General features: G+C 37.9%; 2 protein-coding genes across 3 annotated transcripts in view; one reads left to right on the forward strand and one right to left on the reverse strand.

Moving 5' to 3' along the window:
* Window positions 1–34,071: 34,071 nt before the first annotated feature.
* LOC121315570 (potassium channel subfamily K member 3-like) lies at window positions 34,072–87,800 on the reverse strand. The gene is made up of 2 exons (XM_041249774.1): window positions 87,351–87,800; window positions 34,072–36,738 (listed from the first exon to the last, which is right to left on the reverse strand). The coding sequence occupies exons 1-2, from the start codon at window positions 87,631–87,633 to the stop codon at window positions 35,864–35,866; spliced, it is 1,158 nt and encodes a 385-aa protein (XP_041105708.1). The 5' UTR covers window positions 87,634–87,800; the 3' UTR covers window positions 34,072–35,863.
* A 52,220-nt stretch (window positions 87,801–140,020) lies between these two features.
* The window catches only part of LOC121315571 (otoferlin-like), a 97,615-nt gene continuing 93,456 nt past the window's right edge, over window positions 140,021–144,179 (forward strand). Inside the window, exons 1-2 of one of the 2 annotated variants that reach the window (XM_041249778.1) lie at window positions 140,021–140,390; window positions 143,814–143,872. In XM_041249778.1, coding sequence (XP_041105712.1) covers window positions 140,312–140,390; window positions 143,814–143,872 — 138 coding nt within the window. In that variant the 5' untranslated portion in view covers window positions 140,021–140,311. The remainder of the gene's footprint in view (window positions 140,391–143,813; window positions 143,873–144,179) is intronic. The other variant, XM_041249775.1, reaches the window with a different exon arrangement.

A 144,179-nucleotide genomic window follows, 5' to 3' on the forward strand; every position in this document is an offset into this window, starting at 1 on the left:
TCATCCAGGCTATCACATGGACCCACATAACTTACTGTTGCAAACTTGTTTGGCTGTATTTACAACAGCACTCAAAAAGGTTTAATTGGTTTACAGTTCCAGTACTCAACATTTTGCAATGAAACCAGTGTCCCAAATGTCCAACTATGAAAACTATTTCAATGGAGTTGCTATTGACATACAATAGTAGTATAGAATTTGATTATTAATGTATTAATTTTAGCATGCCTCTCCCAAGCCTCAGGGACAGTTTGGTTGTCCCCTCTAGGAGTTTGTTCTTGATATCTGGTGCAGCAATACTCAGATAAGAAGTTGATGAGTAGAAGAGATCCTTGTTTAAAGGAGGACTTGACTTTTTGTTGAGTTATTGATGCCTTAGTTATTGATGTGCACTGTGATGGATATTAGTCTTGGCAAGCCATAACGTGACTGCAGCTGGGATTGAAGTGTGCACTGTGGATGAGAAGAGACAGAGTAGTAGAGCTGTGCACATCCAGCTTGGCCACCAGGTGTCACTGTTGTTGTGTGTAAAGCAAATGGGGATGATTTTAACAGCATAGTAGTCCCAAGTGTAATTTACAACTTTTTTTTTTTTTTCCAAAATGTGAATATTTCACTTTTTCTGATACTGAACACTCAATCAAAAAGCAAATGTTTCTTCATGAATTGTCAGTTTACCAGGTCTAATTTTCCTTTCTGACTTCTTTTCTGTCTTATATACAGCAAACTAATTTATCTGCAGGCAGGGGCGCCGGAACCAGTGGGGCCAGAGGGCCATGGCCCTCCCACGCTGTAGGAAAACATGATCTCATATTCTCAGAATATCTTTGGATCAACCCCCTTTACTTCCGCCACGCTGTGCGTAAAGGATTTGCAGAGTATACAGGCTCTCGTATACCAGGATTCTTTGCGCACAGCGTAACGGACATTCTCATTGAAAAGTGGTTCACTAGTGACGAACGCAGTCAATTTTTTGGAAACATCTGAAAAGGTAAGAAAATTATTGAATCAATTAAAAAATAAAATCTCATTCAGTTTACATTTTTTGCTTAATATATAACGTTTTGCTTCTATCTGCTATAGCCTATTGATGGTGTTTGATATATAAACATTATATTGTGGCTCTTACAGAGACACCGTTGTCTGCTAGTTCATGTTGCTACAGTAACCAGACTGTGGGTGGCATTATTGCCTGTTACTAATCTTGTTATACATATTGCTCTTAACCCCCTGATGTAGTGGAGTTGAGAGGAGAGTGTTTGGTCAGGCTCAGAGTACAGCCAGTGATGGAGAGTAATGAACCAGCAGTGTGTCTTCTTTATTTTACTTTATCCTTCGTTATTTCCGATTATACCACAGACACGTTTACCTCCCTTCCAAATTGATTGTATTATTTATTTATTTATTTATTTTAATTATTTTGCTGGCGCCTTTTTCCAAGAAGATTTACAATTTAGGGTTACAATTATTAAAATATGAAATTATATATGAAAAAAGCTGATTATAATGTTTCCGCATTGCAAGTTACAGTTCTATAATAAAACAGTAGTGGAGTATATGCAGTAAAATGATACAAAGCAAGTGAAGTACAGTACATGATGTGCTGAAAAATGCAGCCCGATGTTTAGAACTAAATATTACACATGGCTACTGTATTCTTTCTCATGTGTCAGTGAGTTACATTCATGTCAAATCTATGCAGTTGTCTAGCTTCCCCGCTCAATATCTAAATACTGTTATCCACCAATACTAAAATATTCCACACTATCTGAATAATTCAAAAACTGTTAATTCCCTTTTATCAACTCCTGCAGAGAATACATAATATCTGCTGACATTAGAACAACATGAATGTTTTGATGGTAATAGGTACTGAAGTCAGAATTACTATTTAAGTCTGCAGAGACTGGAAAAGGGCACTGTTGCCATGGTACAGTTAAGTAGATTTTGCCCATATACTTAAGCACGGCCCGTGTTTTGTTGTTTGTTCTAACAAGTATATTCAAAAGGATGCTCTGTTAAAAAGTAAGCTATCATATTTATTTGGGAATAAATGACAGAGCTGTTTATACAAACTCGGAAAATATGACTGTGGCAGGATAACGTCACTGCCCAACCTGTTACCGCCAGGAGTGAGAGTCAAAGACGGAGAGCTGCAATTAAAGCACACGTTTATTTACAGAAAAGTGGGTACAGGGACCAAAATAAAAGGTTTAAATAAAAACACAAGTCATACACAAAACCCTTTGCTTTTGCAAGCGGTTTTCACTAAAGGTTTTCTAAACACTCTCCCAAATTCAACCTACTAAACAAAGGCTTTGGCCTCTCTTTATACCATGTGGCTAGGACTTGATTGATTCCATTATTCAGTCAAGACCCAGCCACATTCCACATGTGGACAAACTTAAATCCAAAATAATAAATCTTTATTCTTATAAATCTTTCTGCCCTGCCACAATACATTGGAATCTTTGCTAGGCCCTTAAGCTGAGGGAACACTGAGCCACTTTGTGGCTTGGAACTTGGTTTCAGGAGAGTAGGTTTCAGTCCCCTGCATGACACACAAGAGGAGAATTGGGATTCGATACAGCAGTTGCCTCAAACTAGGCCTCCTGGTCTCCTAGAACCAGGTTTCAAGCCACTGTTTCTGAAACCGTGGCTTTGTGTTTCCTCAGCTTTAGACTTACAGTATTTTAGTAGTGGTGCTCGTGAAGGCGTTGCCCAACCAAGGCTGTTTAAAGAGGCCAGAGTTGTCGTGAGGATGTCAGTTCTTGGAGCAGGATGTTCCTTTTAGTGGGATTGTGCTCTCCATTTGTGTGGCAAGACCGATTATGAGGGAATGATATCTGAAATGTATAAGACTAATCTCTCTCTGAATGTCCCTTCATTATCCACCTTGGAGGCATTCCTGTGACACATGTAAACAGACCCCTGCCTCTCTTATTCATATGCTTTGGTCTTGTCCCAGGCTCATCCCTTTCTGGAGGTCTGTTTTTGAGTCTCTCTCTCACACTTTGGGTATCCCCTTGATCCCATGCCTCTCTCTGCTCTTTTTAGGGTGGTGTTGGATGTTTGTCATTAAAATATGACATCGTAGCCTTTGCCACTTTAACTAGGTGATTCATTCTGCAGAACTGGAAACAGACTGTCCCACACTTTCACATCTCCATTGGATCAGAGATGTTATGTACTTTAATATATTATATATATATATATATATATATATATATATATATATATATATATATATATATATATATATATATATATATATATTTTTTTTTTTTTTAATACGAGCTCGTTTCTCTTTTATTTCTGATAGTTTTAGTTTCTTTGTTTTTCCTTTGCTGTATACTGATCTGCTAAAACAATAACAACACAACTTCAATAAAGAGAATTATAAATAAATAAATAATGAAAAAGCTAGAAAAGGTACAGCAGACAGAATAAATAGACACTACATATAAAACAAACACACATATACAATACATGTATTGTACTGGTAAACACTTCTGCTCTATCATCTATTAATAATTGTGGAATATAGTAGATCTTGAGGGATGATGTTCTACTCTTTAATGACTGTAGTCTCAAGTTCAGCAGCATCTTGAAGCTTGGGAGATTGCCTTTTAAAGTTAATGTAAAGTACCAGCTGTGTTCTATGGGATTCTTTTTAGGGAATTGAATGAGTGAGTGACCAGAGTGGATCGAGGTGACTTCTTGGCAGTTTAAAATTTCCTGTACTGTAGTTGGGATGTATGGGGTGCTTTTATGGACCATTCACAAATTAAAGCTTTTTTGTTTCTGAGAAATAGCTTCTGACTTCCAGATCTACTAACTGAAAAACAGAGTTGTCTTCTGACTGGCCCCACTGATATGCAATGATTTCTTCCAGAGATGTATCTTTCCGTTTATCTTTGGTTTCCCTTCACTGATTGTCTTTTCAGTGATTAACTTGTGGGACCTGGCCTGCCTTAACAGGTGGCTGTGGTTGTTTTTCTGCTTCTATGGAACTGACAGATTATATGTTGATATGGTAACTACCGTTTGTGTACTGTAGATACTTCCATTTGCAATGACATTAGCCATTGCAAGTGTATTTACAGACAGATGGGCAACATTTTATTTTCTGTGGAATTTGCATAACTACATGTGCATCCTGACTGACTGCAAATTTGTTTATCGATTATTTATTTAGGAACAGTCGGTGTACAATATATAGATGTGGACGTGTCCATGTAAGAATGTGATAGAATGGAGAAAATAGGTGATAGAATAAAGAAAACTGTGGGCCAGGATGAGTGGTCCAATTAATTATTCAATTTAGTTTAGCTCTGCCTAAAGTGAAGTACTGTGACCAGGGTCAGGCCTGTGCACGAAGCACAGATAGGCCGGCCCCAGTAGTGCGACCAACACTAAGTGCTTGACCTGTGATATAGTGGGGTGGGGTAGGGGAATAATTGGCTATTGTTTGGGTGGGGTCAAGAACCAACATGTACTCTGGTGCACTGTTCTCTTTTGTGTCTTTCCCTCAGCTGGAGCAGAGGAGAAGGAGTGGCAGTGGTGCAGGAGGTTTGCATGTGGGCCCCATCTTTGACCAGGGAGAAACTCGAGTACACAGGACCAGGACCATGGGTGATACTAGTTTAAAGCCTTTTGAAGTGGAGCCCAGCATATTGTTTGGAGCAGGACTTCCATCTGGAGGGCCGTTGATCTGCCTGGTGCCTCACATGACTATACTACTGCTGCTCTTACTGTGTTCCTCACACTATTACCTCTATCTTGGTGTTCCTCACACTATTACCTCTATCTTGGTGTTCCTCACACTATTACCTCTATCTTGGTGTTCCTCACACTATTACCTCTATCATGGTGTTCCTCACACTATTACCTCTATCATGGTGTTCCTTACATTATTACCTTTATCATGGTGTTCCTCACACTATTACCTCTATCATGGTGTTCCTCACACTATTACCTCTATCATGGTGTTCCTCACACTATTACCTCTATCATGGTGTTCCTCACACTATTACCTCTATCATGGTGTTCCTCACACTATTACCTCTATCATGGTGTTCCTCACACTATTAACTCTATCATGGTGTTCCTCACACTATTACCTCTATCATGGTGTTCCTCACACTATTACCTCTATCATGGTGTTCCTCACACTATTACCTCTATCATGGTGTTCCTCACACTATTACCTCTATCATGGTGTTCCTCACACTATTACCTCTATCATGGTGTTCCTCACACTATTACCTCTATCATGGTGTTCCTCACACTATTACCTCTATCATGGTGTTCCTCACACTATTACCTCTATCATGGTGTTCCTCACACTATTACCTCTATCATGGTGTTCCTCACACTATTACCTCTATCATGGTGTTCCTCACACTATTACCTCTATCATGGTGTTCCTCACACTATTAACTCTATCATGGTGTTCCTCACACTATTACCTCTATCATGGTGTTCCTCACACTATTACCTCTATCATGGTGTTCCTCACACTATTACCTCTATCATGGTGTTCCTCACACTATTACCTCTATCATGGTGTTCCTCACACTATTACCTCTATCATGGTGTTCCTCACACTATTACCTCTATCATGGTGTTCCTCACACTATTAACTCTATCATGGTGTTCCTCACACTATTACCTCTATCATGGTGTTCCTCACACTATTACCTCTATCATGGTGTTCCTCACACTATTACCTCTATCATGGTGTTCCTCACACTATTACCTCTATCATGGTGTTCCTCACACTATTAACTCTATCATGGTGTTCCTCACACTATTACCTCTATCATGGTGTTCCTTACACTATTACCTCTATCATGGTGTTCCTTACACTATTACCTCTATCATGGTGTTCCTCACACTATTACCTCTATCATGGTGTTCCTCATACTATTACCTCTATCATGGTGTTCCTCACACTATTACCTCTATCACGGTGTTCCTCAAAAAACAGTTTTATAGTGCCTCACAGACACACAGACTGTTTCTGTTTTGCAAAAGCTGTCAATGCAATCACCATTTTCCCTATCCTCCCAGTTAGCCTGGTTAAAGATAGTATATATTATGTTAGAGTTGGCAAGGAGTGGGGTATGTAAATAATAATATAAGCACAACATGTTTCATCTCTTTCTGGTCATCTGGTGTTAGACACAGATGTTGTCAAGGTTGACTTTTATTTGAGTTATACTGTTTGGATTTCTCTTCTTTTTACACTGTGAATCAAGAGTAGTGTTTGTTTAACTACATCTAGTGTATTTTGTTTATGCCAGGTGTTTTGAAATAAATATTTTTTCTGGTCTTAAATTTATTTGGCCACTCTACTGTAACAGAAAGCAGGGTGTTCTGGAAATAACAGACAATACTGCAGCAAAATAATAAAGTTACAGTAAACACATTAGCTGTAAATAAATATCAAGTAAAACTTCCCTTATAAAAGTTTACCGCAGTAAAAGCATAGCAAGGTGTAACGAAGCATAGGGAAAGCATGGTAACGTATACGTAAACATTGTAAAAAATAGTGAGGTATGGTAAAGCATATTAATAACCATGGCAAACCAGGGTAAACTACGTTAAATGGTAAAACTGCAAAAATACTGTGGTAAACTTCTTTAAGGTCTACTCTGTAACATGTAAAAACAAAATGGTTAAATAATGGCAAAACTTCTGTGCAGTAAACGCCTTGACGTGTTCTTCATGCCCAGTCCGCTTTTCATCCAATTGTTTTCAGTTCAATACTTTCTTCTAACCTAAATCCCTCTGGAGTTGAACCAGAGAAGCAGATGTCCTTTTAATGGAAAGCTTTGTTACAGTGATTTGATTGAGGAAGAGGTCTGGTATGAGGCAAATGAAAGGGAAATAAAATCTCTGTCAACTTTTCAAACCATAACAGTCATGTTGCCAGCTGAGCTTAGGGACATTACAGGCCTCCTGCACATTCGGAAGAACAAGGTAATTCTGACACACAGTTCAAAGGTCACAGTTTTTCTTTACTTTGGCACTTATTTATATACAGTCGATCTGGCAGCTAAATTCCAGCTTCCATTTACACTTTGCTTACATGATGCTGTTTAGCTGTGATTTCCACTATAGACGTGGTTTCTAGGGAAACTGCATAGAGACCTTTTAATGGATAATGTCGTGTTAGAGACCTGCACTTCATATGTGATCAACAGTTGTCTTAAAGAATACTTAAAAGTACAAACATAGTCTAAACAGCAATTTAATTAATTAATCCCTCTCTCGTGTATAATCAGTCGTGTAAAAACCAGAATCTCAAGATAAAACCTAAATTACCTTATTGGAGTTCTGAAGGCTGATTCAAACCGCAATCGGATTAAAAATTATGTAGCAAAAAACCACAGCGGCATTCCCCAAGGAATAATCTCCTAGGTATTTAGTATGCAGGGCTACTCTATCTTGTTTCCCAGAGGGCAGACAGAAGTGAATGAAATAAAAAAATACTTGAAATGCACATACAGAATATGATTCTTCATTTGAATTGTTCAAAAATAAACTAAAACTGATGTATGAATGAAGAAATGCTTGCACTGATGATAATATCATGTGGCAGAGCAAGAGCTCTGTAAATAGTGTGGGTGTTTCTGTGTGTTTTGGTGGTGGTTAGCAGGGATGGGGTTAACTCCTGACCCTGCCAAAAACACGTGAGAATGTGGCTGCTCCAAATAGAATAATTGGTGACAATTGGGATCAGCAACATTGTATAAAGGGAGAGCCCATGGCTCTATTAAGGGAGAGACTACCAGGGATCTGGACCAAAGAGCAGGTACAAAAAGCTGGTACAGTGTTTTGTTTCATTTGTAAAAGTGTATGGGTTCTTGTGACCAGTAAACAGCTTAGCTGTCTAGTATAGTTTAGAACCTGCAATGCTTAGTTAGCACTTCTGGAAGGAGTTAGGTTGTTTTTTTATGTTTAAAATAAATATACAGGCCTGCCCTGTTTTAAAAACCTACCTGTGCTTGTGGAGTGCTGTTATTTTACGCAAAGACAAGTGAAGACGGTCCTGCATGTGGCAAGATCAACCCAGTTTAAATTGTGTTTAATTAATTATCTAGCTATATACTAGCTTTCAAGATCTTATCTTCTGATAAAAAAAAGCAAATGAAAAAAAACTGTGCAACAAGCAAGTGGCACAGGCAAATAACTGGCTTGTCTAAGACAAAAAAAAAAAAAAAAAAAACTAATTTATTCTACATCACCAGCTTTTTTCTTTAAAGGTCACTTTTCAGTATCTGGGCAATAGCTTTGGAGTGATTTCAAAGCCGCCTGGATGCTAAACTTTAAAATGTTATCCTGGAATCCACTTTAACAGTCTCTGTAATCCTCAGCTGGCAGTGTGCGCACACTCTGTTTAATTCAGTTATTAATATTTTCAGGTACAGCATCAGGTGGTACTGTAATTAAAACTATTACTGTACAGATGGTGCAGAGCCAGTATACTATGGCTGATAGTGATTTCCCTGAATAAATAAGTGTTATCTGTAAAGGAAATGTTCCACAATAAAATCGATAACAATGAGCGAATGCTGAACAAACCTGAAAAAACAAGTTTTTAAAGATTAATTTGTTTGTGAAATGCTAATTATAATACAGGTTTTTTTTTTTGTTTTGTTTTGTTTTGTATTTGTGCCTCAAAGTCTAAATGGAATAATATCTATAGTATAATCATTCATGTTATTTCCTGTACTGGTTGACCTTGGTGAAGTGGCACCCTTTCAGATCGCTTTCTATTTAAACCCCAGGGTATGCCTTTTCTTTTTTTGATTTTAAAATATATACTCAGGGCAAGTAACATTTGAGGTCATCTTGTTTCCGAGACTCTTTACAGAACAGAAGGCAACAGATAGACATACTGGGGGCTATGTAAGGATAGACACAAAGTGATTTGCTGGGTGCAAAACCACCATAATGCTGCCATAAAGTCTGATAATTGAATTATTACAGTACTAGCAAACAGTAAAAACAAGTACCAGCAACTAAAACAGATATTGCGCCGAGCATTTAAGAACTTTTAAAAAAATCATTTTGAATTGGCCGTCATTCTTTCCCCCAATAAAAACAAAATTAATAATAGAATGTCAGACTGGAGGAATGTAATAATTTTTTTAAAAAAGTCAAGAAAATAAATGAAAACGTGAGTACTATAAAACTCCTCTTTCTCACTAAGTTACCACTGAAATTAATACAATTGAACCAATAAAGAAGAGCAGAATACTAAAAAAAGTAATCACTGGGCTGTCAGTTTTTAATGATTGTTCAGCACAAACAAAAATAATATGGACTGGAAAACTGCATCTAAGACTGAAATAATTAGGGTTATTGATATTCCCACTGTGGGAGAATTAAAAAAAAAAAAAGAGATTCAGGCCAGCTCGCAAGCTTGTGTAGCTGCCAACTGAATACTGTGTGCCAGGTGATGTTCTCACTTCAGCAAAGAAACTTCTTAAAACTGTGTTTTCAGATACCTGCTTTAAAACAGCAAACATCGTCTTCATTTCAGTTCTGAAAACTTACAGCCGACAACAAAGACTCACAACACCACCCTGCTGTATCACAAACAAACTTAAACAAACTTAAGTCATCGCCTGCTGTCTCTCCTCGTACAGAGTTTGTTTTATAATGACAGTTAAATATTATAATTAATTTAATTTGAAATGAATACTGAACATATTCTGGTAATTTATTTGAATTTATTTAATTATTAAAAAATAGTTTGTTTATCTAGCGTAGTAATATATGTAGGAAAAAATAAACCTATATTCATTTTTAAATAAAAATGTGTCTATATCTTTATTTCTAAAAACTAGCAATCCATTTTATAAGCGCAATAAGACATGACAGGGTGTTGGTTGTGCTAGAATAACCATACTTCCCTGGGAGTGCGGTTATCCTAGCACAACCAACATCCAACATCCTGTTGTGTCTTATTGCTTACTCAAAGCTGCCCAATGTTTTGATATGTTGTACACATCTTTCTCAAGAGGGCATGGGTTTGAATCAAAACACATTGGAGAATATATATATATATATATATATATATATATATATATATATATATATATATATATATATATATATATAACACACACACACACACACACACACACACACACACATACATACACACAGTATTTCATACTGTCAGCTCCTTTCACTATTTGTATTTTCTTGGGTTGTCTAGCTGTCGTTCAACATTTTATAGATTTTGAAACATATCTCTGTAAAATGTGAATGCCTGTTTCCTGACTTGCTTAAAATCTATGTTTTAAAGCATAAATATTTTCAATTTAACATGATCTGAGTGTTGCTGCTAGCTATGTACACCATTGTGAATGATAGGCTGTCTGAGTAGACACTTGAAAAAATTTTTTTATAATGATAAATGTTTAACGGATCTTCTCCTAGTGGCTGGTGAGTTTCTATACTAATATCAGCATAAGACCACGTACTTATCTCTTGACTGCCTAGCTTACTCTTCAGTTCAATAGTCAGACCTTAACCTTCTTCCAGCCCTTGCCTTTCCATTCAATTCAGTGGGCTGAGATGCCTTTCATTACAAATGATATGATTACAGTATATATTTAGGACGTTGGATTTCAACTTGCTGAATGTATGTGCTTTACTCAGATATCCATTTCCTTAGACAGATGCTACTTTACACAGGATGTATGCTAATGGGTAGTTCTGTCTTATATCAACATTTTAGATACATAAATAGATTTATGACTCTATTTTAGATACATTAACATTAGATGCAAGGCCACTGCTAAGATGCAATAAAATGAGTAGTATTTACTGTACTGCAAATAAAGATGGACAAACTGATATGGTATGTTGGGGCTAGATGGCAAAGATGGAAAATTCACTAATCTATTCACCAACTTCAACAAATATACACTTTAGTGTTATTTATATGGAAAATAATGACTAATCTCACCGCTCAGCGGAGTGGAAAACCCCCTGCCATCAGGAGGTGGCCCCCACTCTGAGCACACTAGCAATGCTCTGTTGGGCAACGACATAACATGGAGAAGAACAAACCCAAAATTCCACTGCAGTTTGGCTGCTGCATCTATGCGGAAGAAATAAATATTATGTTTAATCGTGAAAATCTTGAAACCCCTGTTACTTTTAATAAAATGCTGGTTAATATAACTTTTGGCTGGTGAGGTTGCTGCCCAATACAGAATTAATAGAGGGTATAAGATATTAAGTCATCATAGAACAGAAAAGGCTAGTTTCAGTGCTGCAGAGGGAAGACCAAATCCTCTAAGCTGTGGTAGAGAGAGCAAGGAGACACCTTGAAGAATGATGCAAATGGTGAAATTGAGATGTCCCAGAAGTGAAAGTAGGCCCTGTTTTGAAGTGGTGTGGCTGGAAGGATTTGAATGAGGGAGCGAATGCTTTCCAGTTCATCAACGGGAGGCGTGCTTCGAAGCGGAGAGCGTCCTGGGTTATTCCGAGAAATTCGACGGAGTAGACGGGACCTATGGTTTTCTCCTCAGATGGGAATGCCGACTACAGAGAAGAGGGAACTGGATTTCGGGAGTACTCTGGGGCAACCATTCAAACACAGTGAAAATAATGAAAAAGCATTAGACCTTAACAAGAAATGAGAGGAATGAAGGGAGGAGAAAGTCATCCAGTAAGCGCAGCGGGAAGAGGACGCAATGAGTGTTCAGCAGAATCCGACAGAGGGCTTTGGAGAGTGGCTCGAAGAGCTTGGGGCTGGCTGTGACAGCAGGAAGGTAAAATAAAATGGCTTCTTCCAATGGGTACCAAAGAGACGGCATAAGGGAGGGTGTATAGGCATTTCAAAAGCTGCCCTTCCCATACCTTTACAATTGTGTACCCATCAATGGCAATTCATTTTTGCATTGAGGTTTTTTTTTTTAGTTTTTAACTATTGGAAGCAAATTGTCTTCTTATCCAGGGCACAGACATTTTTTACTCCTTTACTACCATACCAAGGCTATAAACTGGCAATGAAAATATGTGGCAAAACTAGCTTAAAAGGTGACGGTGAGCTTTGATTTTGCTTGCGTAAGGTAGTGAAGGCAAACCAGCCTGTTGCTTAGGAGGAGTTGGTGGATGGAGCGATGGCAGCGGCCATAATCTTGAGCTGAAGCGAGGATATTTAAAAGGGATGGATGTGATTGAATATCAGCTCGTTGAATGGAGGTAAAGGCAGGTGGAGAAGGTCAGCTGAGGGAACCGGATGTCTACTTGCAGAAGGTAGAATGGCTGGTTGCATAGGAGGATCTGGCAATAGAAGAGAGTGCAGTGGCTGTGTAAACTTGAGCGGACGCGATGATGTTGTGAAATCGATGAAATGAAGTTTAGATCACTAAATGGTATAGGTTATCTTATGCGTGAATAAGGAAAGACAGACTGACTGAAATCCTTGTGCAGGGCAGATCCTATTTTGCTCGCAGAAAGCAGACAGGCTGGTTGTGTAGGGGGAGCGAGTAGATGGAGTGAGAGCAATGGACATGTCATCTTGAGAGGATGTGAGGAGATTGCAAGGCGATGAATTGTTGCATCTCAGATCACTGAATTACGTAAACTATCTTTTGCATGAACAATGAAAATTGAATTTAATCCTGCTTGAAAGTTACAGAGCAGATACAATCTTGCACAAGGTTGTGAAAGCACAGCAGCCAAATTCGCACACCAACCGAATGCATAAGAGGATCGAGAATGTAGGAAGAGAGCTGAGGTTGAGAATTGAATAAACTTGGGAATTGAATAAACATGGATCCTGAAGCTTCAGTTATATTATGTTCTAGGAAAGTAACAGAGTAAGGACCAGTTCTTGAACCTGTAGCAAAATGAAGGAGACTGTTCTACAGAAGTGCTGGGACAGGACTATATGAAGAAAAGCAGGTTCCAGCAGTAAATGCACAGAGAATCCAAGGCCATTTGCTGTGGAGAAACAGGTGTAGAGATGATGAATATCTGCTGCTTTATTTTCTTTCCCCGTGGAGAAGAGGGGCTGAAATGATTAACTGATTTAACCAATAATGAATGTGTTGTTAGAAAAGACACAGAATTTTGCTTTAGATTTACCCTGCAGTTTTTTATGTTCTGAGCAGCTACAAGAGGGATAGACAACTTTCACAGATGAAGCGTGCTTGTACTGAGAGGACGGTATTTCCGGTGGCTGCTTTCTGTGTTGTGTTGGTGGAGGGGGAGAGACAATGACGCCGATGAAGTGGATTGACGAGTTGGCGCAATGCTTTAATAGTATCTATTACTGCATGTATCCGTGTCCTGAAACAATGGAAACAGTTTATCAAGAATATTATTTCTGTTTATGCTCAGCAAGCAGATGATTTATTATTCTTGCTTCCCATTTTGGGCTGCTGGGTCACATCAACAGCGAAGGAGCTGAGGAAAGAAAGCCGAAGTGAGTGTGAAGATTGGCAGTTGGACTGCAGGGGTGGGCACTGAGCAGCTGTCGTGACTAAGGCCCTGGGTAAATCGCGATTCCACGGGCTGCAGGGAAATCGTGAAATTAGCCCAATACCGTGATTTTTACAATATTCTTAAGAAATAAAAATACATTTCTTAATTATTATTTGTATTTCATACAAAAAATAAATCACATTAATAAAAACTGTACAGCTCTGCTGTGTGCCTGCGTGTACTATATATTTGCTATGCACATAGTGCTGTGCAGTGATTATGTCATGTGACATTACTGCAGATCACTACCAAGAATCAGCTGTTGACAGGCATTTCAAGTGTTCACTGAAAGAGAAAGGTGGAAATCCAGAACAGTACTGCGACTGCTTTACTTGCAAAGAAACAAAAAACAGTGACCTCCATGTTCCAAAAGTCCACAGAAAACCATGAAGCACGAAACACATTACATTTTGACCTGACAGAGGTGTTTGTTTGCACAAATATCCCACTTGAAAAATTGGACAACCATAAGGAAATTCTTCAGACTGAATGTAGCAAATGGAGGAGCGATTCCTTCATCAGCCCAGCTGAGATGTGAGTGCTTACCTAAAGTTGCTGAGTACCACAAGCAGGAGATTATGGAATTGATAAAACAGTCTGGTTACTTGCAAGACCTGTATGCTTCTGATGTACTAGGACTGAAAGCTGTCCTTGCAGATATACTTTACCTACAAGCTGTTAATTACAACACTGTTTCACAAGCTATTATAAAGTGATTGAATAACTTTGACATTGATTTTGATGATGTCCGTGCATTTATCTCTATATTTCATGTTTTAAAAAATAATAATAATAATAATAATCTGTACACATAATTTATAAAATAGTTCTGTGCACATTCCACGAAAAACTTGTCCATGACACTGCTATTAATTTTAAAGAAAATGTCTGCGATTTTCGTAAGGCCATGACAGATGCATGGAAGGGGACATCTGCTGGATCTCAACGGGAAATCCTGGTTTCGAAACACGTGGCTGAAGAAATGGCGGCTGCAACAGTACATAGCAAATAGAGAACATCAACAGCATGGGAGGGTGCTGCAACAGTACATAGTGTATAGAGAAAAACAACCACTGTGCAGGATAGGCGGATTGTCCAAGAAGAGAAATGCAGGCACCTTTTGAGAATTGATTTTGCAGAGAAAGAAAAAAAGCATTGAGTAGCCACTTCAAATCTAAACTGACATTCAGATTTAAATGAATATGTCAGAGTCTGTAGGGCTGTGTAGTGATACACGAACGAAAACTGTTACAGACTGACAAATTGAGGATATGTCTGCTTATCAGGTATTCGCTAACCATTTTATATCAAAGCTGCCGATAGGCCTCTCTGTGGAGTGTCGTCCTCGGTCCTGCCTCACCAAATAGACACATCACGGAGATCTCAGTCTCTTTTTGCATTGAGCCCGCGAATGCGAGTGATGCAACCTCACAAAGCTGACGGCCATCTTCTCTTTCAGGGAACCAGAGTTACATCCAAATCTTTCCCTTTCAATTTCATAGATGACCGCCAAGTTGAATACTTTTGGGAAAGTATACCAGAGCCGTCGTGAGGGAGAATGAACGGACAGCATCTGAGGGATATCTCACTACCGCCATCTAGTGTTGGTGGTGTGAGCATGCAACCTCAAGGACCCAAGTGCAAGACAGAGAATGAGGGCATGACTTGGGGCTTAAATTGGCAGATTATTGGCAGAACAGAACAGGGGAATCATGCACATGGCTACAATAAAACTTACTGTAGTTCTTTGCATTTTCTATACCTTGCATGCTGCAAATGTTGCACCCTTAAAAGAAATACGCACCAGTCAGCTTTCTTCTTCTACTTTATTATATTAATTAGTTTTTAATAAAGCAAGGCTCACTACTTTCGTACATACAACTTAGGTTTTTCTACTCACAGAGATTTAGCATTTTTAGTATAATTTTCTTTATTTTTTTCACATGTGGACACTTCATTTTTTGTCCATCTTAACTGTTTTCTTTGTTTTTGTACTCTGCCTTTCACACTGTGACCTTCCACCTCCCGACATTCAAAACAACTATGTCTTAAAGGTATAGTGCTCCATTACAAACTGATTTGAGACTGGCTACTGTAAATAACAGGTATGTCAATAAAGACTGTATGAAGGTTTTAAATACATCAACTAATGCACAACATTCATATTTTTATTCCTACCATTTTCTAGGGCTCAACACAAACTCATCCATATGTAAACAAATAATCAGTAAACAACTACAGTACTGTGCAAAAGTTTTAGGCAGATGTGAAAAAATGCTGTAAAGTAAGAATTTCAAAAATAGACAAGTTAATAGATTATATTTATCAATTAACTAAATGCAAAGTGAGCGAACAGAAGAAAAATCTAAATCAAATCCATATTTGGTGTGACCACCCTTTGCCTTCAAAACAGCATCAATTCTTCTAGGTACACTTGCACAAAGTCAGGGATTTTGTAGGCATATATTCAGGTGTATGATTAAACAATTACACCAAACAGGTGCTTGATTATCAATTCAATATGTAGGTTGAAACACAATCATTAACTGAAACAGAAACAGCTGTGTAGGAGGAATAAAACTGGGCGAGGAACAGCCAAACTCAGCTAACAAGGTGAGGTTGCTGAAGATAGTTTACTGTCAAAAGTCATACACCATGGCAAGACTGAGCACAGCAACAAGATACAAGGTAGTTATACTACATCAGCAAGGTAGTTATACTGCATCAGCAAGGTCTCTCCCAGGCAGAAATCTCAAGGCAGACATGGGTTTCCAGATGTGCTGTCCAAGCTCTTTTGAAGAAGCACAAAGAAACGGGCAACGTTGAGGACTGTAGACACAGTGGTCGGCCAAGGAAACTTACTGCAGCAAATGAAAGACACATTATGCTTACTTCCCTTCGCAATCAGAAGATGTCCAGCAGTGGCATCAGCTCAGAATTGGCAGAAAACAGTGGGACCCTGGTACACCCATCTGTCCGGAAAAGTCTGGTCAGAAGTGGCCTTCATGGAAGATTTGCGGCCAAAAGCCATACCTCTGACATGGAAACAAAGCCAAGCGACTCAACTATGCAGGCAACAGTGAAGCATGTTGGAGGTTCCTTGCAAGTTTGGGCTGCATTTCTGCAAATGGAGTTGGAGATTTGGTCAGAATTAATGGTCTCCTCAATGCTGAGAAGTACAGGCAGATACTAATCCATCATGCAATACCATCAGGGAGGCATCTGATTTGCCCCAAATTTATTCTGCAGCATGACAACGACCCCAAACATACAGCGAAAGTCATTATGAACTATCTTCAGCGTAAAGAAGAACAAGGAGTCCTGGAAGTGATGGTATAGCCCCCACAGAGCCCTGACCTCAACATCATCGAGTCTGTCTTGGATTACATGAAGAGAGAAAAGCAACTGAGGCTGCCTAAATCCACAGAAGAACTGTGGTTAGTTCTCCAAGATGTTTGGGACAACTTACCTGCCAAGTTCCTTCAAAAACTGTATGCAAGTATACATAGAGGAATTGATGCTGTTTTGACGGCAAAGGGTGGTCACACCAAATATTGTTTTGATGTAGATTTTTCTTCTGTTCACTCACTTTGCATTTTGTTAATTGATAAATATAAACTATTAACATGTCTACTTTTGAAAGCATTCTTACTTCATTTTTTCACACCTGCCTAAAACTTTTGCACAGTACTGTATATTTGAACTATTTTAAATTCAACAAATCCTCAATTTATTCTAACTACGGGTAACATTCCTAGGTCATTTTGATTTCAGCTTTTAACTTTAGTACCTACATAAATAATCCCAAGTAATGCAGTGTTGATCTAGGAATATGCTTATCTAAAACCTGCCCCCCCCCCCGCCCCCCCAAACAATATTATTGCAATTAAGGTCAGTTAACTGGAGAGAACGACTTAATTGATTCATCTGTTGACTCTGAAACAGGATCGCTGAGACAAGACTAGCATGTGATCCTGTCTCATTCTACAGCTGTGTTTAGTGCAAAATATATTGTCTAAACTCATTTTAGCTTTAACATTATTTAAGATAAACATGATTAATTCAGGATCTGCAAATATTTACAATGTTCAGAAATAAATAGATAGGAAACTGGAGGTCAGATTGCATATGAAAACGAGTGCTGAACATATAAGAAAAGCTAATTTCCATTTGCAAAAACTTTGCAGTCAAGATGCCACGGAGAGAGCAGGTTTCAGAGAAGTAAACTAGTTTCAGGGCGGGTGATTCAGAAGCTTGCTAAACAGGAGTTTGTCATTGGAAATACATCAAGGGTTTCTTATCGATGGTCTGATGAGCCATTTGGAGCACCTGCCAGGTTCTTTGTGTCAGCGTTCAATATTAACAACATAAAAAGTTATAGTCAGAACCCAATCTATTAACTTGAAACAGGATTACCTCAGTTTACCTAACTCTTTCTGCAAAGATGCACAACCACTAATAAAAGGAATCATCTCCGACAGGCATTGATACACTGTGACAGCTATATTGTAAGCCTAGACTCATAAGTCACCTTCAAGTACCCATTAACTGCAATGCACTGTGTAAGACAGCAGTCGTATGTTTGTTTGGGACATATTCAATAACTGTAATTCTGACATTTATTGTATTGGACAATTGAGGCTTATTGCATTAGTTTTGTGCCCCGCCCTATTTAAAAAAAAAAATTGAGTGCTTCTCTAAAAATTTGTAGTGAATTTAATTGGCCAAGGGAACCCTGCTTAGAGGGCATTACAGGCTAGTATTTGACAGCGTCGCTACCAGACAGACAAGGTCACCTACCAAGGTAATGTTTGACATTCAGGGTTTTATTGCAATTTTCTGTTGAGTAAAAAAAATAATACAATAAAAAAGGAGGGACAGGGGGCAGTGGCAGGGATCTGAGCTGCTGCTGTACACTAGCAATGAGTAGAGGAGTCGCATGTCAAAGGAACCTGCAGTACACTAGCAATGAGTAGAGGAGTCTAGCATGACACTAACATGATTAAAAGTGTCTGTAGAAGGAGTTTCTCTTGACAGGAGAGATACCAATTACGAAACAATAATAGGCACTAAGTAGAACAAGCATGAATCTAAAAAACTAATTCAAACCCTATCCTTTTTTTTTATAGTATTATATTATCAATATTGTTTTTGGAAATCACTTCAGACACACTTTGTTGACTAGTGAATGCAACAATTAAATCTTCTATCGTAATATTACCTAGATCATAATATACTTTCACTTTAAGAAATCTGTTCTAGTGCCAAAAGAGTGAACTATTGTGTGACTTTTCACCTATAGATTTTAAAGGATGCATGTGCTATTGGGTGATTCACAAATCTTTTCTCAAAGACTTGTCCCTTTATTTACCAAGTACAATAACAGGATGACAGTTATCACAATGGATTTTTTTTTTTTTTGCCTCTTCTTATATTTCTTTAAGCTTAGCTTTCCGAACGATTTCCTGAGAACAAAATGCATCATACTTTATCAGCTGCTCAGCAGTGTGTAATTATTTTAGATCCTTTCTTCAGGAACATGTTCGTCTTTGTAAATAATAACAGGGCAGTCATATTCTTTAGGCATGCTAAAAATGCTGACAATATAAGTGAATGTAAGTGATATCTACGTGTTATGCAGCACTGCCAGATTGCCAGTAATTCCAGCCAAATTTGGCTTGGTTTAAAATCACCCAACAGGCAAATATTGTCTTTGGTGTTTTTGCTATTTTTTGGCTGTTTTTATAGTGCATGTTCTTTTCTGTTCCTTTTGATTATCATCTCATCATCAGCGCAGGACCAATCACCAGAATGCCCTGTACTATATTTTGTTTTGATGTATTATTTTGTATTATTATTATTATGTATGTATTTTATATATGACTGCGAAAAAAAACGTATTTTTTGGCAGGACGAGCGAGGTACCGTCCGACATTATTTGCTATTGTTTTGTGTTTTAAAATACCTCATGAGAATGTGCGACTGTCAGCTACTGATTAATTAATTAGCTAACAGTCACACAGTTTTATTAACAAGATAATTGATTGCTAGTTAATCCCTCTTTTGACTGCAACAGGTTGAGAGTTCAGGAGGGGCGAACAAGTGAAAGAGAGAGGAGGTAAAGCAATAATATAGAAATAACAATTGTTACTTGTGCTGGAACAACCAGCACGATACTTGTTGTCATTATTGTTTGTTTGTTCTCGTGCCTTTTGCTTTGAGTATTTTATTTTGTTTAAATATTGTATTTGTTCATTTAATAAAAGAAAACTGAGCACATTTGCATCTTGCCCTGTGATACTGCCTGTGTAGTGGATTCATTTCCTGGTCTGATGTCACCACTCAAGCCGTCCTTGTCACACATGCCCTCGTCCAGACTTTGTTCTGGAACTCAGCATCCAATAAAAAGCCAGATCACTCAAATGTTCACACTTGTAACCAGAAAATCCACCTCAAGAAAATGGTGAACCTGCCCACTTCTTTCCTCAGGACTGGTTAATATGTGATTCTTAAACATGATTGACACTCATATGTATTTGATAAGGTTATTGTTTAATTGTGAAATAAGAAAAACTTTAAAAAGTTATTTTTAACAAATATATTTGTACAAGTGGCATTAGAATTGATTTTTATTTATTTATTTTAAAGACTATCCGTCAAAAGCTCTGGACAATTAAATTTTACACTACATTCTTAATAATTATTCTGTTGCTGGACCTGCTATATTTAATGTCACCTGATGACAATAATAGTGTTTGTAAGTGTTATTACCCACATCAGGAAAAACTTTTTTTTCCTATATTTTTCTTAAGAGGGAAGGCTCTTAAGAATCCCACAGAGGGTCAGGTGAACTGCTGGTATGGAGAGAATGGAGGGAGAAGGCATAGACATGATACGGTAGTGATATTGGATCCCTGAAATGTAAGATTTAATGGATACTGAGGTGAGATGGAGAGAACCCTAGCATGGATGATGAAAACCAGGATCTCATTTTGATTGAAGGAATAGGACAAATCCAGTTCTGGGTGCAGAAAGTTGAAGACGCTGATCAGGCTGTGGAATAGGAAGTTCCTGAAGAAGGGTGAGGGCTGCAGAGATGTAATGCTGAGCACATTGAAGGAGGTTACTGAGAGTAGGATTCAGTCGAATAGCATTGTAATGTTGTACTTTATACACATGTGCTGCTTTTTCTGTTTTGTTCTTAGCTAACAGTTGCAACTTGATTTAGAATGTGGAATTTCTTCCAAAAGGCACCACAGCACTGTTCATAGTCTGTTACATGACCAAGGCAATCACTGATAAAGGAATCTCGATGTATTTCCAGCAGAGCTTTGAAGGTTTACCGGAGGGCCAGTCTTTGTAATGAAGATGTGGAGAAATTTGAGTAATGGAGCTGTGCTTTGAACGGCCCTGTTGCTGGGCTGGAGACTGGATGGAGCAGGAAAGACTAACGTAGGAGCTGAAGGATGAGAAGAATCACGGGAGCAGTTAGGAAAATAATTGACAATCTCTCTTCAGCGCTGCCCAGAGAAGTGACCTGCAGTGAATGGAACGAGGCAGCGAAGTTTAGATATTAGCGAAGACGTTTAAGCTGGAGCATGAATGTCGGCATCTGAGCGTTTGCTACAATGAAAACATTAGAGAGTGGGAGTGCAGGTGATCAGAGCTTAAATTAAATAGGGAATTAGAGACTAATAGAGACCCCCAGCTACACGCCCACCCGAACTGCGCTGCACTGTATAAAAAAGTAGTCATTTCAATACACAAACTAAAAGACAAGTCATGTGTTTTTGCCAATTTTATTTGCTTGCATAGTAGCATTTGAGAAACAACCACCAATGATCACATGATTGTATTTTTATAGGCTTGCAAGTCTGTTCATTTCTATGGAGTGAATAAGTCTTTTCTTTCTTTTTTAAACAAACAAAAAAACTACTGGTATTGATTAATTTTTTTAACAGAGGGAGAGATGAAAATAAGGAAGAGCAAAAAAGAAAATAAATGCAAGAAAAAAACAGTCACATCTGGTCAATCAAAAGCAAAATGGCTCTGAGGCAAGGGAGTGTAAGCTGGCTAAAGTGTGTCGTAAAAGGCTACAAGGCTGGATAGAATTTTTCAGTGGATCCACAGATTGTATATTGTACTTTCGAGTAGCCATGTTAAAAGCATGAGTATCAAGTACAATCAGTTGCATTGCTGTGAAAAAAATGCTGTTGTCCTTCTCTAGCCTTTCCAATCACTGCAGATTTGATTTTATTTTAAGGTTCATCACAACCCTGTACTGTGGATTAGACTTACACTTAACCCATAATTGTTTCTAATCCAGTGCTTCCAGGAATATATGTTAGGCTGCATCCTTAATGTACACATATTAGTTCTTAAAGAGTAAGTAGTAGAGTTTTGAAAACTATAGTGTTACACGTCCCCACATGTTGCTACAACTGTTTAAATAATATATGTACACTTCTTCTTTTCATTGTTAATATCCTGACAACTTTTTTTATTTCAACAGATATTAGTTATTTTGTTTTTGCCTGTAGTCTCTGTAAGTGAAGTCATTTATTTATGATACCTAACCAAAAAAAAAAGAAAAAAAACATTTTTTTTTAAAGTAGAGAATGGAACACATTTGAAATGAGTAAAACAGATTAATCCAGATCCCGGCTGTATTTTAACAAAATTTAAAAGTATTATGCGAAAGACTACTTTTGCATAATACTTATCTACAACGTCTAACCTAACTAGACACATACTTGTTAAATATATGCAAAAGAAAAATGTTTAAACTGTATCTATTTCTATACAATTGCTGAATTATATATGAAAATGTAATATCAATCAATCAGTCTTTCAAGATGCAGTAACAAGAAAATCCATAATACTTTAAATACAGAGAAATGCATAATACATGATAGTAGCATAATACATGAAATAGCAGCAGCAACACAGCAGTTAATAGCAGATATCAGGCTTAAAGAGCATGGAACGCAAGAGAGAACTGGTGGGTCATGAGAGCTGATTTAAAGCAAGCGACAGTGTGAGCATCATACACCAAAGCTGGGAGAGAGTTCCAAAAAGTCAGAGCCATGAAGCTAAACAAGCATTCTCCAAGTGTGGTGCACTTTTGTTTGGGGATAATAAGCAGTCCAGAGCCAGAGGACATAGTGAGTCAGAAGGTTGAGGAGGTACTCAGGACCTGTGTGATGAAGGGCATTGTAGGTGAGCAGGAGAGTGTTGAAAATAATCGTGAACTCTACAGGTAGCCAGTGCAGCTGGGCAAGATGGACAGACGGATGGGGGGTGATGTGATCATGTTTTTCACATCTGGTTAGGATCTCGGCAGCGCCAATCTGTACCAGCTGTAGTCGGTTTATGGTGTGTGCCAGGAGACCATATATCTCATAAGTCATTATTTTTCTTCACAATAAAGGCCCATCATTCAGTGTAACACTGTAAGATTGACTGGGAACGTATTGATGAGTTGCTAAATAATGTCAAAATGATAAGGTTGTGCTTAATTTGTCGTGCACCCTTTAATGATCTGTGTTTGATGGTTAGACCACGTAAACACTGTGAATTTTGAAACAGGAAACTACCATTCTGTGTTTATACAGGCTCACAACCTGAACAGAATTAAGAAATAAACACCTGATGCCTGCATACATCTTATAATTTGTATATGGTTGGATCTTGTAACTATTATGTTATTTTGGTTTTTTGGTAAACACGTGATTTTAGCTTCATTTGTCACAGCAGTGGTGGATGTATTTTGAAACACTTTTTATTCACCATGGGTGCCTGTGCTTCATCATGATGCATTTATCTAATAACCACTGGAGTTCTTAGCTTTTAGTGATTAAAAACAATGTTCTAAGTTTCTGTTAGGTTTAGTGTTTCTAATCTATGGTAAGATCTTTATCCATCTTTTACCAAAACTGAATTTCTGTGAATAGTTAACAGCTGCCTTATTTTAGATAAGCAAGGTATAGATTCCTCGGGTCACTTTGGAGTGGCATCAAGCATAAAGCAGTTTTGCAGGGAATATTCATTTTTCCATGAAATAGTATATTACCTAAATTAGTTTGAGAATACGAAAGAAGTTCAATGTACTTTTCAGATTTAAAGTAGTGACGTTTGACATGAGCCATTCTAAGCCCACAAAACAAAACAATTCCCTTCCTTTTCCAGTAGGGTGACCTACAGGGAAGAGAAGAAAATCGAGTAACTGTCAGTGGCGATATATCAGAATTTGATCTGTGTGCTCAAGCATGTGCACTTACACAGGTGCATTCAGGTTGTAGAAGGACAAAAGAAGTTCTAATTGTTTTTTTTTTTTACTAATAAATGGCTCAGTTTTGGGTCAGTTCAATATTATTTGCAAGTATGTATAACCTAAGCAGAGTTTGAATGCATTGGTGCAGGTTTTGGCAGTATATTATGCTTCAATTTCCTGATGAGATGACCAAGCACAGGTTCTAACTGACTCTAATTGTTTTTAGCACAGGTAACAGTAACCTATATTTGCTCACAATGTTAACATAATTACCATAATAGTAAGTACATTTTTATCACACTTTGTTAGAGTGAAATCTAGCGTTTCAGCCTTTCCACAACCCTAACATTTACCCTAACTCTAATTCTCCACAGACCAATCTATGCACCTGCAAAAGAATGGTCTATGCAACAGCCTTGTTTATTCGTGTACTGTATCAGTTCTAAGCAATAAAAAAAAAGTAATAACTTAAAATCTTCCTAATTGTTTTCCCTGAAGGTTCAATGCTTTAATAAAGGGAGAATGACAAGACTATCAACCAAAGCTTACATTTCTGTTTCAAAACAGATGGGGATTATGCTTCAGTCATGACAGCACTATATAAAAAGGGGATTCTATTAATGAAAAGCAGTGTGGAACACAGGGGCTTGGTCAAGATTCCAATAGGAATCCAGGATGTTTTTTTGCAACCTTGTTTTCAGTCACATTCAGAAGCAGTAAACATTTAACTAAGTAGATTAATACCAGTATTAGGGTAGGAAACAGGATTGAACACTTGTTACACAAGACTATTGAATTCATATAAAAAGTGTGGGTCCATTCATTAACATTGAACAGTGTATACTGATAGCAATGAACAACACTCAGTATGGACCTCTAAAAAATGTCCTAAAATATACCAAAAGTTTTTCATTTGTAACAATACATGAATATGCTTTAGAAGTTTGAGAAGTTCAAGGTGGCAGATAGAACAGTGTTACATTTTATGCGTACCGGTCCCAAGGTCAAGGCTGCTCAGTGGCAAGAACAGCAGCCCTGAGTCTGAAACTGCAGTTCAGCGCTTCTTCAACCCCGAGTCGGAAACTGCAGATCAGCGCTTCTTCAACCCTGAGTCGGAAACTGCAGTTCAGCGAATCACACTTTTATTAATTTACAAGAACAAAGAACAAACAAAGGAAACAAATCCAAACATAACAAAAGATTTACACCAAATACTTCAGAACAGCATCCAAGCTATGGCATCTTCATACCTAACAAGTACTGCTGCTCTCAACACTGTTCAGTCTGCGCAACGTCTTCACTGAACTGTCTCCCTCTAAACACATATCTCTTTGTCCTTATATAGCATGTGGCCAGGGGCTAATTGACGATCAATAAATCAATTACCACCTGGCCACATTCCACACGTTTCTAAAAAACATGTGACTGTGCAAATAGTGTCCACCATGGCTCCGTATCATTTTCCTACTCCTGAGCCAAGATGGATACCAGCCACAAAAACACATTTACATAAGTGCTTCTGCCCTGCCAAACATTGTTAATAATAAAAGCTACTTTTTTGGAACCAAGCCAGGCCTCAGGTTGTTGCATACAATGCATGATTTTCATGGTAAGATTTCATAAAATGTGCAAACACAATAAACAAAATCATAAAATGAAGATGTGTTATCTGAAGTACACAATTCACATAACCCTTGAAATTAAAAAAAACAAAAACAAACAAAACAAACTCAGATCTCACCTACTAGTTTGTGCAGAAGAGATAAGCTCTAATTTGTATTACTCATAAAAATGCAAGCCATCCTCTGCAATAAAATACCAGCAATCAAAAACTGTAACATGCAGTTTCGTTACTGAGGCCTATTAATAAGGTTTATTTTGTTGTATGAAGAAAATGATCCTCTTGAAATGGACATTATTAGCTGAAAAATGTTTTAAAAGCTCCCCGGTCACGGTCAACTGGAATGAAGCAGCATTCTATATCAGATATATTTATTATGGACATTTTTTAAACCAACACAATTCCAGTAATTTCCGTAATGGAGCTTTGAGTGTTCCGCACTTTTCCTTTCTAATATCAGCAGAACATTCTCTTCGGCCAGTATTACAGTCTGCTAGGCAATTGAAATCCATCAAAATAACAGTTCAGACACAGATAAACTAGTGCTAGTCATTGCTTGACCAAGGGTGAAGAATACATAATCTTTATTACATTTTTTGTAAGAGACTGGGACATTTTACAATTGACAGGGATTTTTAAGTTGTTGTTTTTAGTACACATTCTTTTTTTTCAATTGCTTACTTTCCATTATCTTGTCTCACCTGCAGGGGTCAGCAATAGCTGTATCTGTGTTTCACAACTGTTACAAGAAGTCAGCTGTCAGCCCTGGAGCTGCTTTTGCAAATAAGTCTCTTATGTGAAAAGTAAACAATGAGATTATGTTGTATGATTTTAGGGATGATATTAGACACAGTTCATAATTGTACAGTGCAATAAATATATAAGGCTGTTTCCTATTTCAATTTAAACCTGTAGTTCTTTGAACTAAGGGTGACAACAGACGTCATGTGTCAGGACCAATTTTTACTCAACATGCTGGCTACTAAACCTCTGGAAATGTTAAACCTTCAGCTCCAGCTCCATTGAATTGTGTTGAGGACCAATCAAATGGTGGTGTTAAAGAAAACAGTTTGTATTTTTGTGTAAGTGCCAATGAATGTCAACCTTTTTCCTAGCTTGACACATAACCAAGGGCTAAAAGAGCAAGACACACCAACATTAATCACCATGGACTTCTAAACACCATGGAAATCATTCAATTGGTCTCCTAAAAAATAGGCAAAAGATTTTAATAATGAGGATGTCTCACATATGCATTAGATGTGCATTTGTATCTATTTTCTACCAATGCAGGATGACTTGGTGGAATATTTGTTCCTCATTTCACCCCCACAAACAAACATGCTTCTGAAATGGTGAATGCATAGATTTTTATAATAGTCAATGCCGCATGCCCTACCCCAGCAGTTTTTTTTCTTTCATTTTTTGGTAGACCAGAGATCTATTATAGTAAGTGTAATATTTATCGTTGTTGCATATATACATAGGAAAATTGCAAATGAACAGACATTACACATTAAAGGGTACATAAGGACCATTTTTATTTAATTGTTTTACATGTTCCCATAATGGCTGTATAATCCTCACACAAATAAGAAACTTTCCTGTTGTGCTCTGTAATCCACAGTTCTGATCAGGAAGTGGATTATGGAAAATGTTATTCACTGTTAAAAATAAAAGGTGGAAATAAGGACAGGCGATGTGTAGATTGGTGGTTGCATAAGGAGGAAGATTATTAGCTTAAAATACCGTTGTCAAAAAAAAACAACTAATGTTAATTGCCTGTCATGATACCCGAGAAAAATGCTACCAGATACAGGGTCAGGTTCTTGTTAGGTCTGCAATTCAGGATTTTGACACTGTTAGCCAGAGGTCCCAGTTTCTCTGGTTTAAAAAAAAAAATTAAAAACATCCTATTGTTTTTCATTATTACTAATTTTGTCTTTTTCATTTTTTACTGCCCTTTTACATTTTGGTAGCGATTTACACCAGCAGTGGAGTGGAGTGTGAGTGGAGCTGGCTGCAAAATTAAAAACATTGGAGCGGAGCGGACTGGGGAAATAAAAGCCTTGGAAGAGAGCGAGGAGCGGCATTTATGAGCGCTCCACTCCACTCTGTTGGACACACATTTAAAATTCCACTGTAAACACACTAGTCCTTACAGACATTAAGCGCATCATTTCTAGTCTGGTCCCTGTTTTTGAAAAACAGGCTGAAAATGCACTTTTTTGTCTGATCCTGGGTCATTCCACATCGGCACTCATTCTTGTGATTTCAAAAATTGTGCTTTAGATGCAATCCAAGTGGACCGATAAATATACCACATTTATGCCGCAAATATAATGCCACTGACATTAACTCCCTTTCACCATATTGTTCCATATGTTTCAGGTGAACAGTGAAATACATGCTAGCATTTTGGCAGTACCTATAACAAGTAAAAAATAAAAGCTTGCTGTTACTGTTATCTGGCCATTTTCTTATGTATGCTGCGTTTTTCCATTTTCAGATATCATAACAAAAAAAGTAAACAGTATTTCAGATAAACAATTAAACTATTGTATGGTTGCCATGAACGTTGAGATCTAGTGCGTGTTTTGGTCACTGTAACACTGTTATTATGAAGTAAAAAAGAGGGAAAATGTATTTCCATGGCTTGCTGAGGCTCATAATGGCAGTGGCTAATTAAGTGACACATACTGCGCAAGTGCTTTTAAATAACAGCCCTGGGCAGTGAAGCTATGCTTTATTGATTTTATGCCCTAGTTACAGCTTAGGCATGTGTTCTAAGGTGCTAGCTCTTGTCTTAGCTAAGCACTTTAGAAACAAAGTATTGACATTTATAATGCAATGGAGGACACCTCACTTTGTCACAATGCTACCTTTCAAAAATAATTTACTATTGAAATAGATATGGGGTTGTGACAAAGATCGAATGATTCTTGGTGATAGATCTCCCTCCTGACCCTCGAGGGTGCTGTGTAAAGGGAACAGAGTACCCTGGACTGGTTTAATTCCCAGGGTTAGGCAGAAGTCGCCCATCTAGAAAGGGGGTAGAACTATTGTACACTAAATCATCGACCCAGAAAGGAAACGATGTGGCATCCACGGATTGGAGAAGCGGCTGCACTCGTTGACCAAGAGGTCGTGGTTGACGGTATTTAAGGGGACGTAGTGATGATTACTTGACCGTTGATGACTACAATACATAATGTAGGCTTTCTTTCCAGTCACACACAGGCAACTCATTATTAAATATTTGCCTGTCCTTAATGCCACTTATTGACACATTTTGCTTCACAAAGTCGATGAAACCTGCTAAATAATGTTATGTTAACACTGAATTACATACCGTTTTGTAGTTTTCCATATACTTTACGAAAAATCGACAAACTAAAAAATGTGGCATTTCAAAATCTAACATGAAATACTGTACTACTAGTATAGCTTCCTGTAGACTTTTCGTATCGTACGACAACAAATTCCTTTATATCATATATATATATATATATATATATATATATATATATATATATATATATATATATGTCTCAATCCTAAAATTCTCAGTGATGCTAAACTTTTGGCCATTGTTGCACATTTTAAGGACTACTTTTAATTTTGAATTAATACGCCTTTTTTTTTTTTTTTTCAAAAATATGGCACACAGTGTCTACACTGTGCCTGCTCAACATCATCATTTAAATGAGTGCTTTTATTATTATTTTGATTGACAAGGGTTTTTTTTAGGAAATACAGTGAAATTCCATTTTCCAAAAGGGATTCCACACACCCCTATAAATTTCAAAGGGATAAACAAAATCAAATAATTTAAACCTCTAACCATCTAGTATGAGGTCAAATACTCTAAAATGTTCATACATACCAAGTAGCTTGAAGACATAAGGTTATGCAGTTCACTCATATGATGAATCAGTTCTGTTTTACTTTTGGTCCCAGAGTTATTTAATTTACATCACGTTGTTAAGATGCAGGGAAAAAATTAAAAAAACTACTGGCCTGAGATATTTCAGAGCCTCAGCATTGAAGCAATATTCTACCCAAGTGTGGCGCGGTAGCCTCCTAGCCCAAATGGTATTGCAGGGACAGATACTCAGACTCAAAAATCTGCACATTAAATTGAGCAAATTAGCTTTTTAATCGTAACAAATAAACAACACAAAATGGTACGAACACTAACAAAACCGCACAGGTCAAAATAAAAGGTCTGTCAAAAACTCACGAAAATGTAAACACAGAACATAGAACACAGCCTTCCACCACTCACTAGAGCCCTTTGAAATTATTTAAATTTTTTTTATAATTTGTGGTTTTATTTTTCACAAATTTTGTTTTATTTTATCTGCTAAAAATATTATTTTATTGTGGTTTAATATTAATAAAATAACTCAAATAGATCTATATAAATAAAAAAAAAAAGTATACATCATGTTTTAAATATATACATATTCTTTATTAAACATTATCCACCTTTTTTTTTTAGCATTGACATAAACAGACCTAGCACAGACAAATAATTTAATTACCATAATTTCTCATTAGCCGCAATAACGATAACATAATTAACTTCCTATTTACAATAAATACTGCCCATGTCCTCTATGACAATAAGATAACATAAAAATATAAATTTATACTGTTCTACTATTGTGGGGCTGTCATAATAATTGCACAGCAATCTACCCATTAAAAAAACAAAAAAACAATAGGAATTGTATTTCAATCCCATTGCACTGAGCTGGGCTCCAGTACACAACAAGCTTGGAGTTTCTCAGTATTTAAACACTAAGCAAAGCAGGTTCAGTCATTCAAATTAATTCAAACCCAAAACAGCATTTGCTCCAGTGTAAAGTTTGCACTACTTGAAATATAACAAAGAATCAGCGTACTAATACAGAATATAAGCAAACAACACATATTTTCCCCAAAAAGAATAAACAACTAATACTTAACAACGGTATCTTTTGACTCTCATTCCAGCCGGCAGTTGCAAAATCTATGCATCATCATTTTGTTACCATCAACTGCATACATCCCCTCAAGCTCAAATTCTTTGCAGCTTTGTTTAATTGTTATGCGCAGTTTAAGCATTTTAGAGACAAATGTCTCTTCTCTTCCATCACAATTTTAATTCACAAAACAACCTTCTATAAATTATACACCTGCGCAAGTGCTAATCAGAGCTTCTGTTTCCCTTCAGACCGCGTCTACAGTAGCGGTTGATCCTTGACAACTACGATTGCAGGTATTCATTTAAAGTATTTTTTGTATTCCTGAGTTGTGAGGCACTTCACATGGAGTGCCGGATGCGCCCTAAGTCTGGACATCGATGGTTCGAATCTAGGCAATTCCATTGCCGACTGTGGATGGTAGTTCCCAGGGGGTGGCGCACGATTGGCCGTGCGCCGCCCGGGGCCGGAGGGTTTAGGTCGGCCAGGGTGTCCTCGGCTCACTGCGAACCCTGTAGTCTGCCCGGGCGCCTGCAGGTTTGCCTGTAAGCCGGAGCTGCATTGTCCTCCGATGCTGCAGCTCCAAGGTGGCTGCGCGGTGAGACTGCAGTGTGAAAAGAAGTGGTCGGCTGACGGCACGTGTCGGAGGACAGCATGTGTTTGTCTTCGCCGCTCCCGACTCAGCACAGGGGTGGTAGAGGTGAGTCGAGCTTAAATAACAATTGTAAAATTATATATTTGTTTTTTGTATAAACCTCCCAATTTAAAAATGTCATTCTATGTTATAGTGATTTTTCATTTTATATGTTGTATTTTGTTTTACTTTGTGTTATTTTGTATTTACAAAAAACACAGGGCTCGATCTGTCACCAACATCAATCCTGACCATCTCTAATTACCACCCATGAATACCTATTTTATACACCCATAGCTGGAGCCTAATTTATCACTGAATCATTTATTCACTTGTCGGCTCCAGCCACATTCCTACTGTTTTGACAGAGAGAAATTGAACCCTCTCTCTGCCAACCCCATATTCCCCACACTAACACACACCTGTGCACCTGCAGGGCCTTCACCATGCCACACCAAGGATGACTTTATTGTTTGCATACAAAAAGATAAAAAAATCAAAGTACAGTCAAGGTTGTTGATTTAACAATGACAGCCAAGCCAAGTTATTCTTGTCCTTGGCTTCCTTATTCACAGTATGGAGAAAGGACTTCTTCCGCTATCCTGGCCAAGCTGGGATGTCATATCTCTACCCTTGTTACAGAACCTCATTGCACTCAATATTTATTTATATATATATATATATATATATATTTAATTCTTATTGTAAATGATCTAGCTCATGACTGCACAGTTATCCTGGTTCATTTGGTCTTTGTTCCACTTTTACCCTAAATGTAACCTGCTTTAAGGTCTGGTCCATGCTGTATTTAATCTACCTGGGTTATATCAGATGATGGATAAGGTAGGCATACACATTAATTCACCCCCCAAAAAAAAAAAAAAGAATCCCCAAGAAAACATTAAAAGCTTATTTTGAACTATTTAGCATACTGCTTCTTTTAAATAATTAAGAGACTAAGAAATAAAATGAGGCATCAAGATCAATTTCAACACAAAACCTGTACCTTTTGAATCTAGCTTTAAAAGCTCTTATGTTTATGTGCCCCCCCCCCCCCATCTTGCTGCAATGGATCTAATTAGCACAAGAACAATTAGCACTTTTCCTAATAAATCTCTCTCCATGATCCCAGCAAGAGCATCCCTAAATCAAAGTGACATTTATTCACATTTACCAGGCAACTATTCTGCTATATGGCATATTGTCAATTAATTGACTTTTCCCAGCAAAAACAGCAGTTACCTAGTTCTGTTGCAATTAAATTGTGCTATTTTTAGGATTTTGGGGTAATACAGTACCTTAAGTCTGATGAAGCAAATTCTTACCTGGTTTGTAATATTTAAGAGCTAATTCAATAAAAATAATTTAAAAAAACCTAAACTGGGTCATGGTACTTTTACTTCTGTACTTTGCACCACTGTCATCTACCTGTACCCCTGACAGAATAGATATAAGCTAGGTCACTACATTTACATCATTATTACATTCTTATTTGATATATTTTCATGCCTCACAGAAATAGTGTCCTTTTTAAAGGAAAATCAAACTGCAGTACTTTATATAAAAGAGCAGCAGAAACACCAAATTCTGTTTACAATCTTTTTTTTTTAAATTGGAGTGTTGGTGCTAGATTAGAGTATGTGTGTTTAAATGTTATGTTGCAGGTCTAAAATTAATATTATATTTACATTTCACAAGGTGGAACCAGGCCACCTGATGTAGTGTTTAATACATGGAGTTAGTAACATATAAAACACGTACAGAGGGGCCCAACATATAGAAGGGGGGTTCCATCATTGAGGATACCCGACAAACAGGAGGCGGATTACCATTGCCCAGGTAACCCAACATATGAAGAAGGGTCACCGTCTCTAAGATGACCCAACATATGAAGAGGCTCACAAGCCAGAACAAGTGAGAGAGGTTCTGGTTCTTCAATGGCCCAACATATGCGTTAGGGGGGTTCCCTCGCTGAGGTGACCCGACATATGAAGAGGGGCACATGGAGATTCCTCGCAAGAGGAGACGAACAGCTGGGATTGATAATATATTTGGAGAAGCTATGGACATCAATTGGTGTTGAATTCCTGACAAATAGGATTTGATAGCATTGGAGTATGATTAATCCTGCTTTGGGAACAGAAAGTTACATAACATGCCCAACCTGTACAGTATGAGGCTCTGGCAGAAGGCACAAGTGCTGAAGCCATGTAACCTTGCGTTGAATTAAGTAGCTTATTGATAGTTGGATTCAGTTGAAAATCAGATGATTGAACTGTGAAGTTGCTGCTGGAAATTGCTGAGCTGTAGGAACCAGACTGTGGAATTTGGAAATCTTCAATTACATTGCACCAAATTTGTGGGGATATTGAGTGACACCAGGCTGTGGTTGAGGAGGCGGAGCCGAATGCGGTGGCGAGACTGAAGATGGGTGCGCGTAGTTGCATGTACCTGGAAGGACTCCATTGCAATCAGCTGCAGGGTGGACCTCTATTGGTTAAACCATGGTGACGGGTTGATTGCAGGGAGGAGGAGTTTGGTACAAAGGGGAAGCAGCTACATCAGTATGGGGCCTTGCACTGATGACGTAATCCAGCCGGAGCCTGTGTTTGTTATTGTTTTGTGTTAGTATTTTGACAGAGGAGGAGTAAGAGTCGGCAGCTGCAGCCACGGAGACAGCACTACACCCAGAGCACGTCCCTCACAGCACAGCACAGCACTCATCACAATCTCAGAGAAAAGGAGCAGTTTTGTGCACGGGGGATTGTGGTTTAGGTGTGTGATTTGTTTATTTCTCAGGACTGTAAAACCTGCTGTGTTCCCCCCAATATCATTGCTGGTAGAGGGGTAGTTTATTATCATTTGTTTTAAAAAATAAAGAATTTTGGGAGAGAACTTTTGTCTGGACCTTCCCTTGTTTATTGCACCACTCACATCCTGTTCACAACATGATTGAAGGCGGCCTGTCTGCGAAAGAAGTTGCCCGGAGAACGAGATGTTCTGCTTCAACAATCAGCAGATTAGCCCAGAGAAACCAGGAAACCAGCTTTGTGAGGGACAGGCCACGTCCTGGAAGGCAGAAGATCACCACACCAGGATAAGAAAGTAGTCTGACAAAAAACAAATTTAACCCAAACAAAAATGATGAAAATGTACTTTAGTGACTTATTGATTTACATCTTCTATGCACATCTGTTTGTGAAAAATACTGTAGTCTACATATGCATCTAAATACAAGTTTTGCAATTTAATAACAATAATTATTTGGCTGGAGTGACTATTAATAATTATTGGCATTTTAATCATTTAATCCACATTAAACACATTTAGGCGTGTGTGATCGCATAGTGACGCATATTACGGGATAGATGAGCCAACTGAGTCATGGAAAAAAAACTGGGTAATTGATAGACAAGGGCAGTATGACCAAAGCAGAAAGATGCAAAAAGTCTGTGTTTTATTTATCAGAAGAAATGTCAATGTCATTTTTGTCTTCCTGATAAGTGGCAGTCTGGCACAGAAGGATCTCTCAGCAACCTAAACCCATACTGAGGTTTCATCCCCCTCTGCCAATGAGACTGAATTAAAATATATTTTAAATCAATCATTTTTGTTTTCATCAGCAGCAGACAGAAATTGAAGCAGATTGGAATGGGATTCTGTAACACATTGCTTCAACCTAGTAACATAATGAGCATTTCCAGGTCTAGATCAATCAGGTTCCAAGCTATTCTGTAAACAGAACCAGTGACAGCCCTAAATGTGGCCTACAATACCTGTTGTCAGTTTAATCCTTAAAAAAAAAAAAAAAAACATCAATTATACATCTCTGTAAAATACTTTATTTCATATTTTAACACATATTTGTTAGGAAATAGATTGATTTATTTGATAAAATGCCACTATTCCATTATTGTAGTCGACTGTTTTTTCATTCCTGAATTTTAAATAGGATCAATGCCTAAAGGAGGACTGGCATCCAAAAGTGCTGCTGTGTTGCAAAATCAACCTACACTAAATGAGCGAACATGCTCTGGGTAAAAAAAGTGAATTAAAATACGTCACGGTGAAGTAGAAAACGAATCAACAGAATATTAAGGTGCATATGCAAAATGAACTAACATTTAACATTCAATTACTTATTAGAAGAGATAGCATGTGAACTGGATCGTAAAACACCCAAGCAGAGAAAATGTGTCCACTGTAAAGTTGGGCCGGCCATCACACAAGTAACACGATAAAACTGGGTTAACCTTAAGTGTAAAAATAGGCCCTCTCCTAAATTATCCTATTAATTTCTGAAAATTATAAAGATCTCTCATTCCTATAAATACAGTATATACAAAGCTGTTCTGGTAATCAGTAGTTTATGATCTAGAATTAAACACATGGCTTTAATAGAAAAGAAAACATGCTATGCTACCTAGAAATACATTTTTGTCAAATACATTGATGCGTTATTATTTATTTATTTTTTTTTTTTTGCAGAACTGCACAGGACTGACTGCCTTAGGAGGTGTACATTGGTTGCCTGATGTGTCATAAACAGCACTAAACAAAATCATTTTTTGGACAGCTGGTCTTAATCATAATGTGCGTCCATGTCTATATTCAGGCTATCGGATAGAAACGCTCATGTACTTGACTAGATAGTTCACTTCATAGTGGAAAATGTCCTCTTCTCTTTCAAGCCCGCCTCTACAAAGATGTAGATGGTTCTTGAGATTCTAAAAAAGCATAGCTAGAAAGAAAGAAAAAACAGCTTTCAAAGTAGTTTTTTAAAATGTTGCTAAAATAATTTGTGGAAAACTAAAATAAAAAATAAATAGCCATTCCAATGGCTACACTGAGCGCCTTCTTTTCATGAATCCCCTGAAAGCGGAGAGGCTGGGAGGCCCGGTAGACACCGAGCTGATGGCAGAGCGCTGCTGCATGTGGCAGACACAGCCATTGAAGCGCGGTTCTGGGAACCTGCCTGAGGAGCTGTCGCTCTGATCCACGCAGCTGTCTGAGGTGGAAATATCTCTGGGGATGATCATGGGTATTGAGTACTGCAGCTTCTCCCGGCTCTTGTACCACAGGCAGGAGCACATGGACTGGAAGTGCAGAACCTCAGCGTATACGTTGCGGAAGCCTCGACCAGCGGAGGCTGCCGTGGCTGGGGGGTCGACAGGGCTTCGCATGCTGCTGGCCTGTCTGGTGCGGGTAAACATGGCACGGTGCTCAGCGTCACGCTTCTCATCCTCTGCATTCATCGTCATGAAGCGGAGCACAACCAGGTTCAGGAAGGCCCCAATGACCGTCAGGCCAGTGAGAATGTAGATGAAGCTGAAAGCCACATACTGGGGGTTGTTCTGCAGTGCTTGATCCTTCTGGAGGGCCACATAGTCCCCAAAGCCAATGGTGGTGAGCGTGATAAAGCAGTAGTAGTAGGCGTGAAAGAAGCTCCAGTCCTCGTAGTGGGAAAAGGCTGCTGCCCCGATGCACAGTGTGCTAATGCAGGAGAAGAAGCCGATGGTCACCATGTTGGCCATGGATACATCAGCCCGCTGCATCTTAAGGCACTTCTTGATGTGGTGCAGGAGATACTTGACAAAGGTATTGATCCTCTCGCCCAGGCTCTGGAACATCACCAGGGTGAGGGGGATGCCCAGGAGAGCGTAGAACATACAGAACACCTTCCCTCCGTTTGTGCTGGGGGCTGCATGTCCATATCCTGAGAAAAGAAGAAGAAACACAGACCATTTAACAATGATTTAAGACATACATCTTACAATAGAACCCATACACTAGTACAAACATTATATATTCAGCTTGTCTTTGTATCTGAAGGTAAAACATGAAGAATTTATTCAATGGTGTTTAACAGTATAAATCCACTGAGACACAACGTTTCCAGAGATAACCAGTCCCCTTTACTATCAGTTTGATAAAGTTGTGTTTAATTAAGGAAATTAAGCAACTGGTGTATACCTCCAGGTTTTAAGGAGTTTACAAAATATTTCAGTAAATCTACTGTTATACTGTATGAATAGACTATTGGATTATCTCAATGAATGATAATAAACGCAACGACTGATTATTGTTATAATGATTTTATATATGATATATATAAAATATACATATATATAATATATATATATATATATATATATATATATATATATATATATATATATATATATATATATATATATACTGATGCACAAAAGAAACGCAACACTCAGGTCTAATGGATAATATTTTAAACATAGATATCAAACCAAATCACAGAAAATGTGAACAAAAATACAGATCAAAGAATCATGATAAGTTTTCGGTATGAAACGTGACACACTGTCAAAATGAAAACATTACAAAGTTAGTATCAGTTAGGACCTCCCTGAGCATTAACACAATCCTGGCAGCATTGATGCATAGACCTGATCAGCCTCTGGATAGACTGCTGTGGGATGTTCCACTGTTCTTCAGGTGCAGCACCAGCCAGCTGGTGAAGGTTGGCTGGTCGCGGTTGTCTCCTGTGGATGGCTCTGGTGATTTGGTCCCACAGATGTTCTATTGGACTCAGATCAGGAGAAAAAGCTGGCCACAGCAAGACCTCGACATCGTTTTCTTGAAGCTGTGCAATTTTAATCCTAGCACTGTGTGGTCTTGGATTGTCCTGCTGGAAAAAATTGACTTTTCCGGATTGGCTTGCAGGAATGGAAAAACTGTTGCTCGAAGACTTTGTCAGTGTATCGCTGAGCAGTAAAGTTGCCCTTAATCTGAACCAAAGGTGTTCTTGTGTTAAAGAAGATTCTTCCCCTCATCATCACAATTCCACTGCCCCACTGGTTGGCTTGAACAACTCAACAGTCAGCATAATGCTCACCATGATGTGGTGGGCCGGTGTGGTGACCTTCTGCCTTCCAGGACGTGGCCTGTCCCTCACAGAGCCGGTTTTCTGGTTTTTCTGGACTTGTCTGCTGATTGTTGAAGCAGAACAACTCATTCTCTGGACAACTTCTCTCAGAGACAGACCGATGTTGCATGATAAGGAGAGGGAATCCCTGCCGGATTCCCATCCCCACCCGAAGCATCAGAGCCAATGTGACACCGCCTTCAGAGTCCCCAACAAAGTTCGGCCACTTTGCACAGCCTGGACATGAACTGGTGCCGTCCAATACAGGACTATGTTTTGCTTAGAATATCTGCCTTTGCTTTTTTTTCTTGCTTAAGTAAAAATGCGACACAACCAATGTTCATGGGAAAGCTTTGAGCAAATTCAATGGAGTGTATCCACAGCATCTTTCAGTCCAGTTCAGACACTCAGGGTAGGAGAGGAGCACATAGAATACCTGTCCTTTACTGTGCTGTACATCATACCCCATTTCAATGTACAAATCAAAACTAGAGTTAAAATAGAGTTGTCACTCAGTCCCATTGTGTGAAAAGGGAGATTGCAAACCAGCATGTCCTATAATTATAAATAACACATTTCATAGTTATTGTGCAAAAGCAGTGGTCAACCACCTAGGCCGGTTCCAGCAAACTCAAAACAAAGTATTTATAGAGGCACTGAAATAAGAGAATTCAGAACCACAACGAATTATTGGAAACAATCATAAAAACGTATGTGGAAAGCCTTAAAAAAAAGACCATTTAAAATGTATTCCAGCTATCAAAGTTTTAAGATACAAGATTAAGACTAGGGGCCCTATCCTAGGGTTCCAGGGTATAAATCTATTACATATCTTTAGGCCACAGACTACAGCATTACAATGCCTCTACAGTTATACAGCTTTTTCTGCTGTGTCCAGTGCAGTTGTCTACGCCACTATTATTGCGCCATGCCCAATAAACTCCCTTTAGCGGACTTTACGGCTTTTACCATGTGGTAGATTACTGAGACTAGAGTTATGCACCCCGAATAATCGCTCTATAAGAAAGGCCTTATTTTACAAGCTAGAAACAAATGCATGTCATTATGTTGTTCTTGAAATAAAAGTGAGACAGAAGCCCTAACATTTTGAAAAGCCAAACAAAACCATCAAACTTACAGCCTGCAATGTAATTTGTAATAGCATCAGTAAGTGAATTCACCTCATCTGTAAAGGATCATAAATAAAAAAAATATTTTTCTTTTTTCAACACTAGTGTAGACTAGTCCGATGTCTATTTCAATGTCTTTATTTGCAAGCTACCTTCTGTCATAGTATTATAAGTTTTAGGTGTGTGTTCAAAGCAGCATAGCATCCATCACTGACAACGTGTAAATCTCAGAAAGGGGTTCTTACACTTGATACTCACAAAGAGGTTAACAGTTACCAACCATTCCTCCAGTGTCCAGGATTTCACTAACATAAGAGATATGTTCCGCTACTGACGCCTTCAAAAGAGTAGTTGCCTGTTTATATCAGCCATTTCACAACAGTTTTTTTTTATCAAAGGCTAACACAAATAATAATAAACATAGTCATTTGTTCTTGGTAAATAGTTAATTATTTAATTGTTATTAAAACAAAGGGAAATAATTAAGTTTTTTGCCTGAGAAAATTGTTAGATTGTTAGTTTGAAACTGTAGAGAAAAAGTCAATGCTTTACAAAAGCTTCAGTTCTAAGAAATGGTGAGCCTGATCTTTATCATGATCACCATATTGTGTATTTTAACAGCAAAACTCACTTGTTAATGCCCTTAACTCTGGAGTAACTGCCTTGAGCTATTGTCATGGCTTTATACATCCCTGATAAGGATCCATAAATAATGATGTAACAGTCCTCAATTCCGTGTTTCAAAGAGTCAACTACAATTATTTGCAAGCTAGCACTAATTATAAAATTAAGGTAATGAAGTGAAGTATTTAACTATTTTAATACATTAACAAATATCCATAAATACATGTATTATTATTGAAGGGAAATCTGGCTGCATATAACAAATCATGCAAAATATCCAACTGCCTACTTAACACAAACACAAATCCAAGTTCTAACTGGAAAGACAGACCTCAGCAACATTACATTCTGATTAAAAACCTTGCCATGATTCTAACTCAAAACTAATGATAACGCATCACTTCCACATGATAGCGCTTAATAGATTGCACACACACTTGATGGGTCACATTTCTTAATCATTTATGAACTGGATCTACCAACACACAAGTGGGATTTCATTAGTTCATTACAGTTTCATAGCTGTTCTTCATATGACACCAGTGTATTACTTAATAGGCCCTGTCATCTGCACTATAATGCATGCCGATATCCAATTATGCATGTACAGATGAATAATGGCATGGTAAAGCATGCCTTACTATTGCCATCACCCTTGTTATCCTGACACCTCATAAATAAAAAGCACCTGTAAACAGCCTGGAATGGAAAAATAATTTGATGAGCAACAATATCACAGGTACAAACAAGTCATTATGCTTTTTTCTATTGTATCCATTGGGTGTTGTTCAGGGAGCAAGTGTAGTGGCTTCTCCCTAGTTAATCAAGCAATCTATCAATTAACCTCCATATTTAAGCCCTGAGTTGACACTCTTTCTCTGATCGTCTGTAATCATCTGATCATTGTCTTTTTGTTTGCGTACGCCACACAGCTCTGCAGACCAAAACTTAATTGTTAAATATAAAGAGTTAAATTTAAGCTTAAAATGGATACTCACCCGACAGTGACTGCATTTCTCCTAACGCTGGTCATTCCTCACATAAAAACTTTAAAGAAATCCATCCGTCCTTCTGTTTCTATTCCATCTGACAACGTCGCTGACCCACCCCCACCCCCGCCCCCGCCTTAGACGAACCTCATGCCTCAACTTCCGCTGATCCTGCCATGCTTATCCCCACTGCTCCAGCCATTCGGATTCTCACCAATCCGCAATGTCGTTCCGAACGCTGTGTCGTTACTGCAGCATTGGATCTGTCTGTCACTTTTACGACAACTTCATTTCTATCCCTCACAACCTCTCGCATCATAAGGACGCTTCCTCCTCAATCAAGGGTTCTCCAGTGCTTGGCCTCTGGAAATCCAATCTCTATACACTCAGAATAAATCCACAACCCTCCTCAAACTATCCCCTATAGTCATTGCAGCCTATCTTTGGGGCCCAATGTGGTGGGAAACAAATTCATCTTATTCTTCTGCGATAATCAATCTACCATGCATATTATTAATAAAGGCCGCTCTTTTCATCTCATCATGCAACTCCTGCACCGTTGCTAACAATTTAACCTTGCAAGCCCGCCATCTTCCAGGTATAACTAATAATGCTGCTGATGCTCTTTCTCGCTTACAGAGTCCCTGGTTCAGATGTCTGGTTCCCTCAGCTCATCCTTTCCCCCTGACTGTTCCATTTCGGTGAGGTCAACAACACATACATGGAGATGGATTGGCCACATGCTTCGGATGGAAACTAATTCCCTCATCAGAACAGCAGTAAAATGGACACCAGAAGGCAAGCGAAAACGAGGTCGCCCAAAAACAACACGGTGAAGAGCTGTGGAAGCTGAGCTGAAAACCTGGGGCACAGCTGGGGAACCATTGAAAGACTTGCCAGAAACAGACAGGAGTGGAGGAGCTTCATCGCTGCCCTAAACGCCAGAGGCATATAGGGTAGTAAGGAAGTAAGTAACAAACAACACATATATAAAATAAATGCGCAGGTAGGTTTTCACAAAATGTAAACAAACTAAACATTCCAGTACAAAAAACTGGTGTGTGAAAGTTAGCTAACAGTTACTTTAAATATAAATCATTCCTGACTTCAGTCTGTATTCAGACCATAGATACACACATGCACTGCTGTTACACTATCACAGAGACCAAAGCATGATATAAAAAAAATCTGATAAGAACATTTTAAAGCACTGCATAACCCTTAACCTGTGAAAGCATGCTGATCATTACAATAACAAATGTGCTTGGTTGACTTTACACAAGCAGTTTTAAGCAGTACTGCTATAGCTGGGATACCTTTAGTAAAAATATGCCCTTCAGTGACCAAATGAGTTGGTTCAATTCAGCCCAAATAATGTCCAAATTATAAACACTGCCTACCCTCCTTTTCTGGGTCCAAGCTTCACTACAGTACATAACTGAGAAATAACATTACAAATGGCAGAGCAAGTTATTCTACAAATCCACACATAAAAAATACTCAAAAGTGCTTTCATAGAGCAAGATTGAGGTGTATACTGACAGTGCAAGTCATAAAAGTTTTTCACTGTACATTTCAAATATTGCATTTCAAATAAATGAATAATATTTTGACAGCACCTGCACTGCCACGTACATTAGTTTACTACAGAAGCACATCGGTTCAGTGTACAGTAGTGTAGAGCGCAGCACAACAGTATCCTTTTTTTAGTGGGTGCAAACGCTCCTGTGCAGGGCTGAGGGCTGGTGTCTTTACTTGTTTTTGGTTTGGTTTTTTTTTTTTTTTTTTAATGTTCGGTATTGACTGACCAGATTTTTTAAAATGCATTTATTTATTTATTTATTTTTTAAATTATAAAATTTAGTTTTGCCTTCACCTTCACGACATTGTGCAAGCAAAATCGAATATCCCCTTCACCCTTCAACCAGGATGTCATTCTATCGTCTACCGTTCATGCAAAAGACAAGCTGCATCTCTCTGTGGGAACGATCAAATCCTATCTAGCTGGCATTCAATACAATTATCATGTCACATATATCTCGTCCCCTCCTCTCACATCTATCCCTGCTGTTTGTCTTCTCCTTAAGGGGATGGTGAAGAGTGCCTGTCCTCCTCCTTTCTGTCTCCCCGTCACTACTGAAATTCTCTAGCATCTAATCTCAATCCTCCGTCAAGGCTGTTTTTCTCCTTTTGATGATAGGAATCCTATCATGGAATCCCTTTGTCTAGACCCTGATTCACATTATCTCCTCTTTCTTTGTATCTCAAAAACAGACCAGCTCCGCCAGGGTCAATTCGTGTTCATTTGTAAACTCAACTCTCCTCTTTGTCCTTATTCCTCCCTATCCTGCTATCTTTCCTGCCACAACTTCTCCAACCCTTCTGATTCTAATATATTCATCAATGCTAACCGTGATATCATAACACAGAGAATTGGTTTTCTACTCATCATTCCTCTCTCATTTCTAAAGCTGGTCTGCTCCCTCAATTCTATTCCCCTCATTCATTTTGTATAGGTGTGGCAACCTCAGGAGCTAAAGTTAATGTTAACCAGTTCTTTATCAACAAAATGGCTGCTGATCTTACATTCATTCTTCACTTCCTGATATTATGCGGCCAAACAGAATATTGTTAGTATTCCCGGATTGGGGGCCATCTCTCTTCCTCCCAATAAAAGGGGGGTTTTCCTCTATGCTGAGTAGGTGAGATTAGTCCTTAATAGAAAAAAAAAAAAGTTTTTTTAAATGTTTTATTTTGTCACTGATTTATCCTATGTTTCCTAACTAACCTGTACTTTACTTATACTTTGCATTGGTGCACAGATGCAGGGAGCCAGGGGTCCTCTTTTGGGCTCAAGTGACGATCGCTTCTCAAACTTAGGCCCAGTTGAACTGGCCTCGATCTCTGAGTGGAAGGTTCTCTAAGAGCCAGAGGGGACCCCTGGCCAAATCTTATCAATCTCTCTGTCACTCCAGGTTCCCCTTCGGGGCAGCATACATGCTCCCTAGCTTTGGAGGCCGGTCGGTTCGGTCACCTCCGAGAGGGCGGTGTCTCCCTGAGCCAGGAGGCAACCTTGCACTTTTCTAAAATCTATGTTCCATATCACTCTAAACCCTGTATTTCTCTCACAACTTGCTTTCATCTATTCAAGTGTTCCTCTCTGGCCTCTTTGCATGTTCATTTTCTTCTCTTTCAGAATTCCTGCCGCATCACATGGCTCTGTCTTAGAGGTCTGGCCATGCCAATGTCCTGAAACGTAGGCATTCCTTGTTAGTTGGGGGAAGTAACGCTTGCTTCCCAGCCCTGCAGGCCTATCGGTTCGGTCTCACTTCCGTGAGGACGACTCTCCGCAAGCCAAGGGGAAAGCATGCCATCTTTCTAAAGTCACAAGCACATCATTTCTATTTCAAGTCCCAGGGCTTAATCCTCGCAGCCCTTTTTCCTGTTTCGTGAATTGTAACCATTGGGTGTTGTTCAGGGAGAAGATGTAGGGGCTTCTCCAAAACACAACCGCTCCACCAGGGTTAATTCATGCACCTTTGTAAACTCAACTCTCCTCTTTGTCTATCTATCCTGAAATTTTTCCTGTTTTCTTTCCTCTGTTCATCAATGCAAACCATGATATCATAACAGAAAAACTGGTTTTCCACTCAGAAGCTAACTAACAACAGCAGAATAAAATGTGGGTCAAACTACTTGTATTTGTATCTTTTTATGACATATTATTGAGCATCCTTGTTTGCTTGCAACATTGTTGGAGAAGCAATGGATGCCACCATCATTATAATCCTATTGAGACACAGCATGTCAGAGGCTGCAACATCTTTCTGGTTCTGGGTAAAAATAGCAAGGAAATATGAAGACCACAATTGCAATGGAAAGAAAGGATAACTGCAATGAATGAAGATGTGTGCCCTCATCATCTCATATCTCTCATCTCCCTGTGATTTGCAGTTCTGCTCAGTGACTCTGCTGTCTTATTAGATAACAATATTTGCTACCCTTCAAGATCCTTTCTGATTCTCTCAGTCAAACACAGATTAAACCTGGAACAACCAGATTTTTAAAAAGGGTGCAATAATAATAATAATAACAATAATAATAATAAATAATAATAATAATAATAATAATAATAATAATAATAATAATAATAATAATAATCTCACATAATAAGATCCCTAAGCTGATATGCAGCTGAATGTTTTTAGATAAGGAAGGTAGATACAGAAATAAAACTCTAGGTTTACAACATGCTATAACAAACTCAATGGTAGGACACGAAAAGACAGTTGGTACAATGTAATGACAAAAATGTCAATAAAAGTAAAAATATAGTCTTGCAACCCCCAAACAGTTTCAATAACTGCACAGTATTATGATCAGACAGACGTGTATGTGTAAAGTTTTAGGAAAACCGATTGCCGTGCTGCTCCTCATTCAAAAATGTACTTTGAACCAAAACAAAAAGGTCTCCATTATTTAAATCAATACATATTAAGACCAAGCAATACTGTATCCATTTCAAATCCTCCTAATCAGTGATCCATTCACACTATTCTCACACACAGGCTGAGGGGCGGGCGCGAACCCTGGACCTCTCGCACTAAAGCACAGCGCCAATACCGCTGTATAAAACAGCCGGCTCCTTTGCAAGGAGCATATATCGGGCTTAAGTCTTTGCATGTGATTAAGTCACCTACCAGCCCTGATTCTGCCTTCCCCTACGCACGCTACACTAGACTGTTATGCTAGTTAAAAAAAATAAACAGAAAAAAAGAAAAGATCAGTAGATTGTTGATAACAATGTAATATCACAATTGGTGGCTGTATCAGATGGCTTATTTCACACGGCGAAAATTTAATTACAATACTGTCAACAACATAAACTGTCAATTCAGTAAATGAGAGGTGAACTCTAGGCCTGTAGTAATGTATTGTTCAGTAATGATATTGAACATCGTTTGTTTATTTATTTATTTTTTTTACTTTTCTGACTACTGTATGACAACTGGAACAATTCAGGAGTTGCCCAAAACTGGCCTTTAATTGCCCTCCTCTTTTGATTTAAAGGAAAATATTTCTGAAGACTCTACAGCTTGGGAAGCCTTCATTTACCTTCGTAGTCCACAACTGCAGAATAAAACTTCCAACCTGTCTACATTTTAATTTTTTTTGTGATGCACCCTGTGGTGCTGAAATATGGCCAAAGAACTACAAATCTGATTTAGAGCACTGGACAGTAAGAAAAACATCTACTAATGTCATTATACTATTTTTATCACTGAAACAAGAGGGTCGAGTTCAAAGCTTTAAAAAGCTGAAGCATAAATTGCTGGCAATAATTCGCTGCTCTGCAGCAATAAACCATGGGGTATTTGTCAACAACATATGGTGATAGACAGAAAAAAGGTGCAGAGATCCATACTCTGTGTATTTTTTTTACTGAGTCATCTGACATAAGAAAAAGACAAATCCACTGAGTTATAGCTTTGATAAAATAAAAAATAAAAAATCATAATAAAGCAAATCAAGTTAAATAAATCTTTTGACAGGAGGGTATTAGTTGCATGTACTTTGCTAAGTTATAAAACTGGCTCAAGTGTAGTGCAGGGAATTGAACCAATCTGTATGTAAATACAAATTGATGATAGGAAAAATATTTCAGTAGAATGCATGCCAATTTCATTTGTAAATTACACATGTATCCTCAAAGCTGAATCAGACAATGCCATTTAAAAATAAAATACAATACTCATCCATACCAATAATAAAGAGTATTTGTTTGGTTGCCAAAATGCAACTTTATAATGATTTTAGTAAGTGACTATGGACAGGGAATTTGTTAGGGGGTTATCATCAAGGGCAGTCATGGTTAGCATAGATTTCCTCTGACTGGATTTAGTTGTGTAAATGCTGATGTGATTTTCAAACCCTTTGTCAGTTGGGTCATAATTTACATACATATCATTTATAAGGAAGCTGACTTTATTTTGCCGTTTTTGCACTTATCTTTGGTTTCAAGCAAAAAAAAAACCCCAACTATTTAACATTTTTAGACTGATCAGGACAAGGGGTCAAAAGTTATATAGAGTCAAAATGTGATTGATGACACCTAGCACAAGTCTGTTGCACAACCGTTTTTGAGATTAACATTGAGGGGTGGGGGGTAGGGGGACGGGGCATCATCTACATTTTTACACCTCAAATTTTTGACCTCTTGATCTGATCAGTCTAAACATTTTTTTTGCTTTAAACAACCCTAAGAACCCAGTTTGGTGTAAACTGCAGATGGGTGATTTGTCAAGGAATTCCACTGCTGTCCAATTAAATAAATGTTTGTCTGTTACAGTGGACACATGAAGGATGAGAAATATAAATATTTCCAAGTGGGAGTACTTTACATCTCAAAATCACCAACCACACAATCTATTACTGCTTGACAGACCCAGGACTGAATGGCAGAGGCTGTTCTGGACAGGATTCATGTCTTATGTACAGTATATCAAGAATATCCTGAACTTAAATTCAATAATATTGCTAGCGGACAGTAATAAAAGTGTGTTTTTTTATCAAGGAGTAAAGGTTCAGTGAAATAACACATTCAGGACCCATAACTAACCTTTGCATGAAAAGCCTTCCTTACTACATTCAAATCATGCGGCAATGCGACCTTTCCTGGCCCAGCCTACTCTCTGTCTATATAAATCTTGATGCTAAAGTCCCTCGACTGGTACATATCATCACTAACATCACTGAAACCAGAAGAAAAAAAAAAAACCAGAAATAGTCTTGATATAATTAAGGAATATTAAATGGAGCAACAGTTTTGTTTCTTCAAGTTCCATTTTTCAGCCCACTCAGCAAAGCCATAAAAAATGTCACCATGAAACATATCAATGCAAATGTACATTTCAATGGCACTAATACAGTATAATATATACAAATTATACTGATCTCATTCTAAGTTATTATTATTATTATTATTATTATTATTATTATTATTATTATTAGCAGCAGCACTCCAGATAAACTGCATAAAGGATGTTTTACGTATTGAAAAAATATGAATACACATGATATTTAAATTGAATGCATAACCGATAGGTAAAGTATGCTGCACAGCTTGAGTTTGCATTATGTCAACGGCAGGATTTTCAAAAGTTCGTAAATAATAACTCCAGTGTAATCATGAAACGGGTATGTAGCGTTGACTGTGGCATTTCAAGTGGCAGTTTTGCCTATTTTGTTATTAAATAATCGTCCTAATGTGATTTACGAAATTACGTTGATTTGCGAAATAATGTTATATCTTAAGGAGCAATGTTTCTTGCAACTATTTATTTTGTTTGCGTGAGAATTTAAAAGCAAATCTGTGTAAAATGTCATCATTTATCAGAAGTTAAGTTGCACTAGAAAGAAAAAGGTTTTAATAAACAAAATAGTATATAATTCTTGAAACACAGTTTCTGTGATGCCGATGATACAGAGAGAGAGTGTACAGGACCAGGGTTAATTTCTTACAGACTACCTTGATAATTGAATATTTGTAGCTATGAAAATATTTTAGCTTTTTCTATACTTGTTGTTATTAATGAGATTTATTCACTTATTTTAACCATTCGTAACCTTATGGAATGTTTGTTGTATTGCTAATATTATATACCATTATTTATACCCAGTGTATATGTTACCACCAAGAAATTGTCAATGCAACTGTAGCCTAATTTGAATCCTGCATCGGTACATATATGACAGCTGACATCTACTGTAGATTTGAATTATACAACTGGTATATTGGTATAGAGACTGCATATTAGATATTACAATAAAGTTTCCTTAGATGATTGCGGATTTGCAATGCGTCCTTGGCTTTTTGTGATTTATTCAAACAAGAACGAAGAACAGGCATCAAGGACACACAGCTATGCACTAGGAATGTATTTCTTAATGTTGTCACTCCCCCCACACTTTATGTACAATGTACACTTTCACCTTCACACGTTTGTATACATATAAAATGTCCTTATAATGCTTTAAGTGTTTGGTGCCCACTTATAATTAATCCAGACAGTATCCACACAGGCTCCCCTACACGCGCCTGTGCTGGAACTGTGGCAAACCTGGGCACCTATGCCCCTCCAGTGCAGCCCTACTCACCTACTCATCGCCAGATAACACCAAGGGCCCCCCCATCCTGTTTCCTGTACTTACAACCATCCACCTGCAGCACACACAGCTAGGACCCGACCCAGGGGAGAGGGTGGCCTCCCTCTCTTCTGAAGCCGCTGACAGCAATCCATACAGACAGGCTGTGGTAGTCGGGAGAACCACCGCAGGGGACTTCTGTCACGTTCCAGTCCGGATTGAGGGAGTCCCCTGCACCTCCCTGGTGGACACCAGCTCCATGGTGACCCTGGTCCCCCCCAGTGTGCTCCCAGAGGGTGTCCGACTGGAATGCACAACTCTGCACATAGAAGTTTATTAACCTGACAAAAGCACTATAGTATATTCCATCTGCAGAGTTGGAATAAAAAAAAAAAAAATCTGTTTATGTTTACACTGCTTCACAAAACACACGTGTAACAAACACCGCAAACAAGAACGTTTGTAATATCTATAAACGACAAGATATATATAGATATCGATGATATTCTTATACATCTATAATATAGATATATATATATCTAATATTATATATATATAAATTATATAATAGTAATATATATATTTGCAATGTCAGCTAAATTTCAAGTCACGTTACAGCTAAAATGCAAAGTTGTAGTTGATGCATACCTAAATTAAAGTATGTACAATATTTACTTAATGTATTCATGGCATTTTACTCATCCACAATAAATTTTACTCACAAAGGGCGACATTTACTAAACAGATTTGCATCAAGTGCAAACAACAATGTATTAACGTTTCATAGGTGGATTTTTTATTTATTTATTTTTTCTCAGATCTTTTTCTACCATATTCACTAAGCATTAAAATGCACGCTATTGTAAGCGTGGAAGTTTGTTAATGACCCGGAAAAGGAAAGCAAAAAGCATTTAAATTAGTGAGCGGCAACAAGGTACGCCTACTTTTCAAACTTACAAAACACTGCAGCATGTTAACTGATGCTGTTTCTGTAAACGCTCCAAACGCATCCCCTGGCCAATAGACTGGGGTTACGAGGCATAATGAAAAGCTGTTTGGAACGGGAAAATTAAAAATTAAGTAAAAAAAAAAAAAAAAAACCACAACGAAACAAAACTTTGGCGGAAATTCTTGACAAAGAAAATGCAGTCTCCCCCAATAAAAAAGAACCCCTGACGATACCAAAAAAAAACACAGGAATGACATTAAACGCAGGACCAAAGAAAAGCTTGTGAAAATTAATGAAAGCAGGGGGGGGGGGGGGGGGGGGGGGGACTACTAGAGAGAGCTTGTGAGGTGCCATCAATAATGCCTTGCGAAGACAAAATTCAGCCCATCATCAGCAAAGCATCACGGTATGGGTTAAAGGGGATTGATACAACTGCCGCTTAGTGAGAGGATGTGTTGAAGAAACATGAGAATGTATTCAAAGAGGAATTGGGGACATTGCGATGCCCACCGGCTAAAATATATGTTGACAAAGAGGCAACACCAAGGTTCTTTAAGCCAAGACCTGTGCCTTATGCTGTGAAACCGAAGGTGGAGGCTGAGCTGGACCGCCTCTTGAGAGACAAAATAATTGAATCAGTGAAATTCTCTGAGTGGGCAGCTCCCATAGTCCCAGTGCTAAAGCCTGATAACTCTGTGAGGATTTGCAGAGATTACAAACTTACTGTAAATCGGGTGTCCAAACTGGAACAGTATCCCATTCCCAGAACTGAAGATCTTTTTGCAAAGCTCTCAGGAGGGGCAAAATTCAACAAATTGGACATGAGTCATGTCTATCAGCAGGTAATATTGGATAAGGAATCAAAAAAGTACGTAACTATAAACACACACAAAGGGTTATTTACTGTAAACCGTCTTCCATTTGGGGTTTCATCCAGTCCAGCTATCTTTCAGAGAATTATGGAGGGTTTGCTGCAGGGAATTCCCCATGTAGCCATTTACCTGGACGACATCATGGTGACGGGCAAGAATGATCAGGAGCACCTGCAGATGCTAAGCGAGGTAATTCGGAGAGTGGAGGAGGCAGGCCTAAGGCTAAAGAGAAGTAAGTGTACCTTTCTGGGAAGTGAGGCTGAGTTTCTGGGTGACAAAGTGGATGCCACAGGACTACACCCACTTAAGAACAAGGTACAAGCTATCCAAAATGCACCTGCACCTACCAACATAAAAGAGCTTAAGGCTTATTTAGGACTATTGAACTATTATAACAGGTTTTTACCTAACCTGTCAACACTGTTGGCTCCACTGCACAAATTGTTGAGAAAAGACACAAAATGGCAATGGAAAAAAGAGCAGGAGGCTGCTTTTGAGAAATCTAAAAAGCTAATGCAATCCAGAGATATACTTGTGCATTACGACAGTGAGAAAGAGCTGATTCTCTCCTGTGACGCCTCCCCCTACGGGATAGGCGCAGTACTTTCACACCTCATGCCGGATGGGTGGGAGAGACCCATAGGTTTTATGTCAAGAACACTCACATCAGCTGAACGAAACTACTCTCAGCTTGATAAAGAGGGACTGGCTGTGATTTTCGGGGTGCAACGGTTTCACAAGTATCTCTATGGTAGAAAGTTCACCATATGCACAGATCATAAACCGCTTCTTTCACTCTTCAATGAAACGAAGGCTGTTCCACAGATGGTGTCACCGAGGATCCAGAGGTGGGCTGTGACACTGCGGGCGTATGAGTACGTGATAGTCTACAAGGCGGGTAAGGACCACGGCAACGCAGACGCCTTGAGTCGTGTGCCACTGCCGGACACTTCCCAATCCACAGGTCTGGAAGACAGGGTGCTGATGATGGAAGACATAGCGATGGTGACCGCAGAGGAGGTGAGAGTGTGGACAGGTAAAGATTCCATACTGTCTAGGGTGAGAGAGTACGTTTTAAGGGGGTGGCCACAGCAGGGGGAAGGAACAGATTTTACACCTTATTCTGCTAGGAAGACAGAATTGAGTGTGCAAGATGGTTGTGTCTTGTGGGGGGCACGTGTCATCATCCCACAGCGAGGACGACAGGCTGTGTTGGAACAGCTGCATCAGTGCCATCCAGGGGTTTCGCGCATGAAGGCTCTGGCCAGAAGTTATTTCTGGTGGCCCAAACTAGATGAGGAGATAGAGACACGGGTAAAGGCATGTAGCAAGTGTCAGGAACACCGGAAAGCACCAGCCACAGCCCCGCTACATCCCTGGGAGTGGCCAGACAGACCCTGGAAGCGATTGCACCTAGATTATGCAGGCATTTATGGGGCAGATGTTTTTGATACTCATAGATGTGCATTCCAAATGGATGTATGTTTACCCAGTAACTTCAGCAACATCAGCTGTTACAATTGACTGTTTGCGAAAAAGTTTTAGCAATCAGGGATTACCAGAAATGGTAGTTTCTGATAACGGCACCTGTTTTGTCAGCTCAGAGTTCAAGGAATTCATGAACAAAAATGGCATTGTCCATGTTACATCAGCCCCGTTTCATGTGTCTTCCAACGGTCTCGCAGAACGAGCTGTAAAAATATTCAAGACGATGATGAAGAAAGCGGGAGAAGAAAGTATGTCAACTAAAGTGTCAAGAGTACTATTCAGCTATAGGTTAACACCACAAACTACCACAGGACTCTCCCCAGCAGAGATGTTACTATGGAGGAAACTTCGGTCTACGCTTGATTTAGTGCATCCCGATTTAAAGAGAAAAGTGGAATTTAAGCAGAATAAACAAAAGGAACACCACGACAAGCACACAAAGGGGAGGAGTTTTGGAGACGGAGACTCTGTGATGACAAGAAACTTCAGTTACGGTCCCAAGTGGATACCAGGAGTCATTGCAACAGTGACTGGTCCTGTATCTTTCAAGGTAATGCTGGGAGATGGCAGGATAGTACGCCGACACATAGATCAGATCCTGTCTAGACAACAGGACAACACCATTAGGTCAGAGGATATTGTGCAGGACACACCTGCAGAGGTTCTACAACCACCAGCTAGAGTAACCATGCCAGAGGAACTTGTTCTAAACAATGCGGACACTGTCTCAGAGCAGCTTGCTTTGAAACCAGAGGAACAAACTGGGAGTTCCCCAAAGGTGGGCAGGGACAATCAAAGCATGGCACAAGCTGTGCGTCGTTCCCAAAGAACTGTCAAAAAGCCTGGTTACCTGAAGGACTTTGACTTGTAAAAATTTTTTAAAAAAGGTTTGAAATTAAATGTTTATGTACAGTTAAGGATGGACTATTTTGTGTAGTTGTTGTTACAGCAATAGTTCAGATACATCTAGTGTATTAGTGTTACATTTTGTTTATAACTGTGTTTAAAATTTTAGAGAAGCTGAAATCTTAAGGGGGGGAGAATGTAGTAATGTGAATGTGTATGTATATAATGCAGTTCAAGTTATGCCACTAGACGTCAGTAGCGCCCTACATACTTACCCTCTACCTAGGATACCGTGGGGTCGAGGAAGTCCTTAGAAAATACTAATGTGTAGGTTTCAACAGAGATGGTTCTAATAAAGACACTGTTATTTAAGTTATAAACTTGCATCTTGGATCTCGAGTTATTAGAGTGACATGTGGCATACAGTTGCACTAGCGCACACATTCACTGTGTTTTGCATTTTTATGGACCTTTTTTGTCATCATTTGGTTGAAATAAACATTTGGTTAGCAATGCTGTGTGCACATGTCCCTGTTAGTTGCTGCAGTATTTTTTTTTAATAATAATAATAAAATATATACCTGTATTTTAACAGACTATTTGCATTCTTTTTTAATGACAAAACGACTTCTTGCTGCCTGCACCTTTATTAAATACAAAAAAATCAAAAAAATCAAAAAATCAATTATTTTTAAACTAGCAGAAACTTGGAGTTCCAGTGACAGTGATGACAACAATGCAGAACAAAGCCGCATTAAAGAACACTAAGTCAAGACTTTCAACAAAAATCTAAATAATGGATATGTGGACACTTTAATCATTTCTGACAATGTAAAATGATTGAACGATTCACAGTCAATGACATAAAATACTGAGTTGCCTCAAATAAAGTCAGCACAGTCTTATGTAGACACTCATTTCATCAAGAATTCTGTAAAACAGAAGATGAAAATGAAGTCAGTGGATTTTGATTGCTGTTTGTTAAAAATAGAACAAGAGAAAAATAATACAATGTCAGAACTTATAACAATTCTGGAGACAAATGTGAAACAACTGATTGATGTAATGCACAATTTAAAAGATGATATAAGATGAATCAGAAATAACTGTCTGCCTCTGCAATAATATTGATAAGTTGACAAATGCATATTTATCACAATATGCTGGCTGTACACAGTTGGCAGGTGAGATTATGAGGCACTTCAAGGCCCAGTTATGTGTCCAAGGAGTGCTTTAAAAATGCTAAAAGTGTGCGAACAAAGACACCAATAACAAAAAATATTATATAATTGTACCCTATTTTCTGAAGATGAAATGTGGTTTAAAAAGCATGACTGATTGTAATTTAAATCAAACAAAAGATTAGTAAAAAAGCATTAAGACTACCTTTTTTCAAAAAGTGAGCTAATGGGTAATTAGTGTGAAAAATGTGTTTAGTGAATACCAGGGTTTTTTGTACAACCAGAAGGGAACGCCCACATCTTTAAAAAATGAGCAAATGATTGCTCATGCCATACACAAATATGCTAATAACATTAATGAATAATAAAGTTGGGCACTAATGACGTTGTTTGCTCAAATTCTCATTAACACCTGGGCTAATGCTTAGTGTCTAAATTGGAGAGTAAATGACTCAATGACCCAAAACCTTATGTGGAGTGCTGATTATTTGCATTAGTGTCATTCGTTAGTATTTGTAAGATCACCATAGGGATTACCATGGCAGTCTTCCACCCACCACAGTGCAGGCTTTTTTTAATGATTTCTAGGATAATATCCAAAACAACCACACAGGCATTAAAATATTAGGACATTTCTAATGTTTAATAAAATATATACAGATTTCCTATTATTTTACAGACCAAAGCAGTAGCCTGGGACAGTGATCATCAGTTTAGTGATGTATCATTAGCATGAATTATTTATTTGGAAACAGCATGTAACAGGGATGGCAGTAGGGGTGACGTCAGACCAGAAACAGAAACCACAGCACACAGGCTATTGCAGGGCAAAGCTGAGATGCAATGGCACTCAGTTCTTTATTAAATAAAAAGGTTTTACAAAACAAAAGACTTTTCAAAATTAAAGGCACGCTGGCCAAACAAACGAACAAACAAACAATAATAAGTATCATGCTGGTTTAAAAGCCAGCATGCGTAGCAATTTTTATTTCTAGCTATTCTATTTCTCTCCTCTCCCGTTCTCCACTTACCAACACACAACCCAAGTCTTTATAGTCGTGACCGAGGGATTAACTAGCTAATTATCTTATTATCCCTCGGTCACATTTGCACAGATGTAGTAATCTGCGTGACTGTCAGCCAGTTTAAACAATCAGTAGCTGACAGTCATACATTCTCACGAAGTAATTTAAAACAGAAAACAATAACATAACAATAATGGAGGACGACACCTTGCTTGTCCTGCCAAACATAAAATGCAAAATAATACTAAATACGAAACACAAATTATAACATGCACAGGTACCCACCCCATCACATAGCACCATACTTTTCATAAAGTGTATAATGTTTTCATTATTAAACATTGCTGTCATTTTTTTAAGCAGTGCGTGACTGTGGCAAATTTAGATTTTGAACACGTTTGACAGGTGTATTAAAAAAGGGACCTTTATCTCTTCCCAGCAAATAACAATGACAAGTCAATAAATTTTCCAGTGCAAATAAACTGTCCTTCTCTGATCTTGTTTGTAGTCACTATTTATAAAGAGATGGACTCCTGAACGTTAAACAAACCCAGGTGAAAGAAAATGGAGTTAAAATTACTAGAATATGTCATTAATCTGAAGTCTATTTAAATTTACCAGCCTGAGCTGACTGGAGTGTCCTACGGCTTGCTACCCATGTTATCCAAAATAGGGCAACAGTATGTGAAGAAAGGGTTATATGAGATGTAAATCTGACAGAGTGAAAAGCAAGTGATTTAATCACAGCGTGGATGGTCAAACCAAGACCTTACTATATTATCATTCCAGTAAGCAGGTACATTTCTTCCACATCACCATTCCTGGAAGTGACATTCTTCAGCACAGCAAGGAGACAGAATGACATTGGCTGCAGATGAACTGGGTTTTGTGAGTCAGCAAGCAACAAGTTGCTCCTTACAAAGGTACATGTCCCTATTCACGTTTCAATCTTATTGTAATGGTCTCTGGAATTGCTTCTCATCTCTTTTAAATTGTCTTTGGAGGCACACTATTAAACAGAATCCACTGAAGCACTGCTTAAAAAGTAAATAGCCCCCCCCCCCCCCCCCCCATCCAAAAAAAAAACACAAAACCATTTTACACGACAGTCATTTTCAGTCCTTTAAAACAAATGTACATAATAGTATTATCTCCTGGAAAGGGTAACTGTGCACGTCTCAGTCCAGGAGTATATATATATATATATAGATATATATATATATATATAAGATTATATATATATAATATATATATATCACATCCTTTTTTTGAATCGACTTTTTGAGCAGCTGATGAAAATCAGGAGTAAAATTCCCTCGATAGAATTGTCTGGTGGCAAATGTTAATTCAATTAACATTAGAGGATGTTTTAAATCAAGCTTCATAATTTAAAATATTTTAAATAAAACTAGGCATTGTTTAAATTTATAACCAATGATGCCATCCACTGTAAAGTATGTATGTTTACTATTGATCTTGTTTTTAATGTGAGTCCTTTGAAACCAGCAATCCCATTGGAATTCCTAGTGCTTTCCTGTTTTCTAAAATTGGATTCCTGAACTACATTACCCTGTGTGCTGCATAATGATTTCTCAAGTTGTTAATATTCTGACTACATGTTCATTGTGCAAACTATTCATCATGCAAATGTAAGCTTATAATCCTACTGGCCTTCTATGTAACCCAACAGTTTTGAAAGCTAAATACTATCTACTTGGTAACAAGAATTCTCCCATGTTAGTCACAGGTGTCACAGAACATTTTCATCCTAATTTGACCAAAATGTTAGTAAAAGAGCAACCAGTTTATAACTTGTTTGTTGTATACAAGTAACAAGCAGATCAAAGGGATAACTATTTCAAAGAAAAAGCTAACTTCTTATCTGATATTATGAAGCTCAGCAATCATCAGATGAAAGCAAATATGCGATTTACACTGTGCTTTTCAGAGAGTGAGAATGTGCAAGGATTTGTGCCATATGATAATAATAATAATAATAATAATAATAATAATAATAATAATAATAATAATAATATAATAATAATAAAATAACTGTGACAGAGATCGAATGATTCTTGGTGTTAGAGCTGCCTCCTGCCCTGTGAGGGCATTGCATAAAAGGAACAGAGTACCTTGGACTAAAAGGCATGACAATTCCCGTGGGTAGATGGAAGTCGGTCGGCTAGAAAAGGGACTGAGCTACAGTACCCAAACTCAATGACCCAAACGGGAAACGGCATAGCATCCGTGGATTGTAGAAGCTGATGCGCCCCTTAACCAAGGGGTGATGAGGGGGGGTATAAATAGGGGTTGTAGCCACCCACCCACAACTTTGCCACACTAACCCATTCTTAATATTTTACTGTAGGTATTGCACTTTATTTGCTTATGCTACACAGATTGTATTACAGATTATTAAATAATAATCTGACTGCACTCTCCAGTACTAGACTGTGTTTGTTCTTGTTTTCAAGGGTTATTGGTGTTGGGTGCAAAAAGGAAAACATTAGCCCCATGACCTTCTACTTAATTCTCTCTGTGTTATAAAACCATGTATGTTCACGGAATGAAGTTGTTTATTTAAAAAAAAAAAAAAAACTTAATCCAGAGCCGTAACAGAACCTGACCTTTGATAAAAAAAATAAAAAAAAAAAACAGATTACCTTTCCCTTGAGAAGGATTAAACTGTAGGGAGGTAAATTAGTTTTCAATTTCCACATTTTTTATGCTCTTGGTTTGATTGCAGTCTACAAAGAATGGTAGCTAGGCTGGCTCAATGACTGTGATGTATTCCTTTAGAAACCTGTTAACAAGACACTTTACAATCTATGAAATATTGTCAGTTAGACCACATAGGAAATGCTGTATCAGTGCAAACGCAATTAAAAGACACTAAATTTAAGGTGTTATTTTAAACAAAGCATCCTTCTAATGTGGTTACATTGTGGCTCATGCTTCATGCTTCATGCTTTGATAAAGGCTTCTAAAGCCAGTCACTGTTGTTGCTCAGCCTCCCCAATCTCCATTTTGGTTCAGAGAATGAAGTGATTAAATTACCCTGAGGTACTGCTGTTATGCTACCCCTCTGTTCAGATTCAAATGAAGCAGTCATTCAGGCTACAAGAACAATTACTTGTTTTCCTGAAAAACAGTCAAATTACCACATTGCATATAATTTCAGATGAATGACTGATTTGTATGTCACACTTTACCATACAGGTGCATACAGTGGATGTACGGTCATGGTGATCTGCATTTTACTGATGTTTTTGTTGTATATACAGCTGTGGTGGGGAATGTTTGCATTGTTATTGATGTCTCGGTGAAAAATAATATTAGTCTTTGTGGTGAGTTACAGTATTAGCTACAGTCTCGCATGCTTCACCTTCTCATTTGCAGTCGCAATTTGAAAACCTTTCTGTCCACATTTGCCAAATAGACTTGGAGCTGAATCACTCACAATAATTAATACCTGAATTATATGACTGCTTTGAACATACTTCAAAGCACAGCGCATTATAATGAGGCTTTTAAGAATTCTCTGTTTGCCCCTCTCTCAAAAAAAGGGAAATAAAATCCATAAATGGGTCCTTCCTTATATCCTGTTTTGGTGAGAGAGAAAGTCACAGTACATGCTATGCTACAGTCTTTGCACAATGAAAAGAGTGATTTACTTTTCATCAGAAGCCTTCATGCTACGGGATGTTAGTAGCATTCATTTAATTGCAGTTCTAAGACGAACTTAAGGATTTAGAGCATGTATGTGCTATTTTCTATACTTAGCAAGGAAACAGCTTTCTTTCACATGCAAGAAAGACAGCATTTCTACTGAAGCTGAAGTTATCCAACCTTCAGTTTCCAAGTGTTCCAAAATGTTCTAGCCTTTAACCTCATTGAAGAAAGTCACTATTAATCATCTTTAACACCTGTCCCATAGTGCCACTTGTTTTCAGCCTTGCCTCTGTAAGACCCAATAACTGACTATATATATATGTATATATATATATATATATATATATATATATATATATATATAGGAATATATATATATATATATATATATATAAACTTTATAATAACTTTTGATACAGTTTTTTTTGGGGGGGGGGTTGCACAAGAGAAAATAATATACTGTAGTATAAGCAAATTTAAGGAAGGAGTATATGTTTAATTTAACACAGATTACTGAGATCACATAATAATGCACAAGAAGCTTATTTTAAAGTTTATTCACTAGCTGTTTTTAAGGACTGTTCCTTGAAGGGGGGTACTGTACGTAAACATTGTCTTAGGTTAAGCAATCATTTGGACAATCAAGTCCTAATGAACCAATAAATGATCTCCAAAGCTTCTGAATTGCAAGCTTCATTAAAATGGTCTTCAAAATAACAAAACATTCCTTATAACAGCCCTTATAAAAGGGTCCCTACACCTAAATGAGAAGTGCACTTTAATAGTAAAAAAAAAGAGTAGTGTACATTTGACCAAATCAAAAATAAAAATGGAGAAAGACTATTTTTAAACTTCAGTGCATGACGTTGATTTTTCATGCGTACAGATAAGTACAGTAATTCACAATTACAGGTATTAAATTACGGTTGTCTTTCCCTGTTTTATTCTGCTCTACTCTTATGTTAAACCAGTGGCATCACACTTCAAAGAATGCCCTATTGATCTGTGTTGCAACTAAGTCCTACAGTATATCTGAAAAAGATACAAATAAAAAACATACATCCTACAACGAAACATTCAGAATGTCCAGCATGCAGAGCAACATTGCTTCACCAGGTATATACCAGATACTGTTTATACAATCGCATATTCCATTTTGTCTATTTTCAACATTTAAGCATCATACTCTTACTTGCATTGGCAGTAAAACACTGCTACAAAATCGACACTACGTGGAAAATGTGTTTCTGGTTTTGGTGAAATGTAATTTCAGTTGCAGCCTTTTTGCGCACTAGCTGCTGTGACAGTTGTACATTATTAACCTATGGGCTGCACAGCATCGACAGTGTAACCCACATGGCTTACTTCCTACTATAAAGTTGATTGATTCCCTTATTTCCACCACTATGTTGAAGCGAGTGACAACCTCAAATTAACTAATGGGTGCTGGCTGGTGTAAAGGCAAAGACAAATTATCAACAAACTTATTCTCATTATTCACAGAAGCATTATGTTAGCCAGAGACAAAAAACATTCGGTATTAAAATGTATGCCACCCGTATCTACCCTCTGCTTAATTTAAATGCCATCTCCGAATTAGATTATTCACCACTACAGTAGAAAAGACATATACAATTAATGAAGAGTTAATCCCAGACACATGTTAGAATCAAGTTTTCTGTTTAAAAAAAATATTGTAGCATCCATGCCAAAAAATGGAACAGTAAGCAGGTGGACAGGACAGGAAATAAATGAGAAAATACTATTGGCATCAGTAGAGTTTTAGTAGATACAAAAATGGAAATATACTAATATATTCAAATAGATAATCAGACATATATGTTGGAAGGCAAACGGAGAGATTTCGATTTACTGTTATTGTATTTTCATTTTCTAACAAAACTCTGCAATCTGAATATTTTATAGTTCAGTGTTTCCATTTCCTTATTAAGCAGAGAATAATGTAAGCATCTGTCCTGCCTTTTTAAACCATCCAGTTCTGCTCCCCAGTACGCTCACTTTTACTGTGCTGTTCAAGGTTTGTTTTGAATACTGAAATACAGCGTGACATTGTACTGCAGTGTTTTCAGAGAAACTGCCAGCAATGAAATACATACATCATCAGACCAACTGCACCATCATATACAAGAAACACATTTTCTACAATGCTGCAAACACTATTACAGAAAGAAAGAAGTAAAGGAGAGCATATCTCTTGTAATACTCTTTTATACATTTATTTATGTCTATGAAGGAATAGGTCAAATAAAAAAATAATTAAAAAAAAAAAAGCTTTATCATTTTCCTATTAAAGTCTCTATAATAATTTACACTTTAATCTAAATTGAACTCTGTATTTATTAGTGAGCATTATTCATGGAAACAATGCCAGGGAATATGGCAATATTCAGCTGTGAAAAAAGGGACTGGAATATTTTGATGAGATCAAACTAATAATAATGATAATATTTAAATAAGCCATCAATTAGATTGATTGTTGACCATATATTTCAAATTTGTACAATCATATCGTACACATGATTGCAGGAGTGACTAATTGCCTTTATTTTAAAATCAAAAACCTTATCAACCTACATGGTAATGATTATATACAGGATTTCCGGCATCACATTTTAACATATTATTTATCAATATGTGACTGGCTACAGCATACTTACTATGAAAATAATACTTATGCATTAAATCAAACGAGGCACCTTTAAGGACAATTTGAATAATTGTGTACACAAACTGTTAGACACCACTGTGTAAAAATCCAATAAATTCTCTTCAGTCGACACGTGACAACCCAAAATGCTGCCACCTGTCAAACTTTCTTCCTCTCAGAATCAAAGGAATAAAAAACAAATGCTGACAGTAAGACAGCTGATATGATGCCAGTATTTTAAAAGAGTATATAAGGCACACTAGGAAACATTTTTCAAATTATTAAGGCTGGAGAAAACCAGGATCAAACAAGTGACCTCTCCCAGGACGTTGTCTATCAACCAAAAGAAAACTCCCCAAGGCCAATATGAACATTTGCTTTCCTTAAGGTCAATTCATTCCAGCAGATTCGTCCTCAACTCCCCCGCTCATACCAACATCACTCTTGGGATACACATAAAAGGGCCTACAGGGCATGGCTCTCAACAGGAGGCTACATTCATGTGTTTACTGGAGACACCAGTATGTTGATAACAGTGTCCCGAAACTAGTTAAACACCACTAATGACTCAGACACCCAGTAATAACTAGTAATAAATATTGCTTTGGGCCTGGCAGAAAGTCTAGTCTGTTATATTTAGGCAGATGATCAACTTCATATTCCACAATGATAAAATCAGAAACCCATTAGTTCAATGAAAACACGAAGATTTACACAAAAAGTCAACACTATACGTAGTTACCTTTTAAGGAAGCCTTCATCTTTGGCAAGATTCCAGTTTCCATGCTGTCATGGAAGAGCATTCCATAATGGTGTGGTAGCCTTCCTAGATTCAGTGTGTTCAGTTCTCTAGCAGGACCTCTAATTATACTTAACCAGACCTCAGTCCTGTTAGTATTAGTTTTGCAATTTAGGCAAACATTTAGCACAGTGAATGCAGGGCTTTAAAAGTTTAGATTCAAGATTTTGTCATGAAGTTTTGTACATAATTTGTATGAGAAATTGGAGGACGAAAAATGCTTTATATAAAGTCATGGTCATTAATCCACATCTGAGAAACACCACTAGACAGCACTTATGGGTGAATAGAAGATCTAATGGCAGATAAGGGTTGTCTGCTTTTCATCTCCTAGGTACAAACTCAGACCCAGGTCAGATAAGCTGATAGGGGTTGGTATGAAATGAATTCTTGGGATCCTAGTAACCATTTGTGTCTGTGTGTGTGCAGGTGTGCGTGTGTGTGTCCATGTTTTAATGGAAAACACAAAATACCACTCTGTGGGCATATTTATAAGCCACATATACAACACTGAAAATATATATATATATATATATATATACACACACAGTACTGTGCAAAAGTTTTAGGCAGGTGTGAAAAAATGCTGTAAAGTAAGAATGCTTTAAAAAAATAGACATGTTAAGAGATTACATTTATCAATTAACAAAATGCAAAGTGAGTGAACAGAAGAAAAATCTAAATCAAATCCATATTTGGTGTGACCACCCTTTGCCTTCAAAACAGCATCAATTCTTCTAGGTACACTTGCACAAAGTCAGGAATTTTGTAGGCATATAGTCAGGTGTATGATTAAACAATTATACCAAACAGGTGCTAATGATCATCAATTCAATATGTAGGTTGAAACACAATCATTAACTGAAACAGAAACAGCTGTGTAGGAGGAATAAAACTGGGTGAGGAACAGCCAAACTCATCTAACAAGGTGAGGTTGCTGAAGACAGTTTACTGTCAAAAGTCAAACACCATGGCAATACTGAGCACAGCAACAAGACACTAGGTAGTTATACTGCATCAGCAAGGTCTCTCCCAGGCAGAAATTTCAAGGCAGACAGGGGTTTCCAGATGTGCTGTCCAAGCTCTTTTGAAAAAGCACAAAGAAACGGGCTATGTTAAGGACCGTAGACGCAGTGGTCGGCCAAGGAAACTTACTGCAGCAGATGAAAGACACATCATGCTTACTTCCCTTCGCAATCGGAAGATGTCCAGCAATGCCATCAGCTGAGAATTGGCAGAAAACAGTGGGACCCTGGTACACCCATCTACTGTCCGGAGAAGTCTGGTCAAAATCTGGTTTGAAATATTTGGCTGTAGCAGAAGGCAGTTTGTTCGCCGAAGGGCTGGAGAGCGGTACACGAATGAGTGTCTGCAGGCAATAGTGAAGCATGGTGAAGGTTCCTTGCAAGTTTGGGGCTGCATTTTTGCAAATTAAGTTGGGGATTTGGTCAGAATTAATGGTCTCCTCAATGCTGAGAAGTACAGGCAGATATTTATCCATCATGCAATACCATCAAGGAGGCATCTGATTTGCCCCAAATTTATTCTGCAGCATGACAACAACCCCAAACATACAGTGAAAGTCATTAAGAACTATCTTCAGCGTAAAGAAGAACAAAGAGTCCTGAAAGTGATGGTATGACCCCCACAGAGCCATGATCTCAACATCATCAAGTCTGTCTGGGATTACATGAAGAGAGAGAAGCAACTGAGGCTGCTTAAATCCACAAAAGTACCGTGGTTAGTTCTCCAAGATGTTTGAGCCAACCTACCTGCCAAGTTCCTTCTAAAACTGTGTGCAAGTGTACCTAGAAGAATTGATGCTGTTTTGAAGGCAAAGTGTGGTCACACCAAATATTGATTTGATGCAGATTTTTCTCCTGTTCACTCACTTTGCATTTAGTTAATTGAAAAATATAATCTATTAACATGTCTATTTTTGAAAGCACTCTTACTTTACAGCATTTTTTCACACCTGCCTAAAACTTTTGCACAGTACTGTATATATATATATATATATATATATATATATATATATATATATATATATATATATATCTATAATGATCTTCCGTGTTTATTGGTTAGTCTTCGGCAAAATAACCAATCAGAATAAACAGAGTGTATAAACTAAACAATTTTTCTCCCCTTCTCCACTTCAGACTGTCCATTAATCCTTCCAGACCCCACCAAAAAAACCCTCAAATCAGGCTACTATAAATGGTATAATCAAAGCAGCAAGTGGTTTACTTTGTTATTGAATTTGGCATTACTATGAAAAGTCACAAAGACACCACAAAGACACCACAAAAGTGTCTGCACTTGTTAAAAATAACAATGGCTTTGATGACACAGTCCTTATTAATACAATACAGGGTAATTAACATGGAGTCATTCTGTAATTTTCTTAGCTTATATGTAGGGTAAAATTTGATTAAGGCCCAGAGTTACAAAATGAAACATGACATTGCCATGAATGAAATGACATTGTCAGGCTTTGTGTATCTTAGAGCACACCACAGTATCCAAATGGTTCCCTTTCAATTCAAAGATGACCACCAACAACATTAGGTATGGGATAAGCCTGCCTATTAGTAGGTATTTTCTGAGGTCTCTATACCAGTGCTGCCGATAGGCCCCTTCCTAGGATGATGTCCTCGGTCCCACCTACTGAGGGGTTAAAACTGTCATACTGAGGAAGCCATTTCTCTTTTTGCCTCTCAAGACAGTATGGTAAGACCCTTTGTGTTGGTATCTGAGCGTACTGTGAAAAAGAGCTTTGAGTCTACTGCAGCTCTCTTGCCTTCAGGCTGAAAGCTGGCTTGCCACTTTCACAGAATCAGTGACTCCTGATTTAGCCTTTTTCTTTCTTTCTTCCTCGGCAACCTGCGGGCGGTTGCATTCCAGGCTGCTGCTTTCCTATCTGCGGAATATGAGTCGACTGCCTGTGCAATATTGATTTAAAGCAATGAGTGTTGTCATCTTGTACAGGTTTTCACTCATGTGGGGGCACATCCTCCATCGGGGCTCTGCCTTACCCCAGGTGTCGATAAAAATATACAGTATATATTGTTATTGTTGTTGACAAAATACCCTTGCTGGCATATCTGTAGTGTACACGCGGTATCCCGCTTGCCTGCATTGTGCAGCAGCTGGGTAAAAATAAATAAATAAATAACACCAACAGCAGGCCTTATCCTCCACGGGCTGTATTTTTCCAGACCCGCTGTAGAAAACCTCCCACCCCGGTGCGCCTGGCCTTCAAAAAAAATTCAACAACAGCAGTAGTGTGCTCCCCTGTAATACTGTTGTAATTCTATATATTGCATTGTACTCCGTCCACAGATTCACCCGCCACAGCTTCAGCCTGTGTGTCCCCTGGTATATGCTATGCGCTGACCAGGTGTGTGACTACACACGGTTAGGGTATGCACCACTGCTTCAGCTGCCCCCCCAGTGCTTCGGTACCTTGGTACATGCTCAGCCCTTGGTATCTCGGTGCCTCGGTGCACTTGGTGCATGCGTTGCCCTGTGCACTCGGTTTCTAGTGCACATATTCAACCCCGGGGCACACAGTATTCTATGCACATGGTGTTCAGTGCACATGGTACCACAGTGCACTTGACACGCGTTGCACGCAGCATGCTGGGTGCTCAGTGCACGGCGCTCAGCGTGCACAGCACCTTGGTGCTGCGTTACCTCGGTGCACCCGGTGAGCACGGTGCATAATGCCCGTGGTGCTCGGTGCTTAGTGCACTCTACACGCATGGTACTCTGTGCATAGCGCCTCGATGCATTCAGTGCACACAGTGCTCGGTGCACACGATGCGCTCGGTGCACACGATGCGCTCGGTGCACATGGTGCACTCGGTGCTTAGTGCACTTGATGCACACGGTACTCAGCGCATAGTGCTTTGGTGCACAGTTTGCTAGGTGCATCTGGTGTGCTCGGTGCTTAGTAGCGCACACAGTGCACTTGACAACATGACGAGGGTTCCATTTCACACCTGTACGGTTAAGGCCCCCCCAGTGGGTGGATTGTCAAAGGACCCTATGTGCCCGAATCCACAATGTAGGGTTACGGAGACAAATTTGAGAAGGGCTTATGCAGCAGAAAGGCAGGTGACCCGCCTGGCTTACACAGCGGGTATTCTCAGCGCATATTTAGATGGCGTGCTCACAGAAGCCCAGAGCCTGTGGCCATGGAGCTCCACCTCCTCTCCAGTACGCTGCACCAGATCTTCGGTCTTCAAGTGCAAGTCCTAAGCTGGTGCCTGGCAAGCCTGGCGGTAGCTCGCAGACAGATATAGCTGTTGCAAGCAAGGGTACCTGACGCAGATAAGATGGCATTACGACACGGATAAGGAGGCAATTCCAAGGCCGTCACCCTAGGCAGCCTCCTCGGAGTGCTCCGTCCCAACGTCAGCAACCCCAGCAAAGACCCTGAAGGCTTGCGGCCTCAGACCCAATCTTTCACTGCACAACAGCTGCAATAATGGCACGCTTGCACCTCTTGCACCTCGGACAACTGCGCAAAATGGTTACGCGTTGCAATTCCATTTGGAACCTCCCCCTTTCCAAAGAGTCCCAGGATGGCCCAGGAGAATCTGTGTCAGACCCTCTTCAGGTCTCTGTACTCAAAGAGGAAGTGGCCGCTTTGCTGTGCAAGCGAGCCATCCGTCTCGTAAACACCACCTCTGGCAGAGAGGGGCTCTACTCGAGATCTTTTCTAGTACCCAAGAAGGACAATGGCTTTTGCCCCATCTTAGACCTAAGATTCATCAACAAGTTCTTGAAGGAGAGGCAGTTCTAAATGCTGACTCACCGTCACATTCTCCAGCCATTCCAGTCCGATGGTGGAAGTTGCTCTCTCACCTATGCGAGGCATGCGGATGGGAGTGGCGTTAACTTGCCAAGTGGTGATGACAGACGCCTCCAACTTGGGTTGGGGGGCGGTCTGGAAAGGCAGAGGAGTCCGCGGCACTGGTCGGGCCATTGGACAGCCCTACACATAAATATGCTGGAGCTGCAGGCTGTTTTCCTGGCTCTCCAGCACTTCCTTCCAGTATTGCACGGGAAACATGTGTTGGTCCAAATGGACAACACATCAGTGGTGGCATATGTCAACCACCAGGGTGGCCACATGTCCCCAGGGTTGCATTGCATCGCTTTCCAGCTCCTGATTTGAGCACAATGGAACCTGCTGTTCCTACGGGCAACACATCTTCCCGGGGTGGTGAACTGGGCAGCAGACCTCCTGTCGAGGGAGGGTGTGCATCCATCAGAGTGGCAACTCCACCCAGAGGTGGTGGATCGCATTTGGGAATGGTTTGGGAAGGCACACATCGATCTCTTCACCTCTTCATTTCGATGGTCCACTCGGCATCGACGCCATAGCCCATGAGTGACCCAAGACGCTCCTTTACGTCCCTCGGTGGCCCAGGAGAATCTGGTTCTCGACCCTATGCCAGCTCATATAAGGTCAGCCCTGGGAGATCCCGCTTCGCCTGGATCTCCTCAGACAGACGAGAGGCATCTCTCTGGCATCTGGAACCTGTCAGGTTCCAATTATGCGTCTGGCCCCTGAATGGGACTGCTGGACAGCCCTAGGGCTATCAGACATGGTTGTGGGTACTCTGCAGTGCGCTAAGGCAGACACCACTAGGTCACTGTATGGCTATAAATGGAAGTGTTCCAAAAATTGGTGTTTGACTAGAAGTCATGACCCAGTTTCTTGCCCAATGCCAGTTATCTTGCATTTTCTGCAAGAACTGCTTGATGCTGTCAGGTTACCTTCCACATTGAAGGTATATTTACCAGCTATCTCTGTGTGCCATGTCCCTGTATCGGTATCTTTGGGTGTGCATTTTTTGGTGACCTGGTTTCTCAAGGGTGCTCAGCGGTTATGCCCTCCTAGGAGGACCGTTATCCCCGAGTGGAGCCTTGATGTTGTATTGGAGGCTCTCACGAAGGCCCCATTTGAGCCTATACACTCCATAGAGTTGAAGCATTTGTCTATGAAGACAACCTTTCTCACCTCCGCTAAGCGGGTCAGTGAGCTGCAGGCACTGTCGGTGCATGGCTCCTGTATGCATATTTGGGAGGATGGTAGCAGGGTGTCACTACGCACAAACACTGCTTTCCTCCCCAAGGCAATTATAGTTTTCCACATGAATCAGTCTGTTGAACTGGAGTCTTTCCTTCCACCTCTGTTTGCTTCGGAAGAGGATAGGAGATTAAATTTCCTCTGCCCAGTGCGGGCATTGAGGTGTTAAGTGGATAGGACAAGAGCTCTGCATCATCCTGATACAATATATGGACCCCAGGACAGCCCCTCTCAAAGCAGAAACTGTCGCATTGGATTGCGGACAAAGCCTCTGCAGCGAATCATAGTGCTGGCTTACCCCCAACTGGGAGAGTAACTATACACTCTACTAGAGGGTTGGCTACATCTTGGGCCTTCTTCAGAGGGGCCTTGCTGTCCAATATATGTACGGCGACTAGCTGGGCTACACCACATACATTCTCCAGATTTTACCGCTTGAATGTGGTAGATCCTTCCTTGCCTCCAATAGGCACGAGAGTCCTTGAGGTTGCATGCTCGCTCTGCTAACCTTTGGTTATATGGTTGTGGTGCGTCGCTCGTATGCTGCCATTCCTTCTCCCTCATGACGGCTCTGGTATACATTATCCCATACCTAATGTTGTTGGTCGTCATCTTCAAATTGAAAGGGAACATTAGGTACTTACCGTAACCCTGGTTCCCTGAAAGAGAAGACAACCACAAACCACAAGGTCGCATTGGTCGCCCTCACGGGTTTGATGCAAAGAGAAATGGCTTCCTCAGTATGCCAGTCTTCACCCTACTGTAGGCGGGACGAGGGCGTCATCCCAGGAAGGGGCCTATCGGCAGCTCTGTTATAGAGAGCTTAAAAAATACCTACCAATAGGCGGGAATATCCCACACCTAATGTTGTTGGTGGTCGTCTTCTCTTTCAGGGAACCAGGGTTACGGTAAGTAACCTAACGTTATCTGTAGTGATTGGGATCACATCTATCGTACTGGTAAAAACTGCTATGTGTTCTCAACTTTTGTGTAAATGGTAATTATGAATCACTTGTGAAAATGGTAATAACTAGGAATGACTGTCTTTTTTTATCCATTAATATAATTTATTTTGTAATGAGTACTTAAGCCTTTTATAATGTAAATACTTGGAGGATGAGAACTACAGTTTTGGTTTATGTGTGAGCACTTTTCTTATTTTGAGGGGGACACATCCTCGACAGAATGGAGATCAATCCAATATAGTGCTTTATCGAAGTGCCGGATTTTAAATTAAAATATTACTGTCCTATACCTCTATTCAGATTCTCCACCTGTTCTATATTACCAGTTTCTTTTGCAGACATTATTTTAAATTATCACTCATTTAAAGCTGGAAAACATTGTCTACTTCAGTATGGGATATTAGTATTAACAAATACTTACAGATTTTAACAGATGTGTTGCTTTATCCCTAACTAGACAAATGGATGCATGCAGACTGACTACAAATTATTATTATTTTCTGTTTTCTAAAACCACGTGCAGGAATGAAGGTCAAAGTTTGCACTTGTGCAGTAGGCTATGGGAATCAGGTTTTTTTTGTCGGAAAAGTGTGTTTACATGATATACATTTTGCTAGTTTTCAGAATTTAATCGGACATTTCTATCATATGGGATAGCTGATGTCAGTCAATGTGATTAACAAGTAAACAGTACCGTAGTTTTTAACAAACCTTCCCCCTTTTCTTTCAGGCACTGTAGATTAGATTTGTAGAAGTGTGCATTTAAAATATGTAATTTGGTCATGGGAATGGGAATCAGGTTTTTTTTGTCGGAAAAGTGTGTTTACATGATATACATTTTGCTAGTTTTCAGAATTTAATCGGACATTTCTAGGTGGGTTTTTTTCCGAAAACTGACTTTAGGAATATTCCGATACATTTTCCGAAAACTGTGTTTGTATGACTTTTGATATCGGAATTAGTTTTCCGAAAATTTATATTGCATGAAGTTTCATATGGGATAGCTGATGTCAGTCAATGTGATTAACAAGTAAACAGTACCGTAGTTTTTAACAAACCTTCCCCCTTTTCTTTCAGGCACTGTAGATTAGATTTGTAGAAGTGTGCATTTAAAATATGTAATTTGGTCATGGCTATGGGAATCAGGTTTTTTTTGTCGGAAAAGTGTGTTTACATGATATACATTTTGCTAGTTTTCAGAATTTAATCGGACATTTCTAGGTGGGTTTTTTTCCGAAAACTGACTTTAGGAATATTCCGATACATTTTCCGAAAACTGTGTTTGTATGACTTTTGATATCGGAATTAGTTTTCCGAAAAATATCGGAATTCTAATGCTCATGTAAACGAACTGATTGTCAGTGCTGACAGCATTTGGTGAAAGCGCGAAGACTCACTGGAGAAACAAACGAAACTGGACCCACGACTTGTACCAACTGCAGTAAGAAAGGTGCCTGCACTATTAAACTAAACTTTTATAACATGGATTTTATAATTGATGTATGTCCTTATTTCGCTGTGTTGTGTGCTTGTAAACTATGCCATGGTACATTTTAACACGTTAACTGAGATGAAGAATTTAAATACAGGACCCAAGTAACGTAATTCCAGAGTCTGAATGTATGCATGTTATGGGGTTAATAATAAAAAACGCTGATGACACAGGAAGAGTTTGGTGTGTAATGTAGATTGAGTATAATAGAACTCGTATGTTCCGTTCATATTTGTGTACAACAGTACATAACATATACCATTCAAAATGATATGCTTTCATTAAGCCAGTATAAAGGTACATATTTATGAATTTGTCTATTTTCCTTTCCAATGCAGACCAAACTGTCTGCTTTAGGAAACTTACGACAGCATGTTACTGTATGACGTTTACAAAGAGCACATTTTATGTACTGCTTGGAAATAAACGCGTTAAAAAAAAAAAAAAAAGTTGAGTATTATGAAAAAAAAATGATTTACGAATGCTATTTGAAAAATAATTAAAAAAAAAAAAAAACTGATGGATGTGTTGTCTTGGGAAAAGTGCATTGCTGAATGTGCCCGCAGTTTGAAAACTATTTGTTTGATGTCTGAGACAGGTTTCTAGTGGGTATTGATAATATTGCATTACTGGAGATGAAACGGGACCCGTATTCGTGGTATTTCATTTCGAAATTTATATTGCATGAAGTTTCATATGGGATAGCTGATGTCAGTCAATGTGATTAACAAGTAAACAGTACCGTAGTTTTTAACAAACCTTCCCCCTTTTCTTTCAGGCACTGTAGAGCAGATTTGTAGAAGTGTGCATTTAAAATATGTAATTTGGTCTTGCTGAGGAGCCCCCTGAAATATATTGCGTGTAGACTTTAGAATACACATCAAAAACCGTTAAAGACTAGGAAATGTAGGCTAATTCACTTCATAATTCTGCCTATGTGTGCGTGTTGGGTTAAAAAAAAAAAAAAACTCGCTTCCCAAGCCCATCTGTCTGCCACCCCTTTGCCTTCCCTCTTCCAGAATCCTGGAGTCGCCACTGCTACCTCTGCTTAATATAAAAAATGATTTGATTGCACATTTGTTATGTTTTGTTTTATTATTGCTATCTTACCTACTGCACACTGTTATATGAAATCCTGCTAATAATTGTTGGTCATAGCTTACTGATGGATTGCAGAGCCCGTTGAGATCCATCAAAGTGGATCACTGTGTTTGGTGTATTGTGGCCACTAGTGTTTTAAACAGATAATCAGTTATATGAGCACAGGATAACTATACAAACAAATTCGCAAGATAATTCAGCTCCTGACTCTTTATGTGTTTGTCACATAGTCTAGCCTGCTGCACATGATGATATAAAAATATGGCAATCCGTAACAGAAAGCTTCCTATTCATTTAATGGTATATTTACAACACACAATCCAACTGTGTCGGTAAAATGAAGGATCACAAGATGTGTTATGTGCCACTACCTAACTTAAAAAATGTGCGTCTCGAGTTCTGCTAAAGATTTTCCTTTTTTCATAGAAATATTTTAAATACATTCCTTTTAAGATTTTTCCATGTCCCAAAAGGCACTTACTGTACAGTACTTGGCTCATTTTAAAATGTTGTAAACCTTACTTTTACAGTAAGTGTTATAACAGCTGAATGTCACATTGATTTTTACACTTTAATGTCACTCATATAACTTATTCGTGATCATCCGTTTGGATTGCTTTGCAGTACTTCCCCTCCATGTGCTTCAGCCACACTGTGGGGGACGCTTGTCGTGCTTAATCACATTCATTCTTAGTACTGTGGTCACACATATTGGCACAGGCTGGGGAAATGCAACTAGCCAAATAAGAACCCTACATAGCATGCCCTGTTTATCCAAGATGTTGTTTTTCTGTGAAATGGGAACCCAGTATGTTACCAGTCTAGCACAAGACAAATTAAGCAGACTCTAAGTTTATTTTGTATTTATCTCTCACAAAACAGCCATCAAACCTTTTAAAAAGGGATTACCTGGAAATGCCACTGTCCCTGTTTATTATTTATTACATTGATGGTAAACTCACAATGCAGTCATTTCATTAGGAACACTTAATTTCACACATCACTTTACAAAAAGTATTTTGCTAAATGTTTTTGTTTTTATATATATATATATATATATATATATATATATATATATATATATATATATATATATATATATATATATATATAGACACACACACACACTTGAATTACATACTACAGTATGCAAGGGCCAATGCAATCTTGAGTAGACCTACATGTAAAATCTCCTGGAAGTGAATACAAGGTCAAGGTGGCTGAAAGTCAACGAAGGGTCACAGTGTCCCAGAATGGAAAAGTTTGTTGCCAACTACAAGAAAACTAAACATCTCATGTGGGTGGATTCTCCAGTCTGGTAGATTTAGGACACTTAGCTGCAGGCTACTTCAGAGGAGCACCACTCAAGATATTCTGCAAAACTGCAACCCAGTCATTTAGTTGTCTGTTGTAAAAGACTGCAAACAATAGTCAGATGTGGTGTTTATGGTTGAGAAACACAAATAAATCAACAGCCACCATCACCCTTATGATGTAGCTTGTGTTTGGACTAGACTCCCTACTCATATTGAAGCATTGCTGCTACAACATCAAGATAACAACTGTTGATTTTGTCTACTTATCTACAAAGATTCAGAATTTTTGTTGCACAAATAAAAGTTACATAAATTAGGGACATCACTGTAAAACCAAGAACATATTTATTCAGACAAATTTAACTCATGCTTTACCTAAAGAACATTTCCTAAGATATCTCTATCCTTAGTAAAAGATGTTTAATGTGAATCAAGCCCAGTATCACTTTACCAGATCTCAAGTACTCCAGATAGTGCAATCCATCATTCAGACAGGTAATCAGATTCTCATGATGAACTGCTACACGAGATAAATACATATATTGGCAGATCCCAGGTGCAGTCTGTTTTATCTTTGTACACTATTAGAATCTTTCAGGCTGCAACAGGGAGGCAGAAGCCAGTGATTCGTTTCAAAATGCCTCCTACAAATGATTCTGTGAATGGTCCAGGTCCAATGAGGGAAGCTAGCTGTTCAGATACTAGTTAATTCATGAACACTGGAAAAATACAGTATCGAGATTAATGAAGGTTGGTTTTGCCAACATCTGGTAAGTACAGGATCTACTTTTTTGTGCGCTTTCATGTTCAAACTATTGCGGACACCCCAATAATCTGCAATTTTGCCACCTTCAATTTTGTTTGTTCTCGCTTGCCAATAAGAAAGTTCTACATTTTTAAAATAGTAACTGAAAAAAAACTGGTTATTAAAAAACAGATATATTTTATTATGAATAGAAAATTACTCTAGAATACTCATTAAAACAAGCAGATTTAACTTGTTTTATTTTGCTGGAGAAATATAATAACCTAATAATAAAATACTGTTATTAGGTCATAACAGTATTTAATATTAACAACATTGTGTATGCCTGTGTACAATACTCTGATAGTTCTAGAAGGGTGTATTACTTCATGGCTGCTGACCTTGGTTTTGAATGGCACACAAATACAATAATACCCAATAGTTAAAATTTAAAATATGGTCACTGAATTACTGGCTGCTTGGCATGCCTTTATTCTGCTTCACTGATTTATTGCCGGTGGCTTGCCTTATGTTGAATGTGAAAATGAGAGGGAAAAAATCGGACATCTGCTCTGCTTATACCTGATTGCCTCCTTGTTCTATTTGTGTTGGTCATAAGATTGTTCAAGGTTGAATGCGGGTTGTAATATCAGCAAACTATATGGCCAGAAAACACTCAGCATCTAGTCAAAGATCACATTGCACCATATAGAAGCATTTCAAATAAAAAATCAGATGGTGTAATCAATCAATAATATGATAATGTTGTTGAAGTTACTTGTCCACTTTCGAAGAAAAGCGAGGGTTTTATCCTTTGTATCGTGGCAAAAGTTTATTACAGGTCAGAAATTCTAGCCCGACTATTTCCTCCTGATTTTTGTATGTGCAACCCTTATTCTTGTTATTCCATCTCGTGTCCACAGTTACAGGACAAGGTAGCTGCTAACTAATGAGGCGTATCATGTCTTGGGTTCGCAGCACAATCTCATGTTCACAGGACAAACTCCCAGCTCACTATCAAATGAACCTCAACATGTGGCTGGTTTGTGACATTTCTTAAAGACATGATTGCTGCTTTTTCAGGCGGATACAAAAAATATGAAAGCAATATGTAATCCATCACACCTTGGTAAAGCCATGCAGTATTAAATATGCAGTATTTTGAAAGCTCCCTGTTGAAAACTGACATAAATAACCTTTTTAATTATATATAAAAACATAAAAAAAACGTTACAAATTTTATGGCTGCTTTATTATGATAAATGGGTTTACCTACAATGAAATAATATTAAACTGCTTCTGGTGTATTTCTAGACTGTTTATTCTCTTTCTCAAAGTCACTGTCAAAATCTGCAGTATCACTGTGATTGTCTCCTGGAAATAACTTGCTTGTGGTCCAATGTCAAGTGAAAGGCATGTCAGCCCAGTCCTCTTTGACAGTCAACATCATAAGACCACTCCCACAGTGAGCATTACAGGATTTCCCAACCAATACAGCAATCCTAGTTCAACACATCAAAAACCAGCAGCAAGTGGAAAAGGATTAAAGGATCTTGCAGCCTCTCCACCTGTCAAAAGCATTATGTATTGAGTATAGATGTTCTCTACAGCTATCCCTGGAGACCCCTAATAACCATGATTACTGCTTTACACTGCAAAAGTAATTCGGTACCATACTCAGAGATAACACGGACACAAACAAAGAAGATAGCTGCTTCGAGATTTCATCAATTGCGGCTATTATGCTATGTGTGCAACTAGAATACATTGGAATATTTAGTATTGCTAATTTAGAGAAGGAAAGGAAAGTATAGAAGCAGATACTGAAATTGTGGACAAGTGCAATCATTTAAAAAATGTTTTGCCTTTATACTTGTCGAAAGATATTTGGAATTGATAAACATGTATCATGACTACATATAAAGCTAGATTAACACAAAAACTAAGACCAATGTTATATAGTTTCTATCATCTAATCTAGTTTTATTTGTGCACATCGCTTCACAACTTATTTTGAAGCTATGTGTGGGCTTTAACCCTTTGTGGTCCTATGTCGGACCAGGTATGACATTACAATTTTCCCTTTCCAGTCCGATGTTGGACCCTGTCCGACATCATCAAAAAGACGTCAAGCACAGGTCTCTAGTTGTTTTTTCTCTGGAAAAAGCAGAGAAAACCTTTCAGTGGTCGAGTGAGACCAATAGGAGCAATACACATAGCCCCTGCACCACAGAGATAACACAGAGATAAACAAAGAAGATAGCTGCTTCCACATCCATCGCTCAAAGAATATCACAGACATTTGCAGAGCTTTTTGAGATGTTATAGTAATAAAATAATGACTTGGATCGCATTATTGAGAAGTTTGGTGATAAAAAACGAGTGATCAGGAGAGGATTTATCAGTATGCACGTCTATAAAGAGGTATGCGAACAATACAACGAACAAGGAGTGGGGCTTGGCTGGAGAATTAGTACTGATGGCCTTTTGCTATGCAGGGTCTTTTAAACCTGTTTTTCTCTGAAAAAATATATTTTAAACAGCGCATGCAAAATAAACAGTGCATATGAAAATAAATTGGACCTGACACTCCTGACAAGCGCTGAATAAAGGACCGCTAAGGGTTAAAAAAAGGACAATAACACAGAAATTGGTGTTTAAAAATTGAGCCGCAAAAAAACTTGATTATCAAATAAAAAGCTATTGAAGTTTATCTCCTGGGGCCTGTTTTACGAGCTTGGTTTGAAGAGTTATCCGGCTAACTTCCAGGTTTATATTTAAAATTCAGGCTTATTTGCTTATTAACATAGCACGCTTCAATAGTAGGATAACTAAGAATAATCCCGACTTTTAAATCTGGAAGAAAAAATAAAGCGGTAAAACAGTTAAATGTGAAATGATGTTTTTTTTATTTGGTAGGCTACTTTTTTTTTGTAGCCTACTTCCTGACTGATTTTGCCATTTCAAGCAATTTCGCTTTGGCACACATAAAAATTCCAGTTTTAAACTTCTCATATGCTACTGGTACTATAGGGAATCTTGCAGACACGGATACAGTATTTTCATAAGTTTTGATTTATAACGCAATTAAGTAGGGCCCATAAATTGATAGATATATAAATACATATATTTTAATCAGAATTAACATATTTGTGTGTGCGTACAGTACAGTAAGGTAGGTAAGAAAAAGTAGGTATATATTACTACTGTCTGTGGCCACAGCGTTTACTTACATCATTGACAGAAGAGTCCACAAAACTTATTTCTATCTTTCTTTGATCCTGTAGGATGATGGAACCATCTGGCAATACTGTACAAACAAAATGGGGTCTGAAATAGTTAATTGTAAATGATTAAAGCATGCACTTAACCATAAGTCTGAACTTTTCAAAAAGATGTATATATCTTACTTGCCTTTAACAAAAGCATTAATGTCCAGGCTTGGTGTCAAAGCTGCCCCCAGGGATCCCGTCCATCATGGGACGCCCCTAGTTGGTGGCGAGGGCCAGTTCTTCAGCTGGGGTGAAGTCAGAAGGGGTGGGCCACCCCCCATTTGTCTTCTTTGACACTTCTTTTTGTTATTCTTAATTAAAAGCCACATGTGAATCGAAATTTCAATATGTCTGAATGTATAGACCCTACGTATATGTACAGTGGTTTGCAGAAGTATTCACCCCCTACCAATAATGTCACACTGTGTTGAATTACACATAATGTATGCACAGCTTTTTTTATTCTTAGCTGTAGTGTTTAATCTGAACAATGTTATATGAGGAGGAAGTTAAATGTCAGCAAAATTTGCAAAGAAAATGTATAAAATGATATGTACTGGTTGCATAAGTATTCAGCCCATTAAGTCAGTATTTGATGGAAGCACCTTTTGCAGCAATTACTGCTATGAGTCTTTTTGGATAGGTCTCTACTAGCTTCACCCAGTAGGATGGTGAAATTCTTGCCCATTCTTCACAGGAAAATTGCTCCAATTCTGATAAGTTTGTTGGGGATCGTCAATGGACTGCAATCTTCAAGTCTTGCCATACATTTTCGATTGGATTCAAGTCAGGACTTTGACTGGGCCACTCAAGAACATTAATTCTCTTCTTGTTCAACCACTCCAGTGCGGCTTTGGCTTTGTACTTCGGGTCATTGTCCTACTGAAATGTGAATTTCCTCCCCAGTTTCTCTTGGCTGACTTAAACAGGTTTTCCTCAAGGATTTCCATCACCCATTCTCCCCCTCTATCCTGACAAGCTTCCTAGTCCCTGCTGAAGAGAAGCATCCCCATAACATGATGCTGCCACCACCATGCTTGACAGTTGGGATGGTGTTGACTGGGTGACGTGCAGTGTTGGGCTTGCGCCAAACGTAACACTTTGAATTTAGACCGAAAAGTTCAATTTTTGTCATCTGATTACAAAACCTTTTTTTCCACATGTCTGCAGTATCATCTACATGCTTTTTCGCAAACTCCATACGTGCTTTCAGATGAGGCTTTTTGAGTAATGGCTTCTTTCTTGCTACCCGTCCATGCAGGCCAGCTTTGTGTAGGGACCGGCTTATTGTTGATCGCTCGCTGTGTGAACACTGACTCCCATTTCAGACACAGAACTTTGCAGATCTCTCAAGGTCATTGTTGGCTTCAGAGTGACATCCCGAACCAGTTTCTGGGTGTTATGATGCATCTTCCACTTCTTAATGATGGACTTCATTCTGCTGAGAGGGATAATTAGCACCTTTGAAATTTTCTTGTACCCTTCTCCTGCTCTGTGCCTCTCTACCACTTTATCCCTGACTTGTTTTGAAAGCTCCTTGGTCTTCATGGTTGCTTTGTTGGAAAACTATGTGAGTTGCAGATTGAAAGTCTTTATATACCTGAGGGAAAGGGGTTGAATACTAATGCAGTTGAGATTAATTTGTTTTTCACTGTAAATCTTGCAATGTGAAAACTTTACAGGGGGGTGAATACTTCTGCAAACCACTGTATAAGCTTATATTATACAAGGTAAATTTTATGACGGTGGTAGTGTTGCTCTTCTTAACTTCTCCATTTTTAGGTGACTGTTTTAACATAGATTACCATGGCAACACACTCGACGTCGCAGTAGAATGCGTGTTAATGGTAGGTTCCACGCGCGTTGACAGAAAGTTAACCTGGCTTGAGTTATCTATATCAAATTAAACATGTTCTTGAAACCAAGTTAGCCGGTTAAGTTATATCGAGTTAACTCAAACTAGATAACTTAAATTAAGCCTGGCTTTATTAAACCTCGTTCGTAAAACAGGCTCCAGGTGTTTTGATGTGTGTATTGGTTGAGAGTACCATATTATCATAATAGGTCAAAAGGCTTAATTAGCAAGGCAAGATATCTGAAGAAACATTTTCAATGAAAGCAAAATATGTTTATCAGTCTTCCTATGTATAATAGTTTTATACAGATCATTAGGTTTGTAGTATTTTATGACATATTCACAACAACATGGTCCAAATTATGAATTATTCTTCTTATGAAAGAATTCTCTTGAAAAGTATAATAAAACATAACTGTCTTTCAGTCAGGACAATCTTGCGATAAATAACCACCTTTATTATAATACACAATCTTACAGACTTAAAACCAAAAACAATGGTTGTAGAAAAATAAAAAAAAATAGAATAAAAATAGTTGGAGTACAGCCACTTCCTCTGGAGCTATAAAACAAAGAATAAAACAATACACCTATGCTCTGTGTTCAACCTGGTGAACAAAAAATATTAGACAGAGGAGCATTGTATAATCCCCCCCCCCCCCCCTTCCCCCCGACAAGGCTGGAAGTGTGGAGGTGGTGGTTGGGGAGGAGGTGGTAATTCGAAGCACGCCAGGACTAAGTTTGCGAAGTAGATTTATATACATAATAGTTTGATGGGAACTTGCTGGTAACTGGTTTGTAGTTTTGACCAATGAATATATGTGTAGACATTCCTTGTTAGTTGGGGAAACTTCCAGTCTTCTCAAATGCAACCTCTATCCTCTTCATTTTCCCCTTGGGGGAAGTAATGCTTGATTCCCAGCGTTGGAGTCCAATCAGTTCGGACTCACCTCCACGAGGGCGGCTCTCCGCAAGCCAAGGGGAAAGCATATCATCTTCCACAGCATGACATCTTCCTCATGTCACAAGCACATCATTTCTATTTCAAGTACCAGGGCTTATTCCTCAAAGCCATTGCTCCTATTCCATGAATTGCACCTATCAAGATACAATCAATATACATTGCTATCTAGAGGTTTAAATCATTTCATACATAACTGTTTTTTTAATGTTAATTTACTCAGTTCCTTCATTTTCTGTTTGATAAGTGTCATCTGTATTTCGACTACTTGTGGACAGTGGGTTTTTCTAAAAAAGAAGAAAGAAAGCAAAAGAAAGAAAAAGTACTCATGAGGGTAGATAGCACCCTGTTAAGATGAAAGCAGATACCTTGGCCAAAATACAGAATTAAGATCACTGAGTTTAGAGAATAACAATTAAAAAGCTTTTTTTTTTTTTTTTTTTTTTTTCGTGTGATGCACCGCCACAGGGGTACAAGATGCTTTCTAGCCCTTCACTAAACTTTAACCAAAATGTTAATCAGCTTATAGCCTACTGACAGCAACGTCCATCTCCTTCTCAGCAAGGAACCTATAAGGTATTGAGCAGTAAAGCCTTCTCTCAACTTGGATTTTAAAAATATATATTAGAAAGTGTGTGGCTCCCAGTCTCTGGTCATTAAACAAGCACCAAAAATGTACACTACATTTATGGAATTAGTGTACTTACATTAATATCTGAAATATGGGACAATACAATATATTTCAGATGGGAAAATAGTGTTCTTATTTGGACAGAATATAAATTGACAAATCGTTGATCGTGTGATTGAAGGGCATAGAATGAATATTTACCTTGAATACTTGAATTCAATGTTGTTCACACAGTTTTTGGTTGCATATGAAAAAAAAAAAAAAATCAAAATTCTTGCCTTATGACTTGTGTTTGATTTCTTGGTTATGAGAGTTCCAGAGGATACTGGGAGGCCTCTCACAGCCAAATAGAAGGTGTTCTTAGTGAAGCGATTCTTAGTTGGATACATGTATTTTGTTTCTCATATGGTTCTCGAATAAGCACCGAATTAAATAAAGTAATGCATTTTGAAGTTAGTAATCTAAAAACATTCCAGTTCCTCTGATAACGAACTTGAGATCGTTCTCTATGTACTCTGATATTGAATTCCTTATTTTGGGGTGTTTGTGAGCTCTTTTCGGTTAAGTGGGGATTTAATTCCTAGATAATAATAATAATAAATCATCTTTATATAGCGCCTTTCATAGTGGACCACCATCACAAAGCACTTTACAAGATACGAGACTAGGGTGTAAGAACTATGCATCAGCTTAGTCACTTACAACAATGTCTCACCACAAAGATGGAGCACAAGGAGGTTAAGTGATTTGCTCACGGTCACACAATGAGTCAGTGACTGAGCCAGGATTTGAACCAAGTACTTGCTGGTTATAAGCCTGTTTCTTTAATCACTGGATCACACAGCTCCACTAGTCTAATAAACTAAAACATACAGTAAACTAAAGTTTCAAACAATGCTTTTAAAGTGTGGCTAACATTCTGAATGCCCATGTTGCTTGGATGGACAGGTGAAACACTAAAGATTTTGAAGCAAGTGCAAAGATAAAGGTATATTTTCTTCCTTACTAGTTTCGTACATTAGAAGTCCTCTGAAAATGTGCCTTTAGCTTTGCTTATCAACTGGACCCAGATTTAAATGCTTTATGTTCGTGTCATCCAGTGCTATTTCCTCTGCTCCGTCCCAGAGCATAAAACAAAACAACAACACTGATTCAGCTGTTTCAGCAAACAACATGTTCTTTAGCAAGTGATTTCCTGCAGCACATACACAGTGTCGTAACCAGAGCTAATATTTTACCAAGGTCAAATTTAGGTTTCAAGCTATAGCTGGCACTATTTATATGACTGCTTGTTATTTACTATTCAACCTCCAAATCTATGTTACACGGCAAACTAACAGAGAAAATTAAGGAGTCTTTTGTACTTTAACAGAATCAACATTGATGATGCAAAATAACAACTGAGGACACAACCTCTGTGACCTCATAGCTAGTTACAGCCTTGGACATGCATGCATGTATTACATTAAACTGAACAGGTGGAATACAGAATAGCAAAGAATGTCTTATTTAAAACACTGAAGAATATTCTAATAATATTATGCTTCTTGATTAAATGACTACCTGCCCTAGAGCATCTGAGTTCTTGGCAAAGCTGCCTCTTGTTCTCAGTAAAAGCTGCCCGATGTCCATATGTTACTTTTAGAGATCTAGGATAATGCTTTTCATTTCCTTTCATTTCTTTTCTAACAAATTGTGTCAGAAGAGATTGGTCTCCTTTTAACTCCTGAGAGTTTTTTTGAATTGTGTTCTTGTAAAGACAGCAGGATCAAATCATTTTTTAAGCATCAATTATTTTCCACCACAGTGCACTTTTGTACCTGATCAGACTTTGATGCTTAATATAATAGCTGCTGGAACTTTTTTTCTGAAATAAAAGAAAAAAATGCTGCATTTGCTTGACAGCAGAAAGGGCCATGTATTTGCACCTCAGGAGAGATCTTTACGTATAAATTGATGTTTTGTGCACATCAACAACCGTTTGTATCAATTCCGTGACTCTGAAATGCAGGGCAAGTCATTATTAATATGTTTGCAACCTATGTGAATCAATTAGAGATGAGCATGAATGTGAAAGCTGAACGTTATCATTAGAGGTTTTCAAGTAGCACTAGAGTATATTAGTGCTTTTTATACTGGAATTTTTTGCATGTTCTGCTCTATAAAACAGTTGGTAAATTATATTAGGAAAATCTTCACAAAATTTATTTGGTAGAAATCAATCTACTGTACCTTACCAAACCACTTTCTACCAAATACTGTCACATGCATTCTTATCTGGGAGTCTAACTGATTTCCATTTGTTTTTATTTTTTATTTAGAGCTACCTCTTATTATTTTAAGAATGCTGTCTTCAAAATTGCAGGCCTTACCCACAAACACACACTTTGAAATGATATGAGCTTGGTGACACGTATAAAAAAATCTTAAAGATAAATTAAACAAACCCTTCCTAGGTATATTTCTCAATTTTATATATGCTACATCAGTAGTGGCTCCTGACTTTGATAAGTGAGGAGGCAAAACAACAAAACCTGCTTTTGTTGCTTTATATACAGTGTGACAAAAAGTGTGAGGAGTTGCAGGGCCACCGCCCTGTCACACATCCTTCCCCTTGTCTTTACAAGACACTGGCTATACCATGGCCTCCTCCACCCTTAAAGGACCATCTGCCCTCAAGTCCCATCTCCTTGATTTTTGCCCTCTTCCACAGGCAGGCTTGAGGGGGGGGGGGGGGGGGGGGGGGCCGGTCCCTCCGGCACTTCCAGGGAGGGACGAAGAACCGGCCAAGAGGGGCCTGAACGGCTTGTCCGGGCTGACCCACATGCAGGCCGGTGACCAGGTGCGGGCAGCAGCAGGCAAAGGTATGAGGCTCAGGAGCGACGAAACGACATCTGGGATTCCAGGGGGAACACAGCGGGTGGAAGGGTGAACGTAAGTGACGTCGGCAACGTGACGTCTTGAATTCCAGGGGGAGTGGAGCGAGGGACCTGACAAGTAGCTGTGCCTGCTAGTGCCCCAACCTGGGCACCAGGCTCAACACAGGGAGGTTTAAGCATTCCAGGAGGGTGTCTACTGGCACTCACCTGCAGGAGTGGAGGCTGTGGCTGTGGTTGTGGTATATTCTTCACCTCCTCAGGTTCTGGGAAGTGCACTGGCTTCACCTCCTCAGGTGCTGAAAACAGTAGGGCTTTTTCTTCTGGAGCTATAAACAGTGGGGATTCTGCAGCCAGTCTCTACTTCTGAAACAGCAGCTGTAGCTCTATTGGCTCCCGCTTCATTATTTCCAGCTGAGGTAACCCCCACTCCTGTCTCAGCCTGTCGATTACCTCCTTTTGTCTGCGGCTGGCCTCTTCCTGTTCCACTGTCCCTTGTTTCAGCATTTTTATTAAATCTTTGAGATCCATAGTCAATCGGGATGCTGCCTTTTCTCTGCCACCATATGTAATGGATTTGTGTTACTCCGCACACTTTGGGTTCTTTTCAGCACAGGTGATTGACCAACACACAGAGGATCCTAGTTTCAAATGTGCGATTGCGCTTTTATTTCTTTTTAAAACACAAAATAAAACAAACAAAAACAAAATACTCACAGTCAACCATTTCATTTTTTCATACCATGAGCAATTAAGAAGGTGATTTTGTTTTGGTCCTCGCTGTTGAAAAAGGTTCAATTTAGCTTTGGATGACCTTGATTGTGTTATTTTTTATTCTTGTTTTTTCCTCAATTGAATGCTTGGAAAATTGCATATGAATTAAAAAAAATCTACAACGTTATAAAAAATATACTATATGGAAATTGAAACTTAAGGGAGTAGCCACACATGACCCACAACCTGCCTGGCAACAGACATGTCAAGATTAAGTCTAGAGGCTAGCCGCAAGCTTGCATTGTGTAGCCAATACAATTACAGTAAAACTTGACAGACAGATGGTGATTGCAGGTGGAATACACACAAAATGCCTCGGAAAGCATGACGTAAGGTAAGCTTTTTGACTTTTACAAAATTACGCGTAGGCTTTGCATTATGCATTTTTAAAGGTCTTTAAACAAACAACACAGCAAAAATAAAAACATTGAAGATAAATATTATTATTATTTGTTTATTTAGCAGAAGTCTTTATCGAAGGTGACTTACAGAAACTAGGGTGTGTGAACTAATATGTATCAGCTGCAGAGTCACTTTCAACAACATCTCACCTGAAAGACGGAGCACAAGGGGGTTAAGTGACTTACTCAAGGTCACAGTGAGTCAGTGAGGAAGCCGGGATTTGAACCGAGGACCTCCTGTTTACAAGCCCTTAAGGATCAAATTATCAAAATTATTTACCCCAAATGGTCATTAGCTCATATTTTGGATCTGATAGGAAGAAAAATATTTACAATTCAAAAAGAAACGTGAACAAAACACAAACTTCTAATTTAAATGTTAGCGTTTTTAATGTTATGGGTATTTTTCCTTTTAGATGTTAATGGCGAATATAGTAAATAACTTTGAGAATCTAGACCAACATCTAATATTCCACAAAAAGATTGTCCTGTGAATTGAGCCACCAAGCTCGACAGCTCCTATAGCCAGACTGTGTGTTATATATATATATATATATATATATATATATATATATATATATATATAGTCACCTTTTTGCTCGCCACACAGGCTCTCACGGGTTCTTCTCCCTTCCGAATCACGACCCAACACACAGGATTCTACTGAAACAGCGCTCACGCGCACTTTTAATAAACACAAAATGAAATAAACACAAAACAAACACCTAGCTCCTATTTGGAGCACTCACTAAACATAAACAGGAACCTAACTATCACGCAGGACGGCTAAACCGTTTACCTGCCACAAACATTCAAAAACACACCCTTACACAATACCTCAATACGACTGCTCACTCACACAGTCAGGCTCTTCTCTCAGCAGCAGCCTGGAACAGACTGGCTGCCTCTCTTAAATACCCTGCACCTGGCTCTAATTTACAATTACCACCAGGTGCAGGGGATTACTAAACAATAAAACAATTACCCAATTAAACCCCATAACACCCAAATGTGCATTCTCACAAGGTTTTTAGCAGGGGGAAGGATTTTAACCCCCTCCCTGCTATCTCACAATATATATATATATATATATATATATATATATATATATATATATATATATATATATATATATATATATATATATATATTTATATATTCATGCCATAAGTGATTTCTGAGTTTATGCTTTTAATAAATGCAATTTAACACATCTTGTTAATGTGTTTTACTGGCACACTAGAGGTCTTTTGTATTATATGCTGTTGATATACTGCAAGACCATGAAAACCCAACCGTGCATTTTGCAGCTTTGTCCAGCCACATAGAACATTGCCATGCATTTTAAGGTGAAATTTATTACACCTGTATGCATGCTGATTTGTAGATTGGTAGATAACTGTTCTGTGTGTGTTGAACAGCCTGTGTAACTATTTTCACTAACCCAAGAAATACAAGTGTCAACTCCAGTCTCTTTTAGTTGTTTTTTTTTTTTTTGAATTCCTAGAAACAAACAAATAAATAATATAATTTTGGTCAATTAAGCACTTTCAACTTGGCTTGTTATTTTGCAAACAGATGTCATATTAATATATATGTGTGTCCTTTAAAGAAAAGTAAATTAGATGCTTAAACTCTTTGAAAATATGTCCCGTTATTTTATTTTATTGTATTTATGGTTTTGTTCAATAAATGGAAACATTTAAGGAATAGCTCCACCACTACCCTCCGTCTGTTATCTCTGTCTCTGGGCTTAATGCAAGGCCATCTGCATGTATTAGTGTAAAAGTGTCCCCATTTTACAACTCCGCGTCAGTAACTGATTAGGTAGAGTTGTAACCCCATCACTACTATATCAAAGATACACGTTACCACTGGGTAACAAATTAACATTAACATTGTTGGAACCGTCGTGTTTGTGATGTATCGTGGTGAATTTGCAATAATGATTTATTATTTTAGTTTCAGTAGGTGGCAATATGATTTATTGTTTATGTGCACTGTCTGCATTTGGACGTGATCTCCGATTAAAACTATAAATGCACGGCCTTGGATGTATACAAGAATAGCCTTATCCACCCAAGCACAGGTAAACCGTCAAAACATCTGATATATAAAATTAATCCATGTACTTTATTCAGGTGCATTTCAATTAAAAGCAACATGCATGGTAATGAATATGGTACAACCAACATATTTTTTTTTTTCTAAATGCTCGCCCGGAAAACAAACATCAAAAGTGCATAGTACGAAAATGGTAATCCCAATATTCAATCGCGATACTTGCACCATAAATCAAACGCCGTCCTGCTTCGACTTTGACTTTAATCAAAAGCAGCATGCGGCAGAATAATGTGTTCTGTATATCGCCTTTACAAATATTTAATTAAAATGATACAAATCGTTTAAAAAAAAAAAAAAACATTAATGAGATAAAAATGTTGTCATGAAATATATACATGTACTCGTTTTTATTTTTTATTTTTTTTCAAGGTAAATAATATCAGTGAAGTATCAGAAGAAAAAAAAATCAAAGTCTCTTACCTATCGTTGTGATCACAGTGATAGCAAAGTAAAAAGATCCTGCGAATTTCCACTGCACTCCAGCCTTGTGTGGTTTCAGTTGCAATACCACCCCTTCAAGTTCATCAAAGTTGTCATTACTCAGGTTGTATTTATTCATCAATTCATCTTTCCTATCGTCCAGTTTTTTCTTCTGGGACGTCTCTTGTTTAGATTCCAGGACATCGAAAACAGCTGCACCAACCAGCAGATAGGTAAAGGTGCAGACGATGAGGGCAAGGGTCCTCACGTTTTGCCTCTTCATGGTCTAGGTGAGCGGACGGGTGCTAAAAGTTTGAATGTTGATCTTGAAGACGGAGAGCTCGGTTGGTTCATGGCTAAGCTGTGCCTCGCGGAGAGCATTGTACTAAGCCGAGAGGTCTTTGATGCCTTTATTTACTGAAGCACTGATTTACTGGAGCTGTTCTTTCAGCACCACCCCCAACCTCAAACCCTCTGCATAATAAGGAGAGTGTGCCTTATATGGCCAGAGGCTCAAAGGTTTAAACTCAATTAATGCATATTGCTACTACTTTTAACTATTAGCACGTGCTTTCCGATTGGAAATTATGTTTAAACGTGTAGTAAATTCTTCCAATTTTGGATAAAACCGATAATTAACTGCGCTCAAACTAATACCGCAATATGCAGAGATATTAATTTATATTAAACAGTTACACAGTTATATTCTTTGTTATTTTCAACTTTGCAGAATGGCTTGAGTAATATTTTTACCTAACACGTACAGTTTGGTGCTTTGGTGCAGTACCGGTAGTTCAATATACTGCACTACTGTACTATCGCACCAAACTTAGATAACATTGATTAAGTCAAGTTAACGACTGAATGTAGGCTTTAATAATCAATTGTAAGGAAACACTGAGTACAATTTGAAATAAGCAATAACTCATTTTATTTTGCTGGAGCCTTGTTTCTTTTATTGAACACCTCCAAAAAGGTAAACACATGTACCATGCGTGACTTATATTTAATGTCTTGCTCATCACATCACTATCTCCTATATAAAAAATATATACCTACATATATACATACACCTACAATCATGATGTTGTGCATTGTAATTTTGTTTGGCTTTATTATTGTATGAACAAAGATAAATAGGTAATATGAAATTAACTTAGGCAATGTTTTATTCAACAATTTATTTGAATATATTTTGTAAGAAATGTAAACATTTTCAACATATATCTCTGGTTTCTGTAAGGGTAAGGACACTTTATAAAAAGACGCAAAAAAAAACTGAAATGTGTTTAATATCTGTTTTTGTGTCTGTCGGGATCCATATTGTATAAACAAACCATTTGTTTAAAAAAAAAAAAAAAAAAGTTAAAATTTGTGCAATCAGTATTTTAGAGTTACTTCTTACTGTGCATAAAAATACAGTGCACCTTGGAACTTGTTTGCTGCTCTGAAACGACTAAATTGTAAATCATGTAAAGTGGTCTGTCAAACATTGAATCTCCATAGATTGATGCACAGAAAATACATCTTTCACACAATCCTGTATCTGAAGAAATATGAAGAGCACTTAATTTCACCCCATTACCTATGGTGTTAGTCACATTCCCACTCTAGTGAGCCTGGGCTGTAAACTGCTCAGTAAATGACAAGCATGATATAGCAAAACAAAAGCAAGGTATTGTTCTTTAATCTGTCAGTACAGTTGTGAAAAAAATGCTTGCTGTGTTGATGTAGCACTAGAATATTGAACAATTAATTTAACCCAACACATAGTTTGGTTGTTATTTTACATTACCATGGAAGCTCATTGTGAAAAAACATTTCTTTTTTTTTCTCTTGGGACAGCAACAGCATCCAATGTGTCCCTCAAGTCCACCGTCAACAGCAAATAACGCCATTAATAAATACAAACGTGTTCCAGTGCAATAGCACAATCTGGAGGTGGTCAACACCATCTGGGTGGCTTTTCAATAAAAACACCCCAAGTAATAAACACTTAGTCCTGGAGGCAAAACTATTGGCCAGTTCCAGCTAACATCGCTGCAGTATCAACAAGTGATATTAGTTCCAGGACAGACAGAAATAAGCACTTGCTAATTGATAACCTGGTAATAGCTGCCTTGTCTGGTTGCTGTCATTCACTATTTAAACAGATACATCCACTGGGATGTGGTTTACTGGAGATATCCTTTCATTATCAGCTGGAGCCTAATTTGTTGATCCTTGCTGTAAAACAGAAGACCAGGTGATAGATAATGGTGGAACTTTGTTTTTAAAAAGTTCCGGATTGTCCAGTGTGGGCCTGCCCTGTACTTACTAAAGCTAGTTTAACATCAGTGAGTGGTGACTAACTTAATCAAGTACAATGCATTTTAAGCAATGTCCAGGCAGTGTATGTGTACTTTGTGCAACTGTATAGTTCACCCAGGCCACGGGAGTTCTGGACAGCTGGAACTCTTATTAAATGTTAACATACACAAACAGCTGTTTCAGCTCAAAAGCCTTCTCTAGTTAAAAGGAAATTCTAAAATGCCTAACTCCATATAGTTACAGTGGAGACACCATACTTTGGGTGAAAGGTCAATTAAGAGGATATCTGTTATCAAATAAGGTCAAAATGTCACAGTATTTTGTTTCAGTTTTTATTCTGCTTTGAAAAATAAGTACTACTTTAAAAATTGAACAAGTTGCTACAAACGACAACATGAGCGCAATTCAACTGTAGCCAACCTTAGTGCGGTCTAACTGTATTATCTGTGTGGTTGTCCGGTATTCCAACTATGTAATACAGTTTCACTGCAGTTTTATTAAACAGGGGATTTGCATACAGAATCGTTTGTATTATACTCACAGCACACATAATCAGCTAGGATGAGCGTGTGTATATATATATATATATATATATATATATATATATATATATATATATATATATATAGGAAAACATGGATCTTTTCTTAAAAGAAAAGGACTCTGTGCATTTTCTTACTCACCATCCTTTTTTAAGTTACAACATCATATATATATATATATATATATATATATATATATATATATATATAAAATTAAATAGTGTGTCCAATTATTATTTCACCCTCGATTTTCTCCCAGTTTGGAATGCCCAATCGCTTCAGTGGGCATCCTTCGATTCCACAACCAAGCCAGCTTCCTTTTTCACTCCAGAACTTCAGAGCAGATGTCAGCCAACTACCGACCTGTGGAAGAATAAGGCCAGCCCTGCAGGTGTCTGCCTTTGAGCTAACAGGGTTTGCTGTAGTGCGATGAGGAGTCACAATCCCTGCCGGTTTTGCCTTCCTAACCCTCAGGAGCAGGGCCAGCCTTAGGGACACGCAAAACACGTGGCTGCGTCAGGTCAGAGGGGGCACCCATTGGACACAGTGGCACTGGAATAATTTTCAAAGTGAGGGTGCTGAAAGCCATTTAACAAAACTGTATCCCCTGTATATGATGGAAGCCATGCAAAGCCAGGTGGTGCTGCCGCACCCTCAGCATCCTTAGTTCCAGCGCCCTTGATTGGACAGGTCTTCAAAAAAAAAAAAAAAAAAAAAACACATTGGACAGGTCACCAGAAGCCACCCAACAGTGCAGGTTGCTGTGGGCTTGTTTGTTTTAACCACTCCCCCATAATAATTGGGCAAACAAAATTGGGGATAAAAACAGAGGGTAAAAATTTGGCTACGACTAAATTTTTAGAAAAGAAAAAAAAAAGAATGAGAGTGGAGAGTATTGAGGATCATGCAAAACCGGAGGCATTGGTGTGCACAGAAGCATAGTTATTAAAAAAAAAAAAAAAACATTTGACAACTCAAAAGTAAAATGTATAAGAGTGAAAGGGGAACTAAAGAAATAGAAATTGAAAGGCTAACTTACAAATTTTAGAAAAAGTTGGGATATCTGAGATACCAAAACGTTAATAGATGTTCTTTAATAATTTTTTTTTTTTTATTTTATTAAAATGTGTTTGCTTCATAATTATTTAAGGTAATAAATGGTATATGAGCATAAACACACTTTTTGTTCTGTTGAAATTGTTAATGGCTGCTATGGTCTGCCATCTGGCTATAGAAAATTCCTGGGAGAACCCTGAAATAATAAATAACATTGCCTACGGACTTGATATGTATGTAAGTAATGGGATGTGAAGGATCAGTTAAGGGAATCTTAATCTTGTAAGAATTGGGTACTGTTCATGGTAACAAACGTTTATAGATGGGAAGTAAATGTGTCATCAGAATTCCAAACACTGTGAGGCCACATTGCACTAAATAAATCAGCAATATATTGAAATGCTATTGTCCACTTAAATGGTGCTAGAAGCTCAATACATTTTCTTATTCTGGCCCACAGCCTTTTTGAGTGGTGCAGCTTCATTAGGTTTCAGGTCATCAAGGCAGGTGAACCCTCCTCAACCTTTTGACTCACAATTGATCTCAGAAAGAACTATTAAAGTGCTATAATTAGCCATCCATTTTAGCATGTTGTATATGTTTCCTAAATCATAAAAAAATAATATTTGGAAATGTTTTTGTTTTATGTTTACTTCTTGCCTACCTGAAACAGCCCAAAAGCTTTCTGTTTTTTCCTGGTATTACTTTTCTGTGGGAAGTTTGGGGAGCCCCAAGACCACATCTCTACTTGGCACTGAGCTGAGCTCTTCTAAAGCAGCTTTGGATATGTGGATGTGAAAGCTGTGCACTTTGGTCTTTTACAATATTCCAAAAGCTATCCTGGGTTACTTTGAAGGAGAATGAAAGCTGCTTTAGAAAAACAGTGGAAAGCATAGCCCAATCCAAATCTGGAATTTAAAAGAGGCATTGGGTCATGTTTGAGGTTATTTGTTTACTATCACATGAAATATTTCCCATGAAAAAATAAAGGCTGTAAAAAATAAATAAATAGAAATGGGGAAGGCAACACAAGTCTGAGTCATAGGCAAATAATCATGATAGTAGATAAACAGAAATGGTTGTAACATTTCAGTTATTTATTAAATCATTATTGAAGTCAGTGAATCCCAGAGAATAAGTGTCATGAGTCAAGCCTGAGCTGTTTGGTCTCAACTGTGAGATTAAAAAGTGAGCGGTTCTTCTGTTCATTTATATATATATATATATATATATATATATATATATATATATATATATATATATATATATATATATATATATAGTAGTACAGAACAATTTGCTAGTAAATCAGAAGAAATGTACTCTAGATTTAACTCTAAGGGATATGATGATGATATTTTGAAGGAAGCAATGCAGAAAGCAAAATGTTTTGATTGTAATTCTTTATTTAAAATGAAAACAGAGTATTAAGTCGACTGTATTGAATTACCCATCTAATGATGTGAAAAGAATATAAAGCTGCAGCTTTCAAATATTAAAATAGTTGAATATTCAATCGATTTTTTTTTTTTTTTTTTTTTTTTTTTGGATTGTTTGAATAATCGAGCTACTGCGTTATTGAAGATTTGAATCATTTTATGCTCACTGTTTTATAAAAATAATATAACACAGACTCAGGTTGTTGTTTTTTTTTTTTTTTTTTACTAGAATAGGAATTATTTATTGAAAAATGCACAGAAGTAAAATCTGTTTAATTTTGTATCTGTTCTTGCCATTCAAATGGTGTAGTACGCTCAGAGTTGTGTTTCTGTTGCTGCCATTTTCTTTGAATCTTCTTTAACAACCAAACATTTTTGTTTGTTTAAAAAAAAGTATTTAATATCATAAAACTAAAATCCCAATCTCTTGTTTAGAGCAACTCTAAATTGCTGTGTAAAAATTCAGTGTGGTGTTGAAATTGCCGTTATGCTCACATAAGACTTTCTGAGTTTTGCTAGTGTAAGGGGGTCAGAATTCTTTAGAGCAGGCTTTGATGATTCCATTTCTTATGCCTCGGTAGATCTGATCAGCATCATCATTTTTTCCTCCTGCATCTTCAACACTACTGATGGAATCCCCAGCAAGCAGGGTATCTAGCATGCTATTTGCTTTCTATTTGCTTTGTGCGCTGTTTGCTTGCTGTTTGCTTTGCTTGCTATTTGCTTTGCATGCTATTTGCTTGCTATTTGCTTTGCATGGCAGGAGGGATTACGGTTACGGAAAGATCAGACAAAACTGCAGTTGTACAAACCAATAATGTAATAACCACCTGCCCACTAATGTAATATATCCCACTAATGTAATAACCATCTACCCACTAATGTAATAACTGTCCACAAATGTAATAATCTCTCCCAAAAATGTTATACCCATCTACAACTATCAGTAATTGTTTATTACAAAAAAGAAAAATACATTTGTCATAATTAACTAGAAGAGTATATACTTTAATCATTGGGCAGTCATTACTGGGGGTATGTGAAAAATCTTTATATCCAAAACTGGCACTAATGAAAATTATTAATTATAACTTAAACTGTCATTTAAATAGATGAATAAATACTAAGTAATTCACAGGCATTATCATGGATGCAACATTTGTGGGAGACATTATATACGTGAACAGGTGGTTATTACATTTGGGGGAGATATTACATTTCTGGTTTGTACAACCCTACACTGTACTATACTATGAGTCTTTAGGATAAGCCACACTATCTTGGTAGACATACATTTACAGATATATTCCATGAATACATTTGGAAAATTATGCATGTATCGATAGATGTGTAAGCTATTCATATAAAGGATACTAGAAATAATATAAAGCCAAAATCACCCCAAACAAGTTTGTTATTTGCATAACTCAAACATTAGGAAAAACATGTTTGCTTTTCTTCACCATCAAACTCACTAGACAGCAACCTCATTTTTGTATCTGTCACACAAGCATTTCTTTTTTTTTTTTTTAATTATGACTGCATGCCATTTCAAAATATGTGTTTTTAATCTTAATATCTGCATTTATACTAAGATCAAAAGTAATACTTTTTTACCTAGTAGTGTATGGTTAATATAAAGTAATGCTATATTTTCAGTGGCACATTGTTTCATATAACAGTTAGAAATAGACAAGCTTACCACAAGCATTACCACAAAGTAATAATAATAGCAATAAATAAAACAGGTTGTAATTGACAATCTTTCTGTAAAGCTCATAATTATTTTACGTAATTATATTGACTGTTTGAAAGTTTATATTATTACTATTACTATGAATAATAATAGAAATTATTACAACTATAATTATTTAATTTAACTATATGAATGCTACATCCAATCAAATCTGCATTTGCATACTGAAACACAACCCTATTGGAAGTGAATTGGGAGCTCACCATAGTTTGTGGGCTTTTCAAATAGTTTTGAAGTGTGTTGTGATAAACATAATGCTATAGAAATTTACATTAGATAAATGTAGTGCTATATAAGTTTACATTAGATAAACATAGAGCTATATAAGTTTACATTAGATAAACTTAATGCTATAAAACTTTACATTAGATACTGCATTACCATATGTTCATCATGGAATTGTTCTAACATTACTTCTTTTGTATAATTTAAAAGCTGCATCTATATATATATATATATATATATATATATATATATATATATATATATACACTGAGAGGCAAAATAAAAACGCAATTCCGTTTGCGTGAAATCATTTTATGACCATGAATTTGACATTCCAGCATTCACCATCCCAAGTGCCTGGTTCCTCTCTGCAATCATCAGTCATGGCATCTTGCAGATGAATGGTAGAGCTCACAATGCACATGCTTCATGACATCCTCGCATCGAATGACATTTCAAGAAATGCGTGCACTGTTGCGTTTGTTGCACACCTGTCACCATTCAGAATTCAGAAACAATGCTGACAATTTTTTTTTTCCAAACACCAAAACAAGTTTTTAAGCTATATCCATATGTTACCTGCAAATGCTATTTTATGTTGAAACAGACATACAGTCATACAGACAGACATTTCAGGCCATTGGTTTAAGTGGTACTACTATTATTTAACTGTTAATAGTGCAAGTCAAACACAGGAATTGTTAGCCTTGATTTGAGTATCTTTTACCACACATGCTATATTTTGTTTTATAGATCTAATTGTGAAGGATACCATAAAAAGAAAATATAGGGGTTCCCGAGTAGTGCATCCAGTAAAGGCGCTCCGCGTGGAGTGCAGGATGCGCTCTATAGCCTGGATGTCGCAGGGAGTTCCCAGGGGGCGGCGCACAATTGGCCGACCACAGCTCTGGGGGGGAGAGCGTAGGTCGGCCAGGGTGTCCTCGGCTCACCGCACACCAGCGACCCCTGTAGTCTGGACGGGCGTCTGCAGGCTTGCCTGTAAGCTGCCCAGAGCTGTCTTGTGTTCCTACGCTGTAGCTCTGTAGTGGCTTCATGGTGTGCCTGCAGTGTGAAAAAGAAATGTTTGGCTGACAGCACACACCCGAGGACAGCATGTTTTCATCTTCGCCTCTCCCGAGTCAGTACGAGGGTGGTAACAGTGAGCTGAACCTAAAAATAATTGGCTATTCCAAATTGGGAGAAAAAAATAAAACAATTGGCGACCACTATATATAGTATTATTACAGTACATGCTTTTTTTACTTTCCTTTTATTTGTTTGTTTGCTCGTTTCTTCATTTTCTCATTCTTTCAATTCAATAGAAAAGATAATTCCGCTGATGCTTCCTTGGAGAGTTGTAGATTATGCTAATTACACAATTCTAGTAGTACAGTGAATAAATCAATGTGTTCAGTACAGACATACTCTACTGCATATAGAGGTTTATATTCAATTTGGAAACCTAAACACTGGTCAATATTTTACAGGGGCAGTGTGTTTAGGCTTACAGTAAATAAAACTCCATGTAAGCCCTGTCCCTTCACTCTTCAAAGAAATGAGACCTGAAGGTTTAGGACTATATATATATATATACATATATATATATATATATATATATATATATATATATATATATATATATATATATATATATATGTACAATAACCTGTACACGGTGTTTTACAATTGTCCAAAATCCAAACCAGATTTGACCAGGTCACCAGGTTAACATTGTGGCTGCAACGGAATTGTTTGTCCAGCCGCCTTATACAAGCCCTATATAATATAGCTCTAACACATTCCTCAAGCTTTTTGCACGTTCTGAGGTAAACACAAATTCAACCTTAAAATTCTGAATCTGGTAAACTGTAAAGAGCATTTCTTCAAGGGTTGCACAGCCTCAACCTACAACTGCAGTGAAGTCGCTGCCTATTGCACACAAATTCCACATGGTTGCGTTTGTGGATTACTGAACTTGGTTTGGTATTTTTAGGCTCTGTGTGTGTGCCTGTGTGTGTGTACTCAGATTAAGAGTTGTTTTTGTTTTTTTTTTATATGAGGATTTACAGGTCAGCCATAGAAGCAGTTTGTAACTTGGATAAGTTATCCTTGGATTATTGAGCATTTAGCTTTAAATACACAAACAATGCAATTTAAGATAAAACAACAACATTATTTTGTTTTAGAACTCATCACTTGTATACGGAGTAGCCTATTACATTAATAAACTGGTAGTAAATATTATTTTTATTTCACCCATTAAAGGGTAAGAAATGCATTTTTAGTCATTAATTCTCCATTTCTATCAAAGCATGATGTGAAGCATTATGAAACAGCATTCAATCTTGTAAGCATTACAAAAGAAACCTTTAGTGGAGCTGTTTGTACTGTAAATTAAACAGAGAAGTATTTGGTATTGTCAGAACATGAGTGGTATAGGAATGAGTTGGAAGACCAACCACAGGGTCTGTGTACAATGATACGATATGTATTTTCTTCCAGGACAATACACACACAGGCAATAATCCACAGAGCCCAGAAAACAGTAAGTGCTCCCAGTGCGAGTGTCCAGTACAGTGTCTAGTGCAAGCGTCCAGTACAGTGCCTGTGAAATGCTCAGTGCTTGATGATATCCAGGGTTTGTGCTAGCTTTTGTGGATTCAGCTCCCAGTCAGTCTCCCTCGGCAACAAATCAAAACAAACACGGCTCTGGCTCAATGATCTTTTTAGTGTAAGGGGCTGTACTCACATAGCTGCATCACCTTTGTACTGCCAAACTCCTCCCTGTGATCAGCTCAGCGCCATGGTCTATCCAATCACCATGCACACCACAGCTGTTCATAATAGAGTTGTTTAGCAGTCTTACAGCTACGCCCTTTCACCAAGATGGTGACATCTGGTTCCGTCCTACCGTCGAGTCGGCCAATCCCTGCTGAGGCGTACCACCAACCTTAGTTAGTGCCCTCCCAGGTAGGGAGGTAGATTTGCAATGCAGATTCATTCTCTCTCGTTCACAGGCATATACAGTAATTGTGACCCAGTCACTTACCATCATAAACTGTACAAACAAAACACATTCTATTATTCTATTCAAAATATTATACAGTGTTAAAATTGTCTTATTTAATACAAACTATAAGGACATGTTCAAACCATGGAATTTAGTTATGTGTAAAAAGTAGTGTTATTGTATTTTTAATTATTCACATTCAGTTGTTGCACCCATGCATGCACTTACTTTTTGTACTGTATGAATTCTATTTTAAAAATCAAGACATGGGAATGCCTACATTGACTTTGGCTCGCCAAAGAAATCTGTATAGCATCTGCTATTAGCGACAGGTTAAATGGACCCGATAATAACTAGAAGATGCTCCAAACATTCATGGAGTACTGTAGCTATTCCACAAATAATGGGGTCAGAAGAACAGACAAGCCCCTGAATGGAGTATTCTTTTCATTTACCAATTGTAATAGAAGCAAAGTAAAGTATGTTTAAACCTAAGCCTCGGTTCCACAAATTACTTTCATTAGATCAAACTCCACATCTGCTTAGCAACAGCCTTATTAGGAACAGCAAGCCAGTCATTATACAAATGATATTGAAAGTCTACCCACTGCATATGCGGTAGAGATGGCATTAGTGTCAAAACAATACCAGTTTTAGACTTTTTATCATTTCCATATAAAGTACCAGTGTTCTGTAAGGATCATGGTGGGTAGCATGAATTGACTGGAGAACAGGAGAGATAGGCAGTCTGACAACAGAGTTCTGGACCAATCAGAGCCTCCTGATGGTGGAGTCAAAACGATTCCAGTACACAACATTGAGAACTGGAACAGTTTTGAGGTGATAAAAACAGCATTTAAAATGCCTACATATTTGGTGGTGTATCTTTGCAATGTATGTCATTTCTATCTACCTTGAATGTACAGTACCTCAGTTTCCATTCGACACATGCATTTTTAAGAAGAAAAAGTACAGGATTTGTTTCCCAGTGCAGGTCCTATAGTGTTTAGATATCAAATTCACACAGCCCTTAATAGGTCCTTTGTATCATACCGTTATATTTTATCAGTGATTTATTTGTGTTGTCAAGTACAAATATTAGATTCCATGATCTGAATGTAATTTTACAGTGCCAGTCATTTAGAATCCAGTCAATGATGCACACATGTGTGTTATGAGGATTATCTATCATGTGAGATCATGAATGTCCTCTGATATACGTTTGAAATTGTAGTGTGATTAAGAGCCTAAAAAGACACCTATAGAAAACATTATAACCTTATTTATGAGGGATTTAACTTTTTTTTTTTATTATTTAAAGATAAGTTACAATAGGTCTAGTTATGTCTGAACTTGTTTATTCCAAAGAATAATGTGCACTATTTTGGGAATAATAATAAAAGTAATAAAACTATTAACAAAATCTAGCTACAATCAGCTAACATTTTTAGATTAAGAATGCAAATGTGTGTCTAGTGTATGTGATGTTTATTACAAGTTATGTAAAATTAACAGGTTGATTTCCCTTTCACTAAAATGCTACAGATTGCAAAACTGTTTTCCTTTGCATTGCACTTGTAGGTATTAGTGCTCCAAATAGAAAAACTCAAATTACACATGATGAATAGTGCTTACACAGCAAAAAATAAAATGACAGCCAGGAATGAAATGTCTCAGTCCCCTAGGCTGAAGCATTATATTGTGACTGTGTCTGTGCAAGAGGAGGAGGCTGCTTTAAATTGCTCTTTCCCCTTCTCTGTGGCTCTTAGGCAATAACAATGTAAAATAGCCAGATATTTTGCATAAGCACATTGTGGCTATCTGAAGAAGACAGCAATTTGTTAAAATACTGAGTTTTCGGTTTCTTACTTACGTTTCGTTTTTATACGTTTATATATATATATATATATATATATATATATATATATATATATATATATATATATATATAGAGAGAGAGAGAGAGAGAGAGAGAGAGAGAGAGAGAGAAGGAATCAAAACAAGTTATAACTGCAGTGTACAAAAATACACAAAAGGTTTAAATGATGAAATTATTTCATAGTAATTTATTTCAGGACATCCTTCTTTAGCTGTGTGGAAAGAAAAGTAAACGCAGTGCAGCAAACTTGTTATTTTGATAGCCTAACTCACATGAGCATGGATAGGGATTCTGTTTGAGGTGTTTCCTTCACTTCCTAGCATTCTGAAAGATTACAGGGTATTGTTTCTTCTTTTACTTTATTGTGGAACTAGATCTAAGTACTCAAAAGGGTTACTGTGGTATTGATGGTAGGGTTTGTTTATTCCTGCTGGTACAGCCTACTGTTTCTACATTTTTTGTTTATTTAACATTGTATCATTTTATATTAAAATATGATTCATTAGCAACTGATTACTACATTCTGCCATTCTGTTTCCTGAGACAGTTCCAGACTTCACAAGCTTCCTCCCTCCTTCAAGCCCTCTTGCCACATGTTTTTCTGTAAATTAACGTCATTCTCCTAATGGTAACTGCAGCAGGAGGCTAGAAACATTACATGCAAAATACTACTGACAGGGTTTTACAGGAAATAACTACAAATGCAATATTGTTTTACATTACAAGTGTTCCTTTCTGATATACAGTACTGTATGTAACAAATCTACAGGGGACTGAATGACTGTGCTGAATTGTAATCATTTTCCTGACATTTAAAAAGTATTCCTTTAAACAGTGAACTGCATAACTGCACACATTAAACCAGAGAGCAGGTCTGCAGGCTAAACCATCTTCCAATTACAGGCAATTTCTACATTATAAGAATTGTCATTTCCCATTTCTACCTGCCTTCTTAAGATCTGTTTTTAGCTGAAGTATTCTTTTTTTCTTCTTTTGTGCCAGTTATCACAATTGGCAAGCTTGTCCTTTATTATATCGTTACATTTTCCTGTCTCCAAATGAATTTACTGTTCTGTTATTTTCTTTAGGTCACGTGCTGCCAGAATAATATAAGAAGGACCTTATTGCTCTTTTTTTCTGTATCAAGACAGGTCATTGAGCATTCAGGACCATTTAAACCAAAACTCTGTTGATCACTATAAACTAGATGAATAAAGCAATTGCACCATGCATGCAATACAGCAGGCAATCCATGACTCAACAGTTTTTCAGCAACCAATTAATGCGGCATCCAATCCTATCATGACTATATATAAATAATATATATATATATATATATATATATATATATATATATATATATATTATATATCCTACAATCTTATCAGTGACAGGATTGGATATTTGGACTCAAGATAAAGCTTTTGGCAGTAGCCTTTCCTGGCTACTGATTGAGTATTGTGTCTTGGTCACTGCATGCAGTATGTTATCACCTTAATGTTTCCAGTACAGGCTATTTCTCCTGAAGCATGTGATGTAACGTGATGTTTCGCAAGAGCACTGAATCCTTCTTTTTGGAATTTCCATTATAGTGCCACAGCATTGCCAGTGAATATCCTAGCAATGGAATTTATTCTTGTTAATTTATGAGATTATTAATAAGAAACTTCAGTGATCTCAATGATCTACCATTTAGGTAAAATTTTAACTAAATGATGTGTCATCTACCTTTTGTACTATTTTATATTACCTTAACAGCTTGATTTTATAAGCCTCCCATTTATCATAAGAAATCATATCTAAATAATAAGACTGCTGATACCTACTGTAGAATGCAAGCCATTGTCTAAATCATTGCTTCATTAGTGCTAAGTTTGATTTCTAACAAATGCATTGTTGCATGTCATATTTAATCTTGAGAATAAATTCAGAATATTGGTTCTGAAAAATGTGTGCTGCCAGATCATGAATGAATCATAAACATTTCAAGTCTTGGGATTACTTGCATTCCCTTCATAGGCAATAAAATGGCATTATTGGCGCTTTCAATCAATTATTAGCACATCTTACAATTTTCAAACAAGTTTGTACCTGTGAGAACAATTGAATCAGCAAGATGTTGGTTTATTATTATTAGTTCTTAGGACCCAGCATTCATATTTCAAAGACCATAGATATAGCAGATAATGTGCAACAACACGCCCCTATCAAAGACATAAGGGTGAATTATCCCTGTGATGGAAATATAATGAGTTCTGGTTGGAAATCTCCCTCCCGACCTGTGAGGGCGCTAAGTAGTGAAAGGGAAAGTCTTTGGACAGGCTGGCCTGACAGTTTATTTCCTGGGTCGGGAAGTCGGTCAGCCTGGAAGAAAGCAAGAGGGTGTAGTCAGTCTCTAGTACAGGAGAGCCTAATCTCACCGGGGCATAAAGGTATATTGGGACTGGTGCATATTAAATGTATTCATGGGGATGTCTGCTCCTATCCCAAGATCAATGTGTGTATGACTATTGGCCAGCAGGTGACGCAGGTGCAGGTAGGATTATGTCCTCGTTTGCCTGTACCAGTAGTTCTGGGATGGGACTGTGAGCAGTTTAAAGATTGGTTGGCTGCCCTGACAGCCCCGTCCTCTTTATTGGCGAAGAAAGAGGAAGTAATTGGAGAGATTTTTCCCTTTCACGATCCAGAATGGTTTTGCCATAAATTTAAACCCTGTAAAACTAAACGGGAGCGCTGGATCGCTAAGAATGAGGGCTGGCAATGGAGGGAGTTGGAGAAGTTTCAGGTGGGGGCGGTTGGTGAAGAGTCCGGGGGGGGGAGGTCGCGGAGCCAGCGTGGGGGTCTGGCTCGGCTGCCTCTGCTCGGGACCGACCTGACCCTGAGTTGGAAGCCATGGGAGCTAATTTCTTAGCTCGCTCCTGTGACTTCCGACTCGACTATAGTGTTTAGATATCAAATTCACACAGCCCTTAATAGGTCCTTTGTATCATACCGTTATATTTTATCAGTGATTTATTTGTGTTGTCAAGTACAAATATTAGATTCCATGATCTGAATGTAATTTTACAGTGCCAGTCATTTAGAATCCAGTCAATGATGCACACATGTGTGTTATGAGGATTATCTATCATGTGAGATCATGAATGTCCTCTGATATACGTTTGAAATTGTAGTGTGATTAAGAGCCTAAAAAGACACCTATAGAAAACATAACCTTATTTATGAGGGATTTAACTTTTTTTTTTTATTATTTAAAGATAAGTTACAATAGGTCTAGTTATGTCTGAACTTGTTTATTCCAAAGAATAATGTGCACTATTTTGGGAATAATAATAAACGTAATAAAACTATTAACAAAATCTAGCTACAATCAGCTAACATTTTTAGATTAAGAATGCAAATGTGTGTCTAGTGTATGTGATGTTTATTACAAGTTATGTAAAATTAACAGGTTGATTTCCCTTTCACTAAAATGCTACAGATTGCAAAACTGTTTTCCTTTGCATTGCACTTGTAGGTATTAGTGCTCCAAATAGAAAAACTCAAATTACACATGATGAATAGTGCTTACACAGCAAAAAATAAAATGACAGCCAGGAATGAAATGTCTCAGTCCCCTAGGCTGAAGCATTATATTGTGACTGTGTCTGTGCAAGAGGAGGAGGCTGCTTTAAATTGCTCTTTCCCCTTCTCTGTGGCTCTTAGGCAATAACAATGTAAAATAGCCAGATATTTTGCATAAGCACATTGTGGCTATCTGAAGAAGACAGCAATTTGTTAAAATACTGAGCAAGGGCGTGATGACGTGCTGGGGCAGGCTCTTTGACCAAGCAGCAGTGGTTAATGGTCGGGTGGTCGAGCCCAGACGCGCCGCCACGTACCCCCACTTTGAAATTGATCGAGACCTGCTGTACCGTGTTGATAATTACCCCAGACCGGTGAAGTGCGTCATCAGTTGTTCATTCCTCATCCCTTTAAGGAGGATTTGTTGCAGCTGGCTCATGCTATTCCCCTGTCTGGTCATTTGGGAAGGGATAAAACTAAAGCAAGGCTTGTGTCACGGTTCTTCTGGCTGGGGCAATGTCAAGCGGTTTTGTGAGCGTTGTGGGGAATGTCAAAAGGCCAGCCCTAGAGCCGTTCCACGAGCCCCACTGGTGCCTTTGCCCCTAGTGGAAGCTCCGTTTGAACGTATTGGGATGGACATAAAGTTGGGCCATTAGAGAGGAGCGCGGCAGGATACCCACGGGCTGCTGCAAGGCCTGTCGTTTTCACGGCACCTTTTGAGTCATAGTTTGGGGTATTGTGTTTTATTTTGCACTTTTTGTACAATTTGCTGTATTAGTCCTCTGTGCGTTACCATCGCTGGTAACGTCACATGACTGCCTTTATTTTACTTTCATTTTATGTTTTTGTTAATAAATCCTGCGAGCCTGTGCCGGCGTTTCTGTCTACCTGTATGCTTGAACAGCGGCTACCCACACGTGTGACCTGAGGAAGACCCTGTCACAATGGGTTATAGAATATCTTGTTGTGTTAATATATGCATTGCTTGTATTGTAAGAGCACATAGTGGTTGTATCCAAATAAAAGATTATTCTTACAACATCTAATGCTCTGATTCAATGGATATTGTGAAAACAGAGAAAAGTTGTTGAAAGGAGCTTTTATTTGGATACTTTTGGTGCAAAAGTTCCGTAGACAATTTCCCTACAGATCGGTGCTACTCTTAAAATATGTAGTGCGATGTGTTTAGCTATGTTTGTACATTGTGGGTTTTTTATAGCATGTTATTATTTGAGGGACTGCAACCCTTTATAACTAATGTGCAATACACATTGTTGCGTATTGCCAGAGCATTATTCTTTTCTGCCTGTTCATCAGACCATCTGGATTACAAATTAATAAACAAACAATTTCACCTACTCTTTGTTGTCTGTTTGTTTCAATTGGATTACTACACATGTTCTTCACCTGCGACAGGAACATAAACAGTTGAAAGTATTCTCTGCCTCGGCTGAAGGTCTTGAGTAAGTTTAGTCAATGGGAGAGTCAAAGATCTGCCTCTAGTTATGCAGGTGTCCAGTCGAGCAGATGCGGGATATAAACGGTCAAAGGTATTCTGCGTTTCAGTTGAAGGTCTTGGGAGTTTAAGGGTCCAGCTATTTTCACCTGTTTTTTACTGTTAGATTTATGGCTATAACTCTTTAACTATAAAGAATACAGGTACATGTCATACATGAAATGAATGTGCACACACTAGGCTTTCATAAAATAAGTGACATAGTCTGAAACTCACCCTGTTCAATACAGATAACAAAAAAACACAGAAAAAAAAAACATTGTTTTTAAAAAATATAGCGTAGTAAGCTCAGATCTGAGAGCGCAAAATTAAGGGAACGTGGACGTTTTTATAACAAACTGGATAACAAATAAAGGAATTATGGCCATATATACAAAAGGGACCAAAAGCAACCAAAAAAAAAAAAAAAAAAAAACGGTTTAATTGAAAATGTGCAAAAAAAACCAAACAAATGAAAAAATTATTCGTCCCAGGCACCCTGATCATGTGGCATAAGATGTGGCTGTTCACTGTGGCCTGAATAGCCAGCAAGGTGGCGACCAGGGCAACATAACCCTAAACAGCTCTGGTCTCGTGCATCTAATCCGCAAACATGAACAAATATATAGATTTATGGGGAAAATTGTTTCCTTGTGCCTTTGATGTCACCATTTCTCTTATTTTGTAAAGATTCAGTGTGAAAATATTTGTTTACTGCATTGAGGTAGGACTGTCTTCAGCGCAGCAACAACATTCCAAAACATTTACTGGAAATTCCCAAGCAGGACCTTATTTTAAAGGTCTGAATCTCCTCTTTGCAATGACGTATCAGGCTGTCTCTCACAGTGCATGAGTTAAAGGGCCAGGTCACCGGCAGGATATTTAATGTTGGGCGGACCTTAGAGGTAAACCAATGGGAAAGAAAGATCTGCATGGGTTTAGCAGCTACCCAATCATTAGTGAGCAGAGGCGGGATATAAATAAGATAAGGTAAGCAGTGTAAGAATAGTTGAATTTCACACAATATTGCTTATTAGAGAGACCATTATTGAAATTATATTGAGAACTTCAAATTAATAGTTTTATTTGCTTTTTACACTTTTTTTTTTAAATGTCAGACAGTGGAGACATCGTAGTCGATTTGGTTACAAATCCATTTTCAAGAAGAACTTTCTCAGAAAAATTGGAGATTGTTAAAAAAGGAAGGTATACACCACAAAAACTCAAACTTACACAGGAAGGGAAGGGATATACTCGCCACTTACAACATTCACATTGTAGCTGTCAATTAAAAAAATTTTCCTGCTGGAATTGTCTTTTGTTCAGTACAGAAAAGGCAATATGGAACAACACTGTCTACAGCAATCTAAGATATCTAACGAAGTCAGTACAAAAACATGAGCGTTCAACTGGGTGAGCAGAAGTGTAGAGATACAATACATTACAATGAGCAAGTAAAAAAAAATTGCCAGGTACTTAAACGCTTAAACGATTCTGTTGTTTACCTTGGCAAGCAAGAATTGGCATTCAGAGGGCACGATGAAGGCACCGATTCCTAAAATAGAGGTAATTCTGTGGAATTACTTTCTTTGATTTCTGACTGCAGCAGCATGTTAAGTGATCAATTGGCAAGTATTCTCAAGTGCCTCTAAAAAGATTCAGAATGAAGGGGGGGGCTTGACTCTGCTACCCCAGTAGGTTTTGTCACGGCACGCCACTGCTACTAATTCTTCCTAGGTATGACATGAGGGCATTTTTTCTCATCACACCCCTTGTTGATAATCCACATGCATTCCCAAAAGGTAGTCCAAGCTACTCCTTTTACTTGTTGACTGGACTGGAGCAAAGTCTCAGTGGGTACAGATTGGGTTGTGCTAGTGTACTGGATGCCTCCTGCTCACTGAAACACATCTTCTAGGTATGATATTGGCCAGGAAGCAAAAGAGAAATTAACAAAACATTTTAAATATATTTGCACTGGCACTCAATGGCACTATACCCTTGTAGGGGGTTTGGTGGTGTTTGGTTAAGCAATGGTAAACAAGAGCCCCTTACCCAGTGTCTCCCCACTGGTTCAGAATGGGGTGTTAGCAGCTTGAGATGCTCGGTGTCTCCTGGGAGAATCAGGTCTCCCACCTTAACATTTCATTATTTATATAAATTATACGCACGCCTGTGTACGCACATTTACACATATATTGGTATAGGTTTTTCTTTTATATATAACTCTGACAGTATACACTCATGCACACAGAAAACGATTACACTTTGGAACCCCTATAGAAATGTACCTCACCACTCTAAGCAGACATTAATAAAACATAAAAGCATAAAAGCATACAAAATACAAAGTGTGGGGAGAAAAACATTCAAGACACAGAGACGACTGAGTGCAGTCTCTAAACTAGAGATTGTTTATTTTAAGCCACAGCAAAAAGAGCATACAAAACAGAGCACTCTGGAGAAGGTATCAGAGACCCTCTGAGGTGCACTCCTTGAAGCATGACATTTTATAATGGTTAGCTCCCCAGACGCATATCCCACCCCAGATGATTAAGCATTTAACCAATGAGTACAGACAGCGCCCATAATTAAACCAATGTATTCCTCCTTCATGCTGTTAAAACACACACACACTCCTCGGGAGGGGTGTCAGCCCAAGTCTTCTGGAACATTCTATGCTACATACTTAACCCAATGTCCTAAATATTGTTTTTCAACTTTGTACAAAACTGATTCTATCTAGCTTCTTTCTTGGCTAACAGCTTCTCCCCCACCCTGGTTTGTCGGCTTGTCAACCACAGGCTTCGCTTGGCTCTCCTCCCAGAAACCTGTGTATCTTTTTTGCCCTGTACACCAGTTTGCAGAGTTGCTTAACACACAATTTAATAAAGCTTAAAGCTAACATTGCATTAGCTAAGACCCAGTTAATCATATTTTTCCCCTTCAGTAGTTAGGTTATTTAACAGAACAATTAACAAGTATTTATTTATATTTCACTGAGAAATGGATTAGTCAAATATTTAATTAAGCAAAATCAACAACAGTATTTTTTAACAATGTGAAGACAAAGTATATACAGTATCACAGTGAGAATCCAAAAGGTGTTTTTTGTTTTCTTTTCAAGTGTTAATCCCTTCCCAGAGCTCTTTTAAATGTACACATACAGTCCATGTTAAACAGTTCCATTTTTTGTCCATTACCTGGGTTCTCAGAAATTTTATGGAATTAAAGGTTTTCAAATATTCCGCCATTAAAGGAAGTGTTTCAATCTGACCTGCATCTGCTGGGTAGACATGTTTGATGTCCTCATGCCGCAAAAGAGTTAATGCCTGTCTTTTTTTTCTTCTGCTGACCAGCAAACTAATTGTGCACAACACCACTGATATGAAGGATATTATTTTAAATAATCCCAAATTCACGAGGTTCTCCTGAACTTGGGAGGTATGGGGCCTTCCAAAAACAGCAGAAAAAATCAACGCATCTTCACACAGCAGTTCAGCCACGGTCTCCTCCCCTCTGACTGTCACGGACGCTATTTATAATGTCTCTGTGGTGCACATTGCTCATGCAAAATAATTTCCTGGGGCCGTTTCCTAGGGGAGCACAGTTTGTTTACATCCTAGTTTGGGTCAAGTGTGGCAGGGACCCCTCGCCTGAGCACAGAATAAAGTATTTATCCTGACGAGGGTTACATTCTCCCCTTTTAAAATATCTGCTGCCCCCAGCAGATAAACAGCATGAAATTACTTAAAACAATACACATTTTTCACAATACATTCTTCTTGCAACACTAATTATATAACACACTTGGTGTGCATTCACACACTACATTCATACATATTCCTGCTTATATATACATGTAATAAATCTCTCTGGGATTGGAGTCTGGCCTGGCACTGACCCCGTAAGAAAATCCCTGTGTGAACGTATGTACAACTTGGCTGGTCTCAAGGGGCAGCAGGAGCATCATATGTAAGGTGGACCACAGGCTTGACCTCTCTTCTAGTCCTCCTGGGCTCATGACTCGGGTTCTGAACTTGGGGGATCCTCCCCTCGTCAGGCTCTGCATCCAGCACAGGTTTTACATCTACTGGTTCTTCACACTGTCGACTCAGTGGCATCAACGGTTGCATGTGGTGATATATTTGTCTCCTTTAACATATCATTCAGCCCAGTACCTTCTCCTATATCAGAGGATCCTGGGTGATTGAGTTGACTTGCCTATGAAAAATCAAAGACGAGTATACTTCACATTCTGCATCAGATTCAGCGTCATACCCGTGAGGTACTTGCGTGGACGTACACTGAGCTTTCTCCGATTGTCCTGTAGTCACAGGTCTGGGTTTAGGTATACTAGGTACAGTTGGCATAGGGAATCTTATTAACTGCCCTATAGAGCAGGTGATTCTGGTAAAGCACTTCAACCTCTCTCTTCCGTTCTCCTTTACTATGAATGGATCAGCTTTCCATCTGTCTCCCAGCTTATTCTTCCCTGGTACTCCCAGACTTTGTATAAGAACTCAATCCCCAGGGGACAACTCCTGATCTTTGACCTTGAGATCTTATCTGACTTTATTTTGCTGGGCTGTCTTTTGAGCAGAATCAAGGTGATATTAAAAATTTGACATACTATAGGCAGGTGTCAGTACCAGCCCCATCTGGAGTGGCACCAAAATAAATCCCCTCCCTGATCAAAATGTATACGGGCCAGCCATCTATAATGCACAAAGTATTTTTCCCAGAGAACTTTAGTTACAGTGCACGCTCACTTGTCTTTGGTGGTGAATGCCAGGCACAACAAGTGAAATTGTCAGTTATGACCAAGATTTTACACACTCCCTTGCTATCCGGTTCCAGGGACAAGAAATCCATACAAACTAATTCCATGGGCCTTTGACTATGGATGTTAACGAGCGGAGCAGCTTTCTTGGGCAAAGTTTTCCATGCCATACAGTAAACACAGTACAATTGCAATACACTTCCACATCAATAGAACATTTTCCTCACTTGGTCTAAAACCTTATCTATGTCTAAATGTCCACTATCATCATGCAGTGCCCTAAGAACTGGTGCTGTGTATTCTTGGGGTAGCACCAACTGCTGAAACTGATGAGGTGGATCTTTTACGACACAGTACAACATTCTTCCTCTCAGCATGAGCATATTTTGGGGGTCCTATGCATATTATGGTGAATGGTGTAATTGGAATATTGGTTAATCCAGTCCTGCTTTGGGGACAGAGTGTGAGTGGAACATTGAACTGAGCACATTTTTTTTTTTCTAAGTACATGTTCAGCCATAGAGTTTGCACAAAAAAATCAATAAAGAAGGTGACAAACACAGGTGCAGTCGCACATGTTATAAAGGTAGTTCGGACACGTACCGTTGCTCAAAAAATCGAAGTTTAGGTTCTTTAATCTGTGAAAATACAAAACGTCTGACTCTAACGGAAAATTTTTTTTTTTTTATATATATTATATATATATATATATATAAATTCATAATATATAATATAATATATATAGATATAATGCACTTTGTACTGGCGTTGCACTTTGTAATTCATTATAGAGGGAATTATTTGTGGAATTGATTGTGGAGCTGCCATATAAAAATGTGAGAAATGACACGATTTATATTTTCTGCACTCTTAAGGATAGTTCACACACTACAGGGTGGTGTGTCAGCCCTGTTGATACTCACTCATATGTGTTTATGGGTTGCTTTGAGCTCCCTACGAGGTATCCGGATACAAACAAGCCCAGCAAAAAGCTAATTTGATACGAATCATGTCAATAGGTGAGTACACCGTACAAAACATTGTAGGAACCTGTTAATTGCAAAATGATATTTCCTAACTTTTACTTCGTTTTCAATTTATTTTTTCAGTATCAATCAATAATATAAGAACATAAGGACATAAGAAAGTTTACAGACAAAAGGAGGCCATTCGGCCCATCTTGCTCGTTTGGTTGTCAGTAGCTTATTGATCCCAGAATCTCATCAAGCAGCTTCTTGAAGAATCCTAGGGTGCAAGCTTATTTATAGAGCCAATATTTCTAAAGATTGCTGGACTCCCACAACATCCCCAGGAAATGTCAAACATACTGTGATGTATCCCTGAAAAGGATATTGATCTTCTCCCAGTCCCCAGACCACAAGGTCAGCAAGGGGCTGCAAAGGGATATGCCTGAGGTGTTGTCGGTAATACTTTTCAAACATAATGGTCACTGGGAGCCTGTGTCCAGCCTTGCCTTCCAACTTCACAGTGATTTCTGTTTTTGGGCCACACAAACCAGCAAGTATAGGGTTGGCATGAGCACACTCAGATGCAGGGTTATACATGTGTATGTTCTTTGAATGCGTGGAGTGCTCATTTCTAAGTAGGGACCCAGGACAATCTTCTACTGGGTCCCTAAGTAGTTTTCCGACTGCTTTCCATAACAAGCTTGGAGCTATTCAGCAACCAGGCTGGCATTCCCAGAGTTAGCACACTTGTGTATTTTATGTCTATTCTGGCCACAGCGGTAACCAAAAAATCTGGAAGGGGCAGGAGATAAACTTCTCTCCCCACCTCTCCCCCATACAGAAGTTCTCAGCAGAGAATCCTGTTCTTTAGTTGACTTACTCAAAATCAAATTACCTCTAACCTTTTTTGTTTAAAACCTGAATGGTCTATAGTAACGATTTGTAACAGCCAATAAGTACTATTTTATTTGCGTTTCCCCATTTGGGTTCTGTTTTTTTAAATATAGTATGTGATTCATTTGCATCATATAAAAACTTGATCTTGGTCCTTTTCCCAGGACCTGACTGAAAAACAGACTTATGGGTCAATTTCATCAACTCATGCCCCAATGGAATATGCAACAGCTGGGTTTTAATAAGGCATTTTACAGCACTGGGAAATCTCCCTGTATTGCAACAACGTGTGTTATTTATGGGAAATCCTGTCATAACAGACAGGTAATTGGTGTAATACGGGTCATTCCTCTGTGGTGTAGAATGGCTCATTAACATCCAGCTGTGGCTAATCCTGGCAGGGTGCAGGTTGATCAAATCCACCTTTCAATGAGATAGTCTTAGTGAGTTGTGCCCTAGTAATAAGGATGTACATGGCTGATTGTTGTGTAAATGTTTCTTTTTTGGTATTGGTGAATATTGTTTAAACAACTAAACAAATATTTATTATATCCCAGTAAAATGTATACAAATATCACTAAAAAAATAATGAAACACTGACGTGAAAGAAATGAGGTGATCTGATCTGGGGATGATGTTTAAACTTGGGTTGGGTGAAAAAGCAAACCACAGTCATACAGAACCGTGGGAAAATGATTGAGGAAAGGTCATTTTTAGTTTGTTGCAGACTTGTGGGATGATGTAAAGCGATATGAACAGGCACGCAAATAAACCAATTTTCATGAGAAGGCACAAATTTACAACGTCCCCCGTGTGAATGTGTCAGCTTCTTTTAAAGCACTTTTCTCTGGCCTTCATTAAAAAAAAAAAAAAAGTGTGCATCAAAATCATCTTCAGAGTTCTTAATCTTTTTTAAATCAAATCAGCCAGTGCTCTTGGCAAGACCGCCCAAGATTAAATTCAAATTGAATATGTGATTAGAATCTTTTTTTTTGTATATTTTAAAATGTAGTTTTGATTTAAAATGTCCTTAGTAGAGGGGTCCACATCCCATTTTAAATCCCAGGCAGATGTTTTTGTAGTAACCAGCACCAGAATGTGTCGGATCCTATTGTAATATCCTATGTAGTAGCTTACTGGTAAATATGTCCATGCACGGAACTACAAAATGAGAACACTGCACATATATTGAGACCAGTTCAGCTAATATATACAGTAAGCAAGGCATTATTTTGAATCAGTATTGATGTAAGTGAGAAAGTCTGCAGTCAGATCAGTGGATTTGAGGTTAAAGGGTTGTGCTATGAAGCAACCCATCCTCTCAACACTAACCCCATCGTTATATCACAACATAAATGGGGGAAGTAAAAAAATAATTATCATCAAAACATAATCATTTACCTCAGCAGGGCAATCAATCAAATGCATTTCACAAGCAGAATAAGTAGAAAAGTCTCCGGGGATTGACAATCCAGTAATTTGGCGGTATCATACACAAAATCATTGCGCAGATCCTGATGCTTTAAAAGTCTCAAATGCAGTTTATCAATAAAATAATTCATAGGAGACTATAAATAGACAAGAAAGTGAAATCCATGAATGGCTTCTCCTACTAAACATTACATAGCCTTTCTTACAAACAATCACCATTTAGTATTTGAAGCTGTATATGTAGGTCTATTGAAAGCCACATTTTATTTTTATGATCCTCTTATAGCTTGTTTATTGTAGGAGGATTAAGAGGTCTGAATTATTCTTGACAGGATTTAACCAATTCAACCTGGCCACAACTGTTGGTCTATTTAAAAAAAATGCCACCAAAAGTACTGGAACAGTACACTGCAACACACTTCCACCACCATGCTGGTTGATTCTTTACCTTCATGGGGAGAACCCATACTGAGCAACAAATATAACAGCTAGTTGTCTTTGGAGGTCATCTCCAATTCATGTTCAGCACTAACCACATCCAGCAGTGCATTGTTCCAGAGCTGGGTTTTATATTTACGCAACTCTTCACTAATGCCAATAATAGGCATGGCAGCACTGCTTGACTTGGAAATACTGTACAGTACCTGTTAAAAAAAACCAGGACAGCCAATAAATAATTAATATCTGAATTAAAATAAGTCATTAAAACAACTATTTACCAGTAAACAAAGTAATCTGAAAACAGAAAGGTGTGCTGTTTAATCAGTGTGTGTTTAAAAAGAAATGTTTTTCTCATGGCAGGTTCTTTGGGTTTGCTGCTACCCATTTACATTTTCTAAGCTCCTAATTGACTGTATATGAAGATAAAAATAACAACCCAGCACAGTATCCCAAGAGATGGCTTTTTTCATTACATATTTAAACCAGTACACACTAGTAGGGCTCTGGTGTGCAGAAATAATTACATTTTAATGGAATGCAAACATTTAATGATACAGAATGGCAACCTCATTAAAGGTCTCCCTTGGACGCACCAAAAATAACCTTATCACTAATATACTTTACTGTGGGGGGCACAGTGGGTTAACCTTTTACCTCCAGTCAGAGGCCAAGGTTTAAACATGGCTTGTTGGGCTGTACATGTGGAGATCCACATTGCCCTTTGTGGACATCAGTCCACACCACCAAAGCTGTCACAATTTAGCACAACCTGAATGGACGAGTTCCCGTACTGAAGGGCAGTTGTTGACCAGCAGTTACAATAAGTCTTGCTGGGACACTTAAATCACAGCAATAGACAACATGTCTGACTATAGCTATAGTCTGCACTTCAATTTTCAAGACTGGAAAAAAAGAAGAAAATGCCTCCCCTTAGGCCTGAACTGTAGCTTTAGGATTCCCTTAAGCTGTTTTAATAAAGCAGTTGTTATATATATTTAAGATGCTGGGTAGCTCAACACTGGCAGCCACACTATATTTGGTCTATTGGACTGAATGCCCTTTTGTCTTGTGTAACATCGTTGACGTACTGTCAATGACTTCTCTGGTGCAAGCGTGCGACTGCAGGAAAAAAATAGGGGAAAATATAGGGATTTATAGTTAGGAGTGTGTGCTGGCTGGACTTTCTTAATAGTCCTTTCCACAGCTTCCCATGTAGATGAAAACATCAAATTTACCATATCCTATTCCCCAAAGAGACCGAAATAAATAAATAAAAACTTTGCTGTTTACAAAAAAAAAAAAATTCTCATTTTATCTGTGGTTGGGATTTAAGGTTGCTATCTTGTGAAAATGTTGCCAATATGTCCACAGTAAATGAGGAAAAAAAAAAAAAAACATTCAATCTCTTCAGTTCTAGTTAATCTTTCCGGAGATGGTCACATTCTACACGCATTCTCATGAGTTGTCTGGCAGAGACAAGCTGCTAGTACCGCCTGCCAGACCACATTTAACTATACAATGCTTGCTGGAAAGACCAGCATGGTACTTGTTTTGGGTGGAGGGATTCGTTTTGTGGAGGAATTTGTTTTGCATTTTATTTTGGCTCAGTGAGCTGGATGTTTATGTAAAACTCTTTGGTTTATTTTAGTTGCAACAAAAACGCCCATCAGCGCATCAACCCACAAGTACCTGCCTGTGTGCCTCTCTGTCAACTTCCGGGTCTGGGGACGTCACTACTCTGCTGTCCTGTCACAAGGATCATATTGTTGACTGTTAATGATGTGTTTGCTGAGTCAATAGATGTACAGAGCTAATACATGTTTTTTTTTTTTAATATCAGTACAAACAAGTAGTAAACAATCAGTACTTATAGGATGCTGTGTAGTCCAGTGGTTAAAGAAACTGGCTTGTAACCAGGAGGTCCCCAGCTTAGCCACTGACTCATTGTGTGACCCCGCAGAAGTCACTTAACCTCCTTGTGCTCTGTCTTTTGGGTGAGACTTCTTGTGACTCTGCAGCTGATGCATAGTTCACACACTCTAGTCTCGTATCTTGTAAAGCGCTTTGTGATGGTGGTCCACTATAAAAGGTGCAATATAAAAATAAAGATTATTATTATTATTATTATTATTATTATTATTATTATTATTATTATTATTATTAATATTAATGATATACACTTGCCGTTGTAAACATTTATATTCACCCTCACCTGAATTTCACCTTTTATTTTACAAGTTTAATTAGTTATTGTATTTCCTTTTTCACCAGGGATCTATTTCCATAAAAGAAAGAAAATCCATAGCATTGGATTTTGTCCGATTGAGGTTGTTTTCCATTACATTGAGTTCCAATATGAAGTGGCGGCATGGGGCTAATTGGTCTGTTACATTAAAAGGTTATCCTTTTAGTCCTGCAGGCAGTAACCATAGTAGAAGATCAATAGAATCATTTAAAAGCTAAAAATAAAAGCTTTAGATTGATCATTGTATAAATATTAGGAATTTATAAAGAAATCAAAAGAGATTTGAAAATGTCATTGCAGAGTGGCATTCAAAGAAATAAAAGTGATCTGATTGCTCTTCATTCATACAACACAAGGCTCAGTTGAAGATATTGCAGTCAAAGAAACCTAAATAATTAAGCAGAAGACATCACTGGCATTGTTTTTTTGGTAATGATTCTGTTAGAAATGTTTACTTTTGTTTATTTGTTTATTTGAAAGCTGTGGCTTACTATACTTTGATGAAAAAATCAACATTTATGCGAATGTGCTTTTGTCAGCAGTATCTATAGTCAAAATGAGCTTGGGAGGCTAGATATGTATGCCTTTTTTGGATGTATTGACTATTTATTTATTTATGCATTTATTTAATCTTATTAACAAATCCACATTGTTGAGTTGAAATTGGGTTTTTATATTAAATCAGTTCTACTGGTCCTCATATCATTTCCTAGTAGACAGTATCGCCATCAAAAAGCTCCCAGCACAGTTGGTTCTAATAGGAATATCTGTCTGTTGTCATAAAGAGGCCATAGATTAAATGAATGAAGAAAGCAGCCAATTCTTAACCCTTGGAGAGGTTGGACTCCTTCAGGAGAGTGCTCACCATAAATTGCATAGCTGTTAAATATTAGAAATAATCATCATAACACATTTTGCCCTGCACCAATTCATCACATTGCCAGAATTTGCGCAACATTTTCTAAAATGGCAAGTGATGTGTGGGACAGTAGGGATTAACAACCAGGGCTTGAATTTCAGCACGGGATCGTGGGAATTGCGCATTTTCCAAGTTGCTCCTTGTGGCAAAGTGGCTGAGTGGAAACAGACGCAGGAGTGATGCAGTGCAGTAATAAAACAAACAGAGCCTTATAATCCGGTTTGGAAAGCAATTTTTATTTGTATTATAGTTCTGGTGACCAGTAGCAATAAACCCCAGGCAATACATAGCAACGTGTACTGCACAAGGTAAACATTAACGGGCTTGCAGCGCAAACAATAAATAGTAAACAACACATATCCATCCCACAATAATACACACACGATCACCAGTTCTGGATAAGTGCAGCAGTGCTCGTGGTGGGGTGATACAGTTTATTTTGTGACTGTAGTGCACTGCTGTTCCGGCTTAGTGCTGGAATCTTGTTAGCCGTCTAGTGATTTACAAACAAGATGATTACACACAGACAAGCAAACAAAAAACAATTAAGATACGGTTTCACTGGTTATGGGGTCTCTCGCAGTCCATCTTAGTTTTATAACACAAAACCAATGCGAAGGAACAGATATCTTTAACTTTCAGTGCGGGAAAATCCTGCAAAGATATTTTAAGACACTAAGCTTTCCAAATGATTTAGAATGCCTGAATGCTACAACAATCTTTAAGGAAGTGGGTGTCAGTGACGAAAGCACTGTGAGCCGCATTCTGAGTAGTTCTGGTTAAAATAAATAAATCAATAAAAGTAGTGCTGGATATTTTAAGTGTCGCGAGATTGTATTCTCTCGTACATGATTCTCAGCTGCTCTCTTTAACCCTTTGAGGTCCTTTGTCGGACCAGGTCCGACATTACAATTTTCCCTTTCCAGTCTGACGTCGGACCATTTCCGACATCATCAAAAAAACATAAAGCACAGGTCTCTAGTTGTTTTTCCTCCAGAAAAAGTCGAGAAAACCTTTCAATGGCCGAGTGAGACCGATAAGAGCAGAATGAAAAAAGGCGTATCTCTTAGCCACATGCATTACAGAGATAATAAATAATAAATTATAAATAATAAAACTATAGATAATAAATTCTATAGTTTTACTATGATAGCATTCTTGAATCAAAACTTTCCTTAAATATCCAGTAAGGTTTATATTAACCAATTACATGTCTTTTGAAACAAAACGATGTATGAATTAGAAAAACAATGACTAATTCAAATTCAGGGTATGTGAAAAAGTAAGTGAACCCCTGGTTTTATCAGCTCAATTAATGGGATAATTAAAATCAGGTGTTTAAATAATTAGGTAGATCTTCAGGGGTGAGTTTGGTCTTCATCATACAGGTGTGTGGAAACAAGTCATGCCACTATCAAAAGAAATCTCTGAGGACCTCAGAAAAATTATTGATGCTCATCAGTCTAGAAAGGGTTACAAAACCATTTCTAATGATTTGGGGCTCCACCAATCCACTGTCAGACAGTCTACAAATGGAGAAAGTTCATGTGGTGAAATGTTGTGGCAGGACCTGAAGCGAGCTGTCCATGCAAGGAAGTCCTCAAATGTCATCGAGTTGAAGCAGTTCTGTAAGGAGGAATGGGCCAAAAATCCTCAAAACCGATGCGAGAGACTGACCAACAGTTACAGGCAACGCTTAGTTAAAGTCATTGCTGCTCAAGGGGGTGCCACCAGTTACTGAATCTAAAGGTTCACATACTTTTTCACACATGGATATTGAATGTTGAATGTTGTTTAATCAGGTTATCTTTATCTATTATTAGGACTTAGATTAAGATCTAATAACATTTTAGGTTTGAAATATGTGAAATATGTGAAAAGGGTTCACAAACTTTTTCTCTTCACTGTATATATAGCAGTGACCAAACATTATTTTTTTGGAAAAGCTTTTTTTTTTTTTTACATGTATTCTTATCTCTACCACATAGTAGGCCTGATCCTGTTGCAACTTATATCATATGAAAGGAGCTTTTTTTGGCCTTCCATTTAACAGGTTGTATGCATACAGTACAAACTATCCAACAGTTAAACATACATAAATGAAAACAGTGAAAAACAGGCAGAAATAGGGCTGAGTGTAAGGAGTTAAAAAAAAAAGCACCTTTTTTCTTCTGATGCAGCAAAAGCTTCACGTCAGGCAATGACAAAAGCAATGGAGAGTGCTCTGTCTCACAGTGATGAACAGCTGTTAGGTCTCCTGAAAGCAGCTTACTTTAAAGCAAACACCAGTGTGAATGATGATGCAGTAAAATATATAGTTTTTATATGCAAAAGTACCTTTTTTTTATTTTGCCATTCCCCCCTAAAACTTTGGAATCCCCTCCATAGGCTGCTGCATAGGGGGGAAATCCCCCTAGCACACAAAAATGGAATTTAAGCCCTGACAATATAAAAAAAAACAGGATCAAAGTGTTGCTTCAGATTTGATAAGCAAGTTAGAATTGGGATAAAGATGGAGGTGTGCTTCATGCTTTTCATACACGGGCCCAATTTGCAAGGTAAGCAACGTTTTGTTTTGTTGTGATCCTAGTATTTTCTGCTATGAGGACTGTAATAAACAAAAACAAAAACGGTGCAGTGTTTTTTCTTTGTACAATGTCCCCTTTTCTAAAACATTTTGAAGAGTTTATTTAAGTCAAATGTGAGTATTCACTTTGCGTGCACATCTAAAAAAAAAAAAGAGCAAAAAAGCAGAAGTAAACCAATGTGTCTTTTGCTACTTTGTTTCTTATGCAGAAACCACAACATCAGGGATAAAATAAAATTAAAAAGTTCTGTTTCTGCCTGAAATTTAATTTTTTTCTTGAATAGAGCATAGTACCTAATCTAACAGGAACACAACAGAAGCACCTAGAACATATTATTGTATGATAATAAGTAACAAGTACAAAATAAATAAAAGAAACATGGATGTATGATCTAATCCAAGGCTATTATTGTAGCATGGCCAAGCCCTGTTGTAGGTGAGTACGCAGGGTAATTATAATTATTATTTTTATCCATTATTTTTTAAGGCTTATTTTGTATTGATAAATATAACCTGTGCCAATATGTATACATATTTAAAGTATATATTCATTGGCACTCAAATTGTCTCAATTTTTTAAATGTTTACACCCGGCTGTGCATATGAGTACCTGCACTTTTTTGTTGAGAATTCCACCTGTGGTTACAATATATGTATAAAACATGTTTTCAATGTTTATCTTGCCAGTCATGCATCCTCTTTCTTTCTCACACACCTGCTGAAACTTGGCTAATAACATGGCACACTAGCCTTGTCAATAAACTGCAGTTTCTGTTTATTAGATTTTTTGTTTGAACGATATCAAATTGACAATAAAGCTAATAGTATTAAAAGCTATAACCTTCTTTGGCAAAGGCAGAAGAGTTAGATCCTGAAATATTGGTGTAAACTAGATAAGAGTAATAATCTCTAAAAACCAACCCAACACACAAATCTAGTAATACAATCTAAAAATGACTGCAAAGCATGGCAATTAAGTTAAATCTGCAATTTCTATGGAATATGCATACTGGCACAGATGAGAATATTATACGAAACCTGCAAAGTGGCTCACGGGTTTATACTGTGATAAAAAAAGAGAGCACTGATTTGCAACATTTAATAACAAAAGCCACAAACAAAATATATCATCCAGCGTTTTATGCTGTTAACTAACTGGCATAGTATTATGAGCAATGATAGCTTTTATCAGTGTGTCCGTGCTTCAAGCTCTAACCATTGATCCTGATAGAAAAATACTGTAGATATACAAACGTTTATTACTCTATGGGCCTCATTTACAAAAAGGCATGATTTCTGTATTTACTATTGCAATTTTTTTCATTATCGCACGTAATAGTGGGCATATTGTGGTGCACTCTGATTTTATTGTGCCACACTATGGTAATCAGAATTAATATATGATTTGTATGGTTATGCATGACAATGTATTTAAATGAGGCACCCCACATTGAATAATGAGATGAGTTTTATTCACACCTTATTTGCTAAAGGGTGATAATCGTAGTGTGCACCTTAAACTGGGTTATAATTAGTTTGTTTGGAAACTGACAGGCACATTATTTAAACCTATTTATCTGGGCTGAAATCTACCTGCATCACGAAAGCATTACTTGCACTAAAGTTTTCATATAGAGCAGTGAATATCACCTGTAAGCAACAAGTTATATTAAGCGTGAATAAACTTGAATTAATGTTATCATTTCTTAGATTTTATTTTATACTTAATTCCATTGGTACAAATAATAAAGTGGTTAAATAAAACACTGGACCAAACAAGGTATTAGAATTTAAAACAACCTCCTCCACTAGAATTTCCAGCTCCTCTGCGTGCAGCTTTAGTTTGCATTGTTTCTGCCTGACCCCTGTGGAGGACTGCGTCTGTTGATTTTCAGTCAAAGTAAGCCACCTCCACCTTTTACAATAAGCCTGACCAAAAGATACGCCTGAACTGCTGGACTTTTTACATTACATTGGTCATGGATAAGTCTTGGACATTACATTATCGCTCATAATAGATGTAGTGGGCATGCTATGGTATGTAAAATAGTGCACACATAAATTAATGCCTTCTCTGTTAGTAAATGGGAGAGTACATTTAGATTTATGGTGCGCATTAGACTTAATGTCACGTTACAGCTACATTTAGTGCTCTTTTGTAAATGAGGCCAAAGAGGTGGAACAGACCATTACCGAAGTGGCTGCTCTGAAGGCATACAGCCCCCTGATGGGTGCTCGACTTTCTGTGGCTGTTAAAACAGACAGTTTCTTGGATGCCGTCTCTAATGTCAGCAGCTCTTGCTGATTCTGGAGTCTGGAGCGTCAACAGACCAGCCTTGCAAGAGCTGTGTCATTTAATGAATAAGTGTGTGGATGAGTAGCTACAGAGGTGGTACCTTTTAGCAGGGCTGGGATCACTATGAAAGGAGACTGTAACTGGGCGAGGAGCCCTGTACAAGATTGTTTCTTTATTTTAGAATAGGGTCTCCCCTTCCGCCCCTGTGCAATTTATTGTTTTGTATTTGTTTGTATTATTATTTATTATGTGTAAATATGATGGCGAGAGCCATGTTTTTGTTCTTGTTTTGACGGCTTTGCAGTATGTTTTGCTTTTTTATTTGTGTTGCAGTGTGGATGGGACACCCATCCACATTATAAAAAAAAAAACCTGTGCAGAATGTGACCGAGCGATTATCAGATAATTGATAGCTAGTTAATCCCTCGGTCACTAATATAAAAGCCTGCAGCTCTCAGCACTCGGGGTGGGTGTTCGATAGGAGAGAACGGGAGCAAGAAAGAAGAGAAACGAAAGTTAAAAAAGCCAAAACAGTAGCATCAGTGAAGGCGATTGCCCAGCCTGACCTTGTTTTTTTGCGTTCAAGATTTGTTTTATTTAAAACCTTTATTTTCACTCTGTGAGCAATGTTTTCTCACAGAGAAAAAAACACCACATGCCATCCTATCAAACGTGGTGTCCTGTGTGGGAGTGCAACACCTCCTTGACTGAGGCCGGAAAGGATACTACAGGTTTTTGTTTTAGTTTTTTTTTTGTTTGGTTTTTTTACTTGCGGAGGGATGAAAGAAGAGGATGAGGAGACAGCTGCAGCAACAGAGCAAGAGATGGTGATCACATGACCCCACGTGACTGGGACCCCCATACTGGGACACGGAACAGGAGCAGTGGAGGGCTGAAGGGGCCCCCTGTGCGTCAGGTGCAGTAAGTTTGGGCATGACCAGGAGGACTGCCCCTATGAAGACCCCTGCTTCTGGGAGGACTACTCGATGGGGACGGTGTCTTTTTTTTCTTAGCTGTATTGTAATCTCTTAGCTATACTGTAATAACTTGTTATCCCTACATAAGGCCCTGCATAAGGGCATTTGTCAATCAAAAAATTAAATATCATGCTACGCTCCTGCTGCCTTCAAATCAAAACTAAAATCTTAGCTGTGCTGAGAATACCTTGTTTCCAGCTAAATATGTCTGCTATCACTTTCACTGCATTTTCTCAGTTACAGCTTGTGACAGAAATACAAGGAGTTCTGGTTATAGATCTCCCTCACGACCTGTGAGGGTGCTAAATAGCGAAAGGAAAAGTATCTGGACGGGCTGGCCTGACAGTACGTTTCCAAGGTCGGGAAGTCGGTCAGCCTGGATGGAAGCCAGACACTGTTGCAGGAATGTGTTGACCCAGAAGGTAAACGAGGTAGCAGCTGCAAGCTATAGACACAGCTGAAATCGTTTACCTAGGAATCATGCGGGGTAGCATAAAAGGGGCCAGAGAAACACTAATATTTCCCTTCACTTGGGGTTTGCATTTTAAACCTGGAAGGACTGAGCGCTGCAGTAGAAACTACCGAGGAATTTTCGTGAGCGTTTGTTTGTTTTGAGTGTTAGTAATTGTCTTGTTTATTGTATCACTAGACGGCTGAACAAGTTTCAGAGCTGTCGCTTTTGGGCCAGCACAAGCCGGAACTGCACTGCACGACCTGTCACCAAATAACCTGTTATCACCCACCACGAGCACTACTACACGCACCCGGGACTGGTGACCATGTTTTAGTATTTTGTGGCGGATAACGTTTATTGTTTGGGACTGTAAACCTGTTTGTTTGGCTCCGCGCATTACACATTGTTGTGTATTGCTGGAGCGTTTTTCTTTTGTTGGTCACCAGACCCGGATTTCAATTAAAACCACTTTCCTACCTGATTACAATTGTTTGCGATTCCTTTTGCACCGCATCACCTCTACACCTGGTCACAATCACCGGTCAAATTGCCACACAGCTAAACAAAGGTATTGCGTTGGCTGCAAAAAGCATAACAAGTAGACACAAATTTGTCGCTCAAGGCTGTTTTAAAACAGCCTTGAGTGACAAATTCAGCAACATTTTTCAAGTTTTGTAAACGTTGAAATGGCGCTGATAAAAATACCAACCTGGAGATTGCAAGTTCGAAACCAGGCTATGTCACTGCTGACACACACTTGAGGGCAGCATGTGTTCGTCTTCGCTGCTCCCGAGTCAGTGCAGGGGTGGTAGCGGTGAGCTGGGCCTAAAAATAATTGGACACTACAAAATTTGGGAGAAAATAATAAAAAAAAATAATTGGCAATGACTAAATTTAAAAAAGTTAAGTATGAATTCAGTGTGAAATACTGTAAGGAATATAAAATGCTTAATTTTTCATGGTAAATTGCAAGAAGCTGAAAGCAACTTTTATTTTTTGCCAATACCTACCTACAGTACACATTCCAAACACACACTCATTTTTCAGTTCCCAAAGTATTTTTAAGAACTGTCTAGGAACACACTCAACCACTATATCTCCCATGTAAACCATTTAAAATGGCTTAAGCAGACAAAATAAATGTACTTGCATATATTCACATTGAATGCACCCTGGTTCCCTGAAAGAGAAGACCACCACCATTACATTAGGTATTGGTTATACCTGCCCTTCGGGGAGGTATTGTTGAGCTCTCTATGCCAGAGATGACGACAGGCCCCTTCCTGGGATGACGCACTCGGTCCTGCCAAAGGAAGATCCTCCTCTTTCCATCGAACCGAAGCAACCTCGCTGGTGGTGGTCGTCTTCTGTTTCAGGGAACCAGGGTTACGGTAAGTAACCTAACATTCCCTTTCAATTTGAAGATGACCACCACTACATTAGGTGTGAAATAATGTATACCAAAGCCTTCGCAAGCTACTTTCAACAGATCTGAGCCAACTGCCTCCCAAGCTGTCAATCAAATGTGACTTGCACCTGATTCATTAAGTGAGAGGAAGGTCCGACAATTTACACTTTGATTTGTTTGGCTAAAGAAAGCCTATTTGACTTGAACTTAAACACCCATCTTCGGGGCGCACAGTTGACGTTTTATTTTTTATTTTTTATAAATGTACTTTATCTTGGCATTCACATAGGCACAGATTTGGGTGGGCCTGTGTGCAAACTCCCACCTGTGGCTACGCCTTTAATCAACCTTAGTGTCTAATTAACCAAACACACCTGTAATCATCACGTGATGAATTATGAGTCATGTGCATGTATTACGCACACCGCTTCTGCTGCTAAAACAGCTACAAGATTTAGCTGCCAAAAAAGGACCAGCAAGCAGACTGAGGCAAATGAAAGTTAATTAGTAATTATTACTAATAATTAGTAGTTAGTAATTATTTAGACCACCAAAGCCTTAGATGGAGAATTGTATGCTTTAAATTGTTGCAGTTAAGCAAATTAAAACAGTCACAGTTTTTTCTTCTATTTCCTCAGTAAGGGCCAGAGATCCTGTGTTATTGAGCAACTAAGAACTTTTATTTTAATAATTTCAATTGCACGTTATTACAATGCCTTAACAGCAAGTATCAAAGTATAGAAACATTTTACTAAATTTAAGTTTAATGATTCCTAAAGTTCTATGATGTCTCAAATTTGTACTGAATTGTATTCTTTGATTTCCAGAGTTTGGTCTATTTTACTGATCTGCGGTTTTACCTCCACCCACAATTTAACCCAAATCTTTGGCCTTGATAAGTCGCACAAAGCACTTTTCAGGATTGGCTGTTAGAGATGCCTCTCTAGACTTGTAAGACAGCATTCACTTTAATAAAATTATCGTCCCATTGTTCTGGGAATATAACTATGTTGTCAATGTAAGCTGACGCATGTCTGCATGTGGTCTCGGGACTTTATCCATTAGGCGTTGAAATTAAGCCGGAGCTCTATGCAACCAAATGGCATGACTTTGTACTAGAACAAGCCACTTGGAGTTTCAAACGCTGTCTTCTCTATTGAGGGAAGGAATCAGATGGATCTGTCAATACCCTTTTGTGAGATCGAGAGTAGTCAAATACTTAGCCTTACCTAATCTCTTGATAAGCTTGTCAAATTTAGATATATTATTTAATTGCCTGAAATTATTGCAGAACCTGTTTGGCTTTGGAACCATCACTATGGGACTGTTCCAGGGACTTGGAGATTCCTCTGACATCTAATGTCAACATATTGTCCACCTCCTTCAGTACATCCGCCCTCTTAGCTTCAGGAAGTCTGTTAGGACGTGTGTGATAAAGAGAGAAAGAATCAATTCTGTACATCTCCCTCCCGACCAGAAAGGGGCGCTGTGTAAGGTTGGTAGTACACGTCCCCTTAGACGGGTCGACTCAACAGTGGGTGGAAACAGGAAGTTGGCCATCTGTATCTTGCATCTCTGAGCTCTGGAATCATTGGTTAGTTTTTGTCTCACTAGGAAACTTTTCCCATTATAGTGAATCTCTGGCTAAACCTCATAGCCCTAGTAGAAAGGAAGGCAGTGCTACCTTTGGCACTTTTAATCAATTTCATAATGTAAATAGAACATATAGGCAGATTATCACTCTGGAAGGGGGGGTAGTTAAAAATTGAGTATTATTCTGTGCATTTATCTTGCTTTCCTGTACCTGTTCGTAACATGGGGACGTGTTACTTATGTGGGTCATCACTGAATAATAGGCGCACAGACTTAACAAACAAGGGCCCCCATGCTAATTTACCAACAATAGTAATCCTAGCCCTGGATTTAATTAACAAAACAAAACAAAGCTACGAATAAAAGTTTGCCACACCAGGCGAGCGCTAGTCTCACTAGAAGAGATGGCCCGCTCTCTATACACTATTTGGGATCAACTTCCCTAAACTAACCTACTTCTGGGCTCCCGGAGTCCCAGCATCCACACGGTGACTCCTGCCTCTTCAAACGGCCTCGGCTGGGCAATGCCTTCATGAAGGGTTCAACTAGTAATTAATCCTGCGGAGCGGACACTCTCCTCCTTGACGACAACAAGCAAGCTTTCACTCTGTGCCTGTCTGTAAGGCTATGGCTGTACAGTAGCCTCGAGCTGGGGCGCAGACCCTTTCTGAGCTCTGTGCAGCCTCTCCGACTACACCCCCCCCCCCCCCCAGCCAATCAGGACCTCCAGATCAGCTCAGCGCCAGACGAGCCTAACTGGTCAATTGGTTGCTTAGTAATGCGTCTTCTGTTTGTGCAAGACTTGGCGATCTGGCTAACCCTGTCACACTCTTCCATAACTATTAAACAATAGAGCCAAATATGAAGTAATTCAGTGACAAACATTTCAATAGGAAGCCTTTTTCGAACACATTGATTTTCACCATGATCTTACTTTTCTTCTTTATGCTTTTGCAACGTTACAATACGTGCTTTGCAATATGCACACTGATCATTTCTCCAGGGTATGTAGTAAACATACAGTATGGTAGCTTCACCTGCTACTGTCATTTTGCTCACTATCCAATTCTACAGGGCCTATGGAGGATAACCTTGTCATTTTCAACACTAACTGGTTGGAAGCTTTAGGTTTTTAGAAACCACATATTAATTTGTAATTTTGCATATTAATACAACTCAGCATTCCGCTTTCTGGTTGTAGTGGGGCCTCAGGGATATGTGGTGGTGTTCTTATCTGAAATGCTATATTTGGAACAGATGTTTTCATTCTATGACTGTACTGCTCACAAAAAAAATAAAAAATAACAAAATTTTCCAGTAATCTTACCTAATATGTTTTCTTCAATGAAAGACGTGCACATTTTGGTTAACATGCATTCCATTTTTTAAGGACATTTGATTCGGTAGCATCTAGTGAAGACACAGTGTCCAATTGCTCTTGCACATCGTGAATCCTGCACTTCCGATTCTAATTCTACTTTAAAGTAGCAGAGACACTGACATTGTCATAGGTAAAACTGTGACCAAGGTGACCCAGGAGTTGTCATGGCTTCTGGGAGTTCTTGTAAAAGGAAAGAAATGACAGGGTTTCTGGACTGAAATGTCCTTTCTTGTGTCAAAATCACAGACAATAGACATGTTCTACAAATTGTGCTAGCTGTAGGATGAGCTTTAGGTTTTCTGTACATTATGAGCACTGCTATTAATCCAAAGAAAAGAAAAAAAGGAAAGGATATCACATTATTCTGGCTTGAATTTTACAAAGCATGGAACAAAATGCACTGAACCTAATTACGTAGGATTTGAAATATACATTTCAAAGATCATATTACAGCCTAAGTTGACACAATAATGCAAGAAAAAAACCTGCTGTGTAGAGAAAGAGATAAACCGAAGATAGCTAACACTGACCTACTAAAAGAACAAACAACCTTTCACAACCACAAAAAAGAAAATACACAACCACAGAGAAAAAACACAATCACAAAGAAAAGAAAAAACAACCACAAACAAAAGAAAAAACACAAACACAAAAATAACACAATCATAAAGGAAAATGATGGAAAAGAGGAAACACAGATAAGCTGTAGCTTGTCCACTATTGTGCAATACTACACAACAACAAAGAAAACTGCCTCCAAATAAACTCCTCTTTACTTTTTTATTACTTATTATTTTATTCATACTAATATTTGCTTTTTAGCAATGTGTGTTCTTAACCCCATTCATTTCAAATTTGAATGTATGCATCCATTGTATAAAAGTACCACCCAACTCATAACAATGACATCTCTGACTTGTGGAAATCTACCTAATCTGTAACATTTGTCAACTGTTATAATGAACACAAATGTGGCATTTGGGAGCAGAATTTTCTTAAACTTATAGCATATTCATTAAATTCTGAAGTGTCTTGTGTCAAAGTCTCAAATTCCCATGCATCGTATTAACGGAACAGAGACAGAAGTTGTTTGTTTGAATTAAAGTAATAGCCTGTCACACGTTTCCTCTTCAGTTCCTTTAAAAAAAAAATCAAACATTGTTAGAAGTTTGGATATATCACCAGCAAGCTGAGTAAAAGTACATCATGAAGCTATTAAAAAATAAAATAAGTACTGACACAACTCAGTGACTTCTATATGGCATGAACACAGGGAAATTAAATTATATCTAACCCTTTACACATGACTGGCTCACAAGCAAAAGCCCTTGGTATGATTATTTCACATGGATGCTACTGTACAGCTCTGGCCAAAGGTTTTGCATCACCCCATGGTATTAACAAATTTGGCTTCATAAAGTCAAATATAACCTACTGAGTAATGTTACATTGAATTATTGAATTACATGCCGCTTTGTAGTTTTCCTTATACTTAACAAAAAACTGACATTGAAAAATGTGATATTTTTTAATTTACTATGAAATACTGTACTACTATTATGGCTTCCGATAGACTTTTGCAATATCATTTGTTAGTGTCTTTGATTACGTATCTATATAAAATATCTAAATTCTGTTCATATAGCTGGTTTTTTTTTGTTTTTTTTTTTTAAATTAATGCCTCAATCCTATAATTCTAGGTGGGTCAAAACGTTTGTCCGTAGTTGCACAGCACACTGGGTCTATTATACCATTTACCATTTCAGGAACAGGTAAAGATCATGCTGTTTATTATGTATGTAATAGTATCCCATGGTAAATGTAATTCTGTAAATTCACTGGTTTGCTATATGGAAAAAAAAGCCCCAAGTCATTATCACCTTCACAAAAATGTTGGTGTTTTCCTGTTTTACAATGGCTTTAGACTGGCTTTAGACTAGTTTGAATTTGGGATGAGCATTACTAATTCTACTGTTATTGCGTAACACTTGAGTTATTGTGGTAGTTGTTGAGTCCTCGCATAAGGTAGACAGAAATATATTTGTGTGTGTGTGTGTGTTATACTAAATAACATGTTACTCATTAAATAACTTTCTGCAAGTAAAACATCTTGTAAACATAATTAACAGGAACAAGTGCAATTGAAAAAAAACAGACTATCATCTTATACTGACATCTAGTGGTAGCATTTAAAAATAAATCCTTGTAGAATGCAAGTGCTTGAAACACTGCACATCCTGTGGCTTGGTTTGGTTTCCTCTGCTACATAAGCTGTTTTGTGCATTATGATGACACAATAAAGACAATAAAGTTACCATAAATCAAATAATCTAGAACATTTTAAATCTCTATACAATCCTAAAAGTAAATGTTGTTTTCACTAAAATATAAGATGGTGGGCATTTTATTAGTGATATACTTCCTTGAAAATAATCTTGCAGAACTGAATGTGTTGAAGTGAAAGTAGATGATGAATGCACAAAACAGGAACCCACTAGTTCCTTTTTTATGAGGGGTTTTGTAAAAAAAAAAAAAAAACACAGTCATGTAGCACTTGCAACCTCCCTGCCACCTGTTTGCATTTCATTTCCCAGAAACCCCTGTGAGATACCAGCACCAATCCTAAACCAAGTGTAATTAAAATGGTTTCAGGGGTGTCCAATCCTGGTCCTGCAGGGTCGGCGTCCTTCCTGGTTTCTGTTCCAACTGTACTCTAAATTAATTAGTTGGACCAATTAAGCTTCTAATAAGCACTTAATTGGTCCAATTAAGTAATTTAGAATACAGTTGGAAACACAATCTTGAACAAAACCACCTGATCCTTTTGGTCCTGGTTTTAGATGATTAAAACAGGCCCCACTCTGTAGTAATGCATAAGTAAGCATGGCAAACCGGGGTGTTTTTGTAATCAAGTTTCAGGATAAAAAATGTTGGGATATAAAAACATTGTTCGGCTATATATTTATAATATATATATATTCCACCACACCTTCTGTGCGCCAAACACATTCTGTCCATGGTCCTGAAATGTTGACAGTGCACAGCAGCTGCAATATTGTTTAAAATCTCTTCCAGCAGTTTGAGTCATATACGCTGTAATTCTGGTATTTCAATTTTCAATTTGACATGCTTTCTTCAGTTAATCCACAGTAAGCTTTTTTTTAACTGACTCCTATCCTTTTAGTACCATATAATATAAAACAATCCTGATAGATCTCAGCAGGTGTTCAAAGAAAAGGATCAGAGAAGGGTATGATCAATATCTGATGTTCATTAATATATTCAGGGGCAATGACTTGAATTAAAATAAAAATGTCTTTTTTTTCCTAGTGTTCCACCAGGTACACTGGATGTGAGGCTGTGGAGATCATTATGTCAGCTTTAAATGGTTTAATTCACTATGTCTCCATTTGCCACTGGGTCTGCCTTTTATGCCATCAATGATTCGGCAGTGGAGCTCATTGCCCTTTCTCACTGTTAAATGAAATATTTGATTCAGTCACACCCACAATTAAAATAAGGTAAGAAGATATTTGGTACAAGGTTGCAGCTGTGCCATGAATGCTACTGTAGATAACTTGCTCCATATTATAATACATTATATTAGTTGGATTTACATTATATTCTCTTAATGTGCCTTGCACTGTGGTGGGGTTGCACACTAACAAGACAACTTAATCATTGTGAGTTCCATTCAACTGTCCTGTCCTGAAGCTTTGATGCATGCACAATAACTATATTGCTAAAACAGAACATCTGTTGATTCCTGCAATTTGGACGACCTGTCAGAAATGAAGCTCATTGATAAATGAAACAGGTGGGACTCTGAAGCAATTTGTTATTCTAGTGATTTGGTGCTATGTGATATGACATGACTTTAGTAAATTTAAATTATTAAGGTTAGAATATGGTGCTACAATAGCACTATCTATAATTACAACTGTTTTATATGTTTGTTTTACTCCATAAAACGCATGCATTTTCATATCGCCTGCCCCTTGAACTGGCATTAAACTGAAATTAAGACGCTTATACAACACAACTTAATTAGGGAAAGTGTCAAATCCAGGCCATACTGACTGTATGTCTGTTTCAACATAAAATAGCATTTGCAGGTAACATATGGATATAGTTTAAAAACTAGATTTATTCCAAGAGAATGTATACATGTAATACATGGATAAAGGCTGTAGCTGCAACCTGAGCCATTCGAAGAAAAGGCATAATACCACAGTAGTGACGTAAAAAAGTGAAAAGAACTTGACCCATTCCACTCCTCGAGACCATCACATTCAATTCAAACACAAAATGTCTTGTTTTCAATCACTCCACAACACCAGCAGCACAGAAATGTTCATTAATGATCAACAAAATGAGAATACATTAAAAAAAAAAATATGTAAAGCTGGTACATTCGTAACTCAGAGAAACTGGAGAGGAACAGGAAATTAAAACAAGGTAAAGGCAATCACCCAAATGAAGCTGAAGCACTAATGGAAAATGACATAGAATGATTGTACAGCACTGACACACTACGTTTAAAAAAAACCCCAACTGTACTGCTGAACCTCGTCTTCTTTAATATAAGCCTCCTCAGTGAGTTACAGGAAAACAATTCAATTTTGGGTTTGGGTTTGACCTTGAGTCGAGAAATTTATGACATCACAGAAGCCCTAGATGTAATTATTTTCCTGTAACTCACTGAAGCCCATCTATATATATATATATATATATATATATATATATATATATATATATATATATATATATATATATATAATATAGATATATATATGTCTACAGTATTTTGGTGGATAAGATCAAATTTGTGCTGCAATAAAGACTGCTGATGCTTTTTTTAACAACAACCAACACTGAGATGTATAAAGCACTTTATTTCATTCATACAGAGTTTTTTTTTTGTTCATGTATCTCAGTTAGATATTATTAAATTGACACAGTCACACTATTCACAAAGCATTACCTTAAAAATGTTTTTTTAGTTTGACTTACTCTGAGTGAGTATTGTGAAACAAGAAAAAGCAACCCTGTCTAACCCAATAAAGGGTTAATGAATACCAAATCTTACTATTGCAAATCACTCACAACAAACAAATTGAATACAAAGGCAGTCAATTAGAACTCAGTTATTCCATCCCTTTGTTGTGTTAAAATCCATATGCCTGTAAATCAGCCCTGCGTCTTTGTTTTACCCAAATATTGGATGTATTTTTTGGTTTAACTGCTTTGTCATTTACCTTAGTTTACCTTAGTCAAAAAAAGCCAGCTGAACTGATTGTCAGTTATAAGGTGCAAAAAACAGAGACGTAAACTGTTTTTAAGTGATGGTAATGAATGACTGAGATTAATCAAACTATAGTTAATGCAGGCTGCGCTCTGTGTCAACAGTATTTTTTGTCCAGACTGGCGGATTCAGTGACTGAGATTAATCAACTATAGTTAATGCATTGGCTGCGCTCTGTGTCAACAGTATTTTTTTGTCCATTTAAACTGGCGGATATCTATTAATATTTTCTGTCTGCTCTACTTTGACTAAACTGATATATATATATATATATATATATATATATATATATATATATATATATATATATATATATATATATATATATATATAAACATATGTTACTGAATTAAGAGATACAAATGGCAATATTATAGATTAATAAAAAAAAATAGCAAATATACTACATGATGACTTTTCCCAAGTTTTTACAAAGGAGGGTAAATTTAGCATAACAGAGGCAGAAGTGTTAAAGAGACTAGGAGCTCTTAAAATAAAAAAAATCCCCTGGGCCAGATGAGATCCTCCCAATAGTACTCAAAGAAATGAAAGAAGTTATTTAAAAACCGCTAACCAAGATCATGCTACAATCTCTTAACACGGGTTGTACCGACAGACTGGAAAATTGCAAACGTAATATCGATCCACAAAAAGAGAGACAAAACCGAGCCAGGCAACTACAGACCAATAAGCCCGACTTCTATTATATGTAAACTTATAGAAACTATAATAAGATCCAAAAAATGGAAAATTACCTATGTGTTAACAGCATCCTGGGAGACAGTCAGCATGGTTTTAGGAAAGGGAGATCATGTCTAACTAACCTGCTTGATTGTTTTGAGGATGCAACATCGATAATAGATAATTGCAAAGCCTTTTTGCAAAGTTTATTTACATTTCCAGGAAGCTTTTGACAAAGTCCTGCATTTAAAAGATTAATTCTCAAACTGAACGCAGTAGGGATTCAAGGAAATGCATGCACATGGATTAGGGAGTGGTTGACATGTAGAAAACAGAAAGTACTGATTAGAGGAGAAGCCTCAAAATGGAACGAGGTAACCAGTGGTGTACCACAGGGATCAATATTAGGTCATCTGCTATTACTGATCTATATTAATGACTTAGATTCTGGTATAGTAAGAAAACTTGTTAAATTTGCAGACAACACAAAAATAGGAGGAGTGGCAAACATTGTTGCAGCAGCAAAGGTCTTTCAAAATGATCTAGAAAGCATTTAGAACTGGGCAGACACATGGCAAATTACATTAAATATAGAAAAGTGTAAGGTACTGCACACAGGCAGTAAAAATGTACATTATAAATACCATATCGGAAATACTGAAATTGAAGAAGCAACCCATTAAAAAGTTCTAAAGAGTTTATATTGACTTCATTTAGACAATGTGGGGAACTATAAAAAAGCCAGCAAAATGCTCTGATATATAGTGAAAAGTGTTGAATTTAAATCAAGGGAAGTAATGTTAAAACTTTACAATGCATTAGTAAGACGTCATCTAGAATACTGTGTTCAGTTCTAGTCATTTCGCTACAAGAAGGATATTCCTGCTGTAGAAAGAGTGCAAAGAAGAGCGACCAGAATTATCCAGGGTTTAAAAGGCAGACAGGCTAAAATAAATTGAATTTATTCAGTCTTGAACAAAGAAGACTACGTGGTAATTTGATTCAAGCATTCCAAATTCTAAAAGCTATTGGCAATGTCGACCTAGGGGACTTTTTTAATCTGAAAAAATGAAACAAGTACCAGGGGTTACAAATGGAGATTAGATAAAGGGGCATTCAGAACAGAAAATAGGAGGCACTTTTTTACACAGAGAATTGTGGGAGTCTGGAACCAACTCCCCAGTAATGTTGTTGAAGCTGACACCCTGGGATCCTTCAAGAAGCTGCTTGATGAGATTCTGGGATCAATAAGCTACTAACAGCTAAATGAGCAAGATGGGCCAAAAACTGAAAAAATAATGCACTGGCTTAAACTTGAACTACTTGCAAAAGTTCACTGTGGAGACCAAAGGTGAAGGCAAAAGCATAGACAATGTGTTGGGGAGTAAAAAAAAAAAAACAATAACACCACAAAAGGATTCATTGTAAAAAGAAAAAGAAAATCATCCATCCATCCATCCAATATCATTTTGCTTCTCCTGGTGATGGTCGCGGCAAAAGAAAATCATGCATAGGGGTAATCCCTTTAAAATCATATATAAAACAGACTGTAACATTATGTGGGTACATTATATATATATATATATATATATATATATATATATATATATATATATATATATATATATATATGTGTGTGTGTGTGTGTGTGTGTGTGTGTGTGTGTGTGTGTTTCCTGTAGTAAAGAGAGAATGTATAATACTATATATTTGTATTATAATTGTATTTTTAAGTTGTTTATCTAAAATATTTTTTTTGTCTGAAAGAATGATGGTCGTCCTCTGAATGAGTTTGCTTTTTGAAAGCAGGGTTCGGGCAGCAGTGTGAAGCGCTTCATCAGTAAGCACTTGTTTTAGAGCAGGTATTATTAATACACTTTTTTGTGTCTTCTCAGCTGTGCTTTATATGCCTTCCCGTTACTGTGTCATAACAGAACAGCTGAGTACCACAGAACACATTGGGTGAGCACCAGCTGGTTGTTGTATAAGTGGGGTTAAACTACCTGGATTTTGAAGTGTAGCTGCACTTTATAATTATGCTTGAACTAATGTTTTATTACACTAGGTGGCACTATAAAAACATATACTGTACACTGCAAGATCATTGTGTAAGCATGCTTTATAATAATGACAATATGTTATACAATTGCACACATTTACCCAAAAAAATTAAAATATATATTTTTAAATAAATAAAATAAAATAATAATAATAATAATAATAATAATAATAATAATAATAATAATCTTTATTTTCATATTGCACCTTTCATAGTGGACCACCATCACAAATAAAATCTTCAATATTAATATATGCATCTAGGTGGAATACCGAAATATCATCGGTATTTTGCCAGTATTATCAAAGTATTAGTTGTGATTTGATAGCTAACAATGATTCTGTAAATGACTGGTAAATCCAAAACTGATTACAATGGACTTCCTTATTCCAAATGTAAATCTCAACTGTCATGTACAAGCTTTTAGCTGACCAGGTAGACACAAATGTCACAATGTAGCTTCATAAGTTATGGAATTTGTTTAGGATTGTTTTAAATAGAATACATGATTATATGTCAAAGTGGGATGTACTGGAATGTTTGTGAATCTTAGAGGTTTACTGGCAAACAGGAAAAACTGTAAAACCCATTTAATCACAACAGAGAGAAATCCTGTACTCTGATTGATTGAGAGTGTAAGCATAAACAGTGAGCAGCTCTCTCTGAAGTCAATAGACTGAGTGTAGGCTGTGGTTACAAGCCTGTTTGTATGCAGCTCAGCAGAGTCTTCAATTAACAGCACAGCAAACAGGCCTTTCAAATCACTGAACAACAATAATGAACACTGTGGTCTGTACAGTTATCTGTGGAATATTCTCAAAAATGCAATATGAAAGCCATTTATCATTTGAAATCTCTTTATAACAATTTAGAGAAATCACGATCTTTGTTCGATTCCCCCCCCCCCCCCCCCCCCCCCCCCCCCCCCCCCCCCCCCATATTCAAAACAATTACACATTTAAATCATGTTCACATGAGAATTTCAACTCAGTATTGACGATTGAAGTATAACTAGAATTGGTTACCAACTGAATCATTTACAGGAGCCTGACATTAGCTTTGATATACAGTACAACAAAACACAGCAGAGGAGCAAAGGAGACCAAGCTGGAGGCATGCTTGTCCGAACAATTGTTCAATATTTTGTACAGTGCAAAGTAGAAATTAAATTATACTTTCATCACAGGTATAAACATAATTTGAGTTTAAGATGTTAGATGCAATTGTTTCTGTACTTTTTTTGTATTTTTATTTTTTTTTAAAACTTGTGGCACTCAGGCATTTGTGAAAACAAGAACAAGACATACAAAACAAACATGAATTCTGGAATTTTTCATGACCAGCAATAGAAATGGCACAAAACACTGATTGAAGTACATACCATGATGTTATACAGTATGTTACACAAAAATGCATGTTTTTACATGTTTGTTTATTTTTAATGTAATGCACTGAATATGCATTATCAGGACCTGTTAAAGCTTGAAAGAATATAAGCAATAGTACTGAATTTAGAATTACTAAATTAGACATTGAAATTGAATGACAAATGTTTCGACTGGAAGTCATATAACAACTTCTAGTCGAAACGTCGGTCGGTTTAGTAATTCTAATTGAAACATTTTAAAAAGGGGTTCTTAAGTCTGTTTTGGTGTGAAATAAATTTTGTGACAGCTCCCTTTCTAAATGTTAGAGAATATGTGTTTTCTTGCTATTGTTTTCAGCAGCAAGTTTTCTTTTTGACAAAGCACCACCCCATCTTGTTTTTCATTCTTATGTTCAGAAATGATTAAGAATCAAGACACCTGTAGCAGAATATTGAAGTTCAAAAGGGGTTATGAGATGTTATCAACTGTTATTAAAACAATATTGACATTTCAGCTGTGTCTACTTTAACTGATTGATTCTACATAATAAAGAATTAGGCATGTATTTTATGAAACAGATTTTAAACTGATTTTATTATTTATATACCATACATTACAATGTGTCTTTTAGGATCACCTGTGTTTTTTGTATCTAAAGTATATTGTCAAACGATAAAACAAATAAACACTAAAACATATTTAAAATGTGTTGCATATGCATCATGTTTAATTCTTAAATCACTTGCAGTAAAGTAAACATATATAATATAGTCTACGATATGTCATCATAAACATGGGCTTTGAATTTCAAACAGAATAGTTTGACTAAATAGACAGGAAGAAAGGAAGTCAGGTAGAAAGGAAGTCAGGTAGAATACCAGAAAGAAATAAACTAGGACCACAAAAATATGCAAAGCAATGAACATCCTTTTATTAAAGGGCATCGACACCTAGTGGACCTCCGGGAGAACCACAGGCCCTGTGTATTAGCTGCCTCAGGTCACTCCATGGTGTAGTGGGGATTGGAACTGTACGAGTTACCATAGTAACTGACGGACGCCAACCCTTCACCCTCTCTCCTGCCGGGGCACGGGAGGGGATCATTGCAGCCACCTGCCGAGAGCCTCCATGTGGGAGCATTGCAATATCTCCTCCACCGCTGGCCTGAAGGTATAGGCGCATCTAATAGGATAGACTTATCTGCATCTGGGACCCTCGTCTGAGACAGCCACAGCTGTCTGCGTGCTATCACTAAGCCTGCCAGGCTTCTGCTCAGGGCTTGCCCCTGGAGGCCGGAGATCTGCAATAGCGTACTCAAAACCAGGCGTACCTCTGAAGCTAGCGGTTCGGGAAAGGATACAGATCGCAGCATGCCACCCAGGTAGGCCGTCAAGAGATATCGAGGCCATGAGGCACAGAGGATGCCGAAGCACCGAGGCTATGGGGCACTGGGACACCGAGGGCACCTATGCATGGTTTAAAAGTATTGAAGGCGTCAAAGCACAGAGACGTTGAGGCCTCGAGGCACCAAGGTTATGGGGCACCGAAGCAGCAATGCACAGAGCTTAAAAGTGTCGAAGGCATCCAAGTGCTGAGATGTCAAGACCTGAAGGCACTGAGGATGCTGAAGCACCATAATACCAAGGCTATGGAGCACCGGGGCACCAAGGGCAACAAAGGTACAGAGGCACCAAAGCTCTGAGTCACCGAGGACCTGAGGGTACGAAGGGCGTTGAGGCCGAACAACTGGGCCGCCGAAGCACCAAGCACCAAATATCGAGGGCTTCAAGCACTAAGGGTACTGAGCTGTGTGTCTAGTCTGGGCTCCTTGCAGTCACACAACCAGAATTTGCAACGTTGTGGAGCGTAGCCTACAGACATTTGCAGTCTGGGCTGTATGCAGTTACACAACCGGTGCAGCGTTGTCCAGATGGTTCTCATGCTGATGTGCTAGGGAGGCTGCACTGTGGTTGATCCCTGGAGATAGCACTGCAGCCGTTGTGCGTGCTGATGCGCCAGGGAGGCAAAATCGGCTGATCCCTGGAGACAGCATTACACTTCAGCCATCAACACCAGGCAGAAGAATATCTATATCATCAGATGGAAGGAAATGTAGATGGATCACATTAGTTTACAGTAAAGCTATGTCTTACTTGGTGCTTATCTCGGCGAGAGCTGGGTCCAATATCAGCATTAACAGCTACTCTCATGTAATGGAAATCACCCCTCCCTATATAAATGCTAAAACTATGCAACAAACCTATACAACACAACATATGGTAGAGATTTCTACTAGTATTTTTGTACTCAGTGCAGGTGCTTGAATTGTGAGTTATAGCTCTACAAAAGGGAATATGATTATGATTTACAGAGGCTGTGAAACAATTGGTCTTCTTAGATAAACAGTGGTTTGAAAACTGTGGCTGCTGTAGTTGAGGATACCTGTCCTATTTTATTCATGTCGGGTAAGTATATGCTAGAGCATCGCTTTTCATAAACTATTGGTACGATTCACACATACACAAAAGGCTGTGAAACAATTCGCAATTGGTCTTTAAATTAAAGGTGGTTTGGAAAGCCTTGGTCATACGGTTGCCGACTTACAGTGTATTTAATGAACCTCGTTTGCTCTAGGCGCATATGGAATATTGTATTGATTTTCAGAAATTGTTTATAGAATTCACAGTCGAAGCAAAGGTAGTGTATATATTCACAACTGTCCAGCTCTACATTAAAGTTGGTTTGGAATGCCTAGGTGAGGAAGTTTCGAATATCAAATGAATATCGAACGTCAAACCAATTTTACCACGGTTACTGTGGCTGATACCAACCAAAAGGAGGAAAATAAAATTGAATATCATTGAATATCTGACAATTGGATCAGACCGAAGTTACAGAAAATGACTGGTATATACTACAAATAATAACAAAAAAAACACAATAGTCTTGTTTAAAATAGAAACTGATTCGTAGTAAAAACTGGAAGATACGAAGACAGCTTGGTGTCTTCAGTATCTTCCATCACAGCAGGTATTTTCTTTGATTTTGCGTGGTGCAATGATACGTGGTTAAGCACAGGTCCAATGATTTCCCTTTGTTCCCAAGTAGTTCATAATCGTGTCATTTTACTGGATATTATAAGGCTTAGATACTGAAGCACCAATCAGCATGCAGCAGTCTAACACCGCTTTTATAAAGTGTAATGTATATTTTCTTTGTGTAACACAACACGTTGGTAAGCCAAGGACCGTCTGTCTTTTGTTAAGTGTTCTTTTTGTCTTGTTGTATACTGAAACACCTGAGGAATTCCGCTCGTAGTACACAAAAAAAGTTATTGAAATTATTGTTTTCTTAGTTTTAACATTATCCAGTGTTTGCCAAATTATCCTCCGTCGGTAGAAAGCACATAACATGGATATAATACCCAAAGGTGCATGGGATAAAAAGAAAGTGTTATTTACTGGCATAATATCAGCATGCAGCGATTGCACGCATCAACACTAAACACATATTTTGATCGGTTATCTCCTGTACAGCAGCTGACGTCCCCCACGGCACAAGCTCTAGATACTTCTGCCCATTCCACTTCTTACTAAGGCTAGTGTAAATGCTCCGCTGTAGTGCAGCGTAGAGAAACAGCAGGACACGTGAAACCAAACAGTGCAGTATCCAGTGCGATCAAATGAAAGCTGATAAATAATTTAAGTGTTCTCTGTCAGCAAAATAAAAACAAATAAAAAAAAAAAAACAGGATCTGGTCGTGGTACAGGATGGGAGTGGACAATCTTTCGGTGCCAAAAGCTGCTCTCAGATGATCCATGTTAATGGTACAGTCTCTGTGAAACCGCGAGGCTACACTTTATTGCACCTCGTCTTATTGCTCATCTTCAACTCACCATGGCTCTGATTGTCCACCTCAAATCGGTAACAGATCTAAGTGGCAAGGGGGACAGGATCGGCAAAGTAGTATTTAGAGGTAAACATGTTTCTTTTTTTTTTTTTTTATTTATTTTCTTTGTTTTAACTGTCAAGTAGGCAAAAGAAAAGTATCTTGATGAGGACTAATTTACTGGTTTATGCACAGTACATTTTGAACAGGTGCTAAGATTATAGCGATACAGTGGTTAAAAATCCTACTCTGCTGATGTAGATCCCTTTGGGCAGTTTAGTGGAGGCTGTCCAAGCCTGCCAAGGACCTTCTTAAAGCACACATTTAGTGTATGGGGAGATTAATTGACTGTCTATATATTTCACATTTGTACAATTATCTCGAGATCTGCTTATTCCATTGTGATTAAACTTGCTAAGGGCATTCTGTACAGTAGGTGTGTTCATCTCACTGTCACGTTATTTACATATACCAGCAGTAGAGGAGCTGTTATTCAGTTGTGATGAAAATTGGTCCAGAGTTCTGGACATCTTTTAGCACAAGCTATTAGAGTATCAGAATTGTGTGGTATATAGAGGTTTCTGTCTGACTGTCTATATGTCTAACTAACTTTATATGTGAACACATTGGATATAGGTCATGATAAATATGTTTTGTTTTGGGTTTTTTTTTGTTGTAAATAACTAGAGATCTGTTAGCACTTGCTGACAGCTCCAAGGTGTTATAAGCGTTTTGCGGCAAAAGAAATCTGGATACTACTGTATCAATACAGTGGTACAAGTCTTTGGTAGCTCTGTTATCTTAAGATAATAGATTGAGGTGTCAGGTCCAGAGTAACACCCAGGTAGAAGAGATGTGCTGCTGACAGGAATGCTTATGCAAATAATGATTTATTTTATTTTTATTTTTTTTTAATATACTGTATGGCTTCTTAAATACAAGACAGCAATTCATTGTTCATTAAGCCATCCAAGCCTCTACATTATATGACGCTGAAGACCTATGATACATTAAACTGTTTAGTAGGTGCAATTTGTAATTGATGAATGCTGTTAAGTTATATAAGGTTCTGTTTAATTTTTAAAATATTGAATAAGCTTATTTTTTATCACAAAATGTCTAGTTGTTACTTTACTTCTCCAATGGACTCGTGACATTAGTTGACTGAGTAGTAACTGATATAAAGCTCAACTGGCTCCATGTTCTGCAGATGGAGCTTGGCTTGTTTAGCACAATAGTATACCACTATGACCAACCCAGGTGCATGGAGGTACTGCAAGTATGTAGCATAAAACATTGGTTTGTGTCTTGCTCTGCCTTCCTGTATAAACACCAACACAGCAGTCAGGTTGTAACACCATTGTAGAAACATTACAATAAAAAAATATTTTAAAACTGCCACTGCAAGAAGCTACAGTATATACCATCCTCAATGTATACCTGTCATTCAAAATAGTATTCCACTTTACCATACAAAAATACAATTATTCCTACTGAAATTACATGTCATCGCTTGAAAATGGTGAAAAACCAGAGAAAAAATAACTATAATGTTTGGTCGTAAAAACTCTGGAAAATTCCCTCTTGGCACTTCTGATGTGGAGATCAAGATAAACTCCAGGAGATTCTTTCTTGGCTAGCTAAAGTGCTGAGCAAATAGCATGTTAAACAAGACAAAAAGTACAAATACCAACAACTGTAGTTTTGGCATATTTAGTGTGGTTTACAGTATATGCAAAGTATGGTATTGATTGTACTGTGAGTGTTAACTGATGTACATTTGTGTGGGTGTAAATTGACACCTCAAATTATTGGTGCATTTTATATATTTTCCTGTCATCTGATCACCTGGATGCTGCAGCATTGCAGGGTTCTCTAATGAGTTTGTAATGCTAAATTGTATTGCTTGATAAGAGTCTTCAGGTCTTTACTCTAGTACTATACTTAGGTTTCAGCTGTAATAAACTCATAATAGGTTCCAACCTACGGGTGAAGCCCAGTGAATCAGAACAGAGAGAAGCCCATTAAACGGTCTGTATGCAGTTGCCTCTGTGTTTCTTGGAGACTACTTAATCATCAGCAATCCTCCCCAGGTATTGTTTTCTTCTGATACTCTGGAACAGTGTAATATTCAAACCACTGCGCAGAACATTTCACAAGCACCTAAACCAGTAAATCAGCTCTGGTGTTGTGAACTGAACCAGGGTGTAACATCCTGGTGATGAAGTCATAATGGAGGCATCGGCCTGTATGTATTTCACATTTATATTGAGGACCCATGCAATTATGTTTACCAGACTAAGAAATGGAGGCCTACTTATGCATCCTATGTATGAGTTTTTCCATTAGTTTGGTTGGTTGGGCTACTGAAGGCTCATTTTGTATTATCATTTGTGAAAAAGTTTTCATTGCGCCTTAAAACACTCTCCAACGGGCAATACCTAAAAGGTGTGTCAATCTCTGTAAGTACACAAGTAACACGCCACAGAACAGATCCGCACACCGAGGGGGGAAAAAACAGTACCAACGCAGAATTCAATGAAAAACAACAAGCTGTATTTATTAATGACAGGCTAGAACACAACGTGCATACTGCAAAAAGTGCAGGAAACAAACAAAAACACATTTATAAATAGTTGTTTCGATTAGCTTAATTGATGTAATACTAGTTATGTGTAAAACAGACAATTAAAAACAGGTCTTAGAGTGTAGACATATATGGACCACTACTATGCATTATGTGTCTCAACAGAAATACAATAGTAAGCAGTACAAGGATAGACAGCATGTTCACAGCTAGTAGTACAATTACATCACGATAAAGTGAGATTCAAAAAGTTAGTTAATTACATCACTCCAGTGCATTGTTGTCATCTTCAATATATAATCAATATTCATAGCTCATGATTAAATGAGATAAATTACACAGTTTTGGCCATATCAAAGTGAAAAGAAAAGAAAATAGCTTATTAGGGTCTACAGGAATTCAGACAAATATAAAAGCACATTAGTCGATAGAAAACCCGATCATACAAGTTCTTCATTCAATCCCCCCGGCTGTACCGTGCGTAAATAAAAAATCCATTTGATTGACACTATAACAATTTTTGGTCAGGATTTGCACCCCTACGTGCTGGAATAATTGTTGTATGCCACAAAATGTAAGATCTGAAACTGAATGTCTGGCATCGAGTGTGTAGGTCAAGGAAGTGACATCGGGAATGTTGGAGGGTATGTATGGTGGAGAAACATCCCAAGTGTGGGGTTTTAAAGATGCAGTCATCAGTTACAGTGTCTGAGTTTGAATTTTTGCAGAATATAAATGTCTGAAGATTCTTTAAGATGTTTCTGAGTGGAAATGCTCATTATTCCTGGCTTCATTGGTTCAACTAATTATGTTAATTACAGTATATATTATATATACAGTATATTGTACAGTATATATGATAAAGTTATTTGTATTAAAAAAAGATACCTGCTCAGTAAAACCTTTTTTTCTTCTTTTTCAAGGGCTCTCATTTTATACACGGGTTCTGGAAAACTGCGAAGATGAAGCAAAATTTGACGAGGTTAGTATTATTTTATTTTTGTAAAGTTGACCAGTACCAGAATATTATTTAACCCTTTTGATCCACAGCATTTTTTTAATTAAACAAATGTATTTTTGTTTACATGGCAAAACTACCTTAAAAATGTCAGGTTTCAAAGGGTAAAGCTTTCAATAAACCGGTGACGGTTTCTTAATCACGTGGGTGCTTTTGATTTTTGTTATTTTGTTATTATTTCAATCTTTAGTGGGGTCTGCACCATTGTTAATTAACTATTTTAAAAGGTGCATACTGTCCAAAATACATGCTTGCATAACCAGGATTATGG

This window comes from Polyodon spathula, chromosome 5, assembly GCF_017654505.1.
Source record: "Polyodon spathula isolate WHYD16114869_AA chromosome 5, ASM1765450v1, whole genome shotgun sequence".
Lineage (NCBI taxonomy): Eukaryota > Metazoa > Chordata > Actinopteri > Acipenseriformes > Polyodontidae > Polyodon > Polyodon spathula.

What these genes read in the sequence shown, in the direction of transcription:
- LOC121315570 (XM_041249774.1), bottom strand. Translation starts at nt 87,633, where the DNA reads ATGAAGAGGCAAAACGTGAGGACCCTTGCCCTCATCGTCTGCACCTTT. An exon ending in CACTGTGATCACAACGATAG is followed by an intron (nt 36,739 to 87,350) that starts GTAAGAGACTTT and finishes TTCTTTTCTCAG; the next exon opens with GATATGGACATGCAGCCCCC.